This window comes from Lonchura striata, chromosome 8, assembly GCF_050655825.1.
Source record: "Lonchura striata isolate lonStrDom1 chromosome 8, ASM5065582v1, whole genome shotgun sequence".
NCBI classification, from domain to species: Eukaryota; Metazoa; Chordata; class Aves; order Passeriformes; family Estrildidae; genus Lonchura; species Lonchura striata.
In genome coordinates, this window is record NC_140710.1 from 302,907 (window position 1) to 422,203 (window position 119,297).

Sequence of the window (119,297 nt, forward strand, 5' to 3'; positions counted from 1 at the left end):
TAGATCGCTTACATATTTCTATAGTTAGATTTAGATTTCTAAAAAGTTTGTATTGCTTAAAATAAAACCCTGCCTCTATCCAAGTAAAAATCTTTTAAAAAAAACCCTTTATTTAAACTCCATTTAAATGTATCTCTATTTCTCGCATTTATATTCAAATGCATATTTTAAATGTAGATTGATGTATGATGCTATTTATAGTCTATCTCTTCCTAATACTCATTTTTATTTCTATTTTATATTTTTATATATACACCTGTATACATTGATTATATATTTCCATATTTAGAATGATATCAAACTAAAATGTATATTCATCTCTTTTCCATTAAAACCCTGCCTCCAACCAAATAAAAACGAAAAAAGCCCTTTCTTTAAACGATTTTCGAATATTTTTATATTTTTTTCATTATTATAGCCACCTTTGAACTTCTACTTTATATAGATGTATTTATAAATATATTTTATATATATATAATACGGTAGCGAGATTGATAAATTATTTTTTAAATTCTATTTCGTACACACTGCTAATACTTATATTTACTTACCTTTGAATTTTTATATAGATCTTAACGTATTTAGGATATATTTCTATACAAAGATTTCTAATTTTATTTTATTTCTATTCATAATTTTAATAATAAAACCCCTACCTAATACCAAATAGAAAATAAAAATCCCCTTTATTCTAAATTATATTTAAATATTTATATATTTCTATTTTTGATTTTTACAAGTACTTATCTATTCTATCACAACATTTTGAGGTACTATATTTCGATATATAGTATTTATGATGTGAAATGCGTTATAATAAGACACATACAGTAAAATACGCATTAGGTACTGTATTGATTCCTATTGTTTTGTAATATTCATATATCCACAGGTATTAATTATACATTTCTATATGGATATTTATGTTTATAATCGATATTTATATGCATATAAACATATAAAATACTGCATATCAAACAAGGTTATACCTAATAGTAATGGACGGCATTATTTATATTACACGTTTCATTTATATGATTTCCATTTACATTTAAAATTGAAGTTTTATATTCCCTTTATCATGTTTATGCATGTGTTCTATTTCATTAGAGTTATAGTTAAAACTTTGCAGTTATAATCTAATTCCTAAAAATAAAATGCCAAAACAAACAGCATCAAATTCCCACCAATACCGTCCAAAAAATTCAGAAAGGCTCCACCAGCCAACCAACTACCAGCAAAAAAACCCGCACTACACTCCTTTCACCAGCAGCTCTTATCACGCCACAAAAACGAAACAAACATCTTAAATAACCCTATAGAAACCCACACAGCAAATCACAAAAACCACTATAAAGGAAAAAAAAAAAAAAAGCCAACTAACTTACCATACTCCAAACCATACAAGAGACCCCCAACGTTTGTAAAAAAAATAATAACCAAAACTCTACCACTACACTAACTCATAAAGAGAACCCCATGCTCTATAAAATTAACTAAAAAAAACCCACCAAATAATTACAGATATAAAAATATGGGAACCACGAAGAAAAAAAAATTCACCCCCCAAATAAAATAAACACCTAAAGAGATCCACCATGGAAATGCCCATGCTCCCAAAAATAAAACCAATAAAAAACAACAACCAAACACATCAAACAACAAAAAAATATATGTATATTAACAACAACAAAATAAGTATTCTTAACTCAAGAAACAAAAATTGCCTCAAACCATCAAAACACAAATACCACCTAGAAATAAACACGTCGCCAAAAGAGAAATGTAACCACAAACAATATCTCCCAAGTTCTCTGCAACAATGAAACATACACGGCAATCAAATAAGCCAAACGAATGAAACCCCTATAGTGTAATAAACAAGAATGCATTCATCAATATTAAAAAAAACCTCACCGATTAACTCCAGGGCACTCCCTCAAGCCCAGCAAAACAAATACTACGCCCTCGCGCTAATAAAAGCCTCCACAACCGAATTGAAAAACGACCCTCTACTCCATGCTCCGACCCATAAAAACCAGTGTAAACCTTTAGAAACGCATCCTTAAAAAACCTAAGAACCGATCAAAAATAAATCCAACAACAACACTCAACCCAAAAACAAAAACCTTGCCATGAGCAGCCGAAGCAAGAACGGTAACAACCAAGAAGCGCCCGGGGCCCTTCTCCTACAGCGACGCCGATCAAAAGCCACCGATCCCAGGAGCTCCTCAGGAGCGCCTCAAAAGCAGCGCAGCGAGGGAGGCTGGAAGATGCGGAGCCGCGCTCCCGGCCCCGGGCGCAGCGCGGCTCCGGCAGGAAAGCGGCTCCTCCGGCAGGCAGAGGCGGCGCCGCGCCGGCAGACCCCCGCCCGCTGCCCCCGGCCCGGCGGGGCCGGCACCGGGCCCGGGGGGCCCCGGCGGCGCCCGAGCCCCGCGCCCGGAGCGGACGGAGCGGCGGCACCGGCCGGCACCGGCGCGGCGCCCGCGCCGCCTCCCCCGCCCGCCGGCCCGGCCAAAGCTCCGCTCGGCTCCGCACGGCTCGCACCGGCGCGGCTCCGGCGGGCCCGCGGCAGCCCAGCCGCGCCCAGCTCCCCTTCCGCCCCGGCCAGCCCCGGCACTGCCGGCAGGGCTCCGCGCCGGACCCTTCGCTGCCGGGCCGGGGGCAGAAGAAGCGCCCCGAATGCAGCGGCACAGCCCGATCCCCGCCCTGCCAGCGCTGCCACGGCTGCAGCTCCCTTCCTCTGAAGCCCCTGTTATAAATGAGAATTTATTCAGCCAGATTAAAAAATAAAAATCATTTTATTTGCAGTCAAATTCTATCTAGTCAGCCACACGGAAAGGACAGAGCCGAGCCCGGGGTCGACCCTGGGTGTGCAACAAGGAGTCAGCCTCAGCAGAGGTTTTCTCCTATGCCCACACACCTCCATCCTGGCACGAGCGGTTTTTAGGGAAAATTCCGCCTGAGGCCAAGATTTGAGCAGTTAGTCTTTTCTTCTATTCAGAGTCCATAGGTTAATAAGATTTTCTTTTTTTCAATGTCCGGAGTAGTTGAATTCTTGATGAGAGTTTACGGGAAGGCTGCATTCACATGGATCTGTCTGAGGATTTCCATGATATCCATCTTGGACGATCAGCACTGATGATAGTGATGATCAACACCTGGAGCCCAGACATGGCCCATCTCCTGGCCAAGCCACATCCTTTTATTTGTAAATCAGTTTCTAATATACATCCAGTCTCGCCTGTAAGGGGAGGGGGGGGGGGGGGAACTAATACGACGGGCATGATTTAACAAATATCCAATATTACATATTTCATACGAGGAATGGCGCGAATTATATTTATTACACATAACACACCGAAACTGACGCCACGCTCCGACGCTCACCTCCCTCCAACAAGGGCACAGAAATGTGCGCTCCCCTTCAATCTCGTCCCCTAGAAGAGCAGAAAAGAAGCGGCTTGCCTCAAATGATGGCAAAAGGGGGCTTTTTACCTCAATCCAAACCTCTTAAAAGGGGGGACAACAGGACTGCCCCCTCCAATTCAACCTCAGGATGACGAAATTCCAAAGGGAAAGGAGAAAAGTCCCCTCTACAAAGGCGCACCGGCTCACCTGCTTGGCTGCTGCTTCTCGGCGTAAAGGTTTGTCCTTCGGCTCCTCCTTTGAGCAATGCTCCACGTATCCAAGTGAGGATCTAGGTGATCCCCTGGACCCTGTCCGAAGCGCTCACCGTCCTTCCAGGAGACAGCCCCGGGAACCCTCCATAAACTCCTCTCCTCCAACAGCACCGTGCAAAAGCCAGCGGAGGCAAACCCTCGCCCTAAAATAACCTCCCCCCGGCTGGAGCCGCCCCTTCTCCTCATCCTCACAGCTCACACCGGGGGCTGCTCTGAGCCCTCCTCATCCTCACCTGCCGTTGTTGCTGCCCTCCAGCAGCGTCTCTCCCTCTCCAGCACACACCCCGCTTCTCACAGACACAGATCCAACAGAAATCTGCTACGGGTGTTGGCTTTTCTTAATCCATCTGGTTACACGATTAAAACACATACGTGCATTGATGGTCATTGAGAGAAAGCTTTCCCATGGAGAAAATAGTCCTTTTGAAAAGTAGCACACTTTGATACACCTTCAGAAAAAGCAGAATCAGCACCAACTTCTAAGTCCCCTGCTGAGGAACCCAGCCCTCCTTGGGACACGCAAAGCTATTCACCAGAGTCAGAAATGTTTTATTATGTTGATATTTAGGAGCTGATTCTAAAAAGCCAACTTCTCATGAGGAAAAGGACATATGAAGGACACATTGCAGAAATAACAACTGACAGTCACGGGGTCTGAAACCTTGGAAAGTGAAATTTAGGTCTGCAACTTGGGAGAGGGCAATGTAGGTCCCAGGCAGCTAAAACAATTTTCTCATTAACTATGGTGTAACATAAGCTGTGCTAATAAAGAGTCTGTAGAGTCTGCTTATTGCATTATACAGTGGTGGGGAATTCTGCTTAGAGAAGGAATGTTTTAATGGTCTCAACCATGATCATCCATATGGGAAACAGCGAAGGTCATACTTGCAATTTCTGCTCCATCTTCCCTTGGAGAACGAGGCTGAGGGCAGCCACGTTTCATTGATTCATTTCATTGATTTCATGATTCCATTAAATCAAGATATCCATCCTGTCAGAAACCCAAAATTGTGAGAGGAGTAAACTGAGGGAGTTAATGCACTGGAGTTGTTTCACCTTATTGCTCTTTAGATTCACAGCTGAAAGAGAAAGGCCAACAAGTGGCACAGGATTTTGACTTAGGAAAAATCTTTAGATTTTTCAGACACATTTTCTGTAGCCACTAAATACTTGGGTTCCTAAAGTCATGATCTAGTAGAGAGAGGCTCCCCTCTGCTCACCACCTGCAGTGAGAGAATCTGTCACTCCTCCTTGTCAGCATGAACAAAGCCACCTCTATGCACCAAAGATGACTGCCTTTGGCCTGCTGGGAGAAAACACTGAGCCCATCCCATGGGCTGCAGGTTTTCTGTACTAGTCTGCTCTGCCTTTGAGGGAAACTGCTATTCCACTAAGCCATAAATCTCTTCTCCATTCTGGGGAAAATAATGTGACTGGGAATATTTTGTAAAATACATAGAGCATGATTTGATCACTGAAAAAATGTTCAGTATTTAGTATTTATTTATTTCATTTCTTGACTCTACAAAGAAAGTCAAAAAGCTCTTGTTTTTTGGGCAAGAAAAATGCCAGTTAGTAAAAGTTCATCAGCCCTAGATTTAAATCCGATTAAAATTTGAAGCTATTAAAAACAAACTACAAATAAAACACATATCTATGTTAAAGATTCTGAATAACAATAATTCTTCAACAAATAAAACAAACAAAAATAAACTTTTAATTATTTAGGTATTTAATCAAAGTTAGATGCCTTTCTGAAATGGATGTGAATAAACACATGTAAAAGGTGATTGTAGGTGACTTAGCAGAGTACTGCTGTTTTACAGTAAGGATCACCACATTTAAAATGTTCATTCAGGGTGGGAAGAAGGGTTGACAGGTTGAGAGAATTATGGCTGGTCAGCCTAGAGTAGAGAAGGTTCCAGGGAGACTTTGGTGCCCCTTCCAGTACTTCAAGGGGGCTTAGGAAAAGGCTGGAGGGGTACCTTGGACAAGAGTGTGTAGTGATAGGACACAAGAACAATGGCCTTAAGCTGAAGGTGGGCAGATTTAGATTAGGCATTAGGAAGGAATTCCTGACTGTGAGGGTGGGCAGGCCTGGCACAGGGTGCCCAGAGCAGCTGTGGCTGTCCCTGGATCCCTGGCAGTGCCCAAGGCCAAGCTGGACAGGGCTCGGAGCAACCTGGAATAGTGGATTGTGTCCCTGCCCATGGCAGGGGTGGCACTTGGGTTAGGTTAAAATTCTGGTATTTTAAATCTGTGATTTTGAAACCTGATTTTCTTTGGTATTTTGGCGTTTGGTTTTCTATTATTTTGAAACTAGGGTTTTGAACAAAATACAACTAGGGTTCTATTTTAGAACCTAGTTTTCTGTAGGGGGAGTTTTTGGTATTCTTGTAGGCTGGGTATTTGGTATTTTTGTAACCGGTTTTTCTGGGTTGTTTGTTTGTTGTTGATGTTGTTGTTTTTAATTTGGCAACCTGCGATTGGCAGGGGTTTGGGGCATCCTAGTTGAGTGTCCTGGCTTCATTTGCCTTCTTCCACCACAAATAACCTGGCATGGGAACTGCTAAATTATAGACAATACAATGAGATATTTCCTGAAACAGAAATAAATTCCAGCTGCAGCAAGAAAACCAAGAAAAGACCATACAGGAGGTAATTCCATTTTAATAGTCTCCAAATCTCCAACATGTGAAAGGAAAAATAATAGAGCAAGTGTGGCAGTATACAGCCATTACCAATATAAGCAGTGTTAGTCAGCTTCTCAACATTGCTTTTTAGTATTTTATGGGAAAAACATTTGGCCTAGAACTTCTTATCCGTAAGTTGTTGCGGGTTACAGGAGATGGAACCTGACCCTTAGTAAATTGTATGAGAATCACAGCTTAAAGTTACTCGATGTCTTCTGGTCTCACAGGATGAGGCAGAGGTATAACTGATTTCTTCTCTGTATCTCTGGAAAGAGCTTTTCTCATATCTATAGCAACAGGAAAAAATATTATTATAGTAATGCAGTTATTGTACAAAGCCATATTAAGTGAATTCTCAATTAAAATAAGATAATTTTTAATCAGGAAAATTCCCTAGAATCGTAAGGCTACCTCAAATTTGAAGAGACCCATAAGGATGCAACTCCCTGCTCCACACAGTACTACCTAAAATTATACTGTATGATTAGGAACATTGTGCAGATAGATATTCCTTGAACTCTGATGGGCTTGGTGTCATGACCTTTTCCCTGGAGAGACCATTGCAATTACCAACCACCATCTCAGTGAAGAGCCTTTTAACATCCAGCCTGAACACTCCCTGACACAGCTTTGCTCCATCTCCTCAGGTCCTGCCACTGGTCACCAGAGGGAGGAGATCAACACCCCCCTCCGCTGTCCTTGGAAGTTACAGACTGTGACAAGGACACGCATCGGCCTTCTTTCCTGCAAGTGGCACAAACTCATTGACATCAGCTGCTCCTCCTAAATCTTGCTCTTGAGACATCTCACCATCTTGGCAGGACACACTGCTGTCCTTAATGTTGCTCAATGGCAATGACAGCAATTGATATAAAGCACTGCATGAAACTCAGCCAAATGGAAAGGAAATGACAAGCTAAAGAGACAAATATATGGCTTAAGTCACATGCAGCAATGGCAGGTGCCTATTTGAGCCTTTGTATTTCACAGTGCTCCTACATATCAAATAAACAGTGCAAGAACAGAAACAATACATAGCCTGGCCATGTAACCCTTTGGGAAGATAATTTAAAAAAGGACCTAGAAAGAACAAGCAACTGGTAGTTCACTTTTGTTAACATAACTAACATTAACATACTTGAATTTCCATGTTCCTTCCCTTTTAAATTGAAAATGTTACCCAATTCTTTGCCATTGCTGAATGCTGACAATTGTTAATTTATAGGTAGATAGCTGAGAAAAACAAAATTTCAAGTCCCTGTTATGGGATGAAAGGAAGAAAGCACTGAAATTCCTTCTCAGGTATTCTTGTTCTGCAGCTGATTTTGCCAGAGATGCTACAAAATGTGTAAACAGCAAGACTAAGTTTTGTAACTGATATAATCTTAAGTAGGAAAAGTTACAAAAATACAAAAGATACAAAAAGCCCATTATTCAGCAACTATCTGAAATTGTTTCATGGTTTTCTATATGCTTCATATAAAACATAGTAATAGTCTTACAAACAAGCCCAGGAACCCTCAACATGAGAATAGTTCCATTCAATTTGAGACCAAACAAGAACTTACCATAAGCATCTTCATCTGGCTCCCCACTGCTAGCTGAGTAGTATTCTAAGACTGTTCGGTACACACTGTAGCCTAGTTGTTTATACATATTTACAGCAACCTGATTTGATACTCTCACAAAGAGATCGACAAAAAATCCGCCCTTTCTTTAGCAGGGGAGGAAAAGAAACAAACAAAACTACATTAAGAAACGGCAGGTAAATGCATTTCTAAGTAACAACCCATAAATTGTAATGAAACCAAAGCAAGTCCAATGTAGTATACTAATTAAACACCTTTGCCAATGTCATAACAGATATGCTCCTTTACCAAGGGAAAAATCAATTATAGACAAGGATTTAATTTTATTTTTGTCACATGGCCATTCTACATCAGGCAGTGAGTTCAGAAATTTGATCAGAAAGAACAAGACAAGTTAAATGCACTCACAGGCCTAAATACAATTTAGAAAGTGTCCACATTTTAGATGGCTTGGATTAGGAGGAGTGGAATCAGTCACAAAATTCAGCTGCCTAACAGGAGATGACAGACCCTTAATTTCACAAGGCAAATTTTTCAAAACATCATGCTACTTTTCAGTAGTATGGAACTAACCATAGTGGGGTTGCCCTACCAAAATCAGTTAAGGACATTTGACATTTCTCAGTGGATTCATCTGACACTAAATTAAATTTTCTCAGGTACAAGTAATCAAGCACAGGATGGCAAGTAAACTAAGATACTCTTTGCAGTATAAAATTTGTTCAGGCACAAAGCCTACGGTTACTGAACAAGAATGTTGGAGAACCTACAGGAAACAGTGCTGATATTTCACAAAGCTCTTTTCCTGTAAAAAGAAATATTCTTTTATATGGTATCTCTACTGGAATTCAGGCTATGCCCTCCTCACTCTGGCAAGTTAGCTAACCCTGAGATTTTAAACTGCTAAGCAACTTTCATAACTCTTTTTCTCCAACTATGAGGAATTTCAGAAAATCAGAACACCGTGTAAAGCAAAATTCTGCCACATAAAACCAGGGACAGGTTTCTGTAGAAATACTACTTTTAAATGTTATTTTAAAAGATGAATTTAAGATAGACATACTACTCACTTTTCTGAAATTTCTTCAAGGAGCTCCATCAATTTAGCAGCCAAACCCAGCCGTCGAAATTCTGGTGCAACAGAGAGAGCAGTAACGTGTCCATGCCATTCTTCCCTAGCCACAGAGCCTTCGGCTTTGCCCATGACTGTGAACACAGAGAGCATCAGCACAGCAGCACCTTTGGAGTAATGCACTGCCCGCAGCCAGACAGCTTCACAAGAGGAATAAACCATGGAAAAACACACATTACAATGACTGTGAGAAAGGCTAGAACAGAGATGTCTACCTTTTCACTCTAAATTCAGCAGCCACTAAAAATGTCATTTTGCTCAAATATTACAGCGGTTTTTTGACTAGTGCAAAAAAACACTAAACAAGTTTGCAAATTCCTTCCTTGAGGTGACTTCTAAATGCAAATTTTAAGTAATTTTCACAAGTCTCACCGAACCAAAATTTAAGATCTGACTGAAATAAAGGAGGAATAGAGGGCTAGGAACCAAAACTACCATCCCAGCAACTATTTGAGACTTTTGGAGATTATGGGGGAAAACAGCTTGGGAAGCTTTGCTGGTCTGGCAATAGAAAGCTAAGACTCACAAACCCAACGTGTTTAAGGAGAACAAAAAAAAAAAAAGCAAAAAACAAATCACAAAAAACAACCAAACCCCCCCCCAAAAAACCCCAAAAAACCAAAACAAAAAAAAAAGTGGAGGTGGGGATGGTGTTTTGGGGGGCTTTTTTTTAGTTTCTCTCCTTTCTACACTGGGCCAGTCCAGTGTTAGTTTATTAATGAACATTCACACTTCCACCCTGTGCTTTTATAGATATCACAGTCACTGCTAGTAATCAACAAGTGTGGTGGGTACAGAGAAATGTTCTATACAGCACACATACTTTCAGCTTTAGTATGTCAAATATTTTTAGTTCCTGAGTCCCTACAAAAACCATTACTTCTGTCCCACACCATCTCCTGGCAGTTCTCTTTGGCATGATTTCTGAAAAACACAAATATTCCACAGCAAATTAGCAAATGACATCCAGGCCCAGAGCTTTCCCTTACAGGGCAATGCAAAATCCAAGCCCAGCACTTTCAGTGACTGTGGGTAGGGACTTAATTTCAGATTACAGAAATACCCATTCACCAAATACGGGTGGATGATACCACAGCAAAGGCTCCTCGCTGCGCTAGGAACATCAAACTGGAAGCTACGGCCATGAGTCCTGCACAATACCCTAAGACATTTAAGAAACGGGAAGACGCAACGCAAGGTTCCTCTTCCATGTTGGACATTTGGTAAACGCGAAGAAAAGCTCCCGCGTTATAATCCCCGAAATAGGCAACGAAGGGAGACGTTACCGCCGGAACACCCGGCACTCACTGTAACCCATCAGCTCCCCGCCGGGCGCCTCGGCGACGATGAAGTACTCGGGCCAATGGGCGAGGTACTGCAAGTAGAAGGGAATCCCGTACTGGCCGCTCAGTTAAGGAGCAATTGCGGCCGCCACGGCTGCGCCGCCCGCGCCCGGTCCCGCGCCCCTGCCCCGGTGGGAAGGATACGGTCTCGGTCAGCGGGTCCAGATTGCTGTGGGGGAAGAGAGTGTGGCGCTCAGCATGGGCCCGGGCCCGGCCGGCCGGCGGGGCGCCGCGAGCACCCCGCGGGGTGGGGAAGCGCGCAGGGCTCGGGGGCAGGAAGAGGGGACAGCCGGCGCTCACATGTTGTTGAATCGGAAGAGGTCGTCGCAGGTGAAGGCGCGGAGCGTTGTCATGATGATGGCGATCACGACGCTGACGCTGAGCGCGACAGTGACGAGTGCCCCGGAAACACTCGCGGGCCCAGGAGCCGCTCTCGCGGTGGAAAGGCGGCAGACAGCGCCCCCGCCCCTACGCAGCCCTGTCCCCGCCCGCTGAACCGCCCCGGCCCGGCCGCGCCTGAGCCCGCCGCAGCGCGCCGGGCCGAGAAGGGGCGGGGCTGCCTGGGGGACACGGCAGAGCCGGCCCGCAGTGCGGCGCGGCGGGGCAGGGTCCAGCGCGGCCACAGGAGCACGAGTGCTGTGAGCTTGTGCAGCTCCACCCCGAGCACTCACAAAGCTACACGTAACGCGACGTGACCGCAGTATGCGAGACTACCATACGCAGAAAAACAACTCTGCACCTGGAAAGATGCCACCGGACGAGATCGGACACACACTGGAACTGCCGTGCCCAGCACATGCTCGCCTCATGTGGAATGAATCCCACAGCTGCTCTCAGCACCAAAACATCACTGATGCTGAACGCCCCTCACCACTCTCCACTGATTTCAGCACCTTGCTCGTCCCACCCTGCAGTCTTTCCACCTTGCCCTCTCAGACCGCTGGCCCATCAACTTCGCTTTCAGAGGGCTGTGAGTCAGAATTAATCCTCAAGAAGAACAACACCTATTTAACTGGGATGCTGCTGCCATCAGCAGTAGGTGCCTCTTCATGATTTGCAAAAACACAGGCTGGAGGTCATGCCAGCCAACATGGACCTCTTCCACAAAAATACTGTCCACAGTAGTGGGCTATACTCCACTCACCTGTTGCACAGCATCTCTTGCATCACCCAAAAAAACAAAGAAACAAGATGTCCATGAGCATAAGCATATGCCCATAAGCATTCACCTACTCCACATGGCCTGCTGTGCCATTCCTCTCACTTCCATTCAAATGCTGAGCTATTTCTGAAGTTATCACTGCAAGGGACCCAGATCACTCTAGTTATTGTGAAGGAAGGTTTGCCCAAAAGTTGGAGGCTATACTGCGGGTTTGGTTTTTGCCCTTTAAAGTTCTGCATGCGATGCAGTGAATGGAGTTTGGGTACATGTTTTGGGACAATGAAAGAGGCCTTTCTTGACCTGGAATTTATAATCATGAGATGCTGGCAAGGGTACTTCAAACAGAGTGTAGCCTGTCAGATTCGAGATCTGTCAGATTTCTGATAATTTAAGGGTCAATGTTTTGGTAAGAAAAAGTTGATTCAAGGTCTGTAGTTGTGGTGCAAAAGTGATGTGGGATTTCAGAGTTGCCAGAAGCAGGAAGATACTGGATTGTGGTGGAGGTATGAAGGGATATATGAAACGTGGGAGATGGAATATACCATTTTAAGGCTGGTTCTTGAGCCTTTGAGGAGTTAGGAAATGTATAGCTTTATAGCCCTCTCCTGCTTGAGGCACTCTTTTACTGCAGAACTACAAGAATAATATAATACACCCTTAAGAACAGAAAAAGCTCAACCGTTCACTTGACTGTCGTGGCTAAGACACTCGCTCCAGCCAAACTGGACTTTGGGCTGCTTTGCTGTACTCAAGGTAAAGCCTTTGCTTCTGAAGTGCTAAAAAAGGCACTAAAAAGTGCTAAAAGGCACTTTTTTACTGTGACTGAAATTGGTTCAAAAACTGGTCATGGCTAGAGTGGTCTTTACTATTATCAAATTAATTCCCAATATTGTAGCATAAGCCAACATATTCTACTCAGTGAGTTTGAGTTTTTATTTTAAATGACTACACATCAATATATAGTTCTGCTAGTATGAAAACTATGCAGGTCAAATCTTGTGTGGCTATCTCTGCTGAGTGAAGTACAGGTGAAACAACTTTAGGCCTTACTTAAATGTAAGTACAGAGATTATTAAAGACTTCCTTGTTGCTGTTCTCGACCGACTCCGGGCGGGCGCCGGCGGGACACAGCGGGAGGGGGAGAGAGGCGGCACCGCTTTCTCCCCTTCGGCTCTGCGAGGCTCAGTTCTAGCGCGGGAACAGACGAAATGGCGACGCGGGACTCGGGTGCAGACACGTGTTTATTGTGGGAGCGTGTCCCCGAGACACCGGGACAGCGACCGGGGGTCGGTTATACCCCGTGCCGGGGGCGGGGGGAACCTGAGCCGCAGCCAATGGGACAGGGCAGGGGACAGGGGCAGGGAAACCGCGGGGACAGCGAGGGGAAAGGCGGCGGGGCAGGGACCGGACCGCGTGGCGAGGGGGAAGGTCAAGGGAACGCAGGAATGGGACAAAGGACCACGGGAGGGAGGGGGAACGCGCGGGAAGGGGGAAGGGGGAATGGGGGAAGAAGGGAAAATTACAAACTCCCGCACTTCTACCCCTTCCCAATTACCTTTTACTATATATTACAAGTGGAATATCATTCAGTCCCAGCTAGGATGTGTGGAGTGTAAATTAAGAGGTAATTTTAGCACTTCTATGAAGACAAAGATGATTTCACCCTTCAGAGAACAAATATTTTCCACAGCTAGTTTTATTTTCAATTACACCAAAATCAAATGTTGACAAGTAGTGTCTTAAAAGCTACAAAAGCAGGATTTCAACCCAGCAACAGATTTAGAATCAACTCTATGTTCAATTACAAGTCACCATCCAACAGAGACCTTCCCTAGAATGTTTAATGTTAGCAATTTTCACTGTACATACTCAAGGTATGCTGTATCTCAAGTATCAGTAGAATTTTGTCTAAGGGACTCATCATTAAATGAAGACATCTGCATATTTAGAAGAACCATAATTATGGTATTACTGGTATCAATTACTGTGAAAAGAAGCAGCTGTTTCTCAGCAGAGAAAAGTGATGGCAAATGTGAAGAGGAATAATTAAATACGTGTGTTGTATTAAGTGTGTGGCTTAGGTAGGATTTTATTGGTTTGTTTGGTTTGGTTTTTTAAAGTGCTCTGCATGATCCACCATCAAAAGATGCCTGTATGAAGACCAGTACTAGCATGGTTGATATTACAGGAATAGAAAAGTTAAGCATTCACACTGTCAAGCTCTAATTTGAATCTTATATTTAAAAAAAAAAAGCCAAGGCCCATACATTTAGATACAGAATTGAAATGTTTCTACACATCTTAGAATACAACCAAATAACATGTTACACTCAGGTTATGAGAACCAGCCTGTTCTGAAACAATTTATGAAGTGACAAAGTCCACAGCAAAGCTACTGCTTTACTTCCATAATGTAAACACATCTGAAAGAAGTATATGCTGACAGTTTCACAGATGAGATTATAAATCAGTAAAACCAAAGCAATTGGTCATAAAAATCTTTTGTCTCTTATGAGACCTAGCTTACAAGCTCAGGCTGTACATTTATTCTTCGAAGGACATCTTCTGGCATACAAAAGACAGGATTGACGGCCTTGATTTGTTCTTCTCCTAATAAAGATAGTCCAGCAATACCAAATAAGGTGTGAAATGGATCCACCTGGAAGAAAAAAGAAAGCTTGTGTCTGTTTCCAAAAGTCGATTTGTTTTTCACTTGTATGAAATGAAATTTTCATTTGCCAGCAAGAGAAATTAGAATCTCCACAGCTTCTCTGGGAAAGACAATACAACTAAATACACTTTCATTTGTGCTAACATGACCTGACAGGCAAGAAATTTCCATAGCAGGTATTTACAATACGATGATTTACTCAGGCATGCTTGTCTATTTGCTGCTAAGACAATTTTCATCTCTGAGATAGAAAGCACTCACATTTGTCTATTAGCATGCAATATCACAGGGTGGTAGAAGCAAAGATAATTAACATTTTAAAAGTAAACCGGATCATCTACAGGTACCACTTCCATAAATTCCCCATTTGTTCTTCAGAAATATCATAATGCTCTTTATTGGTTTCCAAATACAGAGCTGTGCTGTAAAACCTTGAGAGAGAGGCAGCAACCTATTATGTCAGAAAACCTCCCACAGCTATAAATAAAACCAAAACCCCCCCAAACGTCTACTCCTAAGACCACCACCCCTCTCTCCCCTCCCCCCCGCCCCCAAACAAATGAATTAACAACCCAAACACAAAATACCCCAAAACAAGGTCTGTTAGGACTGAGTTTCTACAGGAATAAAGCAAAAACCAGGAAGTCAACATTTCTACAGAAGTAGAATTTTCTACACTTCAGCAATCAAAGACAGGTAAGAATAATATTAAATTACTGCTAATGTAACATAGAAAAGCTGTCCCAAAGGTGCTCTCCTTAGATATAGAGAAAAGCCTCTTCAGAGTTGCTCTTCCAAGAAGATGCATATATTTCATTACTCAAAGCTAGAAAAGCATTTAGACTTCAAGTTCCGGGCTTTTCTTCAAGAATTCTGAAAACAGAAAAGGTCTTCCCATAAGCTCCTTAGAAACTCAGAACTCTTCCTATTTTAAGAACACAAAAACACTTTCTAAATGACAGATTGGCGTTAACAGATTTCTCCCCCAACTGGGAATAAAGCAGCTGCTTGCAAAAAAATAAAGTTACTTTATTTTTGAATGCATTTGTGGAGAAGGGAGCAGATATGGGCAGCTGCAATAAAAACAGATAATACCTTTCCAGACCATTAAAAATAAGCCAAGTGTTCAACAGGAATGAAGTCTCACAACACTTCATATTTTATCTGTGCAGCATTCTTGAAAGATAAAAACTTTATCTGCCATTTCACTGGGACAATATTAATTAGTTCCACTTGAAATCAAAGAGAACAGACCAGCTAAATCGTAACTTCTCTCTCAACAAGCAAAAAATTCATAGCACCAGCCTCTTGACGATGTTATCTCAAAAGCTTCTTCCTCAGCTAGACAAATGTCAACTACAAGACTCATTCAGTGGCTGGGCTAGCAAAGAATGAAAGTTAGTGTATAGGGATTCTAAATAAAAATTCATTATTTAATTAGATCAGACAAAACAACAAGAGAGCTGAAGACCATTTAACCTACACCAGACTTTAGCTTGCAGATCATTTCACAAAACAAAATAATAAACCCAAAGTACCCATACATGCACTGGAAAACCCACCACCAAATAGAGTGTTTTTAGACAGATCTTCCAAATGGTCTTGTGAGAAATGGTTTGTGTTGCGTGTGTTATGGGGGACCAAACCAGATTTTGTAAGGAATGGCAACAGACTTCACTGGGGGATACCTGTGTGTTGTAAAGAATGCACTCCCCAAGTACGCCTTCAATGGCAACTCTTCCCTATTCTTCCTTCAGAGTAAACTGCAGCCTCTGCAAAACCTACCTGAACCATGAATAGAGTTACTCTCAAACAAAAGTTGAAATCTCGAGTTGAAATTTTCATGTGTATTTTGTTTAGAAAAAATCTCACCATATCTCCCGGTCTGTCAGCAAATCCTCCAGTCTCCTCATCCTGGCATGCCAAAATAAAGCAGCGCAGTTTCTCTCTGTCAATCCACTGTATCCTACCAATCATCTTCAAAGATGCTAGCACCCACCACGAGTAACATACATCAGGTAACTGGCAAGCAGAGAGGAAGATTAAATATTTGCTTGGGTTTCAAACATAACACTGCAAATTTTACTGGCAATTCTGCACATTATCAGGTGCACTATCATAATACTCTTGTGGAGACACAACACTTAAGAGTGTCTTTGGAGTAAAAGAATTTCTTGATAGCGTCTCTTTACAGTGGACTTCTGTTTTCAGGAAGGGAAAGTATCTTTTTCAAACGTCTTCAAGAAACAAGACCACAAGATGTGATTTTTAAAGACTTCATCTTCTGTGAGAGAGGCTGACAAACCACAGCACTTCTTTCAAGAGGAAATACAAAGAAGTTCATATCAACTATTTGTATTTTGGGTGCAAGGGAGGAAGCAGGGGAATCTGTTGGTTGACTATCTATTTGCCAGAGATTTTTCTAGGTTACACAAATCTCTAGTGTGATGTGGAACACTATGACACACAGGATTTACATCCAGCAGAACCGTAATTTTTATACAAATCATATAGAAAAGATCATTCCCCAAGTAAGAAAATATTAAAGACCCAGTTTAATAGGATAATGGTTCAAGTGATAAGCAAGACATCCTTCAGTATGTGTACTTTGCTATACTGAGGACTCAAACAAAGTCAAGCTAAGGACTGCATGACAGGTGTTAGTAACAAAAGAAAGAATCAGGACAAGGCCTGACTTCGCTGAAAGGTTTACTAAATGTTTTATAGAAATCATGACATTTTGCAGTAGTTCAGCTTCAGAAAAAGCATTCTCCATCTCAATGGAGATTTTGAACAAAGAAAAGAAGCAACACGATACCTTCTCTGGTCGTCCATTGAGACCCCCAGAAGGTAACTGACGTTCACAAAGCCACCAACCCAGCAAGTCAACATTTATTTGATGCAACTGGTCTGTTATAGCCAGAAATCCTGTGCAACAATAGATCTAAAATTACAGACATAAATTTTTTGTATATTTAATAACTAAATATAGTTTAGCAGACTAAATGCAGGAAGATCTCAAAGCAGAAATACAGTCATGTAAACAATGCAAAATAAGCTCACACACATTTCAACTTCTAGTTTCAAAGACTTTTCCTTCATAAAACCATGTTATTGTTATAGTTCCTTTTGTAAAAAAGTACCAGTAGTACAATTCATAATAGTTCACTAATATAAGACACTACTGCAAGGTTTGGAAAATGATCCTAGGAGATCTGAGAGAGCCATACAATTATATTTTAAAAACACAGACTCTCAAGATATAAAGATCATATCCAGCCTGCAGAAAATTTTGCATACAGTGTATGGTTTGTTCCCGTACCTGCCTTTTACCCTAACACTTGCAAACAGTAAACAAAAAATGAACTCCCTAACAAAAACAGGCTAACTTGGATCATTAACTGTCTTGGCAATTCCCTGCGTGTTCAGTTATGTCACACTTACTTTCGAAGTGCCATGTAATATGCCTGTATTGATTAATTGCCTTTTAATTTTATTAATCGCCTAAATAAATAAAATTAATTAAACTAATTAATACAATTAATTTTATTAATTTTAATTTAATCCCCTTTTAATATTAATTTTTAAATTAATAGTTTTTGCCTGGGCAATAACATTTACAGTGCAACAGCATACTTTGGTCACATTTCATGCAGTCATTAAGAAAGCAGCGAAGCACAAAAAGCCAAGAATCATGGAATCATTAAGGCTGGAAAAGACCTCTAAAATCATCAAGTCCAACCTTTAACTTAATACCATCAAATAACACTATACTATTATCAGGAAGTGCCACATCTACTCGTTTTTTGAACACTTCCAGAGATGGATACTCCACTACTTTCCTAGGGAGTCTATTCCAGTGCTTAACCACTCCTGCAGTGAAGAAATTCTTCCTAACATGCAATCTGAATCTCCTGCAGTGCAACTTAAAGGTCATTTTCACTTGTCCTGTCACTAACTGACTGGGAGAAGAGACAGACCCCCAGCTTGCCACAGCCTCCTTTCAGGTAGTCTCTTTCTCAGAACTAAACACTCCAATATCCTCAGCTGCTCCTCACAGGCACAGCTGTTATGTTATATTCCATACCCTTCCCCAGCTCTATCACCCTTCTCTAGACATACTCCAGCACCATAATATCCTTTTGGAAGTGATGGGCCCAAAACTGCCCTCAGGATTGGAGGTGCCCCAGCAGTGCCAGCACAAGGGACAGCAACTGCCCTGGTCCAGTGACCACCCTGTGGCTGGTACAGGTGCCAATGGCCTTCTTGCCCACCTGGGCTGATATTCAGCTCCTGCTGGCCAGCACCCCTAGGTCCTTTCCTGCTGGGCACCTTTTCAGCCACTCTTCCCCAAATCTGGAGAATTCCACAGGGTTGTTGTGACACAAGTGCAGGAGTCGGCACTTGGCCTTGTTGGACGTCACACAGCTGGCCTTGGCCCGTGGATCCAGGCTTTGCAGAGCCTTCTGCCAAGAATCAAAACTCCCACACAAACTGGTCCTTCCTGTGACCTTACTGAGCATGCACATGATTCCTTTGTCCAGACCACTGATGAGGATATCAAATAGGACTGACCCCAAAACTGAGCCCTGGAGATTCCCAATTGTGACCCTTCACCAACTGGATTTAACATCATTCCCCACTACTCTCTGGGTCTGGCCATGCAGCCAAGACTGCACTTGTCCAAGACATGGGCTGCCGCCTCTCCAGGAGAATTCTGTGAGAAAGCATGTCAAAAGCTTTACTCAAGTCTGGGTAGACATATCCACTGCCTTTCTCTCATCTACTAGGCAGGTCACCTGGTCATAAAAGGAGATCAGGTTTGCCAACATTCCCAGAAAACTACTGAACTTCCATGGAGGTGAAAGAGAGAGCTTTTTAAGGAGCATGTGAATAAGCACAACAGATTGAATCCTCACAGGAAATGCCAGCTGCAAACAGAGTAGGTTCAGCTACTGAACTAACTTCCTTGAACACTACATCATGGTCCAGCCATTTAGACTATATGGGCAATGCTACTGTACATTAAAACTATAAGGTAAGTACATGTAACAGATTTAACTTTTTTCCTTGATTTTAAACAAAGAAGGGGCAGGAAACCCAACACTTGTCAACAAAATGCCTCTACTATTTTCCTGTGATGAGGTGAATCCTAGCTATGGCATTACTTACCATAATTATGCAAAATAAACAGGTAACTGCAACAGCATTTAAAGTTGATTTTTTTCACACATTCAGGTTAAATGCACTAAACATTTCCACGAAAAGAAAAAAAATTAGGAAAGGTAAATTTAAATTTTTAATTATTTCTATAATGTAAATTTCCTGATGAAAGAAGTTATTTAGATTGTATTCCTCAGGAGAACGCTGGTTTTTTTTTTTATTTATACGACTGCATTTTCTTCTCAAGTACATTTTACTGAGCTTTTTTCAGAATTCACTGTTAGCAATAACAGTGTGTAAGACTAGTGATTCTAGCTGATAAATATTCATATTACTAGCTTAGGTATGTCATCTAAAAACTGACTTTCCTCAAAAAATTAAGTAATTCTTGACACGATTCATGTCTTGTTTTTATTTGGGTTCATTGGCTGATAAATCTCGACTATACAATTGACCTTTACGTCTCATTATGACCTGTGTCAGAAACATTGATAAATCTTGTTCATCGTCTCCATTGATATCCATTTCAATTTATCTAAAAATCCTCATGCTAGCAATTACAAAATCACTATGTGAAGACTCAAATGTAGTCCTAAAAGCTGTTCTGCTACAGTCTTTCTTCCTACCTAAACTTTCAAGTCTTGACTTGCCTTCCCAGATTAGGTTATGTATCCGTTCATTTATTTTAACTAGAATACTAGAATCAGGCATTTGAGAAACAAGAGGTGAGGGATGATTATGCTCCTCTTGCACGGTTGGGGGTGTTGGGAGGCAGAGATCTCTGAAGCTTGCTCTTGGGGGAAGAGGTTTATTGGAGAATTCAGGGATGCCCAGGCCTCGTGCTCTCAGGCATAGCACGTGGCTGGGCTTAGGAGGACGGGGGAGGGGAGAGAGAAACGGAGGGTTTAGGAGAGGGGAAGCCCCAGAGAGGAAGGGAGTCCAAGAGAGGGAGGAAGTCCAAGAGGGGAGGAGAGGGCCAAGAGAGGAGAGGGCCAAGAGGCCGCATGGCCGCTCGGAGCCCCCTTTTCAGGGGTTCCTAGGTGGGCTGGGACAAGGCATGGGCCAATGGGGTTACAGACTCTGTTTTAGGGGCAGGTACAGAGGTGCGGGATGAACCACAATCTTTTGCAGGGTGGGAGGAACAGTCCATTTCACTCCAGGATTCATCCAAGGGTAGAAGTGACATCCGGCTAGCTAAAATAACAATCGTATCTATCTATCCTCTGCAACAAAGAGGTACATCCATTGTCATCACTGATACAAGTTGTTAAGAAACATTTATAGGCAGTATGTGATGCTTGCTAATTTAAAGTATTTCCATATAAAGATAAACTCACCTGTCCTGCATGTGATTCGGAACCTGGTCTACAACCAAATCCTCCATCAAAGTTCATACAGGACAAAACGAATTCTACTGCTTTTTCCACATCAATTGCATCCAGCTTTCCCTGCAAGTCAGAAAATAACTAATGCACTTGACATTCTACCAAGCTGATCTTCTGCAGACACCTCAGCAGTACCAAAGAGCAGTAACAACTGATTCTCTACTTGTGCAAGTGATGGTTTAGGACTTACCAGAAGTGCAAGAGTTGCTGCAGCACAGAAAGAGAACCTTGTATCTATTTCTCCTATAATGTGGGGGATACGGAATGAAAGCAGATTATTTTTTCTACAAACATACATTTAAATCACTACTGAAAATATGGAACAAAATGTTAAAATCCTAGGTTCTACATAAAAAAAAAAAAAATCAGCTAAAAAAAAATCCTCCCATACAGTTTAATTTTCCAGCTTACCAATTATTCTCCTGGTAATTTAGAAAATATACATTACTATTTAAGTGATCTGTATGTTCTACTGTTCATAAAAGTCAACAACTCATTTAGAACTGGACAGCTATATATCCAAATCAATTCAGCAAGTGGTAATTCACAAACAACTGTTTAATTTTAGAGTTTATCTGTAGTGCTCTACAGATAATTGGAGAGCAATGGAAATAATGCAAAAATAATCAGACAACTCTTATTCTGCCTTAAATCCAGCCATCTTGTTTTAGGGGATATCTAATTAAAGTTACAAGGCTTCTATTGCATATTTGTACCTGGAAGAAAAACCAAAGCGCCTACATCTATAACAGAATACTTGCTTGTCAAGTCCAATATAACTCTAGTAGCACCAACTCCAGGCAATTAATACTTGAAGTCACAATTTACAATTTAACTGAGCTGCAAACATTGTGTTTCTTGGTTGAACTTTTGCAAGACTTCTGTTCATAAGAAATTCACAAGCTGAAACATATAAACCAAACATCTGCTGCTCTGTCCTACATCAGGGATCACACTCCTTCAGCTGCACCTCTCAGAATACTTCAACGAAAAGGGCGCAGCAAACTATGAACCAATATAGCACACAGCACACCATCTATCTTCACAGTAGCATACATATACTGCTAAGATCTCAGTTGCTGAATTTTACCTGAACAAGAGTGATATGCAATAGATTTTCCTAAAATTTAGGTCTCCCATGGTGATAAATACTTTTAGAGTGACTAAATATTTATGCCACAGCTTAAAAATGTTGTGTTTGTTCATGAAGAATATATATGCAGAAACAAAATCAGTATTAAGAGAAGTTCATGAGTACAAACTCAGTCTTTCTCACTCCCACGTAGTGAAAAATCCTTTCACATTTGACAGGGATATAGGTCATTACTAACTACCATCAAATAACAAGTATAAAATGCTCCTTATGAAACAGTGTATCTAGTATTTCAAAGTAATGTTAAGTTAAAAACACCCAAAAGTTTTCTTCTTCAAGACACTTTATTTTTAATACAAGAATGGAACTGAAGTAGAGAATATTTATGAAAGGAATGAAATATAATTCTGTCCTTCACAAACCCTTCTTTTTCATGACTCAGAAAAGTGTTCACATATAATACATGTGCAAAAAGACCATCCAAGGGAACTTAAGTCTACAGACTTAAACAAGTCAACCTAGACACTATATTTAAGAGATGTAAAAATTACCCCATTCGTCTCCAGCAAATGATCCATCTTCTTTCTGCAAGCTCTGAATATATTCAACAATTTTATTTACATCAACTACATGGAGACTATCATATAAGATAAGAATCTGGGGGGGGGGAAAAAAGGACACAGTAACAATCAAAGTCGAGCAAAAATTTTAAAAATTTATTTCTTAACAAAAAGAAATAATAGATTTATAAAAGACTTGATTTAATTAACTCTGAATGCTATTTGGTAAGGCTTATTAAAGTAAAGGTTTTTTTCACTTTAGTAGTTAATCTCTGCACTGTAGGTTATTTTTGTCTAAAATCTTTAGGACATTCTCAAACGGAGATACAAACAATTCAAACTGAATTCTTTCATGCTCTGTTACTTTCAAAGTGTTGAGGTCTTCTTTCAAAAGCATAACCAGGTTTATTTATTTTATGTTAGCAATATGTAGAACAGACATTTGATTATAGTTAATATTGTAATGGGACAATGACACCTTAGATGTACCAATTTGTGGTTTTGCACTGTGACTACATGGATATGTGTATGTTAACCTGCTAGTTACTAATTCCACTTACAGTGCAAACTTGTCAACAATTACTCATTTCAAATTATTAGATTTTTATATATATTAAAATTTTAAACATAGCAAATAGAACCAAAATGAAATAATTTAATAAAAAATTTTGAACAATATGATTATACACCAACTGTACAGTGAATATATTCTGGAAGAAAAATACAGGTTATAGTAGGGAATACAAATCTCCAAACCACCACTGATTTAAAGCAGCAAATTTGTATGACACAATGTAATGTGAAAACAACAGTACTGTTTCGGAGCCCTGTCTGACTTAATGTTTTTACTCACACTTTGCATAATCAGTAGAGAGAGTAAATAAGAATTTATTATATATCATAAAATGGAAAAAAAACCCCAGCTGAAACTAAGAAATGTTACATTAACAATCCTGAAAAACGCTGGACACTATGACTTTAAATCTAGCTGGCTGGAATCTTTAAATTGTTAAATAAAATTTAAGTAAAATAAAATATAAGTCTTATGGGAAATTAAAAAAAAAAAAGAACATATAACTCCAACAGAAAATATATAATCACAACATGCACCCTAAATGCAAATCTGAACAAATTACTATTAACTGTGATCATAAGAACATATGGTATGACCCTTTAAACATCCCAGATATGTAGACAGGACCAAATGGTGTTCGTTCACTAAGACCATGCATACGCATTAAGATATGCTGGTTAAGTTTACCACAAAAAATTTTACATCAGCATTTCTGAACACTTTTTCACTTTGGACAGCTACAGCTCAATTTAGTTAACATGAAAATATCTCCTAGTAATATCAAGTACATATTTAAGAACTAACATATCTAATTTGTAAGGTAACAACCTCGAATTATACCTCCCTTATACTGAACTGGAATATGTGAAAGGAGCTGGATTGGACAGTTTGGAAATGTTCAGACATCACAGCCTGGAAAAACTTTAGTGTCCTGGTTCTCACAGTATTCAGAGTAATTCTAGAGCTAAAGTGGCAATAATGATCAACATTACAGCATCCTGTCCTACCTAAGGGGTTCAAACCCACCATCTTAAATCCAGCATAGTTTCTGCCTAAAAAAGAATGCTTTATTACTTTTTGTAATATCATTAAAATACTTCATCCAGAAGATTGAATGAAAGACACTCACTGCAAGCAATCAAGCCAATTGTTCAGAAGTGTTTGAGCCTTTTTGGTACTTTTTCACACAATGGTTTGCATCAGCAGAACAAAAAACCAGAACAAAATAAAGGCATGAGCAATAGTGAGAAAATAAGTCTATAACAGAGACAGCTGCAGTGAAAAAAATAAGATAGAGAGTTATTTCTTATCAGGGGGAGCATATGCACCAAATAAATTAAATGCTCAACAGATTAGTAAATTTTTTCAATTATACACCCCAAAGAAACTCATATAAAAAAAAAAATTTGCTCTTGTTCTGGTCATACATATCTGTCACCTCAGCGTGCACTAAGAATAATTTATAAAATAAAAAATTATCTATAAAATGCTCCAATAAAACCTGTAGCTAAGGAGGATTCCAAGATAACTTACAAAACTGGCAACAATGCTGTAACCATTAATTGACCATTAAAGGTAAAACATTCCCAAATAGGACAATTTTTGGAAAGTGACACAGCTAAATCCTACAGTTTTGTCCATTAGATTATTTTTTTTTTTTAAATAAGATACTGAAATAATTTTTGTCATGGGCCTCCAACAGTAACTGGTTCATAAATCTACAATCATAAAAACTTAATCACAAACACTTTTTTCTAAAATTACCCTTCTACTTTTACCTGGACAGCACTGAGGGTATACAGAAGATGAGGATCATGACCTATGCTGGCACTTATTCCACCACACTCATGTTGACACGATTTGATAAATGACAGAATTTCTTCTTTGTTCATTCGGTGCAGCTGCCCCATGAGATCCATCGCTGTCAGTCCCCAGTACACACCACTCATCCTCAAATACTCCGACATACAGTATTCCTAAATAGTGTATTATTTTAGTTCTTGATCAGATGAGCACACCATCAATATAGCGCAATGAAAATACATTAGTTAACTTCCACAAATATCTTAGCTTCTAGTTAGTGAATCGTTTTCCAACCATTTAGCAACTACACATCAGCCACTCAGAGATATTCGGTACATCACGCACATGTGTATATACATACTCATACATATGGGAAAATGTACATATAGATATCAACACGTACTATACTCCCTTCCTCCCTGTATTTTTCTAGTTCAAACCATCAAGCTCAATGTCAAATTAGCCACGAACAAGTAGTTGGGCACCAATTCACTTCAGATGACTTAATATCTTGACATCCAAAGAAGCCCTCAAATTGCCACCCTAACTAGTCTCAGATAATAACAAGTCTATTTCAAAGTGCCAAAACCCTTACAATTTAAAGTTGCACTAGAGAGTGAAATTTTTTATTGAATTCTCTTGCATTGATTACATCACCTGCACTACACAAACATTATTTTTTACATGCACTACAACTGAAAGCAACAGTGCTTGGCATGCTTTTCTGAACAGTAAAGGTAACCGCAACTTTTCTTCATGTAAGCAGTTATTGACAATTTTTACTGCCGGAAGTGGAATTCCATTTTTGTGGACTACATCCAACCACTTATGATTGCAAAATAGATGTAAGTTGTCCCATCAAAAGAGTAACATGCAAATGCAACTCTACTTGTGCATTCTAGTGGATAAAGAAGCTAGTAGGCTGTTTCTCAGGTCTCAGAGTAATTATAGAGCTAAAATAATAATCTTCAAAATTATAGTCAGATAATACATGACAAAAGTCACCACAGACATAGAGACATTAACAAGGGCACCTTTGTTTTACACTTTGGATTGCAGGGTAAAAAACAATTAGCTAGTTAACATGCATCTAACCCTTAAATCTGAGCCAATAAATAAAGGTTATTACTGTTAACAAAACCACAGCTGCACTGTAACAAACTGATACGTACATAATCATCTTTCTTTGTTCCGTATGAAGCTATATAGTCCGCATGTTTTTCTGAAAGTAATGTGCTTGGGGCATCGGGTTTTATTATAACATCCTTTTGCGGTGTTCCCTGTAAAAAGCATCAAGAAGTCAGTTGCAATGTCAGATCAAAACGTTTTAGCAACTTGGTATAAATGAGCCAACACCGGTGGCTGTGACTTCGGGAAAAAAACATCCCTCTACCTATTTTGAGCCTAGGTCAGGTTGCGCATCTCACGCCATCACTGTTCAGCCTGGCTAAACCCTTCCCCAGGAAAGGCTACGAACCAAACCTTGCAGTAAAGCTAAGAAGTAACACCAATTCGCCAAGGACACCCTGAAGTGCCGGACGCAGGAGCCCTTCCCCGAGCCCGGCCGTGCCGCCCCGCGCCCCCACGACTCCGCGCGGCCCGGCCGAGCCCGCGCGCTCCCGGGGCCGCTGGAGCGGCGAGAGCCGCCCCGAGCCGGCTCGGCGCGGCCCGCGCCCCTCCAAGGCCGGTACAGCCGCGCGCCAGACGAGCCGCAGCACGGAGCCCCGACCCACCATGTTCTCCGCACGCACAGGAGGAGGCGAGGAGGCGAAGCGGAAGGCGGAAGGCGGCGGCCGGCGGGGCCTCTCCGTGCCCCACAGGAAGAGGCGAAGCGGCGAGGCGGAAGGCGGGGCCGAGCGGCGCCGCTGCTCCGCGCTGTGCTCTTCAAGGGGCCGGCAGCCGCCTTTGCCTTCTGACGTGCGGCAGGTAAAGTCTGCTCCAGCTGTGCACTTTCTTCCATCACAGCAAATAGGACAGCGTTTAGAAATAACTTCGGTTTCCTTCCTCAGGTCTGTGAAAAAGCAAATCCAAGAATTTAGTCGCAGGTAAAATGGGTAAAGATAGCTGTCCTTTTGCTCAAAACCATTTCTCTTGCTTCTTCATTAAAATTGTCTTGGGTGACTCTATTCATGATTACCAACTCTTGATGCTGGCACATGTTCCCCCTGAACTATACCAGGCAGGAACATCAAAGAAGTAGTACTAAACATAATGCTGTGTTGCATAGGACAGTCAAAAATAAGGTCTGTTTCTTACATATGTCAAATACTTACTAAAGATGTTGCATTATGGGTTTTGGGGGAAAATCAGTAATTTATAGAGACTAACTGCTTTCTTTAAAGAACTGATTTTCCAGGTATTTTACCCAAGAAGTAAGGATTGCAGGCAGAGCTTATACCTGATGACAGCAGTAGAACCATCCGGTAAATTCAGATGAGACATGAAAGAGACCAGACAGAAGCAAGGACATTTTGGAGTGAAATTGGAAATTACTTACTAGAATTACTCAGGTTTGAAGATATCTCTTGAAATCATGGAGCACAACCCACCTACACCAAGTAGGCTTAGCTAGAGGCAGGTTGTTCAAGACACTACTTGTTGAGTTTTGAGAGTCAAATGGAGACTCCATCACCTCTGCCAGCATATAACATCCCTCCTGTCAATGGGTACTATGAGGCTGGCTCCCTCCCCTTTATTGCGTCCCATCAGGTATTCATACACATAGATAAAATTATCTGAGCTTTCCCTTGTCCAGGCTAAAAAGTTAGCCTCTTCTCACATGACAGATGCTTCAGACCCTTAATATTTTTGTGGCCATGTGCTAGACTCCCTTCTTTAAGTCCCCCTCTTTCTTATTCAGGGGAGCCTAGAACTGGATTCAGTACAGCCTCACGTATCCAGTAATTTGTCTAAGAACTCCAGGAAATGTCAATTTTGCCAGCATTGCCAGGAAAAGTCTATCCAAGGTTAAAAAAAAATCCTAATGCCTTCTTCTTGGCTGTTTTTGCTGCAAGCATAGCTAAGTATATACATTGATGGAAAGCAGTAATAGGTTTATATATACAAGAACGACATTAAGCTATTAGAGAGTACACAAAGGAGGGCAGTCAAGATGGTGAAGGGCCTTGTGGGGAATCTGTATGAGGAGTGGCAGAGGTCACTTGGTCTGTTCAACCTGTACAAGAGTCAGAGGGGAGACTAATCACAGTCTATAACTTCCTTGTGAGGGGAAGAGGGACAGACACTGATTTCATCTCTCTAGTGCTCAGTGACAGAACCTGAAGGAATGGCTGGAGCTGAGTCAGAAGGTTTACATTTGGTATTAGAGGAAGGTTTTTCCCCCATAGTATGGTCAGGCACTGAACAGGCTTGCCAGGTCACAAGCTCCAAGGCTGCCAGAACTCAAGCAGCATTTGAACCATGCTTTTGGGCACAGAGTGGGATTTTTGTGCAAGGCCAGGAGTTGGACTTGAGGGTCCTTGTGGCTCCCTCCCAGCTCAGCATACTCTTTGATTCTGTGTTTAAATATACTGGATTTTAAATAAAAGACATATTGTAAATCATTATTAAGTCATTACCACTTGAAGTGATTCATCCTCGTTTAATGTGTACATGCTTCAGAGTGTAAAGGCCAGACTCTCTCAAGCTGATACTGATACTGCTGACTACTATATAAATCCCCAGCACAGATGCACATAGACGGTAGCAATGCAGGTCTTCCTGCTGCTCAGCTGGAATAGCTCTTCAGCTGCTTCGGGCAAGAGCATAGAGAAACTGAAATACAGCTATTAACCTACTTCAGAAATTGTATTTTGGGTTAGTTGTCCAGTGTAAGTGATATGACAAGCAAAATTAATACAAACTAACCACACTTCTCTTAAAAATTTTTTATTTAAATGCAGCATTGACTGTCAAAAATTACACTCTATCTTACTTTATACTGAGAACAGAATCAGTGCTTAATAATGAACAGAATAAAAATATTTTGAAGCTTTTTTTTTCATCCCTTTTTAATTCTATTGAGAAACACACTAAAATCTTCCATAAGAACACAGAAGACTACAGCAGTGCCAGACACACTTTATATATTTCTTTAAGCCTTAAATTTGCCAACATGTTCACGAGCTATGATCATCCTTTGAATCTGAGCAGTTCCCTCATAAATCTGAAAAGGAGAATTGCAATAATGTTACTGGGTGATTTTTAAAAAGGTTTTAACAGGTATACATTTTTCAACCTCCATGGCACTAATCCAATGTGGATTACGATGTGCAGAAGACAGAAAAAAACCAGAGAAAATTCCAGTGTGCCAGAGTAATTACAGTGGGCTAAATTAAATGTAACTCATACAAGATACTGAGAAAGTCTTGTTCTCTCAGGTGCTCCTAACCTAAAGTCAGTAGGGCTCTCATGAAAACAGATTACAACATTCCTCTTATTTGAGGAAGAAAATACATTATTTAGATTTTTCAAAGTAGGATCTGAAATCATGGTTAGAAGGGAAGAGATGACTTGTCCTTAAGCGTTTTCTTTAACTAGACTTTCAAGGTCATAACCATATGTTGTCTTTGATCCATTTATTTCCATTGCTTCTTATTAACTAGTACTCTCTCCCACACGGTTTTCTTTGTGGTTTTCTTTATTCTTGCATTTTCTTGAAGAAACAGCCTGCATCATCCCTCTGTCCTGTTTGTTTGCTGGTAGCAAAGTCAAAAATAAACAATAAAGCACCTATGAAGTTCTAATGCCAAAGGAGGACATATGCTCCACAGGCATACTGCAATGTAATGCAATGGCTGAGGCAACATAGTCTAGAGGCTTTAATGTTTCAGCTCCCACTTCTGTCAGAACTTTGTTTGGCAAATTGCTGAAAATTATGCAAATTCACTTACAGGAATAATCTTTCCAGGAACCTTAAAAGCATTTTAAAAATAAGAATGCTATAACCTGTGTTCACATTAGTGTTCTGGTTCAGAACAAGCTGTTGATTCCCAGGGTGAATTCTCTGCTGCTGCTTACCCCATGTTGATCCAGTCCACCGAGAAGACTGTGTTTTGTGAGTACTAGGTGCCTTCTGAAACCAACTGAAATGGAAGCTCTGCTTTCTCTCTATACTAAACATTCACCAATCCCTAGGAAAGCCATAATGGTACAAGCCTGCACCTGGACCCTAACAGTTGGATGCCTATCAGGGACATAAATTCCAAGGGACCAAACAGGTTTGCTATGAACTCAGACTCGTCAAACTGCTTAGAGCATAGCTGTCAGGGCCTCAGAAGCTGTTCCTGCAATCTACCAAACTGCTCCTATTGCACTAAAATTTGCACTTGCTGATGAACACAGCCATGTAAATCAAGTGTAAAGACATCACAACTCACAATCTTACTAAGTAATTACAGGAAAGATTTTATTTATAAGCTGATGGAAATAGTTTCAAGACTCTCTGACAATTAAAGAAAGGAAGTTTTCCAAATTTAAGAGTTTCCAAACCTAAGAGTTTCTATCAAAGTAGCCAAGATGTGTAGCTGGACAAAACTAGGACACAGTAAGGACATGTAAAAATGTTATCAGTAAACACAATAAAAGGATTGTGTAATTCAAAAAAAGACCAAACATATGAAAGATAATTTGAAAAATCAAGATTTCTGCATGCAACATATGGCCAAAAGTACCTACCATCTGGAATTGAGCAATGATACAGCAAAGCACAGTGAAGTGTAAGATATAATCAAGAGACATGGACAAAATATTTGCAAGACAAAACCTTTCCTGAATTTTATTGGGGATGAAATGGAACTGACAGTCATAAAAAATTTAATACTAAGTCTGATTAATTAGAAAAACAAGCCTACTTAGCCTTGCATTTGGATCACTGTAATGAAAAAACTAAGTAATAATGGGAATTTGTTAAATCAATCTCAGTCAATCAGAGATTCAACCCTCACACCATCATTCTCTAAAACAGCATGCAACCTGACAAGAAAAAAATCTCAATCATAAATTTCAATGAGTCATTCATTTCCTCTTTCACGAAAGTGAAGTTATTTATAGGGACCTTTAGATTACAGCATAGCAGTTGTCTTTCCTTAAACTGAGAAAAATTAATTCTTGGCTAGTGGCAATAATAGTTTGCATTTTGAAGTCAGCTGTAAGACAAATATTAACTGCCTAGAATCTTGGATTGACAGCTGTTATAGTTAGCAATCATTAGAGGTCATAGTCTATGTGCGTTTCTTGGTATCATCTACTTTGGTATGTTTTATCTAGTCACTGGTACTGTTAGATATCAATAAAGATTACTGGTTTTGCCAAATGCAAGTAAAATATTCTTGCTGAATGAAGAATTGCAGCATAGTATATGCTAATATACTAATTACAACATGACATGGAATAATTTCTTGACAGTAACACTGCAGTAAAAAACTTGAGTATTACAGTGAACTATGGGCTAAATATGAGTACAAAAAGGTCTTGTTAAAAGAATGGATAATCACTCTACATTGTGTCACACTTCTGTTGATACAACACATTTTACATGTCATGGTGCCAGCTAGGATAGGGTTAATAGTTTTTCTAGTAGCTGGTCCAGTGCTGTGTTTTGTGAGAACAGTGTTGGTAACACGTTCATGTTTCAGTTCTTGCTCTGTAGTGCTTATTGTAAATCCAGGACTTTCAGTTTCCTGTGATCTGCCAATGAGGAGGTGCACAAAAAGCTGGAAGGGAGCATGGCCAGGAGTGCTAACCTGGAATGGCCAAAGGAGCATTTCATGGCAGAGAGTCAGGCCCAGTGTATAAACTTAGGGGGAGTTCACCATGAGGGTGCTGATTGCTGTGGGTGGATGGGGTGGGCATTGTTCACCAGGTGGTGAACAACTTAATTGTGCATCACTTGTTCTTCCTGGGTTCTATTCCTATCTGCCTCTCTCTTTTATTACTATAATTTACTTTATGTCAATTATTAAACTTATTATTATTAAATTTATTTCAACTATTTTCCATGCATGAGATTTACCATTTTTTCCAATTCTCTCCACCATCCCTCAGGAGCAGGGAGGAGAAGGCAGTGAGGAGCTCCCTTATGTGGCTACTTAGTTGCCAGCTAGGTTTAAACTACAACACCTTGATACTCAATACTGTTGATACATCAGCCACAGCATTCTACGCAGTTTGTAATACCAAAGTTTCAAAAGGAAAGTTTAATTGAAAAGTAAAACAAAAACCCCAACCAAACAAAAAACACCTCTTCCCTCATAAGGTGTTGGGGTAAGAAACTGCTTTAGTGTTCAGGCTGAGAAGACAGCTGAACTATAAGCACACATCAATCCAGGTTAAAGACAGATGGTCAAAAGTTTTGCATCTCCAAAGATTTTCCAGAAGAGTATGATATGTAAACCACCTGTACTTACAGAATACCAAAGCTAGCATTGGTATTTTTATCAAGATTTTTTTCCCAAGAGTTCAAAGACTTCAAAACTGAGAATCCAAGGATTGCAACAAGTTACCACATTAGAGGGGAAAAAAGCCCAAAACTCACACAATACAATTTATTTCTCTTATGTGATTTCAGTTTTTTTCAAGTGCAATGACTTTATTATGGAAGAAATTTCCTGATTTGAATCACTGTTTCTTTAAATGGAAAGATTACTGCTTTCATTCTAAAATTATTTTTAATATCACATAATTACACCATGATTTGAAGTAGGTAGCCATTACTTTATTCCATATAAAATCTATGCATTAGCACATTCTCTTTTACTTACCTGGTAGATTTTAGCATCTCTCATTAGTTTTTCTACAGGATATTCAGTATTAAATCCATTTCCTCCAAAAATCTGTACTGCATCTGCAGCTACTTGGTTTGCAATGTCACCAGCAAATGCCTTTGCAATGGAAGCATAGTAGGTATTCCTGCGACCGGCATCAACTTCCCATGCAGCTCTCTGGTAAGCCATCCTAGCGAGTTCAACTTTCATTGCCATTTCAGCAAGCAAGAAAGACACTGCTTGGTGCTGTGATGAAATAAACTAGGTTAATACTGCCTGCTTAAAATTCTATGACATGCAGAAAAGATAAAATCTCCTTAATACAGTGATTTTTCTCAAAAAACTCAGTAAGTTGTACAAGAGAAGTTATGCAGAACATGCATCACACTCTCATATATGCATGTTGAATTATCCTCTTTAAGTTTTTGATTTCCAGATCCATTTAGTCATAGGGATTAAACACTGTTGAAACAACAGTTGAAGTTGTTTCATCAGTATTTCATCCCTATGAAGTTATTAGTATTTATCTTGTTTTTTATTCATATTTTTTCAAAACTGGTAAGCAGCATGATGGACAATGTATTCTATTGGTGTTAATGGTATTTATCTTGTTTCACATACTTCAGATGTTTTCTTCATTCCTGAAAATCCCTCTTTATTAGCACTGAAGACTTAAGTATGCCCAGTTGGTATGTAAGTTCTGAGCTTTGGGGCAGAATTTTCTTTCTGCTTTTCCTACTATCATTGATAAATTACCAAAAATTCTTGAAGTTACCGCATAGCTAAGTTTACTTACAGTGCAACCTATATACTTGGAAACCACAAAATGGCAGAGGTATAACATATAAAAACTAAGAAAATATACATATCAGGGAATAATCTTGAAAAATCAGTCACAGTACATCTGATGTGAAAACATAAGCTTTTATGATATTGTTTGCCCCCACACTTACTTCAACAATTGGTTTCCCAAAGGTTTTTCTCTCCAAAGCGTATCTAGTAGCTTCATCAAGGGCTCTTTTTGCTAATCCAACAGCACCAGCTGCCACCTAAATTTAATACAGACCAGAATAAAAAATAAGAAATTGCTGCTATATTTTATAACCTATTTACCTATTTTTTTCTTATACTTACGGGTGGTCTGGTCTTATCAAAAGCTCCCATTGCGATTTTAAACCCAGCTCCTTCCGCTATCAATACATTTTCTTTTGGGACTCTCACGTCTTCAAAGACAATGCCTCTTGTATCTGAGCAACGTTGACCCATATTCATTTCCTGAAGTGGGAGATTTACACATGTGCTACTAACTTGGATTATTCAAAGGTACATTATGTTTTCATTCTTTTGTTGACTCAAAGCATATTTTTTCTTCCCCAAAACACTTAATCTAAAAATTACCTCATGCAAGACAAATACTAGTTTTGTATTTGCAGACCAGCATGCCCTTAACTTGTCTAGGCTGGGCAGCTTACTTTCTCCTTACACAAAATGAGTTCTGTCACTGTAATCAGTCTTATGTTCTTCTAGTTCAACTGTCTTTGAGATGCAAGTGGAAAAAGAAAATAATCTAATATTCAGGAAGTACAGGTATACTACAAGTGAATAAATAAATGAACTTTTCAAGTTTTTGGATTTCTTGCCTAATGTTCAGCATTCAGTTTTACTTACAATTAAAAATAGTACTTTTTTTTAAAGAGAGAACTACCATCAGTATCTCTAAGGCCTTTTCTCTGTCCAGTACTAGCTAAAATTAAAACTTGCTATGTGTGTATTTTGTCAAAATTGTTCATCTTCCTTCTTACTTTTTCAAGGCATACTACTTCTCATTTATTGGCACCTGCCAATACAGTTGTACTCAAAGACTCTCTGCAGTCGTCATCTTACTTTAGACCATTCTAAATAATTCCTTTTCTGAATCAATAGCTTTAAAATTATGTTTTACGAATTGTTCCTCTGTGTTGTGAAAATGAAAAGATGTTTGTAGATAAGCATATGAAACTGCTCAGTTCTGCAAGTCTTTTTTAGAACAACAATTCCTGGCTTGTCAAACAGGAAATACAATCTTCACCTTTCTTCCAACTTGGATCCCTGGGCTATCTGCTTCCACAATGAATCCAGTAAAGGCTTTGCTTGCAGGAGCTTTTGGATCTGGATTCGTACGTGCTAGCAAAAAATACCTAGTGTAAAATAAAGTAGATGCATGCAGTTTATCTTCACAATTAACAAAATATATTTATCTAGCACTTTAAACATTTTTGTTTATTTAGCATTTTAAGGCATTTCTATCATATACCAATTCTTTCCGTGAGTTAACAACCTTTCTTTCTTGCCCATCCTGAAAATAAAAGGAGAGAGATCAAGAGAATAGAGGTTTCAAAGATTCAAGATTTCATAAAGTTACTCAGAACAACATGCAAATATACCCTACCTTTTCCATGTATTGTAAGTCTTTATGATATTAACAGCTTCCCACAAAGGACAAAAGAAAGCTATTCATTGCATGTACATAAAAGTTAATGCTTAGGACATACTTTCTTGGATGTAAAAGTTATAACCTGATTTCAACGATCTTGATTTTATTTTTCCAAGTATAAGTTTTAAATAAGTATTTCTCTTATTAAACAGCTGTAAATCACTTCTATGGTATTCAGTAAGGCCAAAAGAAATCTTACAGATTGTCTTCAGTAGGTCTGCCTTCAACAAGAAAATAACTAGAAAATTTAGTTTTTGGGTAAGCATATAAAGTTTCTTCCACTTGAGTTCAGGGAAATTTCTGTGTTGTGAATCAGCGTGATGTAAGACATGATTTAAGAAGTTTACATTATAAGAGCATGCTCCAGACAATATCTGCGATCTTTGACAGATAGAAAATGTCTTCTTTTCAGAAAATAAAAAGTAACACTACAATCTAACAGTGTTTCTAGCTTCACTAGGAGTAAGAGGTGTTTCTAGTAGAATCACATTTAATTTTGATAGCCGGAAGATTCAAGAGGGTATTATTGAGTGTGGAGTCATAATGTCATCAGTCATTTTTCTTTTCAGGCTTTGCACAGCACTCAAGACTGCATTTGTCTATGCTGTCCTGATAGCTAGCCTCATAAATTGGGCAGAGATTAGAATGTAGTCTGCTGAAACACGGAAAACATTCAGATTTGTGTCTTAAGGATAGGTTTTTAAAGGACAGGTCTTTAAAGAATTTAACTGAGGTTGGAGGGTTGGGGTAAAACTACCAAACAGCATAGAACTATGACACCAGTTAACATACCAGTTTGCTTTCCCCCCATTTGTGATCCACATCTTCTGACCACTAATGATATATTCATCTCCTTTCTTCTCAGCCTTTGTTTTTATACCAGCCACATCAGAGCCTGCTCCAGGCTCTGTTACACAGTAAGCCTAAAAGAAATTAAGATGCAAAAAAGTTTATCTTTAGTGAACTACAAATTAATGCAGATTATGTGCATCAAACTAGTTGTTGAAGGTTTAAGTGAACTGCATAGTAATATCCAAACACCAAATAAACAAAACTCCCCAATAAAACCCCAAAACAACCCTACACACAGCCCCCTCCTCCCTGCAAACACCTGGCCAAGTAAGTGTTAATTTTATTTATAAATCCATAATAATACATTAAATTGGCTTTTAATCAAACAGAAACATTCTGTAACCCTTAGGTTACTACTTCCTCAGGATTCAAAAATTCTGATGTGAAAGCTGAGGATCTTTAAAGTCTGAAAATAGGAGCACTGAGTCCTTCAGTTTAGGAGGCTTAGTTGCAAATTTACATTGCACATGAATCTTTACTTCTTTCTATGTAACAAGTAACTGTTTATGTAATATTTGAGATCACAAATAGAGTGTCATTCCCCTCCAAGTTGAGGGTCTCTTTACATAAATCCTATATTTTTCTTAAACATCTACAACCCTTCTTGAAATGGAAATAAAAACTATTAATTTTTGGTAAGTTACTTAGGATGGGGATAATTTTCCAAGTAATATCTTCTTTTTAGTTACTGGATGTATCTCGTTAGGTACTCGCTTTCACTAAATGTCCCTGTTTACATAAAGACCAACAGGGCTAATTTGTGAGTACATGTAAGTGTTCAGGGGAAAAAAAAACCACACAAAAAAGGAGGAAAATAAAAAAAGGAGTAATACAATTAATGTGATTTAGAAACATTCTGCAGTATAGCAGTTATACTTACACACATCATTGGTTCTTCTGTCATTCTTCCTAAGTATTTTTTCTGCTGATGCTCATTTCCCGCAATGATAACTGGCATTTGCTGAAAAAAAAAATATTTAGACCATTAATCTGGCTCTTTCAAGAGCAGAGATTGTAGTTTAAGGGATGTAAGAAAAGACAGAACTCACCCCTAGGGAGTTTGCTTCAATGGCGGTTTGAACCCCTGTACATCCGTAAGCTAACTCTTCTGTAATAAGGCATGCTTCAAAACTGCCAAGGCCAAGGCCACCTATGGTTGAAGTATTTAAGTTACTCAAGGGGATTTAAATTATAATGTATTACTACTAATGATTTACATAACATAATAATGTATTATTCCACATACACTTGATTGTATACTGTGTTTGGTTAGGCATTCTCACGCAAGCTTTTTAAATAAATCTTCATCAAAAGAGTAACAGGCAATTTGAAAATTACCTATCATGTTTCCAGAGTTATTGTTTGATTAATGTGGGACAACTTGCACAAAGTGGCAAAGAATGTACCATTCACATTATTTTACTACTGTGCATTCAAGAATTAAGAGTTCCTAGGAAGCAGAGAAAGGGCCCCTGAGCCAAAAGCATTTGGGAACAAAAAAGTGTCCATATTAGTAGACAAGCAATGTAGTAATCTGTGTCTGACAGAAGCCAACACCATGGGAAACTGGCCAACACTACACACAAGTACATTAACAACTACCACAAAAATATTTTCCTCAACTTTAAGGTGACTTCCTCGGTCAAAGAAATAGTTCTCTTTGGTATTTTTGTTATGCCAACCCCTGACAGACATCTGTTACATAAATTTATCTGGTCTTTTTGAACCTATGTCAAATTTTAGCACCTATATGCTACAGGGGCAATAAATTGCAAATTAACTCCACACTGCAGAACCATCTCCTTTCACTTGTTTTGAATCTAGCATCTGATGACATAATTTGATGCCTTCTAGTTATATTAAAAGGGACAGTGAACCATCAATCCCTTTTCACACTCTCTCGACACTGACATTTTAGTCATTTCTCCTATAGAATTTACATCTCACACAGAAGATAAAACTTCTATATTCTTTGTCATTCTTTTAGAAATGTTTTCCATTTCCCCAATACTCTCTTGAAATGGAAGCGTCTGACTATATAATGAATTAAAAAGGCAAGTGCAATTCGGATGCAGGAGGCAGCATAATTATGCCTTCTGCTTTTTCATTCATTTCCTTAAGAGTCCCTCTTGACCTTAGCTTTTTCAATTGTGACCACTTCTGAGCATTATGCACATGTTCATGGGATCCAAAGATGTCTTTTCTGAGAGGCAGTATCTAGTGCACAGCATAGCTTTCCTCTGTGAAGTTCAGATTGATTCTTTCCCTTCACATGTGTATCACTTTTTCTTTTTGGAATCACATTGCCATTTTAACTCTCACTCTCTTCTGTGACCTTTTCCTGCAGCTCTCTGAACCAGATCATCTTTTCTAGATGACTTAGTATTATCAGTATAACTTAGTATTATCAGCAAACTCTATCACCATTGTATTTACGCCCTTCTCAGTTTATTTATAGACATCCTAAATAGCACAAGACCTAGCAAGGCTGTGCTGCTAATTTTGCCAGTAGGAAACCTGATGATTTTTAAAACTTATTTTGGAAGTTCTCTATTCCCTGTTCACACATTTATTAGCCACTTCAGAGAACTTCAATGATTTTATGAGACATGAGCTCCTTTCACTAAAACCCTTCCCTAGCATATCATGTTTGTCTGTATTGCTCATACATCTTATGAGTCAGGATTCTGTTGTACTGCACTTTATCTAAACTGAAAAACTGTCCTTCTGGGATAAACTCTTCAATTGCTCCAGCCTGTGTCAGAGACTAGAACAAAACATGACCTTCTAATTTCTCTGCCTAATCAGCTGACACTGCACCAGGGGAACATTAAGCAGCTGTAATCACAGTAGAAAAATTTGGTCATAAATTACTAAACTATAATCTGCCTAATTTGTCGCCTGATTACACCTACACCTAGTACCACACTTGTGTGTGTCAACCTGCCTACTGATTAAATTTAGATTATTCAAGTACCGACTATTTATGTGACGGTATAGAATCCATAATTACACATAAGAATCTCATCTAATGTCTTTTCATTGTTTCATTTTACAGATTAAAAAGAATGTTTACTTACCACAGCTTTCCGGTATGTGTGAATTCATAAGACCAAGCTCCCAAGCTCGCTTTATAAGTGGAACAGGATACTGAAACAGACATGGAAAAATCACCTTCTGATTCATCACAACCAAAACTTTAAATTTCATGCAGGTTAAGATAAAAGTCTGTTTCATCCCAATTTTTCCCTTACACTGTGGTAGAATTTACCTCTCCAGTTTTGTCATATTGTGCAGCAACAGGAATAATTTCCTCCACAGCAAATTTACGAGCAGTAGCTTGAAACTCTTTCTGTTCATCAGTAAGTTCTATTTTTAAAAAGGAAGAGAAAAAGATCATAAATCCTCTTCTGTCTTTTACTTTGTCAATTGTCAGCGATAAAGAAGAAAACAAGAGCATCCTTCCAGGACAACCCAAACCACCACTATCTGGGGCTCTTCAGGAAGCAAAAAAGTTCAAGTTCCTCTTCCTCCTGGGAGAAAACCTCCATTGTTCTCTGATCAACCCCTATATGCACTTATTTATGTCTGATGAAATTATCCACAAAATATTGAAAATGAAGCAGAGAGGACTATGTAACATAAAATGTATTACCAGAAGAAATAAAAAGAATGTTGTGCTAATAAAAGCATAAAAAGACTGAGGTTGCCCAAAGATCTTGACTCTTCAACTTCAAACATCTACCTCTGATACTCTAAATTTGCTTGTACATATTATATTATATATAATATGCCAAGATGAAGATAAATTAATTTTTTTACATTTCTTGATAACCAAGTTCAACTATGACTACATTTAGGTACTGTAACATTGAAAACAGCAATATGAGGTAAGTATTCAAAGCTAAGACACTTTGGCAATAAAAAAAAAAAACTTATCATAGACATGAGTTAAAAAAAGGAAAAAATCTTAAGAACACTACATGCATATCTGCCTTGCCTCAGCTGAGGATAAAGCTACTTTGTTTTTCAAACCATTTTTTTACTAGAAATATATTTAGAACAAACACCTTAATTTTAAAATCATGGTGAACTACATTTGCCTATTATTGTTACATTTCTTCCAAAAACTGTACTACTTACCAAAGCTAAAGCCAGCTCCAGGTTTGCCTACATGTAAGTTTTGTGCAGGTTTACTAGAATAGGACCTCCATCCATGCCCTGTGATGGTTTGAAGCATTTGCTAAAGAGGAAAAGAACATGAGGTGTAAGATCTTCACAGCTCAAGCCTCCTAAAGCTACTAACCTATCTGCAGCACAACTTTAGACTCCCTCTCTAGAAACCGTAAGTATAATACAATTACTACAGCGATAAAAGAATTACTGGCTACATTGCGTTTGCCTCCTGTGGCAAGCAACACTTACATGAACTAACACCTGTACCAGGAATCTCAGGCTTTAACAGGACCAAGGGTGAGTGAACTGCTGTATGCACTTTTAAGTATTGTGCAACTGAGTATTTAAAAATTATTAAAGTCACAGAGACACAGCAATATGTATTTCTTTCATTTATACACACACTCATCAAACTTCATTTTCTGGCCCTCTAGTGAATATCCTATTACTCAATGCTTACCTACATGCAGATCTAGCAAGATTTTAATAACAACCTACCAATTAGCCAATATATCAGAATATTTTGATAATGTCCTAGACTAATCTCTGCTTTCTTTTAATAAGCTGCTGCCACTGACACTTGGTGATTATTATTATCCTCCAACAGGAGAGACAGCAGTCTCTCGGACTATCTAAAGTTTATTTTTCCTCCTAATAGTTACCACAAATTTATTATTTTTAATTGTAAATACATTCTCTGCTTTTTTAAGTTTAGAGCCCCAGGATTGCATTTTGCTGTAGGTAATATATTATTAATTTCAAGTTTTTAAAAACAATAGACATTGCAAAAGAGGACCTTGCTAAGTTTTCTGTTACTGCTACCTCTCATATTAAAAGCCAAACAACATCACAAAAAATTTAGATAGACCTTGATCCTTCAGAATTATTTACACTTTATTTTATCTGGAAAAAAGACGAGGCTGAAAAAAAGTCGAATGATTGAAATTTTATTCTTTTCTTTTTTTAAGGAGCAGCCCTTGATAGACTAATGCATAGCTTTACCACCAAAAGGTTTTGCCTACACTTGGAAAAGTACTGGATTCAAACTAATGCTACAAGTGATACCCTATATGAAAGAAGCTGTAAAATTTAAACCAGTGAAATTATGTCTGTTGTATAGTATATAAGGTAACACTGAAGATTACTCTGGAAAAACTCAACAATACCTCCACAAACAACTCATACCTGGAAGCTGCATGACTATCAGATGACAAGGATGAGGGTTTGCTACACATAAGAATTTGGATGACCATCTGTCTACTTGTCAACTTTCCCATTGCTTGACTCTGAGGAACAGTTGGATTCAGTGACAAACTACTGCTAGTGATGTTCAGATAGAACTGCATTTCTTTGCACTACTGTATAAACTCTATTACAATTACAAATACGACCATCAGTGTAGCAAAACTAACACTGGAAGAATATGCTGTCAGGAAAAGGGTATGACAAGGCTACTCACAAAAGTGATGCATTTATTTATTACCTTGATGGCAAAAGATCTATAGAACCTGTTTGAAAAGATGAACGTCACAGGAAATGCTGGGACAACAACAAGCTAAGGGTCGCTAACCTTGATTCTGCCTCACGTATCTCAGGGCAAAATGGAAAAGAATTATCAAGAGCAGTTTGTTGCTGGGGTAACATGTCAGGAGGCTGAACTTGAAATAGTAATTTCCTCCCTGTGGGCTTTCTTTGCCTAAAGCATTACTTTTGATCCATAAGATGCCAACTTCAGATGGAGACTTCTTCTTTCACTGACTTCCCTCACTCTTACAGCAACACTTAGGACCTGCGGCCAAGCTGCATACATTTGGGGTAAACTAATACTGCTGCTAGGAGGCTGTGAAGGGCCATTCAAGTAATTCAGACTCATTAATACCTCTGGAAATGGGGAATCCAGAAAAAGGCATGTGTCATGCTAAATGTGTTTTGAATAGTTTTAATTTTCTAGTTTGAAGCTGTGAGGTTATTGGTGGTTCACTACAGTAGAAAGTTTGTATTTTAGAAAACCAACGATTATATTTCACACATATTTTTAGAAAATTAACATAGGTAGCTAATAGATATCACAGCTACGTATGCTAAAGGAAATGCATTGAATAAAATACCCTGAACTCTAACCCCGGTGTTTTGAAGCCGTCTCCACCCTTAAATGGAGAGGTGCCAGACATACTTGGCACGACGCGGCCTTTGCCACAAGAGGAACCCCAGGGCTGTGCAGTATTTCCACTGAAGAACATCAAGCGGCAATAGCCATTCGAGCCGTGAGGATTACGGGCATAAACTCGGGTAATACTGCGAGGCAGGAAAAGCAGCACAGCGGGTGGATTCCAACCCCGGTGCCGGCAGCCGCCCCGACGGTCACGGCGGGCGGAACGCGGGCTGGCCCTGCCTCTTCCGCCCTTCGCCCTCTGCGAACCCGCGGCCCTTCTCTGCTGCCCGGGCTCCCCCGGCCGCTAGCACCGGCAGCGCCTCGGCTCGCTCCGCTCCGGCCTGGTCCGGTCCGTCCCATACCGTCCCGTGCCTCTCCCCGGGTCTTGTGTCCCCGAGTGTTCACCCGCCCCGGCCGCTCACCCGCGTCGCCCTCAGTGCAGCCATGTCGGCGGGAGAGCGCGGCAGCCGCAGCAGCTCCTGCGGGGCGGTGCTCAGCGGCCGGGGCGGCGCCTGGCGCGGCGGCCGGGGCAGCCCTGGGCTCGGGCCCGCGGGGAGCCTCCCGCGAGTTCCTGTTCCTTCTCCGCTTGTGGAGGAGCCTGTGGCCGGCCCGGCCCGGCCCGGCCCGCTCGTCCTGCCCGAACACGGGCAGTGTCTGTGCCCCGGTCTGCTGCCTGTTTGCTGAGCGTCCTGGGCTGGTTCCAATCACTTGTTAGCAGAAAAGCCTTTACTGAAACGTGTAAGCAGTTTGACTGTAATTTGCACCTCAGGGAGTCATAAACTCATGTTTTGGAGGTGTGGCAGGAACTGGAAAATGACTGGGCCTGGCACACGGGAGTTGTGACTGTGTTGATAGTTATATAAAATGTGCTTATAAATGCTCTTAATTCCGGTTGTATTTTAAAGGAAAAACAATGCATTTGGAAATGATCTGTGATGCATAAAATATATGCTTTTGAATAGTACTGTTTCATTGTTTCACATTTAGGGGTTTATTACAACAAGGATTTCAAGAAAAATGGCAGCCATTGATTTTTCTGTTAATTCCTTATTTGGTGTGAAATTTCAACAGAATTAACAAAGTATTTTTCTGGAAGCTGGATTTTGAATAATATTTTATTTTGTATAATAATACAAAATAGTATGCAACAAATATTTTTGAGTCATTATTGCCTTTTTATGTTGGCTCTTAGTTGCTTGTTTTGTTTCTGACAGTTGAGAGTATTGATTTTGTAGTTAATACCAAAGAAACAGTGTGATAGAAAACTAGCTATATAAAAGTTATTTACAGACATATTTATCAACTGTCTGAAAGGAGATTGGAGTGTTTTATAGACTTCATATAGACTGTTCTGGTTGGAGGTGATTACCTTAGGGGAGGCATGTAGGCAGCTTTGATTCAGTGCATAGGCTGCTGGTTTTTCACTCTAGTATCAGGAGATTTTTTTTTTTACTGTACTTTAAGGGCAATGGAGTAAAAGACATAAACATAATTTATAACTCTATGTTGCTTAAGTATTTTTGAAGATTCTGTATGTTTCAAGTACACCATACCTTTGGAATGTAAAGCTGTGGTGGGGCTTTAAAATACCAGCACTCAAAGTCTGCATTTTGTGTTACATTTAAAGTGTTTTACAGGTTTGAAGTTTTTAAAATTATTAACAACAAACAGGATTTTGCCATTTGTTTCGAACTTTCGTTTTAGAAATGGAAAGCAAATGAAATTTTCTGCAGTGATTTATGTATTTAGAGTTACTGAAGTTACTGCACTAAACAAACATAGTAAAATTTAGTGTGTAGGTCCTGAATTCATGATCTCTAAAGCAGAATAATTTTTCATGTAGTGCAATGCAACAAGCAGGGCAACTTCTTCTTAGTAGAATTATGACCTGTTTTGCTTTTCTTTGATCTCTGATACAATAGTAACTTAAACCCAACATTTTTTTCTAAATTTCTGTTGCGAGCTCTTGTGATTTTTTTTATTTTGTCTTGGGATTTAGTTGGGTGGCTCAGGGTGAGCAGTTAGGGGTTTTTCCCCAGCTTTTTCATGGATTTTAAAACCATACATTTATTGGGAAAAAAAAAGAGAAAGGAAAGCGTCTCTATAGAAAACTCTAAATGATCTAAAATCAAGATAATGTTATTCTTGAATTAAAATATTTTCAAGTATATTTTTAGATTGTTTAATTCCTGGATATCACAAACAGTACTTAATGTCAAATTTTAAGTCTTATTTAATCATAAATCCATAGCTGCTGTAAGTCTTGAAAGTGTTTTATTTAACTACTGTATGTAAACACACCAAATATTTTTCCTTAATTATTCATGTGATAAACAATGAGGCTCTTTACAACATGAATAGCTGAAGCTCATTTTGCCATGGAAGTAACAAGACTTGTACTAGGTCAGACCAAAGATCCATTTGGCATAGTATCCAGTTTATGGTAGTGCAATGAAGAATCGTCAGGAAATGGTTCCAGGTCATTTACCAATAATGTAGTGACTATTTTTATAATTTTTTTTCTAAATTTTTTCTACTGTCCAAAAATTTTTCAATTTATAAGCTTCCTGAGCTGGAGGGATTGCCTTTGTGTTTAATAATGCTGCATAGATGTCTCTTCCATTAAGCTGACTGTTTGCTTTTTGAATGTGTTGGGAACCACAGCTTAGTTTCTTAGTGAAGAACCACTTCAGGTTGCTTCTTTTTAATCAGACATCTAATAAATTCATTTGTGGTTCCTACTACTTGAATTCAAACAGGCACATTCAAACATAACATCTTTGCAGCAGTCATCCTCTTTGAGTCTAAGATTTGATAAAAAAGGTGTTGATATCTACAGAGCAATTTCTTTTCCAAGCTGAATAATCATCTTTGAGTACTTTCTGCAATGCTGTAGCTTTGTGTCAAAGAATCAGAATTCTAAAGTCACTCATGTTCTTGCAAATGGATAAGAGTATAACTTCTGTGGTCTTTTTATATCATTTTCTGTTACCCTTTTTAAAAAATTCCTCTGAACACCAAAATAGAAATTTTCATGTATTATCTATCTGGTTATCAACAGGATGTGGGATGTAATGGTCAACTCAAAGTTCATCTTTGTCTTACCTGAAATTCTTTCTGCCCCATAACTACTGGCATCAAATTTTCCCAATTCAGGATTCATCTCCTTTTTTAAATCTTTGATGAATATCTGAAACAAGAGTCCCAACATACAAGCTTTTGAGAGTCTATGGGTGACCCCACCAATTAAAAAAAAATTGATTAGTCTTCAGATTTTAAAAATAAAATATTTTTCATAAGGTTATGTGAAAGGAAAATGTGTGCTTCTTTAAGGATATCTGGTCATGGACTTTTTCAGTGCAGAAATTGAGGAAGCCATAAAGAAGAACATGAAAGACAGAGACCTGACTGACAAATGGTAAGAGAGTTGGAGATGACACACAAATCAGACAGCCATACTAGCTGATGAGGAATGTTTATTTCAGTACGATTATCTGATCAAAGGTCTTGTCAAGTGAGATAACAAGAAAAGGTGGAAAGCCATAAACAAAATATGGAGACACACACTTAACAGTTAAAGATAATAGTAACAAAGATGAGAAACAAACTGCCTCTCAATAAACTGCAGGCAAACTGGGACTTTGCACCTGATAAGATGCAAATGTGAGGGTCCATAATGTTGGAAATGGATCTGTGGAGCTATTCAGACTAAAGAAGGAATGTGTGGGGGAAGGGCATCTGGAGGAACAGAGGAGAAAATAAAGAATGGACCATTAAATGGACCAGTCAATGTTAAAAAGGGCAGTAGGTACACTTGTCTGACTGAGCCCAGTCTCACTCTCCCATGTGTATGTGTGTTATAAGGATGAAGTGGCAGCTACTGAGGGACCTCTGTGAGTAGATTGGGTACCAAGGTTATATCTGGGAATGTAAGATGCCCACTGGTGGTGCTGGTGTTAGGGAGGTCTCAGCATCTGCTACTGGAGTGGTTGGAGGTCTTAGCTGCCAGCTGCTGAGGTGGGTACAGTGAGTGCATGTCCTGAAAATCTTCTACTGGGAGAGACTGCTGTGGGTGAGGTGAGTGAGGGGTTCAGCACCAGTAGCTGGAGCGTGACCACATGTCACAGCTTGTGTGCATGGTGCTGGACGCTGAGGGTGCCATTATCTTCTCCATAGTGGGTGTGTGTTTCTCATTTCCTGGCAAACTTCAAGCTGGACTTGCCGATGAGTAGGAGACATTGGGTCATCAGACAGGGATCCATCCTGTCATCCATGGCAACCTGTGAGTGTGGAGTGCCTATGGGATATGCGAGTGCAGTATGTTTGCAGCAAGCATCAAGCTGAACCAGCCTGGAAATAGGCACTCCTGAAGCAGGTAAGGAGGCTGGGGTCTGGCTAGGGATACCGGGTGAATGTGCTTGGGCACGTGCTTGGGCATCCAGGGAGTCTTGTGTGTGCCTACACTAGTGACCTTTTGTCTCTGCCAGCCCAAGAGGAGGAGAGGACATGGCTGCCTATGCTCTGGGCTGGAGCTGAGGGTGAATCCTGCATGTAGGTGGTGTTGAGGACTGTGCACCACAAACAGGAAGGCAGCAGCAGCCATGTCATTCTGCCTGGCAGGGATCCTGTGTCCCCAGGCACCAGCGTGGGCTCCAATGGTGGGGCAGGACAGGAAGCTCCTGGAGCTGCAAGAAATGCAGCTAGCACTCTTTAACAAATGCCTTCTAGCATCCTTTAACAATTTTTAGTCATTAAAGAACTTTTCCCTCTATGGTGGCTTATTTTATTTAAAACTTTTTTCATGAGGAGCCTTGTAGAATGTTTTCAGAAATCCAAATAACTTGAAAATTAGCTGTATGCCCTCATTTTCATGTCTTCTGGCTCCTTGGGAAGTCTTCAGTAGTTCTCTGAGCCTTGACTTTACAAAAATTATACTTTCTAATATATCACATATTCCAAATCTGTCTGCATTATTGTAGTTTTCAGAGACAAGGTCAGCAGTTTTATGGATTTTCATCAAAGGCATTTTCAAAAATTGTGAAAATGCTTAACACCTTCAAGTCTATAGAAGACTTAAGGAACCTATCCTATTAACTCTACATATTCTCTTCCTTCTCTTGGCCTTTAGACAAAAGATTACTTTTGGCATCCATACTTTTTTGCAAATTAATGGTCAAACTTTTTTGGCCTGCCTTACTGTTCTTTCACACTTAACATGCCAAATTTTGTTATACTTTATAATTTACTGAACACAACTGTTCCCTATTTTGATAGGTTATAGGAACATAGGAATATTCCTCCTTGATAGTAGCTACTGCCCTTTTCATTCCAACTAGCCCTGGTGACTTCCTTCTGCCATATGTCAGGCCCTTCAGAGAAACATGAATATGCAAAGATGATCTGCTTTGTCTCAAAGAGGTCTCCTTACATAGCCTTCTATCTATCTGAATAGCTGTCTTGTAGTTTTTAGCACTATTCTAACCTTTTGTATTCTTTTTAGCAAGTTTTCTCTTTTATTTTAGTGCATATTTAAGTTGTTCCTTGGTTCTGGTAGTCAGAACCAAGTAAAAAGTTACTTCTCCTGGAGGATATAAATACTATATTATATAAACTGTAAAGTATAGACACAATATAGACATTGTATATGCTCTGTATTATATGTATTATATATATATGCAGCATATAATATGTGATACTTATATCTTACATATTTATTTGTAGAACAGGCTATACGACCTGTATTACATATGTTTCTTATTGTTGAGATTCCAATAGTCATTCTTGAAGGTAGGCTATTGTGGTTAGACACTGACCCAATGCCAGGCACCCACAAGGCCATGCCAAACCAATACAGCTATATAGAGATACATTCATCTGCACAAGGGGAACAGAAGAACACTGAGCTGTAGAATAATAACTGAAGCTTCCTCAAGCCCGCTACTTAGTCTCTGACTATCAAATCCAGTCATGCCCTGCTACCTTTAGGTTGCTGTGCCTAATCAGAATGAGCCAGAAGACATTAATACACCTCCTTCCTTCTTACAAAGCAGTCCTACGCCACTTTTCTCATGTTTGACTCAGTCTTTGACACAAGAAGATCTTTTTTCTGCAGGTGAGATTGTCTGAGTTGTTTTCCTAGTCAGCATCACTGAGATGAAATAAGAATTTCTTCTTAGACAGCAAAGTACATCAACCCTTTTCCACATCAGGTATTTACTTGGGGTCCATTTCTCGGAACACAGACAGGCATCTTGGGTAGCTAGGCTAGGTGAGTGGCCTAGAGGATAGGGAGACAAGGTTAAGAAGAAACTCTCATTAAATTTGTAGAGCACATAATGAGTAGTGCACATAATCATAAACCTCAGGTAATACTCTGATAAAATGGCATGACTGAAGGAAGCAGGAACTCATTTGAAAATATAATATGTAAGAGTATAAATTCTAACAATTTAATATATGGGGGGGAGGGGGGAGGAGGAGGAATGACTCCCACCAGTATTTCCACTACTAGCAGACATATATGAAATGTGAAATTCAGTAATTATTGGAGCAATTGGCCTGAACTAAGACCTCTAGGAGGATGGATAAGGTCATAAATATGCCTGATTTTGTTTTCTTGAAACTGGCCAAGGCAGCTACCTCTACAAGACCTGATGATGCACAGACCATGTATGTAAGAGGCACATACAGTCACTAATGCACAGATAGTTGGTTTACATTTTCATACAAGCAGAGCAACAACTTCCATGATCTCAGGCCATTAATTTACTCATAAATAAATGAGCCATGTGCTTTTGAGGTCTTAAGCCAATTTTTGAAAGGGTACCTTTATTTGCACATCTTGGAAAGTAACTTTTCCTCCAAAGCTCATGTCTGAAAATACAAGTAATGGCTGAGAGATGCACTTCTGTAATTTCAAAATATTTTCTCTTATAAAATACTCTGTGTCTTGGATTTAGTGACAACAAACTAATAGCATCATGACATCTATATATAGTGGCCTTTTGCTGTAGTGATAATTTGTGCTATCATGACTGTAAAAGAATCTCAGCAATCAGACTAATTGCTCGTAAGTGGCCTTTGTCCCATTCAGATAAAATGCATGGAGAAGGATGTCAACTGAAGGAAAGTTTATGACCACACATGCGTATTTCTCATCATGAACATGCCCCAACCCAGGACTAACACGATTCCCCCGTCGGGGACAGACGGACGGCTGTCCGTGAGCACCTAAGAGCGCTTCGCCCTCCTCCAGCCCCGGGAGCCCGTGCCGTCTGCTGGGCACGAGCCTGCTGCCCGAGGGCGGCCCGGCCGGCCCGGCGCTCAGCACGGGCGGCACGGACAGCTCCGCCAAGGGAGCAGCTCCGCCCGGGCGGCGAGCGGCTTCAGGGCCGGCCGGCCGCTCCCCACCAGCGGCAACACCTGCGGGCCCTGCGCAGGGCACGGGCACAGACGGGCAGCGCACCCGGCTGCAACCAGCGGCGGTGGGTGCGGGAGGATGGAAACCGCCCTGCCAGGTACGGCCCCGCCGGGTCTGGCCCCGCTCTCCCCGGATGCCGAAGTTGCCACCGGGCCCAAGCGAAGTTGGCGACGCGCAACCCGTCCCAGCACTGGGCGCCGGCCCTCGGCGCGGCCGCTCCGCCCGCACCACCCCCCCCTCGCGACCCGGGCACCGGCACCGCCCCCGCGGGTCGGCGCAGGCGTCGCCGCGGAGCCGGCGGGACGGGAGGGTGGGCGTGGGGTGCGGGCGGTGCTGCGGGTGGCCGCGGCAGAGAGGAGCGGGAGGCTGCCCGGCCGCCGCCGCCTCTCATGCCTTCACGGCAACAAAGAACGCGCTGAGCGGCGGGGCGAAGCGCCGGGCCCCTGGCTGTGCCTCGACAGTGCTGGCGCGGAGGGTACCGGGAGACGATGGCGAGGAAGGGCGAAGCCTCCGCACATCTCTACGGTGAGCGCGGGGCACGACGGGGCGAGCGCCGGTGCTGGGGCGGGGGCTGCCGGCGCCTGTACTGCCCTCCGGCCTGCTCACAGCGCGGATCCGCCCGGCCGGACAGCGGCGGCCAGAGGCAGACGGAGTTTGTTTCCCTTGGCAAATGTGGGGCGCGGTGGCCGCAGGGTCCCCTGTGTCAGAGGTAGACCCCGGGACGCCGGACCACCTGGCTTGGCCTGGAGCAAAGCAGGACGGTCGGTTCAGGGAAAGAGCCGGTGGGCGCAGAGATGGGGGCGGGCAGACCTGGAGCTTCCGCCGCCGCCCTCGCCGCGGGAGCAGGTGCGTTGTGGCCGCTTTGTCCGCGTTCTGGGGCAGAGAGGGGCCGGGCGGCAGGTGCGCACGCCGGGCCGGGCCGGGCCGGGCTGAGTGCGGGATGTCTGAAGCGCTGTGCGGGGCCGGGGGCCGTGGGGTGCCCGGAGCGGTGCGCGGTGCTGGAACCCGGTGCGCGGTGGCACCTGTGGGCTGCCGGGGGTCGCGGCGCCTACAGCGGGAGCTTCCCGCTCGTCCTGCTAACCGGCGCCGCGGGAAGGTCACCGGGGGCAGAACTTAATCTGGGTATTTGGGCTCCGCTTTCATTGATCCTTGGAAGGCGATGTATTTGCGATGGGGGACACGGGGTTTGCAAAGCTGTTTCGCCTGTTTGAAGGTGTTGCTACAGAGCTGATTTCTTCTTCCAGTGTGCGCGATATTTCCGTGCAAAACAAACATGCAGAATAAGCAAACCCCCTTAGGACCGGTCTACTGCTCCAGGAGCCCCGAAGGCCTCCAGCAGTGAGCCGCGTTGTGCAAAAGCATAAACGTGTCTTTGTAAAGCAGCCTTTGCCTCGGTACCACAGGCATGCTGTGTGACATGTTTACACCTTGGAAAAATCGGGTTTTTAATTCACTGCCATGGTCTGAACCTTGATCTGACTAAACGAAAATCCGCTTGGCTTCCTTTGGAAAGGGAAATGGAAAAAAAAAGTTTAGGGAGGGAAGACAAGCCACAAAGCTAAGGTGAAATAAAAATTGGTGAGTCTGAAATAATTTAACTTATGAGAGAATCTTTTCTACTTCTGTGGAATTCAAATGGTTTTGCAGAGTACTGCAGAGAGTGTGTAGGCCTAGGATCATAGATACTCAGCACTGATGGCAGAAAGAGTGGAAGTATTATTCTGGAAGAAGAGTAGGAACACGCTATTCAAGAAGGGAAAAATAGCTTTTGAATAGAGTTCAATAAGTGCTATGTATGCTTCCTCATTTGCCATTTGTAAGCAAGAACTCTCTAGTAAAGTCATTATGAGTGATACCTAGTGTTTTACTGTCATAATACAGTAATATTTTTAACTTCATTTTGAAAGCATGTTACATGGGTAAGAAAGGATGAATCTTTATATTCACCTTTAGGGAAGAAGGCAGCATTCTGAAGAATTGTAGAATTTTTGCTATTTGAGCTGTTTCATTAGTGTGTTTACTTCATTTTAGTTCATTTACGTGTATGGATATTAGTAGTGGAAATGTTTATTGTGCTACTACATTTGCAGAAATCTTGAGCACTTACTCTGCTCTTGTGTTGGGAAGCAAAGTTCTTTCACTTGTTAGAGCCCATAATGTTAAGGATCTATAAAAATGGAAAGTGCAGCATTTTCAAATAGAGCACATGTAATGTAGTTTTCCTTTTAAATTAGGTTGCTGTAACAGTTATTCTCTTGACTTTCTTGTCTTTGTTTCTGCAGCTAGTTATTTATTAGCCTGCAGGTATATTTTTCAGAGGAATAGATGTCCTAAACTTCTTTCCTTGGAATCTCAAGGATTCTTCACAGCATTTATAGATGACAAAGGCAAATACTTCTCAAAGCTTTTTAACTTGTGTCATCAGTCTGATTCTTTAGAAGAGATTAGTCAAGTGCATGGTTTAGGAGTGGGATTTTATTTTTTAAGGGAAGCAGTACTTTTCTTTCATGTGACTGCAATATTAAATGTTCTCATGTGACTGTTGAAATGAATGTTGAAATTATTTTTACTTCATTGTAGAATTAATGATTTTCCCATAAACAATTTCCTGTAGCAGTGAACTGCAGTTCAGTTTTACGCTACAAATGGACACTGAAGACCAAAGGGGATGATGACATCTTTAACAAAAAATTTTATCACTATTTTAAGAAACATTGAGAAGGCCCAGTTTATTATTTCCAACTCATATTCATCTAGCTTTTTTATATCTATCTTTTTAGATCTTCTCTAGGAAGAACTACTTACCCATGATTTTTTTTTTTTTTTTTTGCCAGTAATGGATGCAACCAAAACTTGAGTTTATAATTGTGATTTCCTAGTTACTGCTGTGAAGTGATCATGTTAGATTTCTCCTAAGAAGAATTCTATTTCCAAGCTGGGGAAGTTCTGTTTCATTTGGGACAGCTTTTGAGGAACTGTGACACTATCAAGGTGTCATTCTTGTCACTTGGCCTGCATTTACTATTCTTAATTTCCTCCAGTACCATGCAGGAAGGGCATCCTCGAACTGAGGGCTATTTAGTCACAGCAGTGTTGTACTATGTGGAAGCTATTGGCTGTAACACTACTGCAGATAAAGCTTCCTGAGCTACTGCTGGTAAATCCTTGAATGTAATTCATTTTGCCTTCTGAGGTTCAAATTTTATACCAGTGGGATAGGTTCATAACAAAAATTAAACTCAATTTAACACTTTTTTAATATTTTAATATACTCAGAAGTGTTGGAAATAGTGAAATGCAGATTCAGATGGCTTATACCTTTCTTCTCTGTGTAAGTTTGGTCCACTTAATCTAGGCTTTTCTGTGCATGTTTTTGGTGGGTTAATCATTTACTCTTTGAGTAGATCTGCTGAACCTAGTTACAGAGCTTCAGACATACCTGATTTTACCAGCATCCTAGTTTTATATAAAATGATTCACTGTGGAATAAACTTGAGAGGCTGGGCAGAATTTTAAGAGATTTAAACACATTGTAATATGTTCCCTGTTGTTTTTTACTGCAGACAGGTCTTATTGAATGAAAACTTTCTCTCTCAGCATGCTGCTTCATTTTTGGTCTGGTTCTGTGGTAATGTCCTCCACAGCATCCTTGTCCCAAGAGTTACAGTCAATAGTTCAGTATCCAAGTGAGAACCAGTAATGATTTGTGTTCATACTGAAACTAGTGTTATTCAGTATGTACGTCACCAAAATAAATGAGGTCAAGTTTATTTTGATCAGGTCTGCACAGCTGCAGATGACACCAAGGTGAGTGGTTCATTTGATACACTAAAAGGAAGGGATGCCATTCAGTACGGGGGCATGACAGGCTTGAGGATCCACAAGCTGCTTAAAGCCAAGCAAGGCCAAGTGCAAGGTCCTACACCGGGGTCAGGTGATCCCCATTATCAGCGCAAGCTGGGGCATGAATGGTTTGAGAGCAATGCTGCAGAAGAAGGACTTGGGATACTGGTGGATGAAAACTTGGCTGTGGACTGACAATGTGCATCTGCAACCCAGAAAGCCAGTTGTGTCCTGAGCTGCATGAAAAGAAGTGGTACACCAGGATGAGGGAAGTAATTCTGCCTCTCTACTCCACTCCAGTGAGACCCCACCTGAAGGTACTGCATCTGTCTCCAGCATTCCCAACACAAGTAAGGCAGGGATCTTGGAGCAGGTCCATAGGAGGGCCACAAAGATGGTTAATGGGCTGGAGCACCTCTCCTGTGAGGAAAGGCCAAAAGACTTGAGATTGTTCAGCTTTTTGATATGTATAAAGGGGATTTGTGAGAAAGATTTTATTATATATTTTTGACCCCTCTTTTTTTTTTGTTTTTCCTTTTTGTTTCCTCCAAGATTTCTGTTGATAGGACAAGAGGCAATGTTTTTTAACTGAAAGAGGATTTTGGTTGGACGTAAGGAAGAAATTTTTTATCCCAAGTGTGATTGTGTGCTGAAACAGGTTGCCCAGAGAAGCTCTGGCTGCGCCATCCCTGCAAGTGTCTAAGGCCAGGTTGAACAGGACTCTGAGTAACCTGGTTGAGTGGAAGGTGTCCATTCCCATGGCACAGGGTTGGAATGAGATGGGCTTTAAGGTCCCTTTCAACCCGAAGCATTTTGTGGTTCTGTGAAAATATGAAAAGTACTCCGTACCAGAGATGGTTTGATCAGTAAGTGAATAGGCAATAAAACTGGTAGGATTTAGGTAATACAATTTTTCCACACCTAGTGGTCTAGCACTTCTTTGTATTTCTTGAGCTGAATTGATTACTGCATTTTCAAGTCCAGTTAAGATTCTAGAGTATCTGAAAGTATCCAGGTTCTACATTTGTTATCCTTTAGCACTTGAGTGTTGTACATATTTTAGTTTATTGACTTAAACAGAGCCATTCTTGGCAGTAAGGTATTGGCTCAGCCATGAGCAAGGACAGTACAATCAGAACACCTGTAAGTAAGAAGATTAATGGAACTGTTACACATAGTTATATGCTATTGAGTGGGTTATGTATAACTGTCACTGGACATTATCTAGAAAGAGTTTCATTAGCTACACTTCTTGTTGACTAATTAAACTTAATTGTATTTTTTAACAAGCAGGACACTAATACATAGTTGAGGGAAAATTCTCTCTACTACCATCCCAACTCCACTCTTGCATTTCTTTTTCTCAAAGTCTCTCCTGTTCTACTAGGCCTGTATTTCTCTACACTGTATCCTTATATTAGAGCCATAAATATGTCATTCTGCAAAGGTTAATTAGTTGTTACTGTTATGTAATAAGCAAAAATAAAATAAATATGCCATAATCATCCAGTCAGAAGAAAAAATGCTGTTGCACTTAAACACAGAAATGTGGAGGCGATTTAGTAAATTCGGTAACTGATCTTCACTTGGATATGAGAAAATCTGTTTGCTCTGCATTCACCCCTGAAGTGTGAAGGAATGTCACATTCACAGTTACTTAACTGTGTTTATTTGTGTTTCCTGTTGCTAGTATGTGGCTCAGAGGCAGTCAGATTTACAAAATCTGCTAATGTGATTTCTTAACATCTGGTTATTATGTTAGGGAGTCTGACATAATATTATTGTCTAATAATCTAATAAAATAATGCAGATGGATCTAGTAGGATAGTGTAAATTACATTAACTTAGGACTATAAGAGCTTTCCTGTTAGGTTAGGAATAAGGTGTGTTTTATGAAATAATACTCTGATTTGTTTAATACAGGGAAGATAAATACCCAAATTTGTTAACAACCTCACCTTGTTACAGTGAAGGTAAGGAAAATGTAAATGGCTGTGCATTGTACAACATATAAGTGAACCTGGATGTTTAGGTTTCCATATGGGAAAGTTGTACTGAATCATTTGGGACTTTGGAGAAGGTGTTTCAGTCAGAGATTGAGGAAACAATGAAGAAGTACCCAAGAAATCCTGGAAGAAGAGTAACAGAGGAACCTTTCAAACTTCTTTTCAACTTCATTTTCTGTGAGTGCTTACTTGGGAGGTGGTGTCATACACAGGACTCAAAGTCCATGAAGATGGTGTGGGAAAGTGGTGACAAGTCTAATAAATAACTGTGGGGGAAAAAGTTTATAATAAACCTGTGCTTTATTTTTGCTAGAATGACAGGAAATAAATGCCTGGTGACTGTTAGAGTTAAGTGGATGTCTTAGATATCATGAGTATTCTTAGGCAACAGATCCCTACAGTGACTGAGTATAATTTTGGACAAAAGACCTGTGCAACTTAAACTTTATATGAATGCTTCTGCTTTTTTTTTTTTTTTTTTTTTTTCCCTTTTCATATTGTCAGTCTAAATTTGTTGGTACAAAGCTTTTATGATACTGGAATTCCAGTCTCTGGAATTCACTTCTCTCCAGGTATGGATAGATATAAATAGCTTCATACCTGCCATTCCAAGTAATAGAGCTGCAATCCATATGAAGCATCAAGAGTTTTTTATCACATTAATCTGCTGTGGTACTTTGCAGCAGCTCGGATGCTATAAGCACCCAGAAATAAAAGTAGCCAGGAGGGAATCTTTCTTGCTTGTGGGATAATCCCACAGAGTCTACTGCTGCTGTAGAAATTGAGTGCTGTCCACACGCCTGTAGAAATTATGGGCAACTTTTCATGGGCAGAGGTGGGATACATCTGACTCTTCCTTCTAATTAAGGGATATTTGCATATTTACAGCCTCATTCTACATAAATGAAATCATCCTTTCCCTCCTGTATTGTGCTGAGGAGAGCTGCTCAAGTGACTGTACTCTTTGAAGGTACTCTGTTAAGCAGTCACTTTGAGGTAAAAGGTCTTCTGTTTTACTAAAACCTGGAATGATGCCTTTGATTGACCTCTGACATCTGCCAAGAAAAGGAAGTTTTGCCTAAAGCTATCCTCTCCCTAAACAAGACCACTGATTAAGGTTCCCAAAAGATGTTTGGTGGGTTATTTCTTCAGCAGGAAGTCCCGTGCTTGTACCTCCTTTGAACCAGTAGATATCTGTTAAAATATGTGATTTAGTGTGTACTTCTGATGTGGTAAGAGTGGGAACCCATTCGTACTTTAGGAGTATGTTTCACCAGAAAGAGGAGCTCTAACATCGAGTGGGCTGAGATGCCACATAATTATCTCTTCTGCACAGCTGATTGTATATAGAAGAGAGTGAGTATCTGTTGCATGCAGATCATCTAGACTTGTACAAGCTGATGTGCTGTGAAATTTGGTAGCTGAGTAAGTGTCCTTTATAATCAGTGTACTTTGAAATAAATCATATATGGAGTAATAACTCTGGTATTTATTATATAAGATTATTTATAGTGGATATTACATTAAAATTAACTGGGTTTTTTCATCATTGATATTTTTCTATAAGAGTCATAATTTCTTGGATATGATCAGGTTGCTAAAAACTAGCTAAGTGCAGCAAAATACAGTATTTATTTTTACATTCCACCCGCCCCCTGGCAGAATGATAAATAATTCCTATGCTGTGTTGCTTTATTCTGGCAGACAAAAGGCAATAAGCTGCATCTGTGAATGTGCCTTTTTGTTGGTTTCTGTACAATGCAATATCTGTGCTAGCATCTTAGCAACTGTTATAAACAGGGAAGTGATGTGCCCTGTGATCAATACTCTTGAACTCTTATATTTACCCCCATAAGTAATTTAAACGTTTGTGTAGGATTTGTGAGATAATGCAGTTCTTTCACACATACATATATATGTGTGTGTATTTAAGTAAATATGTACATATATATTAACAGAATTATTATAACTAGGAATACATAATTTCATTTGGAAAGCAAGTAACATAATGTTACATTATATAGTAGTTCTAGTTATGCAGTTCATGCAGGGCTGATCCTTTCTAATTTATGCTGATAGGCTTTTCACAAATGACTTAAGTGTGGCAAGAGCCATCTAACACCAGTCCACAAGCTTGAGGTTAGCCACCATTTTGGCCTCCAGTCTGAGGGAAAACAACGATCTTGGCAGCTGTCTTCAAATTTATTTGGAATTATAGAGAGGATAATAAAGAGAGCTCATCTAGCAGAAACGTGGCTTTTTTCTTCCAATCCTTTTATAAGGAAAGGTTTTCCTTTCAACTGAGGGAATCAAAAATCTGTAGGTAGTGAATGAGTGGTTTGGGATACACAGCAGATATACAAGCAGAATAGGAAATCAGTGAAAGTTTCTTAACAAAGTGAAAATAACCCCAAATCAAGTGAATCTGTAAGTGGAGGTGGAAGACAAATAAACAAGTGCACTAGAATTCTGAGCCAATGACAATCAATGGAGTTGTATAATACACCTGGAAATGTGGCTCTGCAAGCAGAAAAAAATAAATCCCCCAACTGCCAAGAGCTTTTTTCCAAGACTCTTCCCTGTTATGTACACTGCAACCACTGCCAAAATAAGATATATGAAAAAACCTACAAATGTTGTTTATTTATGTTCTGTCTCCCTCAAAAGTATAAGAAAAATATAGTAAGAAAGGATGGCATGGTAAAGGAACAGTGTGGGGAAGTGTTTATTTTTTTTTCTCCATAGAGTGACTCCTGGGGGATGTAGATGGTCAATTAATGAATTTTTGGTCACCTGTTTTTTGACTTGTTTTAAGCTGTTGGGTCAGTTCAGCTAGTGGATCAGTTAATGATAATATTGTACTCAACGTGGGAATTAAAGTTAGTTAGATTTGAGTAGTCCTAATAGGTTTTATAATTTTCTGTTATACTTTAAGGCAAAGTATCATAGTTTTATGTCTGTACCAAAAATTATCTTTAAAAGGCACCCTGCAATGTATTTGCTTTAAAGTATTGAATTTGCCTGTATTGATTTTGCCTTTGAAATAGTAAGTTGTAGTTGCCCAACCAAACAAAGGCAACTGAATGACAGTGGTCCGTAATACAGACTGCTCTGCGTTTGGAAAGATTCTTTTTATGGGTAACATTCTGCTTGTAGCCTGCATAATAAATGAAACTGAAAGAGGAATTTGCTTCTGTTCTCACTATGTGACCCCAAGAGCCTTTCTGGAGCACTTGTGGAAGTGTGGGACTGTAGTCTGTGTAGCTGTGCTTTTTTTGACCTTTCAAACAAGCTTTCATTGTCTGGCCTGTCTGCTCATCCTCTCACGCAGATCTGATGAGCACTTGCAAACCCTTGGGATAGCTGGGCGCTATCTTAAAACATGTTTTCCTGATAATGTTAGGGCATTTTAACTTTGATATCAGTCATGATTAGTGTAATAAAGGGCAAAGCCATATGTGTTTGCTTTCCCTTGCTGTGGTCTTGTACATGATTTCCACTTACAGGGAAGTAAATGGAGTAAGCTCGGATTGGTTTACTTTTCACCCATGTCCTTACGTTTTCTTTTTCAAAGATAGATGAAAGCTAAATATTTTATTAGAAGATTAAATTATGTGGGCTATGTCTACATTTGATGACAGCTACATATTATGTTGTCTTTCTCTGCTGCTTTGGCTGCACGATAAAAGCTGTGGTAAGTTACACAGTGGTTACTCACAGCTTCCTCCTGACCATTTGACACAATCCCTCAACCAAATGCTGCTAATGTTACTAATGTAGATGCTTCTAAATAATTGTGAGGTTGCATCCATCCAGGGGTAAAGAAAGTTTATGCAAACTATTAGTATAGATGTCAAGTTCTTGTACTATAGCTGTTGTCATTACAGGCATCAATTTTGACATCATCTATGCATCTGGCATCTGGAGTATCTGCTTTGTCTTTCATTATTGTCTCTTTTTCTCTGTTCTATCAGTCTGTCTTGTTACAAAATACAGTTTTAGTTTCTCACATACTTCTTCATTGTTGTCCTCTGTTTTAGAGGAATTTTATGATTTTTCCTTCCTATTCTCACTCTGTTGGTTTAAATTCTACATCAAAATAAATATGAGCAAAAACCTGAAGCTTTTTTCTTTGTTATATTTGCAGCGTATTTTACCATTGGAGCTTTTTTTTAAAGGTAATTGCAGATTGCCAAAATATAATCTTATTTAGAACACAGGATTTCTCTCAGGAGGAGTTTGTACTTGACTTCCAGCTGTGAATCCTCTTTAATGCATGATGGACCCCTGAAGGAAACCTGCCATTTTTTTTTGGCAACACCTCAGTAGTGATAAACATTGATCAAGAAGTTGTTGGAGGTGATTTTGTTCATTTGTTTTGCAGCTTTCATAGAACTAGGTAGAAAGTACTTTGCAGCAGATTTTCTATACAGCTGAAAGTTGTTTGCAAATCTTTTCCAAATCTTCTGCTGAGTTAATGTGCTGAATCTATAATAAAAGAAATATTTTGTCCATAAGAAAATCTTCCTTGGGAAGTAATGAGTAAGAAGAATGTTGCCATGTACTATCACATTAGAAAAAGATTAGGAAATACCTTACCTTTATTTGGTAAAGGAAGCTTCTTGTTTGTTAGGTTTAAATACTTGTGTGTTGTTCAAGATGGGAGACTTGCAGAATGTGTGAGAAGTTGTTCATGCTTCAGGACCATTTCCCAGTAGCACTCAAAGCAATTGAAAATGTAATTGTATTGATACTGTGACAAAATGTCAGAGTATCCCAGAAAGAATAGGTCTTAATACCTAATGCAAGCTCCAGTTGGCTTGATGTATTTATTCCTGGTGATGCACTGTGCCAAACAATTGAAACACTTCTATTCTGGCAATACCAGTAGGATGGAATGTGCACTGTGGGACAGTTTTTTTGTTTGAATTCTCTAGTGGGTGGGAAGTATTTGAAGAATGGAGGGCCAATCCACTGCCATCTTTTTTTTTTTTCTTTAAGTCTGAATGATGGCTCTTATATGTTCTGTGAAGACACATAGCTGCTTCAGTATTCCAGCACAAGTTGCTTAACAGAGTAGGCCTTAGCAGGGTAGGTATCTGAATCACAGAGAGGGAAACAGGGACCATGTGTTGGCATAAAATATTCAGCAAACACATAGTTAAAAGTGTTTTGCAAGACTATAGAGTCACTGGCAAACTGATTTAATTTTCAGATTTTTAAGACAGTAATCTACAAGTCAAGCATTTTTTTACTTCTTTTCCTAGCCTGTAGTGAAGCAGGAAGAGAGACTGAGGATAATTACTGGTATGTAAAAAAGAGCCTGGGATTGAAAAACATTGGCTTCCATCCTTAGAATAGAATATCAATGTGGAACAGCCTTCTGGCATGTGAGACTAGAAAGTCAGTCTTCTGTGTCCTAGTATTCCCAACTTGTCCCATTTAATCCATGTTAATGCTTTCAGTTTTTATAGAAGTTTTGATTGTTTAGTGATTGAGATCTCTCACAAAAGGTACTCCAAGAAGAAAAACATTTGTTAACCTTCATTTTTTCTGTTAATAATAGGAAAATATATGGTTCTGTTTGAGGTAATTTTCTTTCGGTCAAGTTCCTTATTGCATTTCCTAAAGCATTCAGGATATATATGTACTGTCATCTCATTCTGCATTTTACCCGTACATGCTCATTATCTTTAGGGTTCTGTCTTTGTTGTTACCATTCAGGAATAATTTCATTAATGTATTATCCAGAAATCAAAATCAAGTAATAACTTATTGTGACTATCAAATTCTCATTTATGCATAGTTTACTACAGCTACAGTTTGACTTAAATGGATTCAATGGATGGGAGTGTACTGTTACCTAGAAAATGTTTAGGTGCATTAAATTATTGCTGATGGTTAAGATTCAAGAAACAACTCTTTGCAAGTTATAATATGAAGTGTATCTTGAAAACATGCTAGGATTTGAACTTCTTTCAGTTTATTCTTCTTAATTACAAAGTTGCTGTGCTTTAGATCAACATTTTTGATTCAGAAATTGATTTTTTTGAAGAGTTTATTCAATTTTGCAGCTGTCTGGATAACCAAAGTCCTATTTTAACTTAATGCTTTTAGATTGTCTACTAAATACAACTTGTAGTGGACTTGTCTTCAGTAAAGGATATATGGATAATTTGCTGCTGTTCCTGGATACCTGATCAGTCTTATAAACTCTCTTGCACTTATGTTACAGATTGTTTTTCAGCTTACCCTTCTGCATCATCTTGTTCCTGTTTTCCCTGCTTCCTGATTGTTTCCATTTCCACTTACTTTCCATTCTATTTTCTTCATTCCTTCCTTTTTTCCCCCTCCAGAGGATTGTTTTATTCCACTTAATCATTAATCAAGACCCATTAATCACAGACAGCTGGTATTGTCTTTTAAGCTGAAGAACAAATATTGCTATTGCTACATTGACAGGGAAAGGAAGTATGGGAAGTCAAAAACATTAGCTTTCTGAAACATTTGATTACCCCTATTTTAATACCCAACCAACCAAAAAACCAGCACCAAACAAAAAGGACCCCACAATCCTGCCATCCTGGAAGCAGCACTCATAAAAAAAAAGAAACATTGCTATTGCACAGACCACATATTAGCAATAACATGTCTTGTTTAAGTGACTGAGGAGTCTGAATAGGCAAACATTCAGAAGAGCCCAATGCTGTAAAAATCTCAACAGAATGGTTCCTGTATGAGGATGCTCTGTCTAAGAGGCCAAGGAAAGTCCTAAATAAGATGGTTTTGTTTTCTTGTTCTTGTTTTTTGTTTGTTTGGGGTTTTGTGTGAATTTTTGTTTATTAGTTTGTTTTGTTTTTCTTTGAGAGCTCTTTAACATGAAATCAGTACTCTGAGATTGGAAACCAAGCTTCTCCCACCAGGCAAGTGTACCTGTCAACCAGTCCTGTGTTCCTCTTGGCTTACTGATAGTGATATCAACTTTTATATTACTGTCCATGTTGTTTGCTTGTAATAGGATCCCATATATCTGCTTCTTTTCCTTCTTTTCCTTCTTTTTTATGCCCCTCTTTCAGTTTATAGGTCACTCTCTTTACCTTAGGCGAGTCCAAACTGGGTTACTAGAGTAGAGAAAACCTTCCAGAAAATAGTAAAAGGGCAGTCAAAAAACTTCTGATTCTTATCTTTGACATCAGTTTCTCTAGCATGAGGTCTGCTGCTTAAAGCATGACAGAAATTCAACATTTCTTGCTATTTTTAATGAATATATTTGCAGCTTTTCTTTGAATTCTGTAATAATTGCGACACAAATTTAGGTTGCTCTTTAAGTACTCCATCTGTCTTATAAAAAAACAAATGAGAAGATACAATTTAGAAGCAGTAGAGAAAGATGGAGTTTCTGAACTATTATTTCAGACTAGTTCAAGTCTCATTCGACTTACAGGAAAGACTTAACCTGGGCCCTTTCCTGTGGAACCCATACAGATACCTGTCTTTAATTGAGCAAGTGGAAAAAGATTTGCAAGATTTAGAATCTCAACTTTCAAATTCATAATGCTGAATTATAATGCAGGAATGTATATCAAAATGAGTATTCTTCTTCTTGTAATATCAAAAGTCTTTTTTTGACATTCCTTTTATTAATCTCTCTGTCAACACACGGTTGTTTCTACAAAACATCTCTCTTTTTTCAAATTAGTTTCTGGTTACCTTATAATTTACGATACTGTTGGAATGTTGATTTCACTCTTCACAGTTGTTTTCTGTGACAGGCTTCCAAACAGATTGATTCTTGACTGGCAAAATGTTTTAGGGGACATGAAGAGCTGATTTTGTTTTAATGGGCGATGGTGCAGTGTGAATGACACCATTTCAGAGGAGACTAGACAAATGCTACTGCTCACTGAGATATTTAATTAGTGATTTTATTCAGGTATAGAAAGCAGTTTTATAATGCAGCAGTCCCTTTATTTTATGGACCTTCTTAGATGGCCTTTTGATTTTGAACCAGCTCTTCACATTAAAAATGTATAAAACATTTTTATCTCTACGGGTGAACAGAATGGAAACCTGTCATTCAGGAGCAGTCTCATTTCATATATGGCAGCAGAATGGTAATAAAAATGCAGTTAGGAAGAGAAGGGAGAATAATTTGGGATTCAGGATGGAGAATTACTTAAGCATGTGAACTAGGAAATGAGTGTTGGAGGACCTGACAGAACAGAAGGAAACAGATTACAGGACCTGGAACATTGGAGGTCACAGATAATGGAAATAGCACTTACAAATCCTTGAACATGTTCTTATTTTTTAGCCAGAAGAATTCCATGAAGATGTCCCTATTATGAAGGGATTGCTCTCAGAACAGTCACTTCTGCTCAACTGGAAAGGATGTATGTAGCCTGCTAGCTCAGTACAGGTGTCAAAAAGTGTTATTATGCAATAACATGTGGACACATGTCACCTTGGAGTGTTAAAATCTTGCATTTTAGAGTCATAGTGAAAAAAATCCTTCCAATTGAAATTTAAAATCTATGTATGTGTATGCTAACAGACCACACATGGAAACAAGTAGGTAAAATAAAATTGTTGCAAAATTGCTAGTTATAGTTTGAGGTGTTTTAGCTTCTCCAGAGATCTGGAATATATAGTGAGTGCTGATAATAAATTCACATTATTTTGCATTTATACATCATGTAGTACAGCTATAATGTCTTTCTCCTCACTTTCCATTCTTTAAAGAGATGGGTGGATTAATGGAACATAGGAAAATGTAGGGTACAAGCATGTACTGTGAAATCTTCCCTCTACACCCTGACACTTTAGTTTTGCAATATCTTTTGTTTGCATCAACCAGAGATTCATCTGAATTAATACTATGGTGTGGTGGCTCATTGGAGAAGGCAAATTCAGACCGCAGGCCGTAACATTTCTGTTCATGTGCAATTCCCTCAAGGTCTCAAGAGGTGAGATTAGGTGTCCTGTGGTAATGCCTTCTGTAGTCTCAGTCATAGTTTAGGCACAGTATTTAAAGGCATAAAAAAAGTGCTGTGACCTGCACTGGCTCCAGGTACATGTGTCCTGAGGGCATTTGCTTAGAATACCATTGGGAAAGACAGTAGAATTCTTCATTACTAGCCAGAGAAACCTTACTGCTATAAATTCCATGTAGTAAAGCATGTTAGCAGCACCTTCATAGCTGAATGTTAAGCTTACATGTTTTCAGTCCACCTCTTCGATATTTGTGTACTAGCAACTGGCTTCATACATTGCAGAGAAAAGTGTAACACCCAAGTTATAGGGTGATAATGTGTACCACTTAAAAAATTGTAGTTTTAATGGGGACATGTAACAACAATAACAGCAATAATAACAATGTATTTGTTGTTTATTAGTAGTGTACTATTTCTTGATGAAACTTTTGAGTGCCAGATGACCCTAAGAAAAAAGCAATGGAGTTGATTCAGCAATAAAACTGTAATGCTAAAAGCTCAATTTTCAAAATTTACTTTGCTTCCAGTTCATAATTTCACAAATTTCACAGGATATTACAACCTTGTCACATATAAAAGCAGAAACTAATTTCCAGTTACAATTTACATTATTATTAATATTTACCAAATATAAGACATCAATTTCTAGGAATGAGTTGGAGATTAAACCAGATATTAACTTCTAGGCATCTGGACCTAACATTAAGCATTTTTATCTGAGAAGATAGTACCAGAAATTCCAGTCAGCAAGTTTTTATATACATTATGATTTTATTGCTTACTGTTATTCTCAAGATGTTAAGGTACATCTGCAGTGCATAAAGCTGAGTCTATGACTGTAAACTGCTTGGGTTTTGTAAGACTTTGTGACTTTTTGTAAGGAGGCGAGACTTGTTCTACTTCTGAGACTGGGAAGGAATTTTCTGATCTTTCATCAGAGTAAATCAAATTCTTATTCTTACGGCTTCCATCTTCTCTAATTTTTTCACAACTCTCTTAAAATCTTTCTTGGTGTTGCTAAGATTAATACATATTCTGAGAATCTCCCCAAATCCCCAAAATCTTATTTTGCCTCCTATTTTTTTGTTTTGATTTGTCTTTGAGATGTTTCCTCTACACAAGTTACTTGTCAGCGTGTTAAATATTCATGTGTTAAACATTCACATTAAATGTTTGTATCTACAGTGGGCTGTGATTCTCTCCTTCCTTCCTCTCTCTCCCTCCAGCAGCTGGAATTACTTTTAATGTTGTTTATGTATAACGAGTCGTATTCTGGAGCTGCTGTGAGATATTCTGTAAGAATATCTCCTCCCTCTTAGAAAACAGTGAGGCTCTGATCCAGCATCTGTATTTAACCAAATGCCCAGCTTTTGAATCCTGAACACTTGTTAAGATGCAAGGAAGGCCCATGGCCCATTCCTATCATGAAGCAGATACTAGGCTGGGTTATCACTGAGTACCCTTTCTTTTGAACAACAAGAGGCATTCCCAGAGGATTTTATCTTTTGTGGTCAGGTCTTCATTAATTCTACACATCTAATGATTCATATATACGGGCTTTAGTCCTATAATAATTTCAGTCTAGACTGAGCATTCAGGACTGTTATTTATGCCACTGTGTCTGTGGATTTACATCTAGGATTATACTTCTCAGTTGTTTTGTTCTAAATTGATACACCAACAGCAACAGAAGACAAGTTCCACATTAGGTTTAGGTTACCCATCACAAAATGGAAAATCTTCAAATGCTTTATAATGAACCTAGTCTTATACAATGAGCCTATCATATATTTTTCTGTTGAAATGGAGGTAGAATCTGAGCCAGCTTCAGACACTAACTTTGACACCTGCTTGTATAAGAAATGGGTTGTTTCCTAGAAAGTTTTTTCTCATAATACACAGCACTTGGTACAGTAGCATTGCAAGTCAGTCTGTGTACAGGTTGAGGAGTCACTGTGTATCAGTTTTTACAGGTAATCTACCTAATGTGAAATTTTCAAAACTTAGTCCTCTTACATCCAAAATTATTCAACACCATTCAAATTATAACTTCTTTGTTGTAACACCTAATAATGAAATGTATGGAGACATTATTTTCTGCATTAGTGTATAAAAATCTCTGATTAATTGTGTATCGTGGAAATGCCAACAAGTTCCTTTGAGGAATAAAAACTTGTAACTAATAGTGGATTATTTATTTGCTAACAGTCCTAGGAACTGAACCTGGCTCAAAGGATGCAGACCGACTTAGCATAATATGTTGTTCCTTTAGAAGTCTATAGAAACAGAAGACATAGGTAGTCACAGTTGTCTTCTTTTATCTAAGAACACAGTAGGCTTTTTGTAAAGTCAAGCTCTTGATTCTAGACTATTTTCTTTTATGAAGACAAAATAGAGAATACAGTAGAAGTCTGTTATTAATAGGTGAAAAAACTTGGAATAAAGGGTGACTTCTGACCCTTTCTAAGCAGCTATATTTGCTCAAATATATTATTAAATTGCATCTGCCTGTACTGTAATTTAGAGAATATATTCACTATTCCAGACACAGAGCCATTGTTAACACTGCTAAGACTACAGAGTGGCTAAGACGACAGTGCTAAGGCTACAGTAAGTGGCAGAAGTCTCATAAATGAAGGCAAAATAAGTGAAAATGTGCCTGCCTGCCTATTGCATCTAATTAATGTAGCCTTACAAACTCTTAATTGTCACTGCATATCTAATGGTTCAGAAAGAGCCAGGGAGAGCTGGTGCTTTGTTCATTATACCAGACAGTATGCTGTACAGAGACTATACAGAAAGACAGGCATTCATAATAATGCATTTTATGTACAATGTTAAATAAACATAAAGTTTAACCTCTGTTAAACAGCAATAGTCATGACTCACCAAATCCCCATCTCAATGGTTTTCTTTCTGTATTCTAGTATCATAAAGAATACTAGTAACCAAGTGCAAAAGTTGGTCACACATTTGGGCAGTGGGATGTTCAGTAAAACTGTGGGTGCTTGCTTCAATGAATGCCCTTTGTAAAGGCAAAATAAGACATTTTCTAGCTTTGGAAATAACTTGAATGATCAACACGTCATATGTTAAATTGTCCAGCTTTATGTAGTGTCATTTACCAGACACTGCTCTGCAGGCATGATCCATTGGTATTCAGTAATGCTTGGGTGAAACAACTCTTCAGCTGTTGTGGCAAATATTCTTTTGAGAGAAAACGTTTTACTGGTGTTAAATATGCTTGAACTTCTGTTTCATTGTTCTTTAAGAAAAAATAATTAGTCACTCTCTATGAACCATTCTGCTGCCAGATCAAGGTTGCCTTGGGAGCTGGCCCACCAGTGCCGGGGTCGGGCTGGCAGGCAGGGCCACTTGTACAGTGCTCAGAATGCCGGGGCGAACCCGGGGTTGGCAGAGCTGAGGCCGGGCCGGTGCTGCGGCCAGAGCGGTCAGGGCTGGGGAGGTCCGGGCGGCTCCGGTGCTGCAGCCAGAGTGGTCAGGGCTGGGGAGGGCTGGGGGGCTCCGAGGCCTCGGGCAGGAGCGCGAAGTGGCCCTGTCTGTGCGTGTCGAGGGCACGGCCGAGCTGTGGCCGGGCATCGGGGCTGGCCGAGGCCTCCTCGGCGCTGCTCAGGAGTCTCTCCAGGGATGGCTGCCGGGGGCCGTCCCGTGGCCGTGTGAGCCCAGGCCTGGCGCAAAACAGAGATCTCATAGGCCTTGGCATGAGCAGTTCTCTCACTCAGAGGTGCACCAAAAGGCGATGCCTGAGGAGTAGATCTGAACTAGGGCAGAAAATGTCTTGCTCTGCTTCCAGTTCTTCAATCTTTCGAAGCAAAAGAATGGTTTTATTTCAGATATGGAATGCGAGGAGAATGGTGGCGACACCCACAGCAAACGTGTTGCAACAGCTTATCATACAATAATGGCTTCCAGGGACTTGTTAAAGAAACCGATTAAAATTTTACTAATTCTCCAAGCTATGTAGGGATATTTTCTGGATGGTTTTCTGTCTTCTCTAGTAATTAGCCAGCCTAGCTGGGTGCGGCTCCCATGCCAGAGTCTCAAAGACCATAGGGCTAAGAGTTTCTGAAAGCTGGGCACTGAATTGTAGAGACAGTTTTCCCAGAGACTTGTGCTACTTTGTAAGACCATACTTCATAAATTTGTGGTCCCTTTTCTCTCAGGTGACAGGACCTGAAGGAATGGCCTGAAGTTGTGTTACAAGAGGTTTAGGGTGGGTATTAGGAAACGGTTCACAGCACCAACCCTGACAGAGTTCAGTAAACATTTGGACAATACTCTCAGACACGTGGCTCTTGAGGATGGTGCTGTGTAGGACTTGGTGTTGGAGGGTCCCTTCCAACTCAGTACATTCTTTAATTGTGTAAAGATTATGTTCAAATTCCTGTGTTTACTTGCAGGAATACAGTTCTTCTTAAAAGTGGGATCCTAATTGTAAAAGTGAATTTGCCAGTTTCTGAACATGCTCAGCAGGCACTTCCTGCTGAAGTGGAAGTGTCATGCATCCGTACTACATCAGTAACAGGCTAGTGCATGCCAGGAAGAAAGTCCCTGAGACATGAAGAACCATAAGGGGAGATAAAACAGAGGTAATTGTCTTTAAATGTGGACATCTGGCAATTCATTGTCTTCAAGACACAAGCTGCATTTTTAAATTTTTAAAAAGGCTGTGCAGGGAGGAGGAGAGAGAAGGGATAAAATCTTAGCATTCTGAGAATTGTGTCAGTAATACTGACTGAAAAATTTTGGAATTATGGAACAATTGGAGACATGTGATGGCTATTTTCATTTTATATTGGACATTTTACTAGCATGTTGCATTAGGATTTTGATATCTAGCTTTCAAAAAAAAAAAAAAAAAAAAAGCCAGCTCATTAAACACAGGCAACCATTGACCATTCTTGGTTTAATACACAGCTCTTAGAAAAGGCCTGGTATACAGAGAAAGACACATCGTCAAAATTATGCATTGTGCTCAAGGCTCTGATTACTGCAGTTTAAACGTGGCTTTTGTGAATTAGACACTAGTTTATTCATAAGGATGTGAGTCTGACTGTTCTCTTGCTTACAAAGTAATTGAATGCATTTGTACAAATAAAATAGTGGCATATAGATGGTGTACACAAAGTCCAGAATAATCCAGCTCTTGTTTCATCCACCTGGCATTTTTATAAGTAAAAAAATGTGTATAGTTGCACTTCTTTTCCCAGTAGCAACAGTGCTGTATTGTGATTATAAATGGTAGATGCTGAAGTTAGCGCCCTCCCCCTGGGATTATAAAAGTGCTATTTTAATGATATGGTACCATATCTGCATGCAGCATTTTACTGCATAAGAATAACTAGGAAAGTTTGCAATGATATGTCGTGGTATAAAGCATTTGAGGTTAGAGACTCTGCTGGAAGAAAATATTGTTAGCTGCCATCTGTCATTCTAGATCAGCTGGAGTAAAGCAGACTAGAAACAGAAAACTGGCATTTTCTGATTCTTGGTAGGAGGCATCTGATTATTTCAAAACACTCCTTTTTCTGGGTAAAGCATCATCAAGACTGTATTTTAGGTGCTGTTTTTTCTAAAGTGTGACAGTGTGTTCCAAGACCAAGAGCCCTTTCTAGCTGGATTAATACATCAAAATGTGGGGAAAATGAAATATTTAACAAAACAGTTACAGCAAACATAAATAACAGACAGAACTTGCTTTGTTCTAGAGTTCACCCAGTCTCCTAGGCCCAACCTCACTTTGAAAAAAAAAGTCTTGCAGAATAGTTGAGTTGACAGAGAAGTACTCTTCCCACACATCATACCATTTCAGAAGTATCTTGGTAGCTGTATCTTTGCTTGGATATTCTATGCAGCTTGTTGCTGTATTAGCCCCAGAACAAGAATAAGAAATGGAAGCTGGGAAAAAAAAAAAGAACAGACAATTTCAGCTCCAAAGAAGGATCTGGGGAACAGCTAATAAGCACATTGAAATGGAAACTATAATGAAGCTCTGTATGTGAAACTGCTGGGAATATTTTGTTTGTTGTTCAGAAAACTGTAAAACTTCTACCAGCTATTGGTGTTTTTGATCTCATGGCAGAATTGCAGTTCTTTGATAATTTGCTTGTAATACATTAACTGCATGCATTTTCCGTCCCCATTCTGAGGTAATTTTTGACAACTGGTATATTTCAATACCAGCCTAATAGCCTGTGCTGTCACTAATATTAGGAGAATGTTAGATGTGGACCTTTGGCATGAGATTATATCATGTTGGTGATGTTTTTTCTAATGTTAAGTGAACATGGACAGCATGTTAATTGTACAGCCACCATCAGGAAAAAGTATTGCACAATCTTTGGACTGATAGTCATCTGGGAGTATGATGTGTTGTCATTCACTTTGTCTTGTGGCTATGACATGGAATACATCATACTTTTTCAGCTACATGGCTAATTAGGAGACTGCAATGATAATAATTTTATTCTTAGAGTTTGATTTAGTGCTTTGTTTTTTAGCCACAGTAGAAAAATGGTCAGTCTTCTCCACCGAACTGTCACTGATCTCTCAGGATTCCTGGACAATTCTCTTTATGTTGTACACATGCTCTGCACTTCTTGGGAAACAAAGGAGTCTGAATGATGGGTAAAACTAAATAGTACGCAGTAATTTGGTCTGCTTGAGACCTTAAACCCTTGCCTTTCACTGTGTTGTGTTTTTTACCCCCTCTTCCTTTTTATTCTGGCCTCTGGTAACACTTGCAGCAGTGGCACTTAGCTTGTGAGCAGTGCTGAATGCCCTCAGCTTCACTGTAAGTCAGTGACAGTCACTTCTGAAATTTGGACTAAGTGTGGGTGGAAACTGACGTGCATGTTGACATCTCTTTCTTTGCAGCTTTGTTAAGCAAAGGACACCTAAGTGATGGTGACTTGTTTGTCTCATCTACCACACCTCTTCCCTCTTCACCCTTCCATTTTTTGCAAGTCATGAGTCAGTATCAGTAGTATAACGGCAGTCCAGAAACTTATACTGGCACATGAAAGATATTTCAAAGGCAGCTACCATTTAGTATGATTTATTACACGGGAGGGGAATCATATGTGCGTTTTTATGATAGTTGCAATTTATGTGTGCATGATTGTATGAAGCAAAGAGACGCAGATTCTCTAGGCAGGTTTAAAGGAGAGTCACTTCATTGCAAAAAACGGGCCTTTTTAAGCACTTAGCCCATTATCAGTTACATAGTTTTAAAACATAACAAACATAATCCAGCCAACCACTATTAACCATGATGTGAACACATAATAGTTACATAACTTGTTTTTCTACCTCCAATTCAGCTGAGTCACTTTCCCATAGTCCTTTCTTTCTTAGTCAAAGTAGCAGGCCTGAGCCATGATTTTAAAAGGGTAACAAGGCCCTTATTTTATAAGATTTTACCTATAGGCAACACAAAATATTATAATAAATGTTATACATGATCTTTCATAGCAGAAAAAAGCCCCAGTATGCCAGTAAACCAGGTACAAGACTTACTGAAAGAGTTGTTTTTGTATTAATGTCAACCTTTTGACTTATTAGACTGCTTCAACACATGTGTGTCTTACAATAATAATGTATTATTTTACATTACTAGGACTATTAGTCTGTGTCTGCATAAGGAATATTGCATGGGGCTTAAAATGTACCTTAAGTTTGCCTTAAAAAAAACTTCTAAGTAAAATTAAATTGACTACCACTAAACAGCAGTACATTTCAGGTATTTATTTGGATTCTTTGCAAAATTGAGACTGTAAACCTTGAAAGTTTTAGGCTTTTATATATGTTCAAGAAGTTTCTGCTTCTTGAAAGGGATAGGTCAGTTTTTCATAAACTTGTGTTGGGATTTTTTATAATCCTACTGAGAACAGAGGGGCAGAAGCATCAAAAGGTTAATGTGATTTTTTTTAGAGAAACATAACTGAGATGAACCTCTTTCAATTCTACTATGCCCTGTGCATTTGTTAGCAGCCCAGTTTGTTGTCTTGTGCACTTGCATCTTTGAGCATTCAATTAGCAGCTTGAGTACACGGAGGCCTTACTGTTGCTTAGGCCTTTTCTAGCAATATTTTGAATTACTTGAACTGACTGATGTGCTCCAGTAGAGGGGAGCAGCGCCTACACATGCAGATCCAATGGCTTGCTAATAAAGACACTATTCTCTTAAAAATATGTACCTATTCTAGTCACTGGCACATGTAATCGTTGGCCAAACACCAGGGAAGAAACCTGAATAATCTAATAGTTATCAAACCAAAATTAGCATTTTATTGGACTTGAATAATATATTGCTGACTAAATGCATGTTCAGTGCAGTGAACTGTCTGTTCAGTGCCTTCTCTACCTTTACTATATTGAGATTTAGTGAAGCAACCTTTCACAGAGGTGCAAACTTGAATGGGGACACAGTAAAATCAGTCATTTGGCCTCACTGCATTTCCTTTTTTTTTTCCTATATGCCTAAGACTGACAGGAGGTCTTGGGAGGTAGTTAAGTACCAGGGTTCAGTCAACAGTTAATAGTTTGCAAGAGATTGGCCTATATCTTCAATGTGTTACTTTTTCTTTGGTTGCCTGATGCTGGTTATACTAAGTATCTAATTCAGTAAACTTTGGAACATTGCTGCTAAATTCTACAATAAAAAAATGGGCTTTGACTTCATATCACAGGCATCATTGGTTAAACATCATATGAGATTATTCTTCTTTGTCATTGCCTACTATGCAGTGACAGGGCTGACTTAAAAGTATTGTTTTTGTCGTTCCAGTGTGTAGTTCAGCCATGTCTTGTACATTATCATAGGAGTGGATATACAAGTGTACACATTTCTCATTGCAAAATTCTACAACTGGTGTTTTCATCATATTCCACAGAGAATGGAAATTTCATTCTGGTCAAGATCACCACATGTAGATTCTGTTCCTTTGTGGCTTTAAAGGAGAGATTGCCTCAGGCTTTCAGATTCACATACTGAGTATAATGCCTTGTACTTCCTTTCACTATAAAAACATTACAGTATCAATGTAACAATGCTGAGACCTTCTTACCTCTTCTGTTCCACAGTTTTGTGCTGTTCAGAAATACAAAAAATACATTCTAGTAAGAAATAATTTAGTGAATGTTGACTATTTCTGCAGATAGATTTCCACTTGACAAGATTGGACATGCAGTATACAGCAGGCAGTTTACATTTCAGACTTACATGACTTGAACTTTGGGGTGCTAGTCATATGTATAGAGGAAGAAAGATGTTGCATGTAAAAATGATCTACTGTCACAGTAGCATAGGCTACAGAAATGTAGCCAAGAGTGTTTTACCTCATTTTCAGTTAGCAAATCATCAGGATTTTTTTTCCGATTATACTGACTTCCATATGTTTATTTACTAATGGTATTCAGGTGCAGCCGTTTCCCTTTCTGCATGTGCAGTGTAGGTTAATACAAGCTGATAAGAGTCATTCCTCTTTGTACAGACTGGCTTGGGTAGGTGGACAAGGCACTGACTGATAACTTTCTATTCACAGAAAGGCCTGCCTACTTTGAGAATTTCTGTTCTGGTTGGAGAAGTCCTTGACAATCAGCTTTATTTTTAAATCTATTTAAATAGTACTTTTGTGTATCTCTGCTTGCTGGGGAAAGTGTGCTAGCTAGCAACACAGAAGCACACAGTTGGTATCTCACACAAACAGCTTACTCAACTGATCCAGGTACAGAAACATGGATAGAGATGAAGAAAACTACTATGGAAAACATGGTAATTTACTTGCTTTCTTAGACCAATTCAAAACACCTGATCTAAATCTTATATATTTCAACTGTGTTATTTCAATTGACTTAAATGGGCGTGAATGCAGAGACTCAAATGGTTTCCTGTAACTTCTTCAATTATTAGCAATATTCTAATTTTTTCCTGCATGCCATTTGCTAGTATATTTAAATTGCACATCAAAGGTAAGTTTTATATGTGTATATTGTTGATTTTTATTTTAGGTAAGTAATTTAGAGTTGCTTTTTAAAAAATTATTACAGTGATAAAGTGTAACAATTAACTTCATATGCTGTTTGGAGTCAGAATTTGTAAATACCTTGTGAGTTATTTCTAGTAATGATATTTTACTTCAACTTACACAAGTTTCGTAAGGCAGACTGTAAAATAGATGTCTCATCTGTAAAGAACTAACATCATACCAGTTTTTAATCTTAGCAAAAGGTGTAAGTCCCCTGTCACCACTGCTTTTTTCCTTATGCCTACCAAACTCCTAAAACTTGGAATTTGCTTTCTAAATATATTTGGGCTTTTATAGCTGGGGAAGCGGTTTGCTTTTACCAGGAGCAATGTAGATACTGGAAACATAAATAATTCCCACCTCACCTCCCAAAAATCTTCTGAATTTTTAAAGAATAGTAGTAATAAAGTAGGGAATTTGAATTTAATTTAGAATTAAGTTAGAAAAATTAGATTAAACAAATGGCTTTTTTTTTCTGTTGTTCCATGAAACTGATCACAGTTGGGATCAGCTGTAATGAGTGTTCCAGGGATCCAAATTACTTCTGACAGTGAATTCTAGTGTGTTTTGAACTTAGAATGTTGTTACTATTTCTTACCATATTCTGTAATGAATTTATACCAAGAGCTCAGTGATAGAGGAGGTAGTTTGAGCCATGTTGCCCTACACCATGCCACCATAAGCATACAGACTGCTGGGGTGAGGAGTAGTTCTTGGAAGGAGTTTGCAGTACTGCAATAATTTTATAGCTGTTAGTGGCTATTACTTCTATTTCACAGCATCTGTCTTCTTGTTGGAGATGAGAGTCTCCATTTGAATTAGAGCTCCTTTTCTGTAGTGCTTTGTTTTTATCCTCTTATTTATTAGATCCATTTGGCTGTCTGTGTGCTGAGATGTTACGTTTTCATGTTCTCTTCCCAAGTGATATTTGTATAATCCTTTCTTAAAAATGAAATGTGATGAAAATTCCAGTGTGTGTTTCAGTATATAATTGTGTCCCAAAAGATTTCATAATGCCTAATCTAAACCATCCTTGCTGCAAATGAGGTTAGCTTATCTAACTGGTAGAGGAAACAGAACTACTGATTTTTGTAAATTTTGAATGGTAATTGAAGACTGTTATTTTGTGCTCCTTTGCTTAATCACAGGCATTGAAGTTGCATTCATTTACTGCTTTCTGTAAACCTCCTAGTATCTTCTTTGTAATAAGTCCCTCTACTCTGTCCAATTTGTTTGTATCTTCTGAAATTCTAGTGCCATGATCTAGAAACAGTTATTCATTTGAGGCCTCACATGTCCCCAAGCACAAGGAACAGTGACTTTTTCAATCATGCTCTTGAAAGAGCATGTCTTGAAAGAGTGGTGCTGTTTTTGAAGACATTGCTTGACTGATTCATTCTCTCTTTGTAGAGTGCTGTAATCCTTTAGGATTCTTCTCAACAGTGTTTTTGAAATCAGTTGTTCTGTATGGATTCCTGGATAGAGTTTGTCTTTACAACTTTTGTTACTTTACAAAAATCACTTTGAAGAGTTGTTTATCAAAATTCTTTTTGATACATACTTCTATCTCCAGAAGTATTTTAACACTTGTCACCTGCACCATTTTGAAGTGTTCATTCTACTTAATGGTTCTAATTTTTAAGGAGAACATTGAATAGATTTGGAGAATAGGCTCCTCCAGTAGTGGGATTGAGCTAACTACTAAAATTCAAGGGTGAGAATTGAGAGCCTTAACGGGTGACTCAGTAAAAATGTTTGCCCATAAAAGCAAGTAGACTGTTAGAATTGTTAGGAATAGACTGAAGTCAGATAGAAAGAGTCATTATAGGGTTATATAAATTGCGTCCAATATATGTGGTGAATATCCTGTGCCATTCTGGTCCCCCCTTTTCTGGTGATCTGTAGTAGCACTGTAAAGGGTTAGGAGAGGAACATAAGCATGACCAAAACTATGAAATTACTTATGTAGGAGAAACATTTGAGCAGACTAGGACATTTGAGTATAATAATTTGTAACATTTTTGTCAATATAGCATACTGCCATGTTACACAATATAGTAATAAACAGATTGACTGCAAGCTTAAAATAGATAAAAGGAGGTAGTACTTCAGTGTTTGATTAACTTGTAGTGCTCTGTGATGTAGAGCATTGCAAATTTTTAAAGTATATGCAAGGTAAATAGAGATTCCTTGAATCTCAATTTTTCAATGAATGAAAAAGAAGTTCACTCACAGCTATTCAATGCAAAGTCAGTACTTTAAGTTAAGAAAAATGCAGTTGAAAGTGTATGTAATATCAGTGTTGGGGAAATACTACAGTGTTTGCCTTGGTGTTTCATTCCTCCTCACACATGGCCCCTTATAAGATTCAGAGTGTGGGTTTGGTGAATTTTTTTGTTTGATCTGGTGTGGCTGTTCTCATGTGCTCAACAGGTCCTGGATAAGCAAAGAACAGAAGTTCAACTTCAGTGTGCCTTAAGGCTAGAACTTCTCCATAGGGCGTAGTGTTATATATGGTTTTGTTCTGGTGGTAAATTATTTTGTAGTAGAAATTTCTGTTCAAAAAGTTAATTCAATATACAGGTGTTGGCCCAACATTAGGTATTGTGTATGGTACATTTGCTTTCCTGACCATGTATCAGAGCATAGCTTCTTCCACTCGCCAGCATTGCTGTCATACATCTCTTCTCTAAAGTTTTGATTTTTCAGTCTCTTCTGTGTTAAGATATTTTTGTTGCCAGAGGTTGCTAAGGTGGATCTGAATACCTCAGATGAAGGGCAAATAGGATTTTATTAACTGCTGTGTTTATTGTACTGGCATGTGTGTATTTTGATAAGGTTTTTCTGATACAAACCGAGAACAAAGTCTGGCATGTAGTTAATAAGCAAAATCTGCTTTTGAGAAGTTGCTGAATTGTTCTCTAATTTACAAAAATAAATATTTTTCTTTGGGGCCCAGGGGAGGAAATTTTGGCTGGTAGCACCATGTAATACTAGGGATATTCAGAAAAGGAGATCCTTAAGAAAGCAGTGAAAAAGCACTCTGAAGGAGTAATTTGTATTGTAGCTTTGGCATTTGAATGAAGGAGTAATTTTTCATTGCACAGAGTTTTGTTCAGTAAATCTTCATAATCACTGAACTTTTTAAAGAAAAAGTCCCCTAAATCTGAATAGCTAGCTTTAAAAAGAAAAATCAAAATTCTAGTCTGCTGAATGAAAAGCTGCTTGTTTCTTTTCATACAGTAGCCAAAACTTAAAAAATTTAATTTGACCATAATTTTTTATTGCTCTTTACCAAGTGAGATCATACTTCAATTTCTCTTATTCGGGTCCACATTAGAAGTGCAGGTTAGTGGATTAGTATTTGGTTTGTTTTTAATATAGTTTTTTTTTTAATATGTAGAGTAAATCAGTTGGAACTGTGCTAACCAGGATAGCCACATGAAAAACAGATTGCCCATGGAGGCTCTGGATGCCTCAACCCTTGCAGTGTTCAAGGGCAGGTTGGATGGGGCTCTGAGCAGCCTGGTCTGGGAGGAGGTGTCCCTGTCCATGGCAGGAGGCATTGGTACTAGATTATATTTAAGGTCCCTTGTAACCCTTTAACAGTCTATGATTCAGGAGAAAAATCAGAAATTCCTAGCCTGTAACTGCAGAAAGGTGGGTTCATTTACTCGCTGTGAGACACACTTAGCCTGTGACTGGGAGGCATGATCCTTGTCTCTCAAATACGTTGTGAACCTGTGCATAGACGTAATCATAGGATGTACATTAAAGTCAATTTATTACGTTGTAAATGTGAGGTGCTCAATATTTTTAAGTTAGAAGGAAAAAAGCTTTAATCTCACACAAAACCTAGGTAATTTTATTGGTGAATTACTGGTATTGCCCATATGAAATGATTTTAACAAAACTGATTAAATATTAATATATGGAAGATGCTCTTCAAAGGCTGGTGTTAAAAGATTTTATTTTAAATAAGGACATGCTTTTATACTGTTTTATTTTAAATGCAGGTGAACCAAGGAAGTTTGACCCAAAGTTCAGAGGACCTATTCATAACAGGTAAATATCATAACTCTGTTAAATCCTTTTTGTAAACAGGAGTTAAATTTTTTTGTTAGCAAAACCTGTGTATTTGATTCTGCAAGTCTTCTAATTCCAGACCACCATCTTTAATACTCTTGAGGATGGATGATTACTAAGGATTATTAAGCTGTATTCTCTTAAGTCCTTTTAGTTTGAATGCCAACTCTGTGTGCCTTGCAGTGGCTAGTATCTGCTGTCTAACATGTGTAGTGTTTCTGATACACCTCTTTGTGACAGAGCCTCCTACCAGAACAGTCCGGCTTGACTTCACTTAGTTTTATGAAATGCAGATGAAAGCATGTTACCACTTAGAAGGGTTGTTAGTTTACAAGTAGAGTGAAATTGCTCAGAAAGCATCTAAGGAAATAATAGAATCATTAAGATTGAAAAATACCTCCCAAGATCATCAAGTCGAACTTCTAATCATGGGCAAATTTTCAGTGTTTTTCCAGATGTATGGAGCTAAGTTCTAAACTAGCATTTACTGCTCTTACTGAGAAGAACAAATTAGAGAATCACAAGTTATTCTAGTTTTACCGTTCTCAGGAGAAAATTTATGACAGAGGAGAACACTGCAGACTTGTCATAGTATCATTTGAACACACACACACTATCCTTGTCTATACAGGATGTAGTTCTTCCTCTCTGAAAGCTAATAATTTTAGAAATAAATAGAAATACTTCTTTAGGGAGTTCATCCTAATTTTTGAAGTATCTTTATGATATTGCCAGTGTATCAAGCCAAGCTTGAGCAGTGTCAGAACTGCTACTGAATGGAGGCTGGGAAAATGAGAAGCATTGTTTTAGCATTGCTTCTTCAATTTTGAGCTGTTGTCCTATCTTAGGTTACTGTCTTATTCATCCTGGATTCTGTACCACCTTGACCTCACCAAAAGTTTATTTCAGTGAGATGATAAAGCTGTTCCCCTCTATAAAAGTGTCCACACTTGGAAACACATTTCAAGTTCTCCAGCTGTTTAAAAAGTCTGCTCACTTTATCTCTTTTATGTTAAAAATGTTTCTCTGTGAGAGGAAGCATAGATTGGAAAACAGAAAGAATGGCAGATGCTAAAGTTAATTCTGAGGCAGGTGTCCTGTAGTATGTCTTGCCACATACACGATCACTTGTATGATAAACAAACTCATGGGTTCAGTGTTGAAAGGTATTACTTGTTTCAACAATATTTAAATCTGTTTGTCAATATGTTCCATTGTCTACAGAGAAAAAAGCATACACATTTATTTGCTGGTCTTGCTGCAAAAACAGGCCTCAAACATGAGTTTGTGACTAAAACTTTTGCAAAGTGCTGGTGTAGATATCTTACTTAGATGTTAAAATACCTTATGACAATCAGTGGTTTTGAAGGGTCATATTAAACACCTTATTTTTAAAAAGTTTCTTCTTGCCCCTAGGCGCTGCACAGACATTATTTGCTGTGTGATCTTCATAGTTGTCATTCTGGGTTACATTGCATTAGGAGTTGTAGGTAAGTAAACAGAGGTATAGTAATGCCTTTTCATATAGAGGGGAAGCAGCTTTGTGAATGTTAAAATTTTAGATTGAAATGTCCCTTTTGCTCATATTAGTGCAAAGCTTTTCAATCAATAAGTTATGCCTTTCGTAGAAGCAAATAATTATCATTCTGTATCTATTGTAATTCACAGAATCACAGACTGGGTAGGGCTGGAAGGGACCGCAGCGGGTCATCTGGTCCAACATCCTTGCTCAGAAGAGTCATCTCAGAGCATATGGCATAGGATTGTGTCCAGATGGTTCTGGAATATCCCCTGTGAAGGAGACTCCACACCTTGTCTGGGCAATCTGTTCAAGTGCACAATCACTGCACAGGGAAGTTCTTCCTCATGTTCAGGTGGAACTTCCTGGGTTCAGTCCCTGCCCGTTGCTCTGGTGCCATTGCTGGGCTCCAGAGCAGAGCCTGGTTCATGCTCTGCCCCCTCCCTGCAGATGCTGACAGCCAGGGCTGAGGACCCCTCTCAGCTGGGGCTCCTCTCCAGGCTGAACAGTCTCAGCTCCCTCAGCCTTTCCTGGGAACGGAGATGTTCCAGGTTCTTCCTCAGCTCCACAGCCTCTGTTGACCCTGCTCTGGAAGCTCCATGTTCCTCTTGTCCTGGTGAGCCCAGAGAGGGACACAGCACTCCAGAGGTGCCTCACAGGACTAAGCCAGAGGGGCAGGATCCCTCCCTGGCCTGCTGAAAATGCTCTTCCTGGAGGACCCCAGGATCCCATCAATCTCTAGGCCCTAAGGATAAAATGCTGGCTCAGGGAAAGCTTGTCCCCCAGGGCCCCAAGGTCTTTCACCAAAGAGCTGCTTTTCTGCAGGTAATTGGGGAAAGTTCAAAGCCATGTGTTTACTGATAAAAAAAACCACCTCAAAATTTAGTGTGTTCAAAAAAATGACAGTTTGTAAAGTTTGCAGTCATAAAGTAACTGTGATGGAAAATTTTAGGCAGCAGAAGCTAGAGAAAAACAATTTGAGTTGAGAGCAGCCCTGATGAGAAAGAATTGGCAATGTGGATTGATGATGTTTGGGTGTGAGCCAGCCATGTACACTTACAGCCCAAAAAGCTAAATGTATTCTGGGCTGTGTTGAAAGAAGTGTGGCCAGCAGGTCAAAGGAGGGGATTCTGCTATTCTACTCTGCTCTTGTCAGACACCTTCTGCACTCCTGCATCCAGCTCTGTGGCCCCCAGCACAGAAAGGACATTGACATTTTGGAGCAAGTCCAGAGGAGAAGTGCTCTGAGGACTGGAGCACCTCTGCTGTGGAGGCAGGCTGACAAGTTGGGGCTGTTCAGTGTGGACAAGGGAAGGCTCTGAGAGACTTCAGAGCTCCTTCCAGTGCCTAAATGGTTTCCAAGGGAGCTGGAGAGGGACTTTGCACAAGGACAGGAGTGACAGGACATGGGGAAATGGCTTCTAAACTGACAGAGGGCAGAGATAGGTTAGAGATTAGGAAGAAATTTTTCCCTGTGAGGGTGGTGAGGCCCTGGCCCTGGTTGCCCAGAGAAGCTGTGGCTGCCCCATCCCTGGAAGTGTTGAAGGTCAGGCTGGAAGGGACTTGGAGCATTGGATTGCTTTCTTAAAATTTAATCCATATCTTAGTACAACTTACTGTGCTTTGCATTTTAGTATTTCATTAGGGAATCTACTAATCAGTATTCTTTAGTGTTGATCGTCAAAGTATAATGGTACTTTAGAAGTGATACATTTTCATGATAGCTAATTTTAATCATTAACTGTGAACACTTGACTAATATCTTAAGAAGTATTGTGTGTTTTGCAGCTTGGGTGCATGGGGACCCCAGGAAAGTGATTTATCCAACTGACAGCTATGGGCAGTTCTGTGGTCAGAGAGATACCCTCAATGAGTGAGTATTAAATCCATTCACATACCTTTTTTACTCATGCACTGTGAACAAGACCTGAGGTTTCAAATCTCTGTCCATGAGACAGTAACATTCTTACTGTATTTATTCCAAATAAAATGCAGAAATGTATTAGTTCTCCAGTGCAAATCCAGATCCAAATTATTACTGTAATGCACTTGTTTGTGTCATTTAGAGAATATTTTTGTAAGGTATCAATATAACTTAAAGATTGTGTCAGCAGTTGCATAGAGTGACTAGCTGGAACAGCTTCTAGTTGCCAAAGTTTGGGTAATTCATAACCTGTTGAGTAATTCTTCATCCACCTTGGAATAAGAGAAGTCTTAAGGCATTGTAGCCTGGTCTATAGTTTTTCTCAACAAACATCAAATAACAGAAAAGTCTATAGTGAAACGCTCTTGGTTTTTTTTCTGTACCAGTAGAGAGGAGATTGAGTAGTCTGGGAAATGGGCAGCTGTAACCACATCCTCCTTGGATAAACAGGAGGTAAATAGAGCCAAGTGGCTCTATTTACTTGTCTTGGTTTTTCAGTCATTTTGGATTTTGAATTGTAAGAGTTAAATTAGTTGATACCAACAGAGTACTTACACATGAAAATAATTGCTCAGGGAAGAAAGATGTTGCATCTATGGTTTCTCTGAAAATCTAAGTGTCTGGGTTAAATTCTAAACAGAATTTTTAAAAAGGTTTGCTTTTTCATTCACCGTCTTCCTTTAAAAAGGTAAGTTTTAGTCATGCTTTATGCCCTTGTCACTGTCAAGAAGCTGGATGCTATATTATAGTTTGATAACAACTCTTTGCTGCTTCTTTCTTTCTCCATTTAGTTTTCTGTGGAAAAAAAATGAGGAAGCCACTGTCCAAAGGGCAGTTCAGAAGGGGAGGAGCAGGAAATAGAGACTGGAACAGAAGTAGAGCTAGGACTATATATCCTCTAAAATTTTTTTTTACAGGGAAACAGGCTAGTGAAAGAAAACCTGTTCCACCCTCAGACTATTCTTCACAGCAATTGTTGGGAGAGTCAAACTTCTTGAAGAGGGAAAACAAGGAGGAAAAAGTTGTAGTGGTGTGTCTGTGTTCCCCTCACTGCACCGCTTCTCTACTCCCCACCTCACTGCCAATTTGTCCTTGTCCCCTCTGTTGCCAGTAGGAAGTAGTGGACAAATGGCTTTGGGAGTCTCAGACTCACAGCTTCCATATCCTGTGTGATGTGGAGAGAGGTGTTTCTCTCTGAATCTTACCATTCACTCCCATTCCATCTTTCTGTTTGTTACTTTCGTTTTCCCTTCAGTTATTTCTTACACCGTGGTTTTCGGTTTGTATTTACAAATGACCCTCCCTATATAGGATTGCTGGAAAATAATACAGCTGCTGAGACTGCATTTTGGCATTTATTTGATACACTGAGGATATTCTAATAAAAATATAAATCAGAAGACACATAATAGAACCTATTAGAAAAGCAAGAGTGTTTATGGCAGAAGGCCAGGATATCCCTCTGAAAGAGTCCCTCTAGTCCCTGGAGTGGGACTGAGGATGCACTTGTGAGGCTGTTGTCAATACCATTGTTTTTCAGATTTTCTCAAAGTAAGCAGTGTGAAAGACTAACCCAGAGCTGTGGTATTCAGAAGTCCCCAAGGATTTAGCCTGAGACATTTTTCTTGGAAAGTAATCACAGTCTTCATGTTTTGAATCTTGTCCTTGTAACAAGTATTTTCAGCTATCTCACTGAGGAGTAGAAAAGGCAAGTTAGAAACAAAGCCAACACTCACAGCTTGTGCAAAAACCCATATGAACTCCAGTGAATGCCGTGCAGTCAAATAAATTCTTTTTGTATAATCGTGAAAGTCTCTGTTAGACCTCTTAATGTCTTCTTTTAATCTGTCCATTAGTTGAAGTGTAATCTCTAAATTTGTTTTGCATTCTGCAGAGCATAATGTGCTAATGGAATACAACACAGTTTCATTATACAGAATACAGACCTAATTCTCAGTGGGTGTTTTCATGTGTTACATATAAACTTTATTTTCTGTTGTCAATACCAGCAAGTGGGCTAAGAAAAAAAAATAATGGTTTTGAGCAGCTCACAGATCATAAATACCATCAAGAAACTATTGAAAAATGATATTTCAGTCCAAAATGGTATTCTACTAATTTAAAGAAAGAGTAACTAATGGTAGTGAATTAGTTTTGCCAGGATGCATCTTTTCTTAAACAGTGCATAGCAGAATCTACCTCAGTGGAAACAAGTTAACTTTGTAAAAAATGTCAGGCAGTTGAGTTAATCCCAATCTTATAAGGAGTTTGAATGTGCAGTGTTGCTACATAATGGCTTTGATTGCATAGCCCTATTCAGCAATTGGTGGGAGTCACATGCTGATGGGAGAACAGAGGATATGTCCCAGACTGGGGGATACAATGAGATGTAGAGGCAGGACTGATGTTGAAGCAGGACAGAGAGAAGAGGGGCAGCCTTGTTAATCCAGGTACCCTTCATTGTTAATACTGCCATCCTGCTGACAAGACAGAGCTCCCACTGTGCTGCATTGCCTTGGTGAAGGTCAGCGGGGGCTCAAACACTGCTTTGTGGAGTCTCTTACGCATCACAGAAGCATAGAATAGTCTGAGTTGGAATGGACTTTAAAGCTCATCTCGTTCCAACTCTCATTCCACGGCCAGGGACACCTTCCACTAGACCAGGTTGCCCTGTGCAGCCTGGCCTTGAAGACTTCCAGGGATGGGCAGGCACAGCTGCTCTGGGCAACTTGTATCAGGGCCTCACCACCCTCACAGCCAAGAATTTCTTCCCAGTATTCCATATGAACCTACTCTCTGTCTGTGGGAAAAGTATTCCCTGTTGTCCTATCTCCCCAGGCCCTTGTAAGTAGCAACTCTATATTTTTTTGTAGATAGCAACTCCATATTTTTTGTAGACTCCCTTCAGGTTGAAGATTTTGTAGGCTCCCTTCAGGGAAAGCCATATTTAGGACACCCCTGAAGCCTTCTCTTCTCCAGGCTGAACAATCCCAATTCTGTCAGCCATTCCTCATGGGAGAGGTGCTCTATCTCTCTGATCAACTTGGTAGCCCTTGTTAGCCCCATAGTCCATAGGGGGACATGTGCACCATTTCTTGGGGTGCATATGCAGGGACATGGCATAACCCTGACTAGGTGGCTTTGAAGTCTTGTTTAAAAAGGGCAGGTCTATTGCCATATTCTCTTCACGAGAGCTTTCTGATAATTTTCTGACATTGCGAAGGCTAACAGCACATTTTGCTGTCCTCAAAACTCAAGTCTTAAAATCAAGAGATCTTGGGGTCCTAATTTTCCAGCAAATCCAGACATAAGTGACAGCTGCCACAAGGCTCCAAATTCCAGTAAATGTTAAACAAATGGGACTGACAGACTGAACCTTATTTATATGAAGTGGAATCTTGTCAGTGTTCTTAGTAAATGCTATTATATTCTGTTTTCTGGACAACTGCTTTTAGTTTCCAGCCATAAAAAGCTTCAGATTGATTTTGGTGCCACCTTCTGATCAACAAAAACTAGGCAGCTTTTACAGTGAAGCATTTGCTGATGGTGAGTTTGCATGCATACCCAGGATGTTGGTGGCACAGAGACTATGATGTTTTTGCAGGGTTATTTTACAAACCTCACCCTCTTGAGGCAGGACTACAGCTACATGGATTGTTTCAGCTTCAAATCATGCTGTGGAGAAAAGCTTGTCAAAATTATCATTCTTTAGAGAAAATAGTTCTGGTTTCATAGATGTCTTGATGTGGAACATTCAAGGTCTACTTGGGATATTTTTTTGTCTTGTGTTTGCAATATGAATGTTCACAGTAATAGAATTTAAATATCAATGTGTGCTACAAATTTTGGAATGGTAGACTGTATAAGCACCTATGTTTATGATGACAATTATCTTATATCCATTTCCATAGGAACAAGACCATTTTGTTTTACTTCAACATTCTGAAATGTGCCAGCCCCGTAGTGTTAATAAACTTACAGTGCCCTACAACACAGGTGAGTGTAGAGATAAAACATTTTCCCTGCATCTTAGTCGTGATGCTTAAAAATAAGACGTTTCAATTTAAAAATTGTTGTTCATTTCCTTTAAAATACGTTTGTTTTATAAATGACTTGTAGCAAGCACTCCCTCTGTAGTGTGTGATGGTCCGAAAAATGAAATGGAAATGGATGAGGTTGTGTAGTTTGGATAGGAGTAGACCAGAAAAGTTCATTGACTTTATTGCAGCATATTTTTATTTATGAATTCACTGCAGGCAGCTATCCAGTAGTATTCAGTGCATGCAGAAACTACTGATTTATACCTAAGGTTTTCAAAGCTGGACATGTTCAAGAAACTGTGTATATTGCTAGTGACAGGAGTATCTGGGTGTGATTAGAGCCTATGGCTCTTTGAAAACCGAAGATTTTGAAAGCTTGTTCTTGCCTTAGGTTACAATTTTTACTCTGTTTGTTGTGCTATGGCTCCTCATGAAGTTGTGAAATAAACCAAATCACTGCATTTGTGTGGGTTAAGATTAACCTCCTGATCTTTCTTACAAGACAATATTCCTGAGCATAAAGCATAGAAATCTCCAACAAGAAAGAGGAAGAACCCTCTTAACACTGACTAGTTGCTGTCAGAATGAAAATTTGCTCCATCAGCTGCAAATTTGCTTTAGGAATTTCCATCTGTCCACATGGAGACATTGGCACTGTTACCCTGCGGTCTTTAGACTCTTTTGCTAGAGCAGTTCAGTCTGTTCAGAAATATGAGGTCATTGTGTGGAATTTGACTGGTGCTGTGGTCAAGATGGCAATGGCCATGAATCAAATAGGGTGAACTACTTGTTGAAGGAGAGTTTTTGGGAGCAGAGTAATTATTTTGTTCATTTTCAAATATGCAACAACTCCAAAACTAAGAATGCTGTTTTTTAAATGCTATTTGTTACTGTGGGTAGTTAAATTACTAGTCTTTTCAAAAAATCTTGATGAAGAAATTTTTTTTTTGATCATTCCTCTTTTGAACTGCAAACAGGGTCCTTCATTCCTGACCTATAAATAGCAGGAGAAAGCACCCCGAAGAATGAATATGAGAAGAGCTTCAATACTTGAATAAGACTAGATGTGAAAACTGCTATTACAGTCCACTGGATCCATAGACAGCACATTTCACTGCCTGTTTTATAGCTAGCAAACAGTTTATAATAAAGTGTGTACTTGTTAGTCACCTGTTGCCCCAGCAAGGACAAAACTCTTCTTTCTTTTTTCCTTGGCCTGTGGGTAGTCCGTAGGACTGAAATACTCATATAGAAAGACCCTCTTGCAGTATCTGCCATGTTCTAAGGATTCGTACAAGGCCTCTTCCCAAAATTATTTTTATTGAATTACTTATGACGGAATGCCCTTGACATGAAAGACAGTTTTTGTGCATGATGACTCTCTGGTACTTGGACAGCAGAGCTTTGCGAAGGGTGTTTGGATAGCACAGCTTTGGAAACAAGCTGCCTTCTAGGAAAGGCTGAAACTTGCTGTAAAGATGGAATTCAAACCACCTTACAGTCTTAACATTGAGGAGTCAGAATGTCTGTCCTTAGTGTGGTTCCAGGGACCAGCAGAACCTTCAGAGTCTGTTTATCGGGACAGCCACTTCTCCATATTCTAAATCTAAATCACAACTTCTCAATCGATGCATTCAATAAACCCCGGTCCTCACCTGATTTCTCATATAAATCTAGCTTATAAGAGCTGTACCTTGAGTCATGTCAGCATCATTCTTGACATAGGCATCCCCTGGCTTTGTAACTCTATTCTTAGTCCACAGTTAAAAGTCACTTTTGAGTGATTTACACCTAACTTGACAGTATTTGTAGAGATGTAATTGACTGAAGAGGTTGTGTAGAAGGATGGAACAATAGTACCCAAGACTTTGGATTTTAGTGAGACTTTCTTTAAATAAAGTTCTCCTTATACAGCTAGTAGAAAGAAATTGCATATATCCTGTGGAAGTAACTGTCACACCACCTTGCTCGTATATACTGCTGCTGATAGATGTAGAGGAGGACCTGAGAGGTTTTTTTCTTGATGCCCAAAAAATTAATACTCTTTTCAACAGACTGAAAGCTCTTCTTGCCTATCAGAATGTGTAGAAGCTAAGAAGAGACAGAGAGGGGCTCACGCTTTGAAAGTGTTTTCTATCAAAGAATTCTAGGCATACTCATTTAGGGAATCAAAAGGACAACATACTTTTCTGAATCCTGCTGTAAACATTAGTGAAGGCAATGGCATTTTTCTTGCTGTTTCATTACACCGACTTTCCTTACCATTCTCTACCCAGAGTGTGTCTTTACTGACTTTTTACTTTTATTGCAGCTTTGTGTCTCAAAGTGCCCAGACAGGTTTGCAACCTACATTGATGTTCAGGCTTCCTACAGATATAGACCAGATCAGTGGAATTACTTCAGACAATTCTGCAAACCTGGTTTTAACAATCCTCGCAAGGTGTGTATGTATCTGTAGATGACAAAGTACTTTTTTTCTTCAAGCAGTATTTAATATGCATGATTTTACTGAGCTGCTGATGGAATTTGTGGTTACCCTAAATTCCCACAAGCTGCATTGAAGATTTGAATTATTCTGATTTCAACATATAAGGAGATGTCCCATTTATGTGATTTGACAGTTGTTTAATCCAGGCTGAAGGTCTTGAATGCACACTAAACCTCCACTCTTCCAAAGATTGCTGTTAGCTTAAAAGACTACCTGCAGCTACTCATGTAGTTGCAGTACTGTGGCAAGCAATATTATTTAGGACTTAAGTACCCCACAGCAGTAGAATGGAGTGTCTCAAACCAATTCTTGAGGCTCCTTAGTCATCTATAGCTATTTGGAAAGATAGCTAAGAAAATTAATATGTCCTTCATGTAACTGATTTTGCGCTCAAATGTACTGCATTATTTCTCCCATCTTTAAAACATCTTGCAATTCAGCTATATTGATTGGGTTAAATTCTTACTTTTCTGTAACAGAAAAGGTGAAGGGTAGGCAAGGAACAATTGTCTAGTCAGTTCTGGCTTAGATGCTGATCCAAAGGTGTTTTCTTTTATGTCAAAAGAAAAGATTAGTCTTTTTCCAAATCACAATGACAGTTTGGATTCTCACTTAGATATCAATGTATCTTGCAGCTCCACCAGTGAAATCTGGGGAGGAGGCTACAAAGCCCAGTTTGGGGCATTCCCTCAGACTAGGTGAAAAACAATAACACTTGTTACACTGTTATGCCATTATTGAGCATTTCTATTTTTCCCCTTTTTAGTCTGTTACTCAAGTCCTACGTGATGAAGATTGTCCTTCGATGATCATTCCAAGCAGGCCGTGTGAGTGGTTCTACTTCTTATACACATTTTAGATTGTGAACATTCATATTAAAACACAATTCCAGTCAGAAATGTGTTTTGCGGTACCATCACTAGGAGATGTTTTTCTGACATTCACATCCATTCAGTTTTAAAGTATAAATCAATTCAATTTGAAAATAGAAATATTTATTAATATTTTTTGTAACAGTCATCTGGAAGTATTCAGCATGTGATCTGGTTAAGCTGAGCTTTTTTTTGCTCTTGAATCATCACTGATAGCAAAAGCTCTTCAACTGAAATTGTGCCTTCCAAAACAAGAGCAAGCGATGCCATTGGCATAAAGAAAATGCTAATAATGTTGGAAGGATCATATGGCCAAGTGTTGAAGTTCACATGATACTTCAGCCCAGTTACAATGCAGCTCCCTTTTCAGTGCAATGCTGGCTATGCAGGACATACAGAGGAATTCAGGGGCAAAAAATGTCACTATGGTCAGCAAGTGTTTCTGAGTAGATAACCACTATCTCAGAGCTCATCTCAGCCGTACAAGTGTAGTATTGACCCAGAATCTTATGGAATAAGAAATTGCCATTTATTTTTGCCATACTTTAAAGTATGGATCATGTAAACCAGGAGCAGGTCATTAAAAGAAGAAGAAGATATGGATTAAATTTTTAAAACATAGTCTGAATTTGTATGAAAATTGAAGTACTGACCCAAAAGACATAAAATAATTTGCAAAGATTTCTTTTAGACTACATCAATGTGCAAAGATTACAGGGGGAAGAAAAGATATGTTAACATATGTTGCTTAATCATTTAGTCAGAGTAATTGCTGGGGGAGGTACATCAGACTGAATATTGAGCCCTGGCATCAGTATTTGTTGGAATCTGGTAAGGAAAGCACTAAATGGCTATGTGAAGTACACCTCTGAAGGACTCACATGCTCTTCTCTTTGCAATGAAACCAAGGACGTTTTGCAGCAAAGAACTGGGCAGAGTAAATGAGTATACAAGCATCTCCTTTTCTTGCTTTTTTATAATCTCCTCTTCCTTCTCTCTAACTAGTTGTTTCTGTCTTTTTTCCATTGCATAATCTCCAAGAATATCTAGTGATAGTTGCTGGTGCTGGAGCTCACCTGGCACATAAGGAAAATGACACTTGCTGTTATATATTGTTTTGGGGTTAATAGGATTCATGACCAGTCAAGTTGAATCTGTCCCTGGGGGCTGGTCTGATTATTACCATAAAATGGCATATCTGAGAAGCTGCAGTTTTGCTAAGCTGCCCAGATACTGACAGAGAGAGTAAGTTCCAAATTTATTACAAATTCTTAAACTCCTACATATAGTACTGTTGTTATTTGGTAGGACCTAGAATCTCCAGTTGAAATCTATGATCCCACCCTGCCTGAGCTTAGACAAAAAGCCTCAGAGCATAAAAATCATAATCTTGAATGCAATGGCTCTTCCAAGATTTGTCAAACTCAACATATTGCTAGATAATCGGTTGAAATACAATGGACTGTGAATCTGAAATTATTTAAATATGTTGCAAAACACACATTATAAAAGTAGAGCTTGACATGAAATGTAATATACAGGCTTTGTTTTGATATTTTGAATAGTTCTGAAGAGATGCTTCCCAGACTTCTCCACAAAGAATGGTGTGTTGACCGTGGCAAATCAGACTACATTCAAAGATGGAAGAGGGAAAACAAGAAATGTAACTGATCTCAGGGAAGCTGCAAAGTAGGTTTTTACCCTTTTTCAGTGTTTGTTGGATTCTGAGATTGCAGAAAAAGTGGAAAAAAAAATCAGAATCTGATTGTAGCAAATGACTGAGGGTACCCAAGCAAGACTTGGTAGTAAATGGTCTCTCTGTGCTTGAGCACTTCCAAAGTTCCATTAAGGAAATCCAGCACTGCGGTGTGCAGAAAGGAGCAAAAAGTGCAAAAAAGCTTAAGCCTGATGGTCTCAATCATTCATTGAAATAATTCTTGGTTTTCCAAGCAAAAATGAGTTTTGCGAGGAAAGTTACATGAGGTTCAAAATGCACTCCTTGTGCTGCAGGACTCAGGCCAGAGAGGAATGGCCTTGGCTATGCTGTTCTGTGATGACCTTTCCACTACCATGGGCTGGCCTAGTACTTTGGGCATCCCATCTCATCCCAGTGCTCCTGCTTCTGGTAAAAACTAGTGTATTGGCTATTCTTCAGAAAACAATTATATGGGCAAGCATTCTGCAGGATAGAAAAGTAGTTCCATGAAATTGCTTCACTGGCCTGTTTTCTGGTTCTAGGCTGTTAGCAGTTCTAGAGTCACTACTGTTTGTCCCTTGGTACATTGCAGATATTGATAGTATACACTTGTCTTGTGACATGATAAGCAATTCTGACAATAAAGCTTTTTTAATTATTTTTTTTCAGGACTTGCAGAGACATTCTTATGCAGATTTTTTCTTTGCTGTAACTGTGATTGATGTTGACTTGGTGACAGAACTTGAGCTGAGAAATTGTAGTATACTCTTATCACTGCCAAAGATATTTCAAATTCTTTCACTGATCATATTTGCTGTTTAAGTAAATTATCTTTTTCTACCTGAAGCAACCTTTTATTTTATTTTTCTTTTCTTAGTGGCATCAATAATGTCCTGGATGCAAGATCAGTTGGAATGAAAATTTTTGAAGATTATGCCATTTCTTGGTATTGGATTCTAATGTAAGGGTTTTTTTGATACTTTTAGTATTTCCAAACTCCTTTTGGAATGTGCAGGAAATAAAAAAATAGATCGTGTATGTTTTTGGTACATATTCTACTTTAAAACTCAATGAGCAACTGTAATTTCCTTTCATCACACATCATAATAAGGTTTTTATGGTTCTGTGGATGAGGTAAAGATAGTACAGTATACATACATAGTGTGTCAGTTGATCTGGAATAGCTTCTTAATGTCCTGCCAGTCAGAAAATCAGGAGGAGCAATGTTCTGTTGCAGCACCCATGTGTGTAGCAATTCCAAAACTGAAAAATCTTAATTGACTTTCAAGCCAATGCAGTTGCCAAGTGTCACTAATACATATATAAAACAGATAGTTTCTAAATTCGTGCAAGCAATATACAGTTAAACCCATTATAATCCCTAAATTTAATATAAATTCTAAAATCCAATGCAGTGGGCAAAGCAACATCAAGAACAAAAATTATTGAACAGTAGTAACTTCATCTTAAAATTAATATTAATTAATCACCAATTAATTATAATCCAGCACTGAAACAAGAGAAGTAGCTACTTTGCTGAAGGAAATATGTAAGTATTTGTGAATTCCTAGCCCATTAATACTGGTTTTGATGGACCAGTGTGTTGATCTATTTAAACAGGAACAGTAGTCGTCGTCAGGTGAGAACCTTTAACATGCATATGTTAAGCGTACATTAGTCAATCCTGAATGCAAATCCATGGCATTTAATGCATACTTTAGATAATATTATGTGGAGATTTAGTCAGTTCAGAAACACAAGCTGTCAGCTTTTAAAGTTGTTCAGTCACTGGTGGAAAGACAGCTTTCTCATAGTCTGATACTCCAAATATTTAGTAGCAGGAAACTCACAGACATTCAGCAAGCTTGGGTCTCTCTATCTCTTTATTGAAATCAGGCTTGTGGTACAGATTCTTTCAAAGAAGATGCTGCTGAACACACTGGACGGAGAGCTGACCACTGTTTAGAAGAGAAATTCTAAATATTGAAGCAAGTTTCCACATTTCAGCTATGGTATTTTTTGTAAGGAAGTGTTGCCACTTCAAAGTAGTTGGATAGAATTTTCTTCACATTTTTCACCAAATGATAGCCTAGATCAAATGATTTCTGGACAAATATATTTAAGTGCCAGAGTTTGTGTGACGTTTTTGACAGTGAAGGCTTGACACTGAAGAGAGGCTGGATTAAAATTTAAATATGGAATTGCTGTAGTCTTTCTAGCATATCCCAGAACTACTGCTTCAAGCCTCAGTTTAAGAGAGCTAGTCTGTTGAAGATAGTTGCTACAGTGTGCTCAGTTTTGGTGTTACTAGGACTCATATATAACTAAAGATAACTTTAGATAAAGAAATAATAATTTACTGCTTTCAAGATGGAGCTCCAAAACTACAACTTTTCTTGAGGAATATATTCCAAATTTTAGTAAATCATTCAGAAAGGGAAAGTACATCAGGCTAGGAAGCCATTAAAGAGGTAGGACTTAAGGCAAATTTACAAAGGTTTAACTAAATAAGCTTATATGATTTTTTTTTATGATCAGGCTGTCACATTTTGTAGCTTTGGTTATTGGCTAAATAAGCTGGGAGCATTCAGAAGAAGAGTTACTGAACACAGACAAGAAGGGGGTTTAAATTCTTTGAGTCTCTACTAATACAAAATTTGCATGTAACACCTACTAAAAATAAGAAGACATGAAATGTTCTTTGAAATACCTGAGCTGGATATTTGTTTGATGGGATTAATATTCATATTGCTTTCTTCATAATTGTTTAGAAAGCCTTGAGGAGTGAAAAAACCTTTTGCAATATTTTTTTCCATTCTGAATATTTTTTTTCTATTTTTTGCTTTCTAGGAGTGAAATGAAAACAAATATTACATTACATTACATTACATTACATTACATTATTGTCTTGATGAAGAGAAGGCACTGTAGATGTCTTTCCTAGGGACTCCATAGAAAGGCTCTTAACTCTTCCTTCCTATGCATCATAGTTCCCTGATCATTTCCCCTTCTGATTAGTAGAAGCAGTGATGAGTAGAAATTATGTCCTCCTAACTTCCTGATGGTTTTCCTCCTAAATTTAATTTTTTTTTTCCCTAGGAAGCTCCTAGAATGTTGTTTTACTAACACTGTTTCTTTGCAAGCAGGGATTTTTTGTGGCAGACATAAACCAGCAGCTTCCCCACACATAGGTATTTCTCCAGTTTAACTTTCTGTACTGTAGATTAGACTGTGGCCTGAAAAAGGTGGTGAGTTTTTCAGCTGGCGTAAGTGACAAAAAAGGTATTATATTAATCCCATTCAACCAGCCTGAGAACCTAGTACACATAAGCATTTCAGGTTCTGCCCTGTGAGATCATCATATATAAGCTGTTTGTAATGGCAGATAACAGCCATGAGAATGTATTTCCTAACAAAGATAAAATGACCCTCATTTTGAATAACAGGAATGTAAGAAAGTGAATAGATTCTTATACTCTTTGTGTTTTTGTTTCTTCACTTTCTAGTGGGCTGTTCATTGCAATGTTGCTGAGTCTGCTGTTCCTTGTGTTATTGAGGTTCACAGCTGGTGTTCTCTTCTGGATTTTCATCTTTGGTGTGATTGGAATTATAGGTTATGGTAGGTGTAATTTTCTAGCCTCTGAGACTGTTTTTTCTTACTGCTTAAGTCTGGAAAATCAGTAGTTGCTTCAATTAAATGGTACAATTGAGTGAATTAATGCCTAGTTTTAGGCACAATTAAGTGAGAAGGACATAAATGGGAGCAAAATGCAGTTAAGAATCCAGCTGTGCTGATCCTTAACAGCAGATGTAGTAACCTGCATTACCTATGCACAGTATGCTTAGTCTGTAATCACTGGTACTGATATTTCTTTCCCATATATATGGTATCATCATTGGCTAGTCTCACAGTGATGCATTTTTGGGTTTTCCTTACCTGACGGGCTTATACAAAAGCAAAACATTTGGCTTGTAAGATTTTTTTTTTCTTTTTTTTTTTGCACTCTTCAGACTCACTCCTATTTTATTGATTGTTTTTCAAAAGGCATCTGGCATTGTTACTGGGAGTATGATCATCTCAAAGGAATACCTGGATCTGACCTCACTGTTTATGATATTGGATTCCAGACAGACTTCAAAGTGTACCTGCAACTGAGGCAAACATGGTTAGCATTTAGTAAGTGCCCTTTTACATTTGGCATCTGTTAATGGATGTTCAGGAAAATCAGTCAGTGTCTTAATACACGTTCTGCCTTGTTAAATCTCCTCCTCTACTCATGTTGCTCAGAGAAGAAAGAAGATTTCCTTTTTTCTGTGTTGTGTAAAAATATGCTTTTTTTAAGGAGACTAGTATTTGTATATTTGTAAGGGAGATAATGCAATCACACTAGTGATAAGAATGAAAAAATCTTTCGTTATGAGCATTCTACTTCCAGTATGTTCAGTCTTCATCATGGGGGAAGCAGAAGGCAATAATTAAGTTCATCATGATGAAATTGCACAAGGAACGGTAGTTTTCTCTCTCAGATTATTTTTTCTCCCTCCTTGAGAGCCCCAGAAATGAGGTTAATAAGTCTTATTAATAACTACACTTCTTTGTGTCTTAGACTCATAAAATATGCTGAGTTGGAAGGGACCCATCAGGATAATCAAGTCTAGCTCCTGGCCCTGCACAGGACACTTCAAAAATCCCACCCTCTGCCTGAGAGTATTGTCCAAATGTTCCTTGAGCTCTGGCAGCCTTGGGGCCATGACCGTTCCCGGAGAGCCTGTTCAGTGCCTGACTCTTGGGGAAGAACCTTTTCCTGATCTCCCACCTAAATCCCCCAACCCAGCTCCAGCTCTTCCCTCGAGTCCTGTCACTGGTCATGAGAACAAAGGGATCGGTACCTGCCTTTCTAATTGCCCCTTGTGAGGATGTTGAAGACCACAGTGAGGTCTCCTGTCAATTTACACTTATGTCACTGAATTTTCTTGGAGTCTGATCTAAGACTGTGGAATGAATCATTTTAAACAAAATGCTACTGGAACAAGACAACCTGCAGCATACATGTTCTCCCCCCAAGAAAGGAGGAGCAGAAGAGAGAAGAAATAACTGTTGAATATTACTTGCACTCCTGTTACTGCTCTGTTGGAAGACACACAGATTTTTAACTGATGGTGAATGGATCGTAACCAGAAACACTGCCTTTCCCTATTGGTAGCTAAATTAATAGAATAGTAGCTTACTGCTTAAATCTCCTGTCTCTTACGTCTTCATTTACTTCTGTGTTGGATCATTGAGCCTATGAGGCATCTTCTATATATATTGTTGAGTCGGTGCTTTTTAGTGGGCTCTCCCTAGAGAATATAGGACTTCATTATGTGTTTTTTTCCCTGTAACTCTTCAGGCTCTTCCCCTGCCTGATTCTTAGCAGCCAGTGTTTTACCTAGTGTTCGATGTCACTTTCACAAGAGTAAATTGCGGTACTCAGGAATTAAATTGCTTTTCCGAAATCACCCAGCAAAGTAACTAGTTACATATCCTTGAAGAAATGATAGTCGGAGTCCTAGTCTAGAACTCATAATGTACTTACATTGCTTGCCTTTTTCACAATGTTTTGGACAAGTGCATTAATCTAATAGAGTCAGATTGGAATGAGACCAACTTTAAAGAAACCTGTTTATATATTCCTTCATGGGAAAACGGCACTGAAATGTATTTAACAAAATCTGTTCTGAACAAGGTCTGTGGCTCTTAGCACCACAGTAGTCACTTGCCCCTGCAGTTCTATTGCCAGGGATAATATCTGGGATTGCAATTCAACATCATCTGTGACTGTTGGGTCTGATGTTCTGAGACAATGTCTAAGATGTGGGACTTAAAGTCAAATCTCATCTTCCTTTGCAAACCTTCAAATAAGTTTTCAGATACTTAAGGGTACTGTCCCTTCTGTCTTTCTCTCTTTCCACAGAATTTCTTGGTTTCAGCTGGGGGACAGAGGTCCTGCTGTGTACAACAACCTGCCCCTATTAGGCTGGTTTAAGTGTTGTCTAATGATCTGAAGCACCAAAAATATATGGATATGTCTCATAATTGGAGGATGTGTGCTTCAGGCATTAAAGGCTCAGTCTTCTCTAGGTGAAGTTCCCAGAATTTTCTTACTTTCTACTGCAGAAGTAGGTTTTGAACCAACATGAATAGAAATCAGACAGAAGGAGACTCTACTGAAATCAGAGTTATGATTAAAATACTGCTTATAACTAAGAGCTTTCAGCTCTCTAACATCAGAGCATGATTCCAGCAACACAACTGAAAGGGGAAGTAATTTGACCAGGATGGTGCTATCTTAGTCTCTTTTTTTTTTTTCTTTTAACTCAAACGAGGTAAAAGGAGCTCATGCCAGGTTAATACTCAAACCTTTTAATTTTAGTACATCTACATTTTAGAACAATGTAGGTCAGAAAAATGCACTCTCCATGAAAAATTTGACTCTTAATCTCCTATTTTTTAGTATCTAAATACTACAAATGAGCAACAGTATAGCATGAACAAAGGCTTGTATTATGAGCAAAATTCTTGTTTATAGAAAGTACAATTTGTAAAGGATGAACTGTATCTAAGGCTAGATGCTGCAGTCACATTGAAGTAAATTTTTACCTTTTTCTGATAATTATATGTTCCATTTTTCTGTTAAAAATATAAATATCAGGGTCATACACATTCTGACTAATTCGCAGCATATAGAATTTTTTTTTCAATGGGACTTAAAAACCTGAGAAATGGGATTGATGTTTGGCAGGTGCAGTTGGAGAAAGAACTGCTCAAGCAGAGAATTTTACAGAGTTCATGAACAATAGTTCAAATTACAAGGAAAAAATTATAGAAGCAGCCTACTGGTTTGGTTATTGATAAATCTAATTTCTTTATTTACATTTCTTCATTTACAGTGATAATACTTTGTGGTGTTGAAGTCATAATCATACTGATGCTGATCTTCCTAAGAAATCGTATTCGAATTGCTATTGCGCTGTTGAAGGAAGGTAGTAGGTATGTTTGTCTGATATATGTTGAATTTTATTAAGTGATCTCTAGAGTACACTCTTCTTGAACTCCATCTTGCACTACCAAGGGCAGAAAACTGGGTTTTGAAATACAACACTGCATTTGTTGAATGAAACAGGTTCAACAAGGAATTAATGGGAGTCATTCAAGGAATATCAGTTATCTTTTGATGAGATTGTGCTTAATATAGTTTTCTGTTTTAAGGTAAGGTATTTCTTATCTTTCCACTTCTTGCTTTAAGAATACATATACTGTTAATGTTACCACATACTTTTAGTGCAAAAAAGGTGTCTCAGCAGAAAATCTAAGCGTGGTATACTGTTCATAGGAGCCTGGGACCTGTAAGTGCCAACTTTTCCCTGTCATTGGATTGTCCCAGTGGTAGAGGATTAGTGTTGTTTTGGCTATGACTTCTATTTAGGAAAGACTAGGAGATTCAGCTGAGTCCAGTTGGACTTCTGTGTGGACAGGCATAAATCTGCAGAGAGAAAAAGAGACTTCTGTGACCAGACATCATAAGAGAGTGCAGTCTAAGATAAGTCTTTTCAGCTTTGAGTAAAGAAGAGAGCAAAGCAGGATATGAGAGTTTAGGGCCTAAGGGACCCCTTCGTTGTGGGTTTCCTGAAATCTGCATAAACCTTATTCACAGTAGTTCCTGTTATACACATTTCGAACACTTCATGGGTATTGTTTGTTTTGTTTGGGTTTTTTGTTGGATTTTTTTGTTTGGTTTGGTTTTTTGTTTGTTTTTTGTTTGGTTTGGATTTTTTAAATTGGGAATATTACAAAGGCTAAATGGACTTAAAATGTCAGGCCTTGGGTTTAATTGCAAATAGACTATGGTGTCATAGGTCCTGAAAGCAAGCCTGTGTTCTCAGAGCACGTAGTGTTAGAGCTCTGAGTTCATCTATATGCACTTGCCTGTGGTATTCTGCCATCTTTATTGCCACTGTAGTTCCCAGGAATCACAATTTGTGATTTTTGTCATGGGATTAAAAAATACTGATGTTCTGCATTTAACCAGGTATCTGTTTCCTGTCTGATGCTACTGTGCAATTAGAGCATAGTAATTAATTTAAGCAGCACTAAATTATACTCTTTAATTCCCATTCATTAAAATCCAGGAACACTTTTAACATTTTTCAAAACCTTTGTTCACAACCTTGACAGGTGGAAGGATTTTAGAAAGTTCATAAACTTCTTGCTGATTAGTAATAACATTCTGTAGTTTTCCAGCAGCATGCAAAAGTCACTCAAAGATGGACTTTGTGCTCCCATGCATAATGGATGAGATGAAACACTGTAGTAATTATTGTAAACCTAACAGACCAGGTCATATATTTAGGAAGATAAAAAATAAGGTGCTAATGATTGGAAATCAAACTATGTTTTTCAATACCTTTTAGCTACATTTTCAAAAATATTACAGTTATGGTGACAATAATTGGCTTGAAATCCATAGTTAGAACAACAGTTGTTAATTAGTGTTTTGGAATAATAGGGCATGGTCTTAGTAGTAACTAGGAGGCCTACCAATAACTGCTGAACATAGCAAATTTGTTGTGATTATTTCTCAGACACCAGAAGGCTGTGTCCTCCTGTGTGACTTATAATGGACTTTTTTGTCTCTGGGCTCAGACAGCAATTGATGTTTGGCTCAAAACCTCTGGATTGCACATTACAGTTTCCTTGCATTCTCCCCAGCATTTACTACTTTACCTTTAGAAACTGAGTAAATTTTTCTCCTTTTGCTGTCTGGAAAACAAATAGCATCAGAGGTGCCCTAAATCATAGGAGAAATACCATAGGAAATAGTAATAGACAAAAAGGCTTGTGATAAAAAGAGCCAGCCTGTAAGTTTCAGTGAACAAAGCACATGCTTTCTGAATTCACATCCAGTGAGATACCCAGCTGGAGACGTTCACTTCTGGGATTAGCACCAGGTTTACCAAGAGGGCTGGTATCAACTCCCACTTCCAGAGAATGAGTGCCTGGCAGGGTGGGAGCTAGCATGCTCAAGTTCCTGCCACTAGTCACATTCTAGCCACTAGAACTAGCAGAAGAATATCAGTCTACGTATGCCTTGATATTAAAAGAGGCTCTATAAGCTGTCAACAGGAAAAGGTAATTATTTGTTTTGCCTTCCATTAGTCATAGGTGAGCACCACTTACGTACAACACGTGCAAGGAAAGTCACATAGTTGCAGGAAGGTGTCAGTCTGTCCTGGCATTGCAAAGACAAGTTGTCTGTCTCTGCCCCTGCAGGAAAGTTGCTGGGAATAGAGTTGTAAAATACAAAATAGAATAAGGTAGTTTCAGGTTTGTAGGAGTGGAGGAAGAACACAGGATGGGCAGAGTGGGATAAGGACGTAAATGGTAATGTCCGCAGCAGTTGGCAAGAAGATGTCATGGAAATCAGTTAATGGCCTGGAAAGAGATGGATCTCTGAAGTAATCATGAAGAAGGAGAAAGTAGAAGACAGGCTGGAATATGGCAAATGGATAAAGTTCACTCTAGTACCATTGATAAAAGCGGAGTGGTAGAACTTATAAAGTCAAGGTTTGAAGACATAAGAAAAAAAATCCTGCAGTATTCCGAGATCCCACTACTAGGTTATGCCATGAGTGTCAACAAGGTTCTCCAAGTAAAATTGCTAGAAAAGGACTGATAAAAGGCTAGTTTCTGGAATTGCTATAGCTTATTGATATATTTTGTGCTATAGCTTATTGATATATTTTGTTTCTTTTATAGGGCAATCGGCTATATAATGTCTACACTGTTCTACCCAATTGTCACCTTCTTACTCATTGCAATTTGTATTTCCTACTGGGCTGTGACAGCTGTGTATCCTTCTGTCTGTGTACCAATCTGGAGGAGGTCTTCTGGTCTGCAAGGCTAGATAATTTTCTGCTATTTCATGTTAATTAAACCAATATTAAGAAGGCTATTTGGTAAATTAGCACTTACTTTTCGGATGTGGTCTTCCACACTGCACATCTACATGTGATGCACAAACCAGACAGTGATTTTATTAAAATTTAAAAACAAATGGACTAAAATTCAGGCCAAGGCAGCGGGATCATACAAAGCCTTGTGTACTGCATAAGGTTAACTCTAGGGGGTGAAAAGGGCCCTCAGTGAAGAGTGAATATGGTCTTTAATGTGCTGTGTGCTCCGTAGGCCTGGTGTTAATGGTTTCTTAGTTAACTGGAGGTGGAATGGGTTCTGTATGTATTTTGTTCAGAAAAATATGAGAAAGGAGTGAGAGAATATATAGTGCACTATCTCCTCTGAGTTGCCTAACAGCAGTCACTGTTCCTCAACAGCAAAGGTTTGGTAAGGATTAAAAAAGGGGAAAGCTGCTGATTCAAAACCAGCTGTTATTTCATATGCAAAGAGGGTCAGTTGTTGTTGTTCAGGACAGTGTTAATTCATCCTTATGCTCTGTATCTACTTCTGCCAAAATACATGAACTACTGCATAATCTTCCTTGTCAAAGATAGATATGGAGGAGAGATGGGGATGCTTTTCAATGTTATGCCCCCTGCCCATTCTGGTTAGGAGTTATTACAGCTCCAGGTATGAGTTTGCAGTAGTTCTCTAAGTAATGAGAGTACTTGGTCATGTCTGTCAACCCTTCAGTTATATCTCTGCAGAGCAAGAGCAGTTTTTCTGTTATCTACACAAGTTCTTTAGAGCTAGTGGTTACCCACTGCAGAATCCTAAGTTGCTCAAAAAACACAGTTCTGTGATTGTTCCTTAAAGTATTTAATTCAGTTTTCTGGCCACATCAGGAGAACCTGTGTATAAAGTAATGGCTAATCAAACACTGTGCAAGTATGCAAACCTGACTTGTGACCCAGAGGTAAGTGTAACAAATATTTACCTATACTGAAAGCTGTACTAACTATATTTCTTCATCACTATTAAATGCACTTATAGTAAAAAATGTGCATATTTTAAGTAATGAGTCCCTATGTTAAATCTGAAAATATTACCTAATGTTCAGGTAACATTTTTTTATTTACAGACATAAAGTAGTTTTTCCGTTAAACTATCCTGTAAATGTTAGCATTCAAATTTACCGGGTGAGGAAGGAAGAGACAAAACCAAAATTTTATAGGAAAGATGTTGTTGAATTTGTGAGGAGTCTGTTTTTTGGTCTTCCAAAGGCAGTGGTAAACTTTGAAAGCTGCTCCTCAAAGTTGCTCAGGGACTAGCCATGATTTGAAGCAGAAGCTTAGCTTCTTCTGGCACAGTAATTATCTTTATGAAGCTCCAAAACTATTTGTCTCGTTTTTTTTTTTTAATTTTGCCTTCAGTTAATTTTTTTTACTTGGCTGTGGGTTTGAATTTAAGGATTTTCTAAAAACTAGAAATATTTATCAAATGTTGTACACCAGGGGAAGAATAACTCTTTATACCAACACAGGCTGCAGGTGACCTGCTGGAGGGCAGCTCTATGGAGAGGGACCTGGGGATTCTGGTGGGCAACAAGCTGTCCCTGAGCCAGCAGTTTGTCCTGGGGGGAAAGAGGTGCTTTAGGAAGAGCATTTGCAGCAGGTTAGGGGTGATCCTGCCCCTGCACCCAGCCCTGGAGGCACCTCTGGGTACTGTGTCCAGCTGTGGCTCCTCAGCACAGCAGGGCCAGGAGCTCCTGGAGCTGAGCAAGGGCCTGGAGCATCTTGGTGCCCAGGAGAGGCTGAGGGACCTGGGGCTGCTTAGCCTGGAGAGGAGCCCAGTGAGAGCGCTCAGCCCTGGGTGTCCCTGGGTGCAGGGAGGGTCAGAGCATGAACCAGGCTCTGCTCTAGGGGCCCAGCAGTGGGACAAGAGGCAATGAGCAGAGACTGATGCATTAAATTTCATTGTATTATAGTGCTGATGCATACCCTGCTGATGTCTAAACACTACAAAATAAGGGAATTAGAATTGATCTGGTTTCATTTCATGTCCAAACCAAGCAAATATATGAAATTAACACTAGAAATAGGGAAAAGTAATTCAATGTTAAGATTACTCCTTTTTTTAACAGTCTGAGATACATAAGCTAAGTTCTGACCACATCCACAGTTTCTGTTAAATTGTATAGCTCCTTTTTTTTATTTCAATCATGGCGATTTACCTGAACATCCAGTTTGGCCTCTAGTTTTCAAGTAATTTTTTTTTTTGTTTTAATTGAGCAGATTTTCTTTAATGAAGCATTTACATATGTTAGAAGTAAATTCCTGAAATTAAAATTTTATTTATTCAAGTTTCAGGGATGTGGTGAACAGCCCTGTTAGCCAATACTTAGTTTGAAGTTAAGTCTTTGCAGAAGATTGCATAAATTCTTGATTATGAATCCTTAAATATGTAAACAGGTTACCTAGTGTTGCAGTTTTGAATGAGGTAATGGAACATCTGCTAAACTTCAGAGGCTGTGTATATAGAATTAATTGCTTATGATTGTGTTGTTTATTTTTCTTTCTATTTAGACTTTTAACACAACCAATGTGACTAAATTGTGCCCAGGTGCTCAGTGTACTTTTGCTTTTTATGGAGGAGAAAGCCTGTACCATAAGTACATCTTCTTCTTCCAGTTAGCCAATGCCTTTGTCTTTCTCTGGCTGGTAAACTTTGCAATTGCACTGGGTCAGTGTACCCTTGCTGGTGCCTTTGCCTCTTACTACTGGGCCTATCGAAAACCAGCTGATATTCCACTGTGGCCGCTCTTCTCTTCATTTGGACGAGCAATACGGTAAGACTGTGGAGATGGAACCGAGCCTTTTCATGTATCTGACAAGTGCTCTTTTTCCATCTAGGGAAGCCAATCTTAGAATAGCATAAGAAAATTATTAGTCAGCATTATGGTTTAATCTCGGTGGCAGTCAAGCCCCCACCACAGCCACCTGCTTGCTCCCCCACAGTGGGGTGGAGGAGAGAATCTGAAGGGTGAAAATACAAAAGCATGTCGGTTTAGATGAAGACAGTTTAATAGGTAAAAGAAAGCTGCATGCACAAGCATAGCAAGGAGTTCGTTCCCCATTTCCCACAGGCATGCATGTGTTCAGCCATCCCCAGTATATCAGGGCTTCCTAATATATAGCAGTGTCTTGGAAGGACAAACTCCATAACTTCAAATGCTCCCCTCTTACCCCCTCTTCCATCTCTGCTGTTACTGCTGAGCATAGGACAGTATGGAGTGAGGTATCCCTGGGGTCAGTTGGCGTCAGCTGTTCTGGCCATGTTCCCTCCCAGCTCCTCATGCACCCCCAACCTACTTATCAGTGGGGCAGAGTTAGGAGCAGAGCAGTTCTTGGTGCTGTGCAAGTGCTGTTCAACAACGGCTAAAACATTGGTGTGTTACCACAATTGTCCTGGTCAGAAATCCAAACCATAGCATAGGACAAGCTACTAAGAAAAAAACTAACTCTAGTCCATCCAACCAGCACAACTGGGAAGATGTAGTTATTAGGGGAAGGCTGTATCCTGTAGCCCTACAGCACCAAGGCTGCTGCAGCTCCCTGCTCCTAGGTCCAACCCATTGTAATGCTGAGCAGGTATTCTCAGTAGACACACACATGAAATACATGTACACAACACGTGTATACAGACTGAGAGACAGACACAGCACTCACAAACACCAACAACACCAATGGCTCCATCCTGTTCCTCTGTCATGGATCAGGATGAAGGTCCATTCGTTTTATGTAATTCCCATGGATGGACCTTCCTTCACTTCTGATTTTATTTGTATATATACATACATATATGCATACATATATCCTATGTACATAGGCACATGTGTGACATAACAGTCAAATATTTTGTTTTTAGATATCATACAGGTTCGCTGGCATTTGGAGCCTTAATTCTTGCAATTGTCCAGCTTATTAGAGTAATACTGGAATACCTGGATCACAAACTGAAAGGTGAGATTTATTAATTTGCCCCAAGTTGTTAAGACCTTCCATGCTAAATTACTTCCTTACTTTCCCAAGCTGTTTTTTAGCAAGGAAAAAAGACTAATTCCACATTATCCATTGTAGTTTCTTTTGAAGCCAGTAAATTTGTATTTATTTACTCAAGCTGAGTAAATGTTCTTGGGAACCTGATGCAAAGTTCAGATGGGATATGAGTCTGATCTAATTGAAAGCTAGTGAGTTAAATTTGGTTGAGAGAAAGAGTCCATACCTAGAAATAAAAAAAATTTTAAAAAAATCACAATTTAAAGTCTTCTTCTGCATAGCTGTCTACATTCTGAAGACTGTTGATAAGTTCTATGTATGATGTACTCTCTCCTGCTCTTTTCAGGTACTCAGAACTCCTTCACTAGATTCCTACTCTGCTGCCTCAAGTGCTGTTTCTGGTGTTTGGAAAAATTCTTAAAATTTATAAACAGAAATGCCTACATCATGGTATGTGCCATGTCTCCATGTTGTCTCCCCTATCTAGGACATTAAAATATCCTAGACACTACTAGTTCATCAGAAGCCAGCAGTACTTGAATCTGCTGATAATGGGATTTATGGGAGTTTTCAGTACATGTGTGCGGTTCTACTTTAAAAAAGTAAGATTTTTTTTCCCTTCTAATTTCAACCTCTTTTTTTCCCTTTGTCTATCACCCTCACCCCCAAAATAAGTGGGAAGGGATGGAATAACTGGCTAGCTGTTCCTGTAATTCAATAATTGATATCCTGATTTCAATAGGAGTATTACCTTATTCCATATTGCATGTTGATGACATTTCTGTTTGAAGGCGATATTTGAATAAGGAGGTCAGAAGGCATGTGATGACTGTATTTCCACCTGGAAGTTAAAAGCACAAATTCTACTAGCAGAAGTAGTGATATTTCTCTCAAATAAATGTTCTTAGCTTCCAGATAAGAGAAGATTGAAATCTTCACATAAATTTACATACACAGAGTTCAGCCTAGGATGTTCTGGTTTGAAGCAATTTCAGTGATTGAATGGTACAGTCACACTTCTTGTCTCAAAGGAGGTGGCTGTAGTGGATCCATTACAACCTGTGTTGATGCAATGGATATTTCAAATTTTTGTCATCTTGAAGAGGAAGCGTTTATGACAATCTTCTTTACAGTTCATAAAATGTCTAAGCTGAGAGCTGTTCTAGTATATCTTACACTGGTGGACACTATTCCAGGAAGAAATAGTTTTGCTCCTGAATAACTTCAGCTGCTTTACTTTATGCAGATTTCTTCTTCAGGGAAAACAGCATTACGTCCAAGGAGGTAACTACAGGGGTCAGCTCTCTTCAGTTCTACAAGTGCCTATTCTTTTCCACTGACTGTAAATCTAGTTTAGGTAACTAGCAAAGGGAGAAGAATCTCTCAACAAGTGCCTTTTTTGCTCTGCTTGGCAAACTAAGTACTTAGTCTACTACCTGTGAGATCACAAGGGGTGGCATGCTCATCACCAGATGATTTGAAAGGCAAAGATGGATAATATTCTGTCCCAGCTGATGGGAAACATTGAGAAGTAGGATGTGACTAAGGAAAGTGTTTTATGTTCATCTGAGTTCCAAGGCCACATATTAGGGAGAACTATGCATTACATGCAGATAGATCCTGGCATATGAGAAGGTATCCTAATTATTTAAATTATTTAACAGCCATTATTATTTTACAGATTGCTATATATGGTAAAAACTTCTGCACCTCGGCAAAGGAAGCATTCTTTTTGCTCATGCGGAATGTGGTGAGGTAAGGGACTATCTCTCAGTCCTTGGAAATGTCAGTTCTTACTATTGCACTCTCTGGGCACACTTCCTTCCTCTCCCATATCTTCTTCAAATACTGAGTGCTGCTTCTGTCCTCAAATGTGGCCCTCACTTATCACACTCAGTGTGTATCAGCAGGCTGGCCAGTATAGTAACCTATGCAGGGTTGATGCAATCACATGATTTTGTTGTGATTGGTCCGTTAAATTCCTAAGTACCCAGTACATTGTAATAGTGCCTCCAAGAAACAAATGGAGCCCCTGAGAGGAGATCTGCAGATACATGGGAATGGGGTGCTCATCATCTGCCATATGTTTATTTTTTGAGCTTTGGTCCACTTGGTCTGAGAAGGGGAAAGCAGAAAAACCCAAGTCCTCAGATTCATTCAGAAATCCTATGAGGTGTCGGAGAGTGAAAGTAAAGAAGACAGAATACTTTCAAAAAGATTGTCTTTAACATAACCAGATGTCCTCTGATGCTTGGAAACTTCCTGGCCCTTTTCTCCACTACTGAGTGTGTTGTGAAACTCCCTGTTCTCATCAGCACTTTCCTTCATTGCTCCTGGTTCCTCCTTTGCTACTCTAAGATCAAAACATAATGGGAGAATAACTTAGGAGCAGGCCATATCGATGCAATAGAACACAATCTAATCACCAAGCAAGAGACTCAGTAAAACTGGTTTGGTGGTTTAAAGCATTAAGTGAAGGACTGGAGGAGGAGGGAAATTGAGGTGAAGGCTGAAAGAGGAAAATGGAAATGGCGCTTAAGAAAGAAGAGGAAAGGACTGGAGTTGGGAGATGGAATATCTTCACTGTGTTACCCTGTGCTGATATGAGGACACTGATGTCCATACTGAGTAATGCCTGTGCAATAGAAAAGAGAAGCTGCCTTCATTTCCTTACAGAATATCACCTCTCTGCCCTTTATGGTTTTGCTATTAATCAATAAGAATAATAGTTAAGAGCTAGACATATAATTCTGTTGTTTCAAATAAAGATGTTTTTATCTTGGGTATTTTCTAAATCTGAATTCTGACAAGTTAATGATGATTTGTCTCTTTAGTAGTTTTTAGCATTTATTTTTCATAGTGGTCAGTACCCATATCCATAATGGTAATATGGCCCTCAGTGCTGTCAAGAGATAGATGACACAAAGTTCATTTTTCATCCTATTATTTATCTGCAGTTTCTGATAAGACAGACTGGCAGAAAACATTGAGCAGAAACTCCCTGCCATGCTTCAATGAGAGCTGCAGATTTTCTGTCAGAAAGCTGTCAGCTTTTCTGTCTCCTTTCATCTGTGATTATCTTCCCGCTTTGAGGTTTCCTGCCTTCCATGTTGTACCATGTTATCTTAAAACTGTAGATTTGGCCTATTATGGAGTCATGAAAGATAGCCAGATAGGACCAAGTGAAAAGGAGGCCTGCCAGCAATCTACATAAATATGGCTTTTTGTTTTGATGTGTACTTCTCCTATTCTGGCCTGGCTTATCTGTGCCCCTAGAAGTAAGGCTGAAATAAAAATATTTTGAAGTTTTGGGTTGGTTGATTTATTTTAACCAACTTGAGGAATAAACAGTCTTCATGTCAGTCCTGTAGCAGCATTGCTACATTAAGGCCTTGCCCAACAAAGGCTCAGTGCTTCTTTGCCTCCTGAGATTATGCTGTAGCAACAACCATCTCAGCACTGCCTGTCTGTGTTGTCAGCCTGTAAAACCAGCAGAAGACAGCTTCTGGTCATGTTTTGCAATTATCCATAGATTTAAGGAGAAATAACACTAATGTCTGGTTTGTGATGATTATGTTTCATTTATCCTTTGCTAAACAGGGTTGCAGTTCTGGACAAAGTTACAGACTTCCTTTTATTTTTGGGGAAAATCCTTGTCGCTGGTGGTGTAGGTAAGATGTTTGTTTGTTTTCTAAATTATATGCTCTATTTTCTTGTACCCACAAGCATACCTGCCATATTAATTTATGCTTAGTTAGCAGCTGGAGGTTCTCATTGGTCTGACTATATGGAAATCTATTTCTGTGTTTCTAGGATTTGCTAGATTGATCTAAAAGCTTGGGATTTTTTCCCCTTTCTCGCCCCTGCCCAACACCTGGCTTGCATTGACAATATCTTTTTTTCCATAATTGCTTTTACAGGTCTTGAATGTGTGGCTGGTGCAAGGACTTCTGCAGCCACAGCATCATAGCTGAATCAAATCAAATTCAGGTCCAATAAGTCACAGTCAGTTCTCCTTTTGTAAGAACTGAACAAAATTGCAAATGAGATTCACCTGGTAACAGACAATTGCCTACTAATGTGGCGGTACAGGTCTGCAGGAATGGACCTGAAGCTCTGCTATATTTGAGCCCATTTATATCTATAAGCTATAGTAAAAGTAATAGGGTATTTCTAGCATCCTTATAGGGTTTTCTTAGTTATCAGTAGATATCAAGTAGATTATTCAGTAGAGTAGTCGTCAAGTAGACTATTCATGGTTTTCTGTGACAGAAAAGTGTTTTTCTATTTTTTTAAATGAAGCACTTTCAGAAATTCAGGTTGGCAGTGTTCTGTTGTGTTTTTTTCCAAATTGTAACAGCAGTTTCAAAAAACTATTTTACAAATAACCATATTTTGCATTCTGTATACTTTCAAAGTTAACTAATTAATTATATTTTAATCAAAAGTAAAACTAGTACCAAGAGCTGATATATTTTGTCATCACTGTAGAATTACAGTATTTATTAATTTTGCTGTTAAATTCAGTAGAATGGTAAAACAAAACAACTCATTAAAGTCTTTCTGGGCCCAGTCATATCTTTATGGTAATTGATTAATTTACATACCTCTTCTGTTAGATAATTAGTATTGAAGAATATATTGTTTACAAACTTCTGTTGAAATCAGCCTTGGATCTGTTGTCTGTCCTATCCATTCTTTAGATCCTGGGAAATCAGAGGTAGCATGGGAATCACTAATTGCCTGTGCTTCTTGCAGGTGTTCTGGCATTCTTTTTCTTCACACAGAGAATACCAGTCTTTGCACAGGAAGTGCCAATGCTAAATTACTACTGGGTACCATTGTTGGTAAGGCAACCATTTAATTTCCTGAATGCTTGGGGCAGTTCGAGGTGCTCAGACTACTCAGGGCATGGTCTGGTAACAACTTCTTTGGTCAGTATCTCAGTGGCATAGTATCCACTCAAGTGAGGACTGAGCTGCTGCACTCCAGTCCTTGGGATCCTTCAGGCAGAAGTGGCACTGCAGTGACTCTGAATCATCAGCAAAATATGGCTTCTAATGGAAGGGATTTGCAATGCATCTCTCTCTCTCCTTTTGTAGGCCCCTCTTAAACTTCAGAACATCTCTAAGCTGAGTGGTTCTTGAAGGAGTTCAGAATATTCTTGGCATATATTCTCCTCAGAGGTTGAAATAATAGCTCCAGTTTGGAGCTATTTCCAGTTAGAAAACTGGAAGCTACTAAGTGTTAGGATGCAGTGTTTTGAACTTGTGATGCCTGTCCACAGCAGTAGCAACCTTTCGAAGAAATACAGAGCTGACATTAAATTCTTCTAAATTTTTGTAGCAGACTAGGCTTCTGACCTGTGTTAATATTACCACAATGATGCTGAAAGAAATTGGAGGTTTACTGTGGTTTGTTTTTTGTAGACGGTCATCATTGGCTCCTACCTGGTTGCACATGGGTTCTTCAGCGTCTATGCAATGTGTGTCGACACGCTTTTCCTCTGCTTTTGTAAGTACAGTAATACCTGCGAGTCATGGAAAGAGGAGTAGAAAATCACCTTATCTATTCCTTACAGAAGTCTGGTGACATACTAGCAAACTGTATGAAAAATTAGCAGCTTCTTCTTTTCATATTGGCTCTGTGATACAGTCTTCCATGCTTTAGTATTCAAATTTAATTACTTTAAGAAGTCTAAGGTAGCTTTATGGTTTATGGAAATGTCTGGCTTTTGTTTTTCAGATGTTCCTTAGATTTTATTAAGTTTGCTTCTGGGTGCTTTATGAGGAGCCCTGTACAGTATTGATTTGCTTAAGCATCTTGACAGTAACAAATACATTCTTTGGTATATAAGTGGTACTTTGTCTTCAGTTTAATAACCCTGAACAAAGTATTATGCTGAATTACCTCAAAGGTTCTGTGAAATACCACTTGAAGCTAACTGTCCCTTGGACTTCCAATGGCACACAATCATAGGCCCTGTCAAAGGGACTATTGTTCAGGCTGTCCAGTCAGAGAATACTAAAATCGCAAAAGAAATCTGCTGTTCTTGAATTAGGATATGATTATAAGAAGCAGATGTCCTTAGCATGTAGTACCTTCCATTGTGCTGTATTTTTCTATAATGCAAGCCATTCGGGTAGGTCCGGGTATGTTGCCATGTGGCAGGACACAAGTAGAAGTTAGTTACATGGTAGTGATTGTTCGTGCAATTTGAAAATTATTTGATAATACTAAGGGAAGTAGTCATAGACTTGATCTTTCATAAATATGCACTATGTATTACTGAAGTGAGGTAAACTTGGTAATACTAATTCTTTAAACACTCACTTTAACCCTGCTTCCATAGAAACTAAGGTTAGCAGGGATTCTGAAAAACTGGGTTGCCAAAGAATCACAGGAACAAGATCAGTTAGAAACCTCAAAATGGGTATTTATTTGAGAGCTGCATCCTTTTTATCTCATTTTATGGACTTTGGGTCTAAGCAAACATGATCATAGGCAGACATAGCACTAATAACAATCAACTCCTACTTTTCTGTAGGCAAAAAAAAAGTAATGTCTGCCTTGTTGTTTTAAATTCATATTCTGTTCTGCTTCCCATGCTCCCATTAAGTAATGAACAATAGATCAGATAGAATATTATTAAATCACGGCAACATGTTTTCAAATGAACTTTATCTTAGGCAGTGAAAAATAGTCCAGTTTTAGAAAATGCTTAACTCCATGGCTGTCTTTGTGACACGTTTTCTAGCAAGAGATTTCCAAAATTCCAGGGTTAGTAAAGGAATGAGAGTTTCTGAAAATTTCTACCTATACTGCCAAACCAAAGATCTGGAGAATAAAAGTGATATATTGCTATCACTAAAAAATGGCAAGATGTTTGTGTCTCTGCATCATGTAAAATGTCTTGTGGTCTAAGAAAATAGAAATGTTATAGTGCCCTTCATCAACTTAATAATAAAGCTAAAGTATCTCGATTGAGTTTCTTTTAATGTTGAGTCTATTGCTCTCTCCTTTTTTCAATTCTGTTTGTGTCTCTGTGTGTTTCCTTTTTTGACTGGTTTTGCTCTGTAAATTCAGGTGAAGACCTGGAAAGAAATGATGGATCTACAGCAAAACCCTACTTCATGTCAGCTAGCCTCCACCGAATTCTAGGGAAGAAGAAACTAAGCCCTAAGAAGGCAGCAGGATAATGAATGCTAAACCTCAACATCAAAAAGTGTCACTTTTAAGCAAAACGTGTATACAGTAGGCAAAAGTAAAAACTGTAAATTATGCTTCTGGTTAATGGGTGATTCTTTTTTCCTTTTGCTTATATATAAAAAAAGAGCAACATTGGTAACATTTAACTAGTTTAAATGCTTAAACTAACAGCTGTGAAAACAAGGCCACATTTTAGTTTATAGAGTGCCTATGAAAAGGAAAATGTAAATTTGAAACTTTTATAAGTGTATAATGATGTTTTAATAACTTTTGTAATACATGTTGCTGCCTTAGGTGACAGCAGTTTTGATAATGTTTCTTACAAGTGTATATTTGTAAAAGAAATTCAGGCAATTTTTTGAAAGCACTAACATATAACCTAATTAGCCATAAAAAAGATAGTTTGAGACTCTAGTTAAATGAGGAGATGGTACTAAATTTGTAAATATGGTGCTATGATTGTATTTTTTTGTACAAGCTGGTTCACAGCTATTTAAACTGTGATTATACATGCATTAATGATTACCTACACTGAAAAATGTAGTGATATTTTAATCACATCTACAACTGCATCTTTTAAGACATGATGGTACCCTGCAGATCCCAAAGAAGGTAGTCAGAAAATACTTAAGTTGATACTGCTTAAAGTGAAGTTTTCTGCGAGTTGTGCTTAAAAGATAATGTTACTGAGAGAAGGTCCCACTGCAGCTGAAGTGATTTGTGGTTCACACAAATGAGGTTTTCATCTGGTACAAGATGGTGAATGTATAATTTTTAGCTGATGTCTAAGAGAGATGCACATGTGTTAATATCCCCCTATCCCTGACAAGCCTCTGAATGCGTTCTGTGTTACAAGGAGGTTGAGCTCCACCAAAAGGGAAACTAAATGCAGTCCTTTTTTTTATTGAATGAAAGTCTTTGCTCTGTGTGTGTGCACAAAGAGTTTCATTGCCTCTGCCCAGCTTAGAAGGGCTCCTGCCAAGCCATTGGAATGACTGTGCAGGTGCAGAGCACCAGGGCTGCACTTCTGCCACATCTCTGTGCTCCCAGTGGCTCACACAGTAAGGTACTAGGACATTGAACTCAAATCTTCTCATGGTGCAGGATGAATTATTCAACTACTGAGAGATGCTCTGAAAGATTTAGTTTGCTTTTTGATTATTAAATTTGCCCAGTCATTAGACAAAGTCATTAATACACCTGTTGGTAGAACATTTGGTGTGGTTTATAACCCTCCCAGTAGGGGAACTGTCACTGCCATTAAGTAGCAGCTCTGCTGATGGAATAAGTTTTAACACTGGAGAGTTTATCAAGTCTGTTACTGCCAAGGTGGAGCTAAAAAGACTTTAATTTATTAGTCTCCTGGGGGAGCCAAGGACCCAGCCATACTGAGGCCTGCCCCTAGTTTTCATGGATTCCAACGCATTGAAGAAGTTATTCCAGCACTTTCCAGGAGTGGCATGGGCCATACATTCGCCAGTTCTGTGACAGGAGTTTAGCACCTGGAAATACTTTTCTAACCCTAGATATCCATTGGTGTCACAAAAAGAAGTGCAAATTCTTTTCCAGATGATTTGAAGGCAAGTTTCTGGGGAAAGTTTACTGACCATCTACATCCCAATGGGATTTTGCTCTCTAACTTACAGCTCTGGTTTGTGATGTCTGTGATCACTGCAAAGGCAGTAATTTTGTCCTTGATGCCATGGGTCTGGGCTCATGTTGATGCACAAGCAACCACCATCCCCACCCTTGCAGCTGTAGGCATGGTTAGATCTTGAAATTCAGTGGCCTGAGGTGCAGGTGGGAGTATCCTTGTAAGCTTTCTCTTTGGTCCAATGCTTGCTGGAGCCCTTTTCGCTGAAGCAAAAATGAGGGGTTCGGTTTAGGACTCAAATAATGTAAAGTAAAGGCATATGGTTTCAAATGTAGCTACTGATTATAGGAACCTTTAGATTTTGGTAACCCCCCCACTGAGATACCCTAGAGGAAACTTGACTTTTAGAAAGGACTGAGAATCCCACTTTTGGGGAAAAAAAGGACTCCTGAGAGATGAAGTTTTTCATTATCATCATCAATCATCATCATTATCATTCCTTTCTCATTATGTGCATGGTATGGATTACACAAATCCCCCCATGATTCTAATATTTTTTGAGAATTAAGTCAGTAACTTTTGGGGGTATGTGTAACCATTCTGTGATTAAAGAAGCTGTTGGTCTTATTACAATCCATGTTCTAAAGATTTTTTTTTTCTTTTAATACTACTGATTAATTTTCAGCTAAAGAAACTGTAATACATAATCTATATTTCTACTGGACTTGAGTGTCTTACTGGGAGCTCAATTGAAAAAGCATATTTCTGAATATAGCTTGCTTTTTTATCATATGAATGTAACCACAGAGTTTACTAAGAATAAAACATAATAGAAATAATATACAGTTATTTGATTAGAAAACTTTTGTAACAAACCTATGCATTTACTAAAGGAATTTCTAAAAGTGAAAGTTTTAAATTGTATTATTATTTATATATGGTAAAAATTATATATATGTATAAATTTGCTCCTTTCGCTATTTTGTGAAAGTATTTAGAATGTAACTGATCATCCTTTCTGAGAAGAAAATTTAAAAGCCATTTTCTTACAATGTAATTGTGAGAACTGTGAAAATACAAAGCAATACCATGTAGATTTTGCAATCAATAAATGCAGTAAGTAGTAGTTATTTAATATTAAAATTGGCTTTTTAGAAATAGATTGCTAATAATTAAGTAAAATTAATATAAATATTTACTTGGGAAAGGTTCACCTAAGATGTTTCAAGACTATCATATTATAATGGTTCCTAATTAATCCTGTGGGCCAGAGTCTGCTGATGTGCACCACAGAGGAGGTACTAATATTGACATTTTTGGATTTGGACTTTTACTTTGCTGCTTGCTTTAGTATAAAATTAAAAATTCCTTTTTCACTTTAGAGAGTGGAAGAAGGGAAAATTTGCCACGTGCTTTGCTGCTGAGCGTGCCGGGGCTGGTTGTGCAGTGCCCACAGTGCCACCAGCAGCACTGGTCTGTGCTGGCAGTGCTGACAGATGCAGGGCGTGGGAGAGCCTAGAACCAGCAGGCTCCTGAGCTGCCCAGGGCATGCCAGGGCCAGGGCTGTGAGTCAGGCTCATGCCAGGCACCTTCCCCCTGGGAGAAGCTTTCTTCTTTCTGAAGAAAGACCCTTTAACATTAATAGGAAAAAAAAACATTCTCAAGATCACAACAAGCAGAATGTAGAAACCAAGACAGTAGAAAACACCTGCTATCACATCCATGTGATCATGTTTGTTTAGTTTGGTTTGGATTCATTGTATCTCACTAAAGCATATTACTGAGTGGCTTTCATTTACATGTTTTATACCAAAGTTTTAATGTCAAGCCTTCAAATTTTGTAAGAAAAAAAGAAAAACCACAAAAAAACACCATACCCCCCCACACAAATAAATACAAAACCATCAAAACAAACCAAACAAGAAAAAAAACCACCATGGAAACAAAACACAAAGACAAGAAGATGGGATCATTTCTTCTGATGAGGGTTTTTTTTTTTTTTCCAAACAGTATTCAGCAGATGATTCTTGGGTGATCCAAGGATGCTGAATATTCTTTCAAATGTTAGTATTTAATGAAATATTTTACTATTGCATGTTCTGCTGTAGAACAGGAAAAATATTTTGGTGGATGCAATGGTCAGGCTGATTCTTCAATTGTCAGTAAGCGTTCTTCCACAAATGGGCTGTCAGAGAAGTGGTTATGAAGAATAAACTGACTGTTTTTGAGTAACCCAGAATGTCTCCCTTTGACCAGTTGCTCAGCCTGGACAGCTGTATCCTTGCAGACAAAGTGCCTTACTGGCTGTTACTTTACCTGACTTACATTTTGAAATTAATTTATACCATGTAGACTACAAAACAGAAAAGGCTAGAGAAGAAAACCAACACTTTGTTTCAGATTGACTAACAAAAAATCAACTGTAGTAAGGATGTCAGATGTGTTTGCACTGTGTGATGCAGCACCCTGTTGCTGTTGAGAGATTATGAAAGTTGATGGTGTGGTCTGGGAGAAAATGTGACAATAGTGTTGCAAATAAATGAAAACAATGCAAGACTGTTCCATTTTTATACAGTAGATTTTTAAAATAGCTTTAATTTGTTGTATAGTGGACTTCTGAGTAGGGCCTATTCTGCTTTCTGTTTACAATGATCATGTGTATTGTACCTGTGTACTGTGGGTAGAACTGGGCTCTTGCTACTTACAAAAGAAGGAATAAACCTAAAAATTACATATATGTTACTGTAATACATTTATTTGTGTGTTTATAAGCATAAAGTTCCTTCTCCATTTCAAGACTGATAATTTCTATTCTGGAACTGTTTTATAAATTGTTCTAAATTTTTAAACTTTTGATACAGGCAATGATTTTTGGGGTAATTTGTAATTTGTGCTGCACTGTAAACAATTAGTAAATGAGTGTTTCTTCATGTTCAAGTAACACTAGTACTATTAGTATTAAAATTGTCTGTTACTCTATGCTACAAAATGTCCACATGCGTTTGTCCCAAATAATGAGTTTTAAAGCCATTAAAATGGCTCTTTGAGGTTTAAGAAATCAAAGGTAGGTTTCATTAATATGATTCTTAAGATTGTACTGTTTTGTCACGAGCACAATGATTTGAGCCCTAAATCCTGTTGCTTCTGCTATGCAGAAATAGAAACCTATTGTTTAAACATCTTTGATAACGGAAGTGCTTAATTCTATTGTTACTTCCCCGTTTTACAGTTCTTGGGGATTGTTCTAATAAAGATTTCGATACAAGCCGGAGTAGCTCTGCACCGCGCCGGGCTTACGCGGGGCTGTACGGGGCGGGCCGCGGGCGGCTCCGGTGCGCGGGGGCGGAGCGGGGCGCGGGATGCGGGACGCGTTCGGTGCTGAGGGCATGCGGGAGCAGAGGAGGCCGGGAGGGGCCACTGCCGCTGCCCCTGGTAGGAGGGGAATTCTGGGGTTTATTTATAAAGGATGGAGGATTGTTTGTTGCATTTTTAAATTTATTTTTTTTAAAACAATGTAATAATGAACCATACTGGATTTTATCTGAATTGAGTTCTTATATGAAGCAAAGAGTATGGCTGAAATGATACCATAGAACTCGGTAGAAATCTTTTTTGGAGTTTAGGAGGCTCACGGTCATATTTTCCCCTGTCTTTGTGAGAAGTGAAGAAACCTTTTTTGTACACCATGAGTTGGCTCAGCATCACAGGCAGATGACCTGTGGTAGATTACTCCCAATCTGGTCAGGGGCCTGTTGCATATGTTTTTCTGGAGGATAGGAAAAGAAAAAGGCCGTCACCAAACCCTGTGCAAAAGGTTTAGAGGGATGGGGATGGATTTCAGCAGATGTAGCAGTGGAGGAATTATTTGGAGTTGGGAAAAAGGAAGAATTTGGACTCAAGGTTAAGGTATGCCTTATAAGTCATTCCATATGTGGGGAGCCTTGTCTGAAGTTGCTTCTGGCATTCTGCATTCCCTGCAATAAGACCTTAAATTAGCAAAGCAAGTTTTCGAGTTAGCAAGGAAAGCTGTATGTTTGGGAGTCAGTGGCTGAATAGCAAATAGATGCAGATACAGTCTGTGTGTACGCATAGTTGCAGCATATATCATTTAAGGGAAAACGAGTGTGTATGAGGCTTATACTATATGATGCTATTTTTTAGCAAGGCTTAAATGCTATCAGTGTTGGTGGGGAGACTGGTTGGTTTGTGCTGTCCAGTCACTGGCCATGAGTAGCAGTACTTGTTCAGCCCAGGTCTGTGCCACAAGGGGTGGTAGGCAGCTGCTGGAAAAGGGAACTTGTGACAAAGTTGTGCATTTAATCCCTGTATGAGCTCTTCACCTATGAGTTGGATTTTATGATCTTTGAAGATCCCTTCCATCTCAGAATATTCTGTGATTCTGTGAAAGCAAATGCTTATGGAGAGGAGAATGACACAGCCTAGGAGGTTTAGATGTGGTCCACTTCAGTCCAAACTAGACAGTGAAAGGTAAACAAGCAAAAGTGCTCTTTAGAGGAATATTGGTGTTCCCTGAGCACAGGTTAGCAGCTAGACTTATTGAGGCCATGCCACATGGGAAGAGGTACATTACAGTTGCTTGGAAGAGATAAAAGACACTATTGTTCTATGGTAAATCTCCATGAAAGCGTATTTGTTTCCCTTTTATTTGTTTTGGGGTTTTGTTTCAACATTTAATCTGATGCAAATTTGACAAAAAAAACCTGCATGCATTTTGTTCTGTAAAGCATTGATGCTCTTTTTTTTTTTTTATGCCAGAAAGTAACAATAGCAGTAAAGCATTGTGTAGGTTATAGAATATTGAGTTCAACTGATCATGTATAGACTTGCAGAATCTAACATAATGTACCCAGACACTGGAAGGTACAATTGTAATATTAAAGTAATTTTAAGAGGATTCTGGAGCACAGAGGACCTTTACTATGTGTCTCATATGTATGTTTTTATTTTGATTAAAACCTGGACATTTTTATTTTTTGAACTAACATCAGTATCGCCTGTTAACACATGCAGCCTGTTGGAACTGACTGCAGCTATTCGTTATGTTGTCCTCCTTCAGAAAATGTCAGGTTTACTAACAAAATTGCTTTCTTGCCTCTTTTAAACTTTGTTTTCAGACTGATGGGTTTTTTTAATCTCACATGGTTCTCTTGCTATTCACATTACATATAAATCTAATGTTGGCCACATGCCATAGAAATTTAATCTACATTCAGATTAAGTCAAAGCCTACCTGGAGCTTTTACTCATGCACCAGCAGTCTGCTCTCTAGTCTTTTCTA

General features: G+C 39.1%; 4 protein-coding genes, 1 long non-coding RNA gene and 1 other non-coding gene across 13 annotated transcripts; 2 read left to right on the plus strand and 4 right to left on the minus strand.

Annotated features, from left to right (window-relative positions):
• Positions 1-6,335: 6,335 nt before the first annotated feature.
• On the minus strand, positions 6,336-10,854 carry NAA20 (N-alpha-acetyltransferase 20, NatB catalytic subunit). Of its 2 annotated transcripts, none has more exons than XM_021542582.4 (6): positions 10,741-10,854; positions 10,585-10,609; positions 10,406-10,496; positions 9,036-9,171; positions 7,945-8,090; positions 6,336-6,663 (listed from the first exon to the last, which is right to left on the minus strand). In XM_021542582.4, exons 1-6 carry the CDS (start codon positions 10,791-10,793, stop codon positions 6,578-6,580), a joined length of 537 nt encoding a protein of 178 aa, XP_021398257.1. In that variant the 5' UTR covers positions 10,794-10,854; the 3' UTR covers positions 6,336-6,577. The 2 variants fall into 2 exon arrangements, with proteins under 2 accessions (XP_021398257.1, XP_085442193.1); XM_085586067.1 differs by having other exon boundaries at positions 9,036-9,237.
• A 2,426-nt stretch (positions 10,855-13,280) lies between these two features.
• RABGGTB (Rab geranylgeranyltransferase subunit beta) lies at positions 13,281-26,679 on the minus strand. The gene is made up of 9 exons (XM_021542584.4): positions 26,585-26,679; positions 26,024-26,131; positions 24,827-25,024; positions 22,466-22,571; positions 21,012-21,064; positions 20,774-20,884; positions 17,092-17,217; positions 16,146-16,295; positions 13,281-14,261 (listed from the first exon to the last, which is right to left on the minus strand). The coding sequence occupies exons 1-9, from the start codon at positions 26,585-26,587 to the stop codon at positions 14,121-14,123; spliced, it is 996 nt and encodes a 331-aa protein (XP_021398259.1). The 5' UTR covers positions 26,588-26,679; the 3' UTR covers positions 13,281-14,120.
• LOC116183929 (small nucleolar RNA SNORD45) lies at positions 25,782-25,857 on the minus strand. Its single transcript, XR_004148640.2, has one exon. It is a non-coding gene; the product is annotated as a small nucleolar RNA SNORD45 (small nucleolar RNA).
• A 20-nt stretch (positions 26,680-26,699) lies between the features above and the next one.
• Positions 26,700-39,640, plus strand: LOC146766712 (uncharacterized). Its single transcript, XR_014956974.1, has 2 exons — positions 26,700-26,860; positions 38,998-39,640. It is a non-coding gene; the product is annotated as an uncharacterized LOC146766712 (long non-coding RNA).
• Positions 28,724-42,762, minus strand: ACADM (acyl-CoA dehydrogenase medium chain). The gene is made up of 12 exons (XM_021542585.4): positions 42,690-42,762; positions 40,083-40,182; positions 39,211-39,308; positions 39,020-39,089; positions 36,989-37,089; positions 36,820-36,900; positions 35,880-36,010; positions 34,683-34,791; positions 33,749-33,889; positions 33,568-33,663; positions 32,612-32,860; positions 28,724-29,016 (listed from the first exon to the last, which is right to left on the minus strand). Exons 1-12 carry the CDS (start codon positions 42,711-42,713, stop codon positions 28,945-28,947), a joined length of 1,272 nt encoding a protein of 423 aa, XP_021398260.1. The 5' UTR covers positions 42,714-42,762; the 3' UTR covers positions 28,724-28,944.
• A 6,922-nt stretch (positions 42,763-49,684) lies between these two features.
• SLC44A5 (solute carrier family 44 member 5) lies at positions 49,685-115,857 on the plus strand. 7 transcript variants are annotated; one of them, XM_085586059.1, is made up of 22 exons: positions 49,685-49,784; positions 78,595-78,643; positions 80,081-80,154; positions 81,972-82,056; positions 86,019-86,103; positions 88,459-88,587; positions 89,402-89,462; positions 91,073-91,196; positions 92,081-92,164; positions 94,710-94,822; positions 95,249-95,380; positions 98,134-98,233; positions 101,000-101,092; positions 102,026-102,113; positions 103,723-103,985; positions 105,065-105,159; positions 105,542-105,645; positions 106,877-106,950; positions 108,796-108,866; positions 109,954-110,042; positions 110,625-110,709; positions 112,282-112,478. In XM_085586059.1, exons 1-22 carry the CDS (start codon positions 49,766-49,768, stop codon positions 112,392-112,394), a joined length of 2,130 nt encoding a protein of 709 aa, XP_085442185.1. In that variant the 5' UTR covers positions 49,685-49,765; the 3' UTR covers positions 112,395-112,478. The 7 variants fall into 7 exon arrangements, with proteins under 7 accessions (XP_085442185.1, XP_021398261.1, XP_021398263.1 ...); XM_021542586.4 differs by lacking the exon at positions 49,685-49,784 and adding an exon at positions 49,989-50,212 and having other exon boundaries at positions 112,282-115,857; XM_021542588.4 differs by lacking the exon at positions 49,685-49,784 and adding an exon at positions 50,040-50,212 and having other exon boundaries at positions 103,828-103,985.
• The last annotated feature ends 3,440 nt before the right edge of the window (positions 115,858-119,297 follow it).

Coding starts and splice junctions, on each gene's coding strand:
- NAA20 (XM_085586067.1), bottom strand. CDS start 10,793: ATGACAACGCTCCGCGCCTTCACCTGCGACGACCTCTTCCGATTCAAC. Junction 10,497..10,584: donor TGGACCCGCTGACCGAGACC/GTATCCTTCCCA, acceptor CTGAGCGGCCAG/TACGGGATTCCCTTCTACTT. Junction 8,091..9,035: donor CTTGAAGAAATTTCAGAAAA/GTGAGTAGTATG, acceptor CCCCTGCTAAAG/AAAGGGCGGATTTTTTGTCG.
- RABGGTB (XM_021542584.4), bottom strand. Junction 16,296..17,091: donor TCAATGGACGACCAGAGAAG/GTATCGTGTTGC, acceptor TCTGCTTGCCAG/TTACCTGATGTATGTTACTC. Junction 14,262..16,145: donor CTGACAGACCGGGAGATATG/GTGAGATTTTTT, acceptor TTTTTCTTCCAG/GTGGATCCATTTCACACCTT.
- ACADM (XM_021542585.4), bottom strand. CDS start 42,713: ATGGCTGCACTGAGGGCGACGCGG. Junction 36,901..36,988: donor TTGAAGCAAACTCCCTAGGG/GTGAGTTCTGTC, acceptor TTTTTTTTTCAG/CAAATGCCAGTTATCATTGC. Junction 33,890..34,682: donor GGATCCAAGTTGGAAGAAAG/GTGAAGATTGTA, acceptor CTCCCACTTCAG/GAAATGAATATGGGTCAACG.
- SLC44A5 (XM_085586056.1), top strand. CDS start 50,358: ATGTGGGGCGCGGTGGCCGCAGGGTCCCCTGTGTCAGAGGTAGACCCC. Junction 92,165..94,709: donor TCTTGGTATTGGATTCTAAT/GTAAGGGTTTTT, acceptor TTCACTTTCTAG/TGGGCTGTTCATTGCAATGT. Junction 106,951..108,795: donor CTCATGCGGAATGTGGTGAG/GTAAGGGACTAT, acceptor TTTGCTAAACAG/GGTTGCAGTTCTGGACAAAG.